This window comes from Pezoporus occidentalis, unplaced genomic scaffold (genome assembly GCF_034315485.1).
Source record: "Pezoporus occidentalis ecotype Australia unplaced genomic scaffold, CSIRO_AGI_Poc_V1 ctg162, whole genome shotgun sequence".
Classification (NCBI taxonomy): domain Eukaryota; kingdom Metazoa; phylum Chordata; class Aves; order Psittaciformes; family Psittacidae; genus Pezoporus; species Pezoporus occidentalis.
Genome location: NW_026913447.1, coordinates 832,653 through 959,332, shown reverse-complemented (window position 1 = coordinate 959,332; position 126,680 = coordinate 832,653). Strand labels below are relative to the sequence as shown.

General features: G+C 40.4%; 2 protein-coding genes and 1 long non-coding RNA gene across 4 annotated transcripts; 2 read left to right on the top strand and 1 right to left on the bottom strand.

Moving 5' to 3' along the window:
• Positions 1-4,998: 4,998 nt before the first annotated feature.
• TARS1 (threonyl-tRNA synthetase 1) lies at positions 4,999-21,375 on the bottom strand. Its single transcript, XM_062612886.1, has 19 exons — positions 21,259-21,375; positions 20,798-20,878; positions 19,726-19,916; positions 18,394-18,517; positions 17,147-17,268; positions 16,843-16,960; positions 15,418-15,482; positions 15,258-15,336; positions 14,560-14,706; positions 13,539-13,637; positions 12,640-12,806; positions 11,948-12,110; positions 11,722-11,859; positions 10,894-10,971; positions 8,949-9,049; positions 8,725-8,829; positions 7,977-8,049; positions 7,148-7,262; positions 4,999-5,478 (listed from the first exon to the last, which is right to left on the bottom strand). Exons 1-19 carry the CDS (start codon positions 21,277-21,279, stop codon positions 5,330-5,332), a joined length of 2,136 nt encoding a protein of 711 aa, XP_062468870.1. The 5' UTR covers positions 21,280-21,375; the 3' UTR covers positions 4,999-5,329.
• A 12,076-nt stretch (positions 21,376-33,451) lies between these two features.
• Positions 33,452-75,163, top strand: NPR3 (natriuretic peptide receptor 3). Of its 2 annotated transcripts, none has more exons than XM_062612888.1 (8): positions 33,452-34,474; positions 39,029-39,151; positions 43,736-43,902; positions 61,976-62,111; positions 66,403-66,497; positions 69,643-69,778; positions 71,191-71,275; positions 73,471-75,163. In XM_062612888.1, exons 1-8 carry the CDS (start codon positions 33,775-33,777, stop codon positions 73,580-73,582), a joined length of 1,554 nt encoding a protein of 517 aa, XP_062468872.1. In that variant the 5' UTR covers positions 33,452-33,774; the 3' UTR covers positions 73,583-75,163. The 2 variants fall into 2 exon arrangements, with proteins under 2 accessions (XP_062468872.1, XP_062468871.1); XM_062612887.1 differs by having other exon boundaries at positions 71,188-71,275.
• A 26,579-nt stretch (positions 75,164-101,742) lies between these two features.
• On the top strand, positions 101,743-106,448 carry LOC134160647 (uncharacterized). Its single transcript, XR_009963645.1, has 3 exons — positions 101,743-102,589; positions 103,059-103,175; positions 106,364-106,448. It is a non-coding gene; the product is annotated as an uncharacterized LOC134160647 (long non-coding RNA).
• Positions 106,449-126,680: the final 20,232 nt, after the last annotated feature.

Sequence of the window (126,680 nt, the reverse complement as noted above, 5' to 3'; positions counted from 1 at the left end):
GAATTTCCTTAAAATAATGTGCTATTTTTCCTCTTTAAGTCTAAACCTGCAAATTCAAAATGATACAATTTCATATATTACAATGAAACAGAGATTTGTTGCGTGATGGTAATTTCTAATCAGATCTTAAAAGCATTATTCTGTGGAAAATGTTTCATCCTGAAAAAAAATCCCCCCCCAAAAAACCCAAACCCAAACCTGTAATTGGAAAGTAAATCCTAAACATTCTGAAGTTATTATTTCCAGCCTGTGAAGAATCTCATAAGAATCTCTGGCAATAAAAGATACAAATAGCTCAGCCTCCTGCTGCTGAGGAGTGTAGTGGTGTCTGCCTTTCAGTGAGAGAAAGAAAAACCTTGGCAGTAAAGTGGAGGCACAGCCTGTCCAGGGGTGATCTGCTCAAAGACTTACGGTGTTTTAAAAATCCTAAAGAATCCCTTTGTCATATTAGTATGATCTGAAGGTATCTGGACTCCACCTGATCCCTCCACTGACACTATCTGTTTCGATGTGGGGGCCAGAGCTCAAAGGATGTTTATGTGATTTGATTTCCCATAGCTAAATGGAGTAAATACAAATTAATGTCATTGTGTGATTACTAATTCTAAGCTGGTGATGGTTTCTTGGGAAGGTACACTTAGTAATCATCCCCATTTTGACATTTCAATGTCTGCACCACAGAAGGTGCCTTTCAATATTCGTAGCTAAGAAGCCCATTGCTCAATTCATTCAAAGCTGTTCCAGTGTGCAGCCTGACATCCTTGCAGATACGTAGGGTTGGGGATTTCACATCCTTATGGCCCATTATCCCATTAAACAAAGATACAGGGAAATTTTCTTGTTATTGCTGATGTGCTGTAGACAGGTTAGAGTTCGTCCCTGAAGTGTGCAACTGAGAAATCACATATTAAACATGATTAGATTAATATCATTGTGCACTTAAGCTCTTTCAGAATATCAAGTTAACTTGTGTTCATGTTGCCATACCCACTCAATGTACGAGTGTTAGTTTTGAGTATCCCCAAAACAGTCATATTTCAGAAATGTAATGAATCAATGTCTGGTTTATAAAACTCTTTCATCTTGTGATGGGTAGCAAAAAGTGTTTTAAGTGTCACCCCGAAGCTGGCATGCAGTGAACATATTCTCCTCTGATTTAGTGAGATAAACCCATATGAGGGTGGGATGCTCCAAAATCCAAGAAGCTTAATTGTACTTCACGCCTGGATGTCAGCAAGGAGAGTATGTCTTTGTTCCAAGCTTTCCCACCTAACCTCTGCTTCCCTCTGCCAAAGCTCTTGACCCTATTTCGGCTTCTATCTCTGGGGATCCCAGAGAGGTAGTTGCAAAGACTTTGGGGAAGACAATGCTGTCTCATGATTGCAGCATGGTTTCAGATATTGTGCCCCTACTCAAGTGGTTCCTACTACCTTATCTTTCAATACAGGTAGATACACACAGTTGCTTTGTGGAAGCCCTATCACGTTTAACTGGCACAAACACTCTTTTTCTGGACACTTTGGGTGTTGTTTGTGGTTTTGGTTTTTTTTCATTTTTCACAGCTGCCCTCTGTGCATCTCAGAGAGCTTTCCTGTTTGCAGAAGAGTTTTGTGATACAATTGAAGGCTATCAGAAGGATTCAGATATCTTATGTATTGAAAGTAAATGTGTAACCCAGATGATTTACCTTCAATGTCTGAGAACACTATGAAATGTTCCTGGCTGCCCCAGTTTATCTGAGCACATGTTCCTTGTAGTGATTTATTGGAAGATGTTAATGCATGCCTTGCTTCAGAGGCTCTCTTAACGTGAAAAAACTTTGCTTTGATACAAGTCCAAATGCCGCTCATTCTGTACGAGTATACTCAACCACAGAGGCTAACAAGGCATCAACTGCAGCCAGACAACTGTGAAAGAATATTGCTGTTCAAGGCAGATGGGAAACACTGGTGTGCAGAAGGGCTGAATGGCTTTGGAAGTACTCTCCAAGCACCAAGCAGTATGTGCTCTCTTTTTTAATAAACTCTGGCAATACTTAACAGTCATAGCTTCAGTTTAGCATTATCACATTTGAAGGACAATTGCTTAGACCTTTGCCAGTGTTGACAGTGCCATTAAGATGGTGGAGAAGGTGAAAGCAGTCAAGAAATTACACACAGTATGAGCCAAAGGTCTGAAATGAGTTTTCAAAAAATCCCTTATTTTGGCCTTTTTCTAAAAAGGGAAGAGTCAGAACTGGCAAAGTCTTCTACCAAAGGACTGAATATCGAAACCGTGTCACATTGTCCCAGTGGTGTAATTGAGGAACTAGCACTGGCCACTCTGGGAATTTCATCCCAAGATGTGACAGGAAGAGTCTTAGCGGAACCACCCTTGGTTGTGGCAACATCCAGCGTGGCCAGAGGAAACTCTTCGAGGAGTTTGCAGAACTGACGATTTCCACAGAAAATTGAAGGCTGCTGCAGTGATTCCTGCCAGACCCCATTTGTATATACAAATCTATTGGGTTAGGCTTCTTCCTTGCCTGTCATTCAATGTGCCTCCTTCAGTGATTTCCTTTAAGATCTGCTTTAAGGTAAGAGCAAACCACAGTTGCTGTGAAGTGAAGCAGACTTGGAGCTGTACCTTACCAGCTACCCCACATGAAATGCCCATGAAGAGCTCCCGGGGGCCATACAGACTGAAAACCAAACTGCAAATGTTTTGTCTTTCTCTTGCCTAATGCTGGCAATCAGAACATAGTCGTCAGAACTGGAGAGGTGGCTTTCAGGGAAGAATGATCCCAAGGTTTCTCTTCTGCTTGACAAACAGCCCCACCATTAAGCTGTGACCTTGGAGTTGCACCCTCCTGCATTAGGAGATATGCGCAGTACTTAGGAAGCTAGCCCTACCAAAGGCTGAAGTCCTCTTTAGAGTACTTCTGCTTGAACCAAGAGAGGATACGCTGCTTGGGCCAGGCCAGTGCTGCTTCTGTGCACATCCACACCTCCTGGAAGCAGGAGAACTTAAAACGGCAAAGAGTTCAGATGGCAATTGAGCACAGCACTGCACTGATCACCATTAGGATGTAGACACCTCAGTCCACAACCCGCGGGCAGTACATGAGCTGTACGCTTAGGTGCTATTTCTAGTAAGGTATTAATATATGTGCATATAGATAATAATGTAGGTATTTAAAACATGCTCTAATTAAACGAGGTTTCTGTAGAGTAACTTGCCCAAGACTCACACCTACTGAGGCATACGCAGCACTGGCTAGCATTTTTTGCATCAGCAGTATCTCATTACATGACTATAGCAGCTTAATGTTAATGTGCTCAGGGATCCCTGTAAAACTAAAGGCTCTGTCTACAAATGCAGCAGCCTAGTGGAAAGGTGGTGAGGCACAATTCCTGACACAGAGCTATTAGCTCATTTTCCCTGGGGGACTGGTATCTACTCTAGTTTTGCTTCAACATATGATGAAGTCCTTCTTCCCCAGGGATAACTGACATCGGATTTTGCAGGAGCATCAGTCACTTCACAGCAAACTAAAACAGGCACAAAATACAGAAAGTAACAGCCCACTTAACCCTCACTGAAATACTTTTGAAAGCAGCAAGGCAGTGGAAGCTTCCCCTTTTCTTGTTCTACAGTCAGTGAATGTTTAGACAGGATGAACCAGAGGAGGAAATACAATCTGCTAAAAGTTGCTGGGGTTTGAGACCTGGCGAGACTGAATCCACAATAATTTAACGTTACTACCATCCCCTAAGGAAGGTCAGTGAGGAGAGTACAGATTAAATGCTTCTGCCCAGATAACACAGGAAATAGGGAGACCTGGAGGTTTTCAAGAGACAGGATGCTTCAAACCCGTTCCTCATTATTTGTATGCTCTTTGCTGAGGCTGTGGCAATAGCTTTCTTTTTAAAGGAACAGTTATCAACTACCTTTGGAAGCTGTTTACTTCAAATAAGATTAATAAATGTAACACCCACAACAACCCTAAAACCCTTCAGACCATGATTTTATTTTTTGTCAATAACAGACATTTGTCAGCCAGAGGTACAAAAACCCCACCAAAGCCAAAACACATTTATGAGATCCCCTAACTGCGAGATAGGAGGGGCTGCTAATTGAGAATGTTATGCCCTGCACAAAAGGCTTAGGAAGGAAGTGTTCCACAGAAGGGGACTGTACCTATTGAACTGAAACACAGCATTTATCCAGAAAAGAAAAGAAAAAATAGTAATTATCCCTTTTCGTTCAGTACATTCTTGTTTCTGCTGTGATGTCTACAGTTTTACTGAAAGGACACCTCAGGGACATGAACAGAAACACTCACTGTTCCCTGGTTTCATTAGCTGCTTCTTTGGCCCTACCTCTTCCAGACAATCTTATCCCCATGCTACAGCTGCAACGGCGTTACCCGCAGAGCCAGCATATTTCAGATACTGCCTTGGAAGAGGGTACAGTTGGCTTTGGTTAGCAGCTCGGTACTGTGTGGCAGGCAGCCCCATGTGAGGCATGTCACACAGTGAGAGCAAAGTCCTTCCCAGAGGCACCAATCGCTATGGAAGGAGAAGAAAGCAGAAGACCACTGTTTACTTCCCTGCTCCTATGACGAGGAACTGTTCAATCAACATTTAATTAGTGTAAGACCAGCAGACAGGACTGCAATGTCTTACTCTCCTTGCTAAAGGAGACACTCCAAAGGCTGATGCAGTGCATGGTTATTATGTGGTTTCTTAAGCCTAAGGCCTTTAAATTTTCATGAAAACTGGAACACAAGAGGTTCCACTTAAACTTGAGAAGAAACTTCTTCTCAGTGAGGGTGACGGAACACTGGAACAGGCTGCCCAGGGAGGTTGTGGAGTCTCCTTCCCTGGAGACATTCAAAACTCGCCTGGACACATTCCTGTGTAACATTATCTAGGTGTTCCTGCTCCGGCAGGGGGATTGACTAGATGATCTTTTGAGGTCCCTTCCAATCTCTAGCATACTGTGATACTGTGAAAAACATTTGCTATCTAAATGAATTTTATCTTAACAGGGTAGTTAGAATACTATGGGTATCCCTGATTAACATTCCCATTTGCCCTTGCAGCCACAAGAAGTCGTTTCATTTTGCTTCATCTGACACTGATCAGAGGCCAGGAAATTTTACTTCAAGGTTTGTGAAAATTTGATTTTTACAAAAAAAGATGTTTCTGAGTAAAGAAACATCTCTGCTAAAATGAGTAAAAGGTCCAATGAGAAACATATTTCAAATCTAGTTCAGCATAAAAACTGTGTGGCTAACTGAATTAGGAAAACTAGATTTTTTTTATGCCAGGTAGAGCAGGTGGTGTTAAAATTCCTCCTCAGCTTGTCTGGAGCGAGAACGTTTCAGATCCAGCAGTCTCCCCACAGTGTCTGCAATTGTACGCTCACCATGCACCTTGTTATCTCGGGTGCGGATGTTAACTGTTCCACTTGCCTTCTCCTTTTCACCAACAACTAGAAACAATACAGATGCAAAGGAATGAATTTAACATTTAGCAAGCTTTTTTTTTCCCCTATTCCTTTAAATTTTAGGTGTACTAAACAAAAATTCTAAAAAGCTTATCAACTAACACATCAATTCCTTCTCTGCCCTCCTCCCAGCTGCCCCAGCTTAGATCCGTAACAGCCAACAGCCTTAGTCTTGTAAAATTTAATAGGTTTTAGCATGTTATGAACAGCACCTTAGCAAAATATGGGTAAAGATAAAAGTAAACTTTTAGTTCAGCCTGACTTACTTGTTATTAGAGACAAAGTCAAAATGAGAAATAAACACAGAATCATACAATCAACCAGGCTGGAAAAGATCTTTAAGATCATGAAGTCCAACTACTACCCAGAACTGCCGAGTTCACCATTGAACTGTATCACCAAGGGCCTCATCTACACAGTTTCTGAACACTTTCAGGACAGGGATTCTACCACTTCCATGGGCAGCCTGTTCTAATACCTGATTATCCTCTCAGTGAAAAAAATTTTCCTAATATCCAATCTAAACCTCCCCTGGTGCAGCTTGAGGCCGTTTTCTCTTGTCCTGTCACTTGTTACTTGGGAGAAAAGTAACCCACTTCACTACAACCTCCCTTCAGGTAGTTGTATAGAGCCTTCTCTTCTCTAGACTTAACAACCCTAGTTCCCCCAGCTGTTCCTCATCAGACTTGTGCTCTGGACATGGATTACTCCATTAGTAAAGATTAGAAAGACAACATGACTGTAAATAACCAATAGCTATCTTTTTTTTCTTTACAGAGACAGCAAGACAGTTTACTGGAAAATCACAAAGCTTTTTTAGATACAGATACCAAGATAACATATGTATGTCTCATTACTAATACAAGGTTGTGTTTCTCTGGTACCCAATCTACATTCAGCTAGGACAACTCTTTGAAACAACCTCTGAACATAAATTGGGTGAGATTTTTTCTCTGATAGACTGATCATTTCTTTTAGGTCTTGAAGACAAAATGCGGTTGTGTAGTTATCATATGCTTCAAGTTTTAAAGAAGAGAACTTTAGTCATGATTCTGTCAAATATATTCCTTCTGCTGTAATGGAACCCAGAGAGTTTTAGGGTCAATGCTAAAGCCTGGATTTACATGACATGACTTATGTGCTGCTTCAACTCACATACTTCAGGGTCAGTTTCTAAGTCTCCCTGCACCATCCTTTTGTGAAAGTCTTCTCCTACACATGCATGTATAGCTCCAGAGTGGACCACAGCTGAATGCACTGAAAAGATGGTAATTCTTTTGCTACACTTCAAAGAAAGAGCATTATTTACTATTGGGGGGGGGGGGGGGAGTTGAAAATCACTTAATCTGACTGATAAAAGGCAAGAGATTTCATAGATGTCTCTACACTGCTGGCCAGAAGACAGCAAAGGTCTTTTCCTAAAGCAGCAGGAATGCCTTGGGCCACAGTGATCTCCTTTCAGCGACAGCTATCCAAGCCAGGAATGCCCATCATGTAGGTGGGAGAGGCTCTCCGGAATGAAGACTCTTAGGAACAAAGTGACCTAAAACTCTGACTACCACTCTCTGCATAGCTCACAGAAGATCAAATACTATAACCCATGCAAGGAAATCAGCCAAGATAATAAATGTATAAGATAACAAAAATACATTACCCAGAATGAAGTTATACTGTGCTAGCTGAGCATTTCTGATCTTCTTATTCAGTGTGCACCCAGGATCTACATCAACATCTGCCATTAATCCAGCATCATGGAAGTGCTGCCTGACCTAGGAGAAAAAGTATTTAAACTGTCACTATAGGATATTCATGACAATAAACAATTTATGACTTGTAGACTTAAGCCAGCTAAGCTTACCTGACCCCTGAAACAAAGGCACTGTCATTAGCTCAGATGTTGGAGATGAGCTCAGTTCAAGTAATGAAAACAGGTCAGCCATCATGCAAATACATATACACTAAATACCTAAGCAGTTACGTGAATATCTAATGTTTTGGGCTGAACAGCAACTGGAGTTTGATACTGTAAAAGGCAGCATGATGGTGGATTAGTTTTCTGATTAGAACAGATTTTTTAAAATTCATCTTGCAGACTATTTATATATTGTGTGCTTGAAAAAGACTGCAGGTCTGCTGGATCCTCATTTTTCTTGCTGCTCTGCAAGATGTGGGAAACTAGAATCTGAGGGGTAAGACAGCTTTTGAGCTAGAGAAGAAAAAAGTAAGTTTCCCAAAAATAAAAGTCTTACAAGGATCAGCACTTATTTAAGATGCCCAAAATCCATCTCAGATCCACTTTACGATAGATCTACAACTTCCGCAGCTGTCATTGTAAGGTAAGAATGACACTATGCAATATGCAAAGACTTGTAATATTTATCTGAGATTAATACTCTGAATAACCAACTATCTCAATTAAATACAATATACTGAGAAAAAAAAAAAAGGAAAAAAAAAGAAAAAGTCCCCAAACACATACTCACCTTTTGAGCATATTCATCACATGCTGGTCCCACTGGTACCACCATGACCTGCTGCGGGGACAGCCAGAGTGGCCTTCGATAAACCAACGAAACAAGTTTATAAAGCTTTCAGTATTTTTTCAAGACTGAAAAATCCTATTAACAGATAGGACTAAGATCTATTTAAGAGACTCACAAAGCCAGCTACTTAGATTGGGTTCAGAGGTGATGACAGCCTTATACTCGTTACAGTTTATTACCCACAGAAAATGAGTGTCAAAGAACTGCCGCATAGACAATTACTTTCTGACCTGAAGACTCAAGTTGTCTTTACAAGAGGCAACAAATGATAATTGAGTTGTTGAGCTTATTACTAACTAATCATGGGAAAACATTTACTTTTAAATCTTGTTATAGTCAGAGGGATCATCCCCATCCAGTACTACAGCACATAAGGTAAACAAGATCATCTACATAAATGACTCTTCCCAAGGCACCCCAGCTGAAAAAGCAAAGTTGAGATATACACCTTGGGCAGATAAGATGCATGCGGCACCTGCACAAGTGGTATCATGTAGAGGCTACCGTATCTAGACTCATTTAATATCTAAAGACAGTGGTTTAGAAGGATAGCCCTGAGGTGTACCTACAGCACATCTCTATAGCAAGCAAGTACAACACACCGTCTCGATTCTTGCATGCTTGAGGCTAATTTATCTTCTACATAAAACATCTGCTCAAACTGGAATAATCTACTTTTCAACATTACCATTTGCCTCCATAGTTTTCAGTTAGAATGGCAATCATTCTCTCCACAGATCCCAGGATAGCCCGATGAATGATAACTGGTCTTGTCTTGTCATTGCCATCATGGCTGTGAAAAACAATGGAGGTTTTTAAATGTAAGGTTTTTTTCTGGATGTAAACTTATGCCTGTAAGTGACAGGAAAGTTGAATTACATAGCTGTTAATACCATCAGCCTCTGTGCTTACCTGACAAAGGTGAGGTTAAATCTGACTGGCAGCTGGAAGTCAAGCTGGATTGTAGCACACTGGTGGTAGCGGCCAATGGCATCTTTAATCTGAATGTCAATCTTAAAACCAGAAAGACAGAAACCTTTTACTACAGTTTAAGATGCAAGCATGTTCCTCTGAAAGCAAACACACTGTTTTAAGATGGAATGTTTCACTCAGTGCAGAGGAACTGTATGTGGATTTAGACAATATAGTTTTACTTCAGCACACATGAGGATTTAAATGATTTGCAGGTTCTGATGCAAACCATGTTAGAGCTAAAACCAGGGTGAACACGTAGAGAGACATTAACTCCGACTATTCTTTGTGAGTTTCAGGCTGGGACTTTAATGGGCCTTTCTCACTGACAGAATTCAGCAACATACAAGTGCAAGTGCAAGATTAGAACTGAACATGTATCTCCAAACAGGTGACTTCTTTAAACTCAAACTGGCAAACTTACACTCCTGTTTCATGCAGTATTTGAATACTCCGTAGCTAATGTTACACATTCAGGGCATGAACGTGGGAGATCACTTACCAAGGGAGTTCATCTTAGTGACTGACACTTGTTCTGCACTATGACTATCTACAGTCTAGCCTATTCTTTCATGTCTTACACTTTAATCTGGAATAGTCATGATACAAGTTAGACAAACAGATGGACAGAAAACAGTAGGTTTATAATATCCCGATCTTATTCATTTAGAACACTGCTCTCTTATTCATCACTTTACCAGGATTGCTGTATGCTGGAGTTGTGTGCCTGATTTTGATTTATGTATCAAACAAACAGGTCAGCGTTCTACTAACTGAAATTCTAAATGTCTTCCAATTTTGCATTCAGAAAGCAGAGCTTACCATAGTTCAGCTAGTCACCAAAAATACTAAATTGCAACCTTCTTTGATTTCAAACCACTCAGTTACAGAGTAGAAAAAAGTCCAATCCAGGTAGTTTAAGTTTCTCTAGATGTAGAGCTTAACTGAAAAATGGAGCTTTAACTACTTTCCATTAAAATCAGTGCAAAATATTATGTTTGCTCTCTTTACTCTGGCTAGGGTGTATTAGGAGCAAGTATAAAGTTAATTAAGGTTAAGAAAGGTTCCTGATATTTGCTGCCTTTCAAATCAAGTGAGGGAATTACTGAATGTAAAATGCAAAACAAGATTATGAATGATTAGCTACTATAATACATTTCACCTACAACCCACAAAATGAAATTGATCCAATTATCATAAAAAGAGAGAAATCAGAATCAGTTGATTAGATGACTGAATGTAGGCATAGATGTAGCGTAGGTTTATTAGGGAAAGATTTACAGTAATTTTACAAGCCTGTGTGTCCCTACGCTCAAAGGTATAAGGGAATTTCTAGAAAGCCCTAGTTAACTGAGGAGATAAGCTTTAAAAACCCCAACAAACCCAAAAAAACAATACCAAAACCCACCAGCAACTCAATACAGCTACAAAACTATGCCAGTAAAAAGTAGTATTTTTCAAAATAACTGTTTAACCAGAAAGTTTTTGTTTTTCTCATGACTTGTGATTCACTTACTACCCAATGGATTATTTCTCATGCAGCAACTGCTCTACTAACACAGCTCCTACAGTGCCACCTTCTGTTTATGTCTCCCACTAAACTTAGCAGCTCTGTTTAAGCAGCATACAAACGGTTTATGCGTGTAAATTGGGTTTAAGTGAATGTTAAGGCTAAGTGAAAGCAAGGGTCAGAGAGGACTATTTCTCTCTCAAGTTTGTCAGAGTTTATGTATCTGGAAAAACCACAAAATATCAGTCAGGCAGCATCTTAAAATGGTATTAGGTAACTACAAGAAAAAAAAAATCCCTTCTTATAAATCCCAGCTCTTTGACTCATCCAAACAGAATGAAAAGTATAGGGGTTAAGGGTTAGTAACACACCAACCTTAGGTCCATAGAAAGCTCCATCACCAGGGTTTAACTCCCACTTCTCACCAAAGTCATTTAGGCTGTTTTCAAGTTGCTAGAGATAAAGAACACACACACTCAGTGTTTCTCAATCATTCGCTGTCTTTCCATGTTACAGCATCACGTCAACCTGCTACCACAGATATGTGACACTACCAAATTTTCAGTACTTCTCAGTTACTGCTGCAACTCATTTATTTTCTGAAAAATAAAAGTTTTGGAAGAACCCCAGCATGAAAAAAAAAAAAGAATAAATTTTTTAAAAAAAGGTCCAAATTTAACAAATAAACAAAAAATAATTAAACCATTCATTTAGGAAGAGGCCAAACAAGCAGTGTCAGCTAAGAGACAAGAAAGCTTTATGCTAGATTCAAAGTTTGTAGATAATATTGGCAGGGCATCAATCCCAATACACCCAGTATCTATTCCTGCTATATCTTCTTCCTAGCACTGCACCTGCAGGGGTTAACCCCATCTCTTTCACCATGAAAACAACTGTACTTTTGGAAAATGGCTCTATTATAGAGACTGCCAGAATTGGCTCTCCTCCTCCTTTATTTTTTTATTATAAGAATATACAAGGAAAGAGAGAAAGAGAGCGAGCGGTAATTTGATTTTGACATTGGAGATCGCTTTTGTATGGAGGGTAAGCTATTTACAGCAGCCAGACTGAACTGAAGACTGTTATTAAAGTAATGTTGCTGATGCCCAGCTGTCACTACAGTTCCTAGAAGCCAATATGTTCTTACAGGACTTTAAGCTGCAGCCTTTCTTTCATACAAAAAGTTGGTAAAACTACTGTTACCTTTTCAGCTTGATTCCACACTTCAATATCTCCCAGGTACTTTTCAGGACGAGTGGAAAGATTCAGTTTAAAGGAAAATCCAAAGACATCATACACAGTACGCAAGAACTCCAGACAACTTTTAATCTCCTCTTCAATCTTTAGAAAACAGGAACAGAAGTCTCAAATATGGAAAAATCAGTCATTCTGTTTTTAATACCTGACTTAATTTAACAGCAGCCCATACCTGCTCTATAGCACAGAATATGTGAGCATCATCCTGCTGGAACCGGCGTACTCGAGTGAGTCCTGTGAGAGCTCCAGACAGTTCATTGCGATGCAGAACACCAAAATCAGCCAACCGTAGTGGCAACTCACGCCATGATCTTGGGCGATGATCAAACATAAGGCTGAAGGAAAAGTTTATTAGTTGAAGCTCATCCAGAATCAATTTCTGCAAAGAACAGACAGTGAGAAGCAGCCAGTACCTAAGCAGATGCCCATAACGCCAATGATGTAATCTGAATACAGCCATCATTCACATCTCCTTTTGTCAGGGAAACAAACAAGATAATCCTTTTATAACCAGTATGCTTCCCTCACCAAACAGAGAAGATAAAACGGTTCCTAAAACTGAGCATTAAAACCTGAATGCCTAAATTGCCACAAAATTGACAATGACCTAGTATCTATTTTGGATACCCAGGTTTTGTAGTATCACTGTAAGCTTCAGCTCAAAACCACAGCCACTGTAATGATGGAAAAAATGGTATTTTTCAGTGTCTCAAAGAGAGCATGTAGTCACCAGGACTCATAATTACATCACTCCTGACAGCATGTCACATCTGGATACCGGAAGACCTCTTTGCAATTAAGCAAGCAAAAGAAACAGGATTTGTGTGCATCATCTTTGGTAAATTGGATTTGCCATGTACCTACCAGTGTCCTGGACAGTTCATAGGCTTCAGAGCAAAGATTTCTTTCTCTACTTCAAAGGAGAACATGTTGTCACTGTAATGCTGCCAGTGCCCCGAAGTCATCCAGAGTTTGCTGTTGAAAACATTTGGAGTAACAACCTCCTGGAATCCACGTTTTCGATACTCACTCTGAAACAAAAGACCCAGTACACAAAATAACTAAAAGGACAGAATTACTAAAGTAATGCTACTCAGCCATCAATCTGCAGCCATAAAAATATACAAATGCTGCCATAAAAAAAGTCCCTGACTTGAGGAAAGAAGAGGCTGAGGAGAGTAAAATTCAAGTTGGACATGCAGGATACATCCCTTCCACCAGCACCACCCTTCCCCCAAACAATTCCTCTGTAGCAGGCAAGAAGAACAAGTTTCTTCCCTGCAAGCAAAGCAGCAGTCTGTAATTACTCGGTGACACTTGACAGTACCTTGCAGTGCTTATGTACAGTAATAGGACACACTTTAAATTGTACAAGATCAGGATTTTGTTTTATCCCTACACATAATTTCATAATAAACAGCTCTATAGAGTGAAATTTAGTAAGCTTATTAAAACAAATCAATGTGCATCAGTGGGACAACTGCAGTGTAAGCTTATTGCTACTATTAGATGTTAAAGAATTCATACTATCATTATCATAGCTTTAACTGCAGGTGTAAAGCATTGATAAAAACGTAACTTTGTAGAGATTGTAACAACACCAATTCAAATAAACCAGGTTTCTTTAGTTCCATGGCTTACAGAATGAAAGATCCAACTAACTTGAAATGCAGGGCTGTTCTACTGTTACACGTAGCATGCTGTTACATATTTTTCTAAAACTAAGCAATTTCTTCTATAAGAAGCTTTCCAAAAGACCTTACCCGGATGAATTCAATTAATGTATTATAAATGTAGGCTCCTTTTGGCAAGAAAAAACAGCTACCAGGGCTGAGCTCATGAAAGAAAAACAGTTCTTGGTCCTGTAGAAAAACAGATTTGAAAAACTTAGTACTTGTACACCATCTTTTCATTTAACATTCACAAATGAATTATTACTGACTTGGCATCACTATTCAAAGTTTGGGTTTGTTTGGGGTATTTTTGTTTAAAAAAAAGCAATACCAATAGATGAGATGCACTTTCATTAGTATTTACATCCCCATCAATACTTACAGAGGAAGGAGACTGTTCAGTTTCCAGTTTCATTAATGATGCTCCTAAACTTTGCACTTATGTGTAATTCCTAACTGTGCCCTCAGAGCTTCCTTTGTACTTTGGCAAGAGATACTTAGCTCTGCTTCTGCAGCTCTTTATAATTATTTGCACATGAGCTCAAATGTGTCACCTGTAGTTGGCTGTTGTGACAAACTATGTACATGCTTGTGGCCTGCACATATAGTGAATTTTTCTGTGTATTTCCCTGGTGTACTAGCAGGAAACCTTGTAACAGTGTTCAGGACTATCTATTAGCTGACAGGCATTTCCATCAAAAAAACAAACCCAAAACCAAACCAACCAAAACCCCACAGAAATGTATAAATCCTGAAACCACACAGAAAAGAACTGTGAGTGAACAGGCTGCAGCAAACAGTGTAGGAATGAGCACTGCCTGCAAACTGAAGAGCTCATTTTGCAGACTGAAGTGTCCATGTTCTGTTGTGACTGGTATGTGGAATAAAGATGTCAACATGCTTAAAGCAGCAAAAGGTTTAAAGAGAAGTTATTTGCTTTAAGATTTTTTATGATCTTTGAGAGAAAATTACCCAAATTTGCAACTCAGCTAAAAGTACAGTTGTGTCACGTCTTGATTATGGCAGCACATATAAACTGTATTAAAGATCCTTCTTGTTAAGGGGCTTCAACCACACAGTGTTTGTGAAATACATTAGCAGAAAAACTCACCCGCCCAATTTTTCTGTGATCTCTGCTTTTAGCCTCCTCCTGGAATTTCTCCCACTCCTTCAGCATTTTTGCGTCTGGGAATGAAATGCCATAGATCCGCTGGAGGGATTCCATATCAGCCTTGCCTTCCCAATAGGTAGAAGAATTCTGCATGCAAAAAAATAAACAAAACCTTGAAGAAAAAACGGAGCCTCCACATTTTACTACTACCGCATGTGATTATTAATAAATCAGCATATTTAATGTAGACCAACTAAAGCATAAGGAGAGTCTTAATCTCACATTTACAGCACTGATCAAAAAAATCCAAAACAACCAGGTGGTTTCAAGCTCTCTGTTGTTTTTTTAAACCTATTCGCTCTCTTTTAGCCACCCTATTACAACTATTTATTCAGATTCAGCTATAACCATCAGCTGAGCAAAGACTATAAACACTAATTGATACAGTTCAGCTAAGCCTTAAGCCACACTCACATTTCTATCTGTACTGGAGTGTAGGCCCTGAACACCTACTTGGGCTTCACACCACCTGAGTATCATTCTAGAATGCAACCCCTTCCCAGTTTGTTGCAGTGAGGTTTTGGCCAGTCTACCCATTTCACAGTACATTCTTGGGTAACACACCATCCTGTGGCTCAAAGACAGCAATGCATTTTCAGTGAACACATTTGTCTAAGCATTTTTCAGCACTTACTTACCTTATGAATTTTTATGGTCTTTATCTTGCCAGTATGTCTAACATGAGGCCCTCTGCATAGATCTATCAAGGGACCACACCTGAGAGTAGGAAAACATTCATTTGGTATATTTCACCCCAGAAAGATACATCCAGTAATATTATCATGTGTGTGTAATTACCTGTATACTGTTGTAGTTGGAGTAGTGACCTTCTCATTCAGGATACGACACTTGAATTTATTATACTGAGAAGAAAAGCAGCATACGTATTTATTATCTCCTTGTTAAGCAGAAGGATGGCCAGCAGTTTAAATTACTTGCAAACCTGATGCTGTGCTGCACCAGAAGAGCATTATAAAAGACAGACAGAAGGACAGTCAAGTAGTGGAGCAAGCTGTCCAGACAGCAGGTTGTACAGTCTCCATCCACACATGTTCTGAAGACCCAACTGGACAAGCCTTTAGGAGGCTGGTCTGATTTTAGTGCTGACCCCATGCCCTCTGCTTAAGATTAGACTGGAGACCTACGAAGGTACATTTCAACCTAAATGCCCTCTACTCTCAAGAGACCCCACTTGAAGCACTGCATGCAGTTCTGGTGTCCTCAACACAGGAAGGGCATGGACCTCTTGGAGCAAGTCCAGAGGAGGGACACAAGCATGGTAAAGGGGGCTGGAGCACCTCCCGTATGAAGACAGGCTGAGAGAGCTGGGGCTGTTCAGCCTGGAGAAGAGAAGGCTGCGTGGAAACCTCAGAGCAGTCTTCCAGTATCTGAAGGGGGCCTACAAAAATGCTGGAGAGGAACTCTTCACCAGGGACTGTAGTGATAAGACAAGGGATAATGGGTTCAAACTTAAACAGGGGAAGTTCAGGTTGGATATAACGAAAAAATTCTTTACTGTGAGCGTGGTGAGGTACTGCAACGGGTTGCCCAAAGAAGTGGTAAATGCTCCATCCCTGGCAGTTTTCAAGGGAAGGCTGGACAGAGCCTTGGGCAACACGGACGAGGGTGAGGTGTCCCTGCCCACGGCAGGGAGTTGGAACTAAATGATCTTAAGATCCTTTCCAACCCAAACCATTATATAATTCTATGGTTCCCCTGATCTCCTAACAGTGGAAACTGAGTAACATCTATCTTGGGAATGCCAGGTAATTATTTACAGCTAGGTGCTAAAGACGAAGGATCAGATTTTCGTGTTCCCTGGACCTCTCAGAAGTCCTCATTCTAAAAAATGTTCTGTGAAGCCTTCTGAATGCATCAGCACATGCAATAGTATCACCACAGCTCTTTACTAACAGCCAATATAATACAGACATACAACATAACTGCACATAATATATTGCTAATCTACATCTGTGGGAAATAAAGAACATGGCTTCAGAGATTTTGCCAAGGTCACACAGGGGAAGTATGAGAATTCTGCAGAAAACCTTCTGCACATTCCTGTTTTTTTTTTTTGTTCTGTTAAATACCACGAATCAGCTTATAAAAACATACCACCTTAAAAAAAATTAACCTTCCTCTACCACTAAGAGAAATGCGGCTAAAGTTACAAATACTTAAGTAAGTGCATGATGCTAGAGACAACCTTCTGAAACAGCTTACCTTGAACATTTCAAGCAGTGTTTCCTTCGTAACTTCCAGTCTTTCAAAAGCTTGTTTTTCCTTCATTATCTTTTTGCATAAGGTTTCCAAAGCAGAGAAGTCATTACTTGATACACCCCTAAAATAAATACACACAACAGTGAATCGTTCTTGCTTTCATTTGCAATTTCTGATCCAGTTGCAATGAACCAGCTTGTGGATGGGACGCGCTAGAAGGAACTATGTTCTGGGAACAGGAAGGTAACAGAAAGACTGCTGTGATAGCCACTGCCCCGCTCCTATTAAAGAAACACACAAAACCTACCCTTCCTCAAGGTACATGTCATAATAAAATCCATTTTCTATTGGTGGGCCATAGCACAAACAGCCACCATAGATTCGCTCCATAGCTTCGCCCATTATATGAGCACTTGAGTGCCAGTATACCTAATGGAAGCAAAAAAAGGGGATCAGTCAGACACACACAGTGCATTACACAGAGTATTTCATTCAAAACCTTTTCCGAAACCCAAAATCTGCACCAAGTACCCTGCTTTCCAGGGTACTTGATGGAGATTCCACATTGGAGCAGTCTGCAGAGAGGAAGTGTCCAGGCCAGCCACACTCTCATCCTAAGCACCGATATACGCCAAAGGTAATACTTCCACTGGAAAACTGTTTACAGTAGCAAATAGTTCTTATTTTCAACTATCACTGAAATGATTCAGTCATTCTCAAGAAGTCAGGAAAACAATTCAGAAACCTTTTTTTCTTTTCCTATGAACTTCAATCAATCAGCTCTGCATAAAGACCAAAAGGTGCACTTTTAACATAAGGTTGTGGTCCTCATGTAAAGATTTTATGCACAGGAAATGCTGCACTGAAGTACAACATTTCAGTTAAAAATTATACTCCGTCTTGTAGTTCACCTGAAGTTTTGACAAATTAAAACTGTATCTATAGGACTTAACATCTGCTTTTATTTGCACGGTACAGAAAAAAATTAATCTCACAGGAGCCATCATTTTGCCAATATGAAAACCCTAAGTCTGAATGCAAGACCTCTGTTATGGTGTGACTGACAGCTTCTTGTACCAAATGACTTTTTTCTGAAAACAGTATTTACAAATTTACTGGATATTCACATTTATCTGAATAAGAAGCCAAAATAAAGTATGAACTTTTGCATGTACAAAGTAAAAAGAGCAGCCTACTCAGTGCTTTTATGACTGTATATACATTTGCACTCAGTATTGTGTTCGAAGTCAGTGCTGAAGAGATCAGTTCAAAATACCTACATAAACATGAAGGTTGCATATATAAAGTTTTAACAAGAACAGACTTACATAAACTACAGCAACTGCTAGCAAATGTGGCTATAAATACACATCGGAATGTGTATAATCTGCACTACTGCAATTCCTTTGTAAAGAACCAATAGAAAATGTAGATGTACACAGCAAACCTGTTCCCTCATCATTATCTTCTGAACATGGTGAAGATGTAAATAACTAGTCTAGGCTAAGCTTAATGCAAATCCAAGGGCAATCAAAATTGGCAGAAGATACTCACTGCTTGAGCCTCTTCATCTTCAAACTTAAGCAGCTCCAGGGTACAATCCTCCTCCAAAGGACGGTCTAGATCCCAAACCATCTTGTTCACTTTAGCAATAACAGTGTTGTCAGCTAAACTCTGACTACAGAATAAATACACAGTATATCATTTTGAAATTGGCAAGTAGAAGTTTCCCAAATTCACCATCCACACTAAGTAAGGTTTTCAGGAGTGCTCAGAGTAGATACAGTGTCATAAATAAAATTCAAATAAAAGAGTAGTTTAGCCTGTCTTTAACATTCATGAAAATCGTATTTGTATCACAGAGATGAGGGAAGAAAACTGCTGTATACTTGACATCAGACATTCATTAACACATCTGACTTAGAGACAGCCACATTAAAGTACTAACCTGACTTCAAAATCCTACAGCAATAAAAGAGCTTCTCTTTCAAAGATTATCAAATACCATTTCTGATGTTGTAACTTTATAGTTTTATTTCTAATAAGCAAAAACCCCTTTCCTTGATCCCAAAACACAAAAGCAAGAAAGGTGCCAATGACAAGGCACCTAACAATGAAAAGAAAAAAAAAAAAAACAACAAAAAAATGCATTTCATCTATAGGAACCACCCAGTTTTTGTAATGTTAACTGTCAGGGTGTCCAACTTCTATTGTTCAAATCTTGTCCACAGAAGCTTGAGTAATGTGGAGATGTGCAATGCGTGGGTAACCCCCATGCAAGAAAAAATGAAATTAAGGGAAAAATACTCCTACTGTTAACTCCCTCTAAAATCAACAGAAACATCACACAGCAGTCATCTTCCCTAGCTTGATTCAGCCTGATTTGCTGTGCTAGTAAGCTTAGTTAAAAATTAGTTCTTCACAGTGAGGGTGGTGAGGCATTGGAACAGGCTGCCCAAAGAAGCGGTAAATGCTTCATCCCTGGCAGTGTTCAAGGCCAAGCTGGACAACACTTGGGCAACATGGTCCAGTGCGAGGTGTCCCTGCCTATGGCATGGGGTTGAAAATGGATGATCTTAAGGTCCTTTCCAAACCATTCTATGATTCTACAATAGTACTTACGGGGGAAAATACGCAAGTAATTTGTGTCTAAAAATCCCAGTTACATTCTTAAATAATTGTAGAAACTGTATCTTCAGAAGGCAAAAAAAATACACTCCAAAACTAAAAGCCTACTGGTTACCTCCTGCATATTATATACAAGACACCTTGAGAGGCCTTGAGATAAATTACTGAAGTTATATATTACATATACCCTCTCAGCTACAACATGCAAACACCGAGCTGTCTGAAAATGACTGAGCATGTCACAGAATAGAATCATACCTAATTCCACAAGCAATTTGATAAGGAGTAGTCTTCCAAGATTCAGCATCAACTTGCTTGCCATCAGGTAACGTAACTTTAATGGGTTTACTGTCATTTGCAGCTCTTTCTGCAAGGAGCGCATCATGTTCAGCTTTAAGTTTATTGTACATCTCTAAACGCTCACTGATAAATGCAGGCCAGGGAGTCAGCTGTATATAATGAATAAAGACAAAGGGGAAAAAATCAATAGATTATTAGAGTAATGTAGTATCACATTATGTCAAGAATGAAAACAGAATGGATGTACTTTTCACAAGCACCTTATCTATACATGTGCTATATCTAACAATCATTATTATTACAGATTAATGATATAGTATTAATGATCTATTAATAAAACCTCAGCTTAACAAAAATTACCTCTTTGAAATATACCACTGTACACCTGTTAAATAAAGCACACATCTATTACTAGGCTACACAGTAGATTGAACACCTTTTTAATAAGCTACACAAGGACAAAAATCAATTTGAAAAGCCTGCAGAAGTTCAACATAAAAACAGATTTTTTTGTATTAGGTCAAAAAACTGAGGGAACCCCTCTACTTTGAGCCACCTGGACAGGAACTGACACCAGCCCGCATAACACAGAATTATGTCATGTCTATCAGCCTGGGTACAACCAAGGCTGTACAGCTGTGCAGCTGGCTCAGGATTAGCGCTGGTGAGCAGCTGTCCCTCTCTGTGCAGTCAGAGAGATCTGTATTTACCCACCATCAAGATGAAAAAGACACAGCACCTTACACTGGACTTCCTCATTCCAGATACCCACTACTTACCGCAGTTTACCACTCAGTGCAAACAGGGGCACAGTGAAAAGCAACTATGGAAATCTGAGCTGCTCTCCCATTGCACCAATACCACTTGGTGTAGGTAAGCAACAAAGTCACTTCCCGGCAAACTCTGAGGAGTTACTGTAACACCAGATAAAAATACCTGACAGGGATGAACTGCAGCAATGCCAGCAGTGTGTAACTGGGAGACCTCATCTTTGAAGCCCTCCACCCCCCGTGGCCGAAAGGCAGCTCACCTCCGTCCGCCCTCCATCGCCGGCCCCCTCATTCATCTTCTTCTTTCCGCTCTCTGCCTTCTTTTCTCCCCCAGCATTTACCTGAGGAGGGCGAGCACCATTTCCTCATTCTCCAGCAGCGGCTCATACTAGGGCGCTTTAGCCCCCCCCCCCCCCTCAGCCCCGCACACCAAGGAAAAGACCCGGCCTCTTCACCCCGCGGAACCGCAGCGCACCTCCCTGCTCTGTACCTCTAGATAAACCCCACTGCCTTTCTACCCTGGGACCCCCCCGGCTATGAGAGGGCACGGGAGGAAAGGCCTCGCTCCCTTCTACTGCCAGCACCCGTCCTCCGGACAGGGCTGCCCCCCCTCCAGGCCTGACGCAGGAAAAAGGGGCCGCCCCGCCTCAGGGTAACCCCCGGTGAGCGGAGTGAGGGGCAGCCGGTGCCCCAGCGCGGCCCGCCGCGGAGCTGGGCCCACCTGGCTGTCAGCGCCCGCCATGACTGCAAGCGGAACCTCACAGCGCAGCAGGGAAGGGGCGCATGGAGCGCCGCGCAGGCGCCTCTCCCCAGCCGCGGCTGATGCAATTGGGGGCGGCCGCAGGGTCGGACCCGGCCCTGCTCCAGCTGTGCCGAGCCCAGCCCAGCCCCTGCGGCCGGGGCGATAGGGCTGGAGGGCAGCGCCGTGCCGCCAGGGCTCGGTGGCCGAGGAGGCGGAGCGGCGGCAGCGCGGGGCTCCAGTGGGTGCCTGAGCAGCGCAAGATGGCGGAGCTCCTGGGGGCACCACTGAGGGCTGGAAGCGGGGCCCGTGTCCTCACAGTGCTGCTCTCCTCGCTCCTGAGGGGGGAACACAACCAGGCTTTCCCCAACAGCAGGGCTGTAGGGCCCCAAAAGGGTGGCAAGGGGCTGAGGGGCGGGGTGGCAGTGAGGGAGTCCGCGCTGGTGTTCCCCTGAGGCAGAGGTTCGGTCAAGGATGGATCAACTAGTAAGAGAAAACTAGAAGAAAAATCGGATTGACCAATGGCTGATTTCCCAGGAGGGAAAAAAAGTGGAAGACGTTCTGAGGGAATTCTGTCAGACCTGGACTGCAGGAGTGTGGCTGCTTTGCTTAGAGCTGTCCTATTGAGGGAACATTCAGCATCTTTAAGAAAAGGATATGATGTTCAGGCATGGCTTTTTGGTTTGTTACTCTCTTCCCCTTCACCCCCTGCTGATGTGTTGTTTTCATATAATAATAAATAATTTTCATATAGAAAAGTTACTCTCAGTACATTATTACGGTGCTGTGGACTCCCAAAGCAGTTGGTCCCAAGGCCTGTGGTGTGTTAATTTAGGAAAGGTGTTTATGACAAGATTCCATGTTCCGAAGAAATCACAGTATAGCTTCCTTACTTGGAAGGGTCTCTCTCAGAGTCTCTGGTTTGGGCCTCTGCTGTATGCACAGCAACCCACACCAGTTCTGCCTCCGTTAATAGATGCTTCATCTGCAAGCAGTGATCTGGGATTTTAGAGTTTCAGTGAGCTAAAAAGTGCTCAGGTGGACATCAGAGCGCCTCAGACTCCATGGAGTTAGTGCTGCAAGAAAAAAAGTTCAGGGAAAACTAGGCAGATTAGTATAGCTTTCAAATACTAGCTGTGTAGCTGCAAGGACCATTGAGAGAACATCACTGCATTAATTAATCACAAATTGAGAAGCTTAAAAATAATGCAAATAGTCATATATTTTTAAATTAATGCAAACATATGTTTAAATATTAACATCTTTTGTTAATATAATAATAAATGTATTCCTATATATTATACATTAATATATATTTTTAATACATATATATATTAAAATGAAAAGGTGTAGTAAATACAAACTTAAAGACAGTATCAGGCCTAAACCTTCATAATTTATTTGCTGTCTAAATGTAAAATATGAAGCATAAATATTGCAAAAATATTTCTTGAACAGCAGCATTTAATAATATATGTAAGTTACAGCATAGTAATACAGTGTTTAGTGTTATAAAGAATATTTTTAATATCTATATATATTTTAAAATAATTTTTATATTTGAGATGCCTTCTAAAATCTCTTTGAGTGGAAGAATTACGACTAAAAGCACAACGAAAAGCTTATAGTTAAATTATTTAAGCCAAAATGAATGGAAACCTAATGAAAAGATGATGTAAAGCTTTCGAAAGCAATTGTCCCTTACACCAGGCGATGGCAGCATCGAACCACGCTGTGCTGGCGAGAAACATTCTCGAGGGTACTCACAGCTTTAGGTAACAGGATTTATGGAATAAAAAAGGAAACTAATGGACTGTTTTAGTAGCTTCGCTCTGAAGGCGCGTTATTAAAGATGTGTGACTGAACTCAACCGGACGCTAAGCCAGTGTAAATTGGTTTCAGTGTGCTTTAATGATTATCGCCAAGTGAATGAATGGGTGTTTCTGCTTCCCTTGGAGTTTGTTGAATAAAATGTGGTTGGAAAGTTTGATGGGAATTGCAATGTCATTTGGCTTATATTTCACTTAGGAAAATTAAAAATACAAACGAAATGAAAATTAAAATCAAAATTTAGAAAGTTAATAAAAAGGAAAAAATATGTATAAAAGTAATCAGGATTATTAAAAGGAGAAGAGAGTCAAAAAGAGTGAAAAACAAAAGGTAAATGAACATACAAGGAACTGAGGAAGGGGAAAAAGAGGATCTTTTAAAAAGTTTTCTTCAGGGGAATATTTAAGAAAAACATTTCACAACCTGTAACTCATTTAGAGTAAGTGAAGTGCTACCAGCTCCCATTACAAAATCATGCAAATATGGAAACCTCTGCTTTGAGAATTGAAGTTTTTGCGCAGTTTTTTTCTGTTTTAATTTCACTTAGGCTGATACAGCAAAGCAACAGACTTCTTACAAGTCCAGTACAGCAAACTTAGAAAGGTACATTCAGAAATTTAACCACTCATGAAGTGAAATAAAAAAATAAAGTTGACATTAAATTAAAATACCTGTGAAAATAACTGAAGTCCTGATTCAAAGCAGAATGTGCCAGGAAAACTGGATCTGAGCCTTGGCCTTTGATACTGTTGCAACTGTTGTGGCCTGATTATTGGAAGAAAATAGTTCTCTTTTTAGGAGGGTAAGAAAAATAACTGATACTTCATGCAAAGAAGGAGACCAGTTTAATTTGTTTCTATTTACATGAAGGGTTCATGTATAGCCACTACAGTATGTAGTCCAGTAGTCTTTGCGGTGCCAACAGGTTTTCTATACCTACCAGGCATTATTCTGCTTCTTAGAGAAGAGATGCGTGGTTATGCTTGATAGGGAGAAAATCCTTACTAACATCAGAAATCCGACTGCCGTTTTGTAAACTGGAAGCACACCACAGAGTGACAGCCTTGTCTCACCTGTGTCCCAGGGTGCAGGTCCTTGTCAACTGCCTGTCTTCCTATCATCTCATACCTGCAGCTGTGGAGACAATACATTCACATTATTCAGGCTCAGGGTGTACTCTACTACCGGGCAGGGTTTTTCAGTAGAATACAGTAAGGTTATATTTGGTCAAATGTAGGAGACATAAACCCGCTGTTTTCTTTTCACTTAAAGTCAGGTTTGGATACTAGTCTCAGGAGAAGCTGTGCTGTTTGCAGTTGTGTGGATCTGTGACTGCCACTCTGCTCTCCGCTCTCAGTCTTGTGTCTGGGCTGTGAGACGGGGATTCAGAGCCACTGTTTTCCATTGCTTATTCTTTGGTTAAAACAGCAAGGCAGCAGATACTTAAAAAGAGAAATAAAATGCAAGCGATTTCATGAACTGAGGGAGAAGGGTGATAAACTGGAAAAAAAAATAAATAAAAAAATTAAAATCACATGTCCTTAATTGTCCTTAATCTCAACTTAAACTCTTACAATGAACTAAAGTTAAAAACCATGATACAACATTTTTGCCAAACTTCTGGCTCTTGGACACACCCTTGGGTTTTGTACCTAAATATAAACTAGCTTTTACTATAACTGAGCATCATCAAGCTATTCTACTACATAAAACGTTTTTGCCTATACAAGGAATTTTCCAGAATATAAAATGCTTTCTTGGTAACCTTTTTTCACTAACAAAAAAAAAAAAAAGAAAAAAAGAAGAATTATGATTCATTTTGGTGTATTTCAGAATTTAAAGTCTGAGAGTGTGGTTTATTTCAGATATTTTTGGAATAGTAAAATTCCAGTTTCTGAAGAGCTTTTTTTCTCTATGGATATCACTGATATTTTTTCCTCTGAGAATAGTCTTTTCTGTGAATGTAACACCAGATATATTTACATAATATCGATACAATGAAAAGTTGGATTTCATAATCTATGAAATTAAACGCCCCAAAGAATTACCCTAATCAGGCATCATTCCTGATACTCTTAGCAGAAAAAGCAGTGACTGCACATTATGGAGACCAAACTGTTCCTCCATCTTCTCTGTGAGCAGCATCCTCTGTGCCATGGTGTGATGTGGCACATGGAAGAATTTTTTTCATAATGTGATTAGAAGCAAGAAATGCATTTCTGAGTCATTCCTTTCGTACAGTCCATACCATCAATTTTCCGTATTCAGTTTGTTACTCCAAGCAATCTCCTTCATACTCTATAGATGTTTTTCCAAATGATTTTCAAATACCAAAGGAAAAAACATTCTCACATTAGCTTCCCCTGCAAGTTTTTTTGGGAAATGGCAGACAACACAGGGAAAGCAGACATTGTGTCCTAGGGGTTTGTTTCCTTTGACCATATTTTTCATTGCAGCTATGACTTAATTTCACACATTTCCAGTTAAATTCATTTTATTTGAAAAGTACGTTCTCGGTTTCTCATTTTAGCCATGACTCAAATGTTCTGGTGATCTTCTCATTAACATCCCTTTTTAATGATGTTTCATGGACACAATCCAGTCACATTGCTTCAAATAAAGGAACATGTGAAAGCTGATGAAAAGAGGGACATCTTAACTGTGAATTTTGTCAAACCTCTTGTGACAAGTTATGCAAAGGGTTTTTTTTTTCTTTGTGATCTTTTCACTTGGAAGTATTTGGAATCTTACTGAAAATAATACTAAACTGTTAAATCATGTCAATTCATGTCATTACAAAATCATCAATTTCTAACCTCAAGTACAGAGGACAGAAAACTCTCCTCAATTAGCAGTAGCTGCCAGAAGATGGGCTCCTGAGGGACTCCATTGTTAGACGCTGATCAGAGGAAAAACGCTTTCTGAGGGGAGATAGAAAGTTTCATTTACTTAGTTTACCTGGAAGAATGGAATGAGACATCTTGGCAATAATGTGGAACAGAAAAAACAACTGAACACTTATCTTTAAAACATCTGCTCCATATGGAAGGACCACAACACCTCTTTTCAGTCTTCTCTTTTCTAGACTAAGCAAACTTAACTTTTGAACCTGTCTCAGGGGGACACACTTCCAGACTCTGGCTGTTTCCTTGTGAACTATCCAGTTCGTCTGTGTTCCTCTCAAAACAATAGTGCTGAAAGCAAACACAGTCCTCCTGCAGAGCACAGAGGAATTTTGCTCGGACTTGACGGTATCTCAGCAAATGTAACAGTATTGTATTGCTCACTTGCCTTCAGTTTGTGGCTTTTTAGGATGAGCAGTGCTATGCTATACCATACTGTGTGCTGTTTTGCTGTACACTTTCCTGATGGGCAAAGCACTGGACATTATTAAAATGATTGTTTGACTTCAAACCGCCTCTCCAGTTTGCTATGCTCATCAAAATTTTAAAGTATTTGTCAACACTTTTTCATTTTGACATGTTCACAGATTTTTTTGTACTCTTTCCTCCTTCATACACCTAATGGCTTTTTGGACAAGAATGAAACATGGGATAGAATCAGCTTGAAATAGCCTTCTAGTTTAACACAGTTTCATCTAATCATACAAGTGTTCAGTAACTAATGAAGCTGATACTAATACAAACTTTTTTGTTTTAATAAAGTGATTATTGTCACAGCTTATTGCAACTTCTCATTGCTCTCCTCTCTCTTTGATACCTCCCCATTAATTTGTCACGATTCTGACTCTGACTTCATGTAATTCTTCCATCCTTGGAAAGCATTGCATTATTCATCATATGTGCTATATACTTACATAGCCTGTGCTTCTAGGCTGTGTACATCAAGCTTTTCTTTCACAAACATCAAAGGGTCCATCACCCCTTTAAACAACAGTATTGTTCAATGTTGGCATCAAGGGTAAACCACAAAAGAATGAAAGGTAATTTAAAAAAATATATTTTCTACATATATGTTTATCTTCTAGATCACCTCAGTCCTGTATGCCATCTTGAGTGCAGCTGCCTTAGGGTAAGAAATTTGTTACTGCAGCTCACCTGGAACTGTTTTCTCCGCTACACCAGAAATTAGCACTCCCTCCAGTCTCGTGGCATTTCTTCACGTGGAGCTGCCCCCTCGCCTGGTTCTCCCAGATGTCCTTTACACCCAAATCATACTGACAGAATGGGGGTAAGTAGCAGCTACACATCCTGTTGTCCCGGCATATCGGGAAGAACAGTAAATTCTTGCAGCAGGACCCAGCCATCCAGTCAGCTTGGGGCTGGAGACCCATCCTGGCAGTCCCTCATTCACACTCGCTACTGCCAGAATGGGTGTGACCTCAAGCCATCTTTTTTCCCTTGTTTTGGATTAACGGCAGTCCAATAGGTTTTGGCAAGAACTGTTGTACACAAAAACCAGAACAGTCCCACTTCAGCTACAGATCACACTGGGTTTTTGCTCTGCTCTGTCCTACATTGGACCAACCTCCTGACTGCCCTTGAGGGAAAATAGTTGGCCAAACTCATCTTCCTAAAAAGATCTGTCTGGTATTACAATAGAATGGTATAACAGTTGAAGAAAAAAAGAATTAAACCCTGGTATTTTCTGTCCTTTCTTTCTTATGTGAAAACTGTCAGGAAAATTTAAGAGGAGAAAAGAAGTGTAAACCCACTTACTTCTTCAGAAAGATGTATGATTCCTGCTAACATTTCCACAGTTGCATATGTTTGCTTTTTCTGTCTGCTTTGGCAGCAGGAGACATGGAAGGGTTTTTTTTATTTTTTTTTTTTTTACAAATGCAAGGAATGTGTCTGTCCTTTTGACCTCAGTCTACAAGTGCACATACAGGAGAATGAGTTAAATGTTTTCAAACCGTACGTACTTTTATTTGTGTGTGTGTATCTCATGACTTACTCAAAGCACTTACTCATCGTGTCAGCAAAAGCAAAATAGACAACTAAAGGAAAGAACAAGTAGGCTTTTAGGAAATACGGGGCAAATTGCATAGAAAGAAGACGTCACTTCCTAGAGGTCTCTACTGTCAGTGTGCACATAGAAACCACACAACCAAAAGGCCTTTCTGTCTTTGCAGAGAGGATGAGGACACCTCAATTTCCTCTTCCTCTGCTTCTGGCAGCTTGAAGAAGTGAGCTGTTCTGCACTGCCTGGTTCCTGCCTTCTAGCAGGAACTAGAGCCTGTGAACCTCTGGCAATTTTGTTTGTTGACCTCTTATCCATCCTGGTCAAATTAAATTACATTAACTGATGCATGAAATGGCGAGTTCCTTGTTAAGATCAAGATCTCTTTTGACTTGTTTTGGTGTATAATGCTTTATTGACTACTGCTATCCCACTCTACCCTGTGCTGTTTTCGTTATTCTACTGTGTCTTCCTCCATCCACACATGTGCTCCTGAAGCCTTTTGTTCTTCTTCCTCGGTAATCTCATTGTTCCCATTCTAGGGGTGTGATGACAAACGACAAATGTGTATTCCACTGAGTCCATGCATTTATTTCTTATCACATCTATACTTTAATAAACTGGAAATGACAGAACTCCTGAAGCACATATTTTTACTTAATTAAATATTTTTTAAATCGACTCACAGGAATAAGATCTGTCAATAGTATTAGAAAAATTTCTTCCCATGCTTTCCCCATGATCTTAATCAGCATGCAAGAGAAAAGACATAACGATGCTGTCCATTCAGATTTCCTGCTCTGCCACACCAAATCAACTGCAAACCGTATCAATGAATTCAGAATATTCATAATCAGCTCCCAGGCTGATATTACTATGTAAACTTATACTGCCTGAAGTGATGAATACCCAGCCAACGCATAGGTGTTTGGTTTCTTTATGTTGTGAGACTTCTGTTCCATTGATACATGAACACATCAGAATAGTTCCTGCTTTGAGATTACACGGAACAGCAACACAGCTCTTTGGATGACAGTGGATCTGGGGTGTCTGATCCTAACTCTGGTTTTGAGGGACACCATGGTAACACGTCTACCATTTCTTTTACAAGCAATATGGACACCTAGTGTAGAGTTACTAAAGCTCAAGCAGAAATGGTCTTTGCTCTCGAAGCCTTTAAAGTCATGTGGCGAGAACTGCCATGATGTTGGTAAGGAACAGCAGATGTTTGTATTTTAGCACTTCCTACTTATCTTCTTGATGGAGATAAATGCCCATAAGGAACAAGGTGGCCATTGTCCTATGCACTTCAGTGGTGACCATCGAAGGCTGAACTGAGCTCAGGAAAGAGTCCAAGACATTTACCGTGGTAAAACCCCAGGTACAAATTTTGTAGGTGTTGTGCTATGACATGGAAATGAAAACAACAGTGAAAATCATAGCATCACTTTGATCCAAATCAAGATACTTTATCCTTCTAATTTAGTACAGTTAGCATAAAGAGTATGTTCTATATCCAGATATTAATCTATAAATATGGAAAATGGTTGCCTAAAGGAAGTTAGTATTTTCCAGTGTAGCCCAGGCAGAAGAAAATGGTGCATTTTGGAGACGGGCAATCTGATAGGATACTTGACCAGGTTACACTAGTAATTGCTCTCTCAATATTATTGTCAACTCTGAAAGTACGTGTAAAGAGTACAGAGGAAGAGTGGGGAACCCTTGTTTAAATTGAAAATAAATACAAACCCTTCTTTCTTATTAGAAATAAAAGTTACTTTGAAGGTTTTATTGTCAATTTATGATAAGGATGTCTTTCCACAGGCTTCAATGGAACCATGCACGTGTTGTAAAAAGCTAACGATGTCAACTTATGAAAAGTATGTCCTTCCACAGGCTTCAGTGGAACCATGCAGGTGCTTTAAAAAGCTAACGAGTAATGTAAATAACATTTGCTGTGTATGAAGCTGCATTTTGCCCATGTCATATGGGGTGTCAGGCATTCAAGTATTATTCATACTTGAACAGCCATGACAGGAAACTTAATCTTTATTATTCGTGGAAGAGGAAGAAGTGGGGGGAGATTCACTCTTTTTTAGCCTAGCATGATTGAACAGCACATCTCTTGTGGGACTGCATTTCAGCTCACCTTCCAGTATCGGTGTTAAAGGATGGGTAGCAGTAGCACTGAGTGATTGTTGAGGACCATCAAGCCAGGATTTTAGCAGCAGTAGTGAAGGTAAGCAGTGTAGTGGAGGGATGATCTTGAGATCACCTTAGACCTCTGGGACATCAGTTTGCCCTCCCAAGTCCTGTCCTCCCCATTTGTAAAAGAAAAATGACATCCACCTGCCCGCCTTCACCTTACTTTGTGCTCTGAAGTGGAAGGTGTTTATAACAAGAGTAGCAAGTTCTGCAAAGTTTTGTATACTGTATGTGCATGTATGCTCACATTTTATGTGTGCACTTTTGTTACTCTGTAGTTATCATATACGTATCTACAGAGAAGTTGGTGTCAATTAAAAGAAAACCAAGTAAATATGTCCCCTTTCCCTCTACTTTTTTTAGCATCAGACTAGTTCATGTTGAGTTTTCATGCTACAATATTTTCACTTAAAAACTGTTTTCATTTTTACATAAAGCAAGTATACAAAGGTAAGAACACAAAGCACAAAAAGAGAACCCATATACTGTTGCAGTAAGAAATCCCTTAGTTGTGTTCCTAAACAGGGCAGATTCCTTGAAATAAAAAGACAATAGTTTTCTCAAAAAACAAGGAAAGAATTTAGAAGTCTGAGAGCAGGATGTATCTGCTGCACAGATGACGTTAAAATACTTCATCTTTTCAGCCTCTAGGGGGGACTGTGTTTTCAGCGAACCTGAGTTTTCTCCATCTGCAGCAAGCAGTTCAGACTGTTGCTAACGCTAGCTGGAGCGAGTGAAGTGATTCTTGATTTGTGTATGAGTTATTTCTAGGGGAAAGATAGCCTGTGTCTGAAATTACTTTAGTCCTAAAGGGCCAGCCTGAAATCTCTGCTCTTGCTGCAGTCTGCAGGCATTCTGCCTGCTACTGATTCACAAGTGCAGGATTGGTTCCTATTAAAAAGCATTTATGTAGCTGAAAAAAAGTAAAACAAAATGCCCATGGAGAAATGTTAAAGTTATCTTTATGGAAAACACTGTAACAGCGAGGTGGATTAAGTGACATTTTGAATTGGGACTAACGAGTAAATTCTCATGCACAACTTTCTGGCTCAGAGAAATAAATCAATCACAGGCTGGGATTCTTCTTTATAAAACCAGTTAGGGTGAAGGGAAACAACTGAAACGTTCATGACACTTTGGGCCCTCAGAGACAGTTTGACTCCCATAAGGCTGAATGCAATTGTTCAGGTGAAAAAGGACCACATGCTGCAGGCCAAACCTTTTTCTGAAAGCATCAAGATTGGTCTTTGATGCTCCTACTGCTATACAGTACTGGCAAGATGCCTTTTGTTTCTCTTTTGCCTCATGTTGGCCCTGCTTCTCCCACTCTGATTCATTCCCAGCAGCACTTCACCTCACAAGGAGCAGTCAGTGTGAAGGGATGGCAGCCCTGAGATTTATGGGCTTACTATCTCTTCCATTGTGTTTACACAGCTTACGCTCAGAAAAAGTCAGCTAGCAGAGTATGGAACTCACATGTAAAATGGAAAAGATATTCTGGCCAGGGAAGGGGGAATCAAGAGAAATCCATCCAGATTTCAGTGTTGTAAACACATCTGTAGGGTCATCATAAAGCAGTGACTACAAAGGTCAGCATTTCAAAATGTGTCTTAAGAAAATGTTTTTGCAAGCTTCGTGGTGAAGATGGGTGGTGTGTTGTATATTGTAACATTCCGCTTAATCCCCACTATGTTATACGGACTCATTTACAACAAAAAAATGCCTGACATAACTTACAGCACAGGAACATACAAGACCAGCTTCACCAGGGAGGATGTTTATGTAATCTTCAAGAACACTCTGAAGTTCAATTCAGTAATCAAATAAAGCTATGTGAGAGGTACATTTCTCAGGGTCGCTACCCACCCTTGAATTTCTGAGCTTCTTTATTTTACTGAGCCCCTGTTAGACAAATGCTTCTGAAAGAAAAAAACTATTTTTTGATGGTTATTTCTGTAGGTCTGTGTTACCTGCGGCTTTCATTCCACTTCTTGGCTGTAATTGCACAAGCACTTCCAGATTCCTTTTTAACCAAGGCATCCTAAAGGTGAGCAGATGGTTGCCCCAGGAGTGCCGGTTTCCCATTCATGGGCTGCACAGTGACGGCAGCAACAAAAGTAAGTTTACACACTGCCCTTACCACGACCTCCTGGCTGAACTAAACAAACCCCTTCTGTAGAGCCAGGAGCTGTTCACTCACCTTTCAAATGCAAACCTGGCACTCTGCGAGTAACCATAAAACATCAAACCATGCAGCCCTCTCTGGGTTTGAGGATGCAGGCTGTGGGCATGGAAAACTCCACAGAGACATCTTTTGTAATTCTGCTGTCAAAAAGCATCAGGTATTCCAAAACCTCTTTGCTGAGACATTTTGCACATCTTGCATGGACTTTATCCCAGAACAGTGTCCATTTTAAACGGACATTAACAAAATCTTAGGTATAGCAGCTTTATGGCCAGCAAGATCTGCTCAGGGATATGTTTAACATGATCTTACTAGGCAGCGTTGTTAAGATAATTTTAAAAAGTTATCATTCTTCTTCTTTTTCCCCAAGAAAATAGTCTCAGAACATGCCTCCTTCATTGGGGAAACCTCTGCTGCTTGGGGCATGCAATTGTATCTCAGATGCAGTGGGTGGGAAGCAGCAGAAACTGCACCTGGGCTTTCTCGTTATGGGGGTCTCAGAAGATCCCAGGACACGGGCTGAGGTCAGGGCCCCACTGCCGTCTTCCACTTAGGGTTCCAGAGACCGGGAGCACGGGCACCTTTTCAGGTGAGGAGATGGGAGCCGAGCAGCCCTGCGTGTGCCCTACCGCAGCGCTCCTGAGGGCGCTGCCTGCATCCCCCACTGCTGATGCTTCAAGCCCCTTTCCCCAAATCCCCCAGCCTTGCGCGCACCGAGCCCTCGGGGATGCGGAGGGGAACCAAACGCTTTTCCTACGCAAAGGAAAGAGCGGCTTAAGCAGGCTGAAGCAACCCCAAAACATTAAGCACATGAGAGTGCGATGGGTCCCCTTCCTCGCAGTCGCAGGGGCTCGCTTGGAGCGGCGGGCAGTGGCCGAGCAGGCGGTCCACGCACACCCAGACTCTGGCGATAAGCGCTCCCCCCGCCCGGCGGTGCCGGCCGGCAGCAGAGGTGCGGGGGGGCGTGGAGGGGGGGGCGGGAGCACGGCTGCGGCTCCTCCCTACGCACAAACCCGGCCGCGCCGCGCGGGGCGTGCGGAGAACCGCCGCCGAACCGCGCTACTTAAGCGGGCGGGCGCAGCGCGGCAGCCCCGCGGGGGAATCCGGCGGGGGGGCGGGCGGGGGAAGACGCTAGTACTAGCAGCAGCAGCAGCAGTAATAATAATCATAGTCTATAAGAGAACAAGACAAGCAGAGCCGAGATGCTCCATCCGTAACCCGCAGGCGGGGACAGGTTGTGAACTCGCCAAACACCTGAGCAATAAAACACGACCGAACAATTTCGAGGCGGGAGGGGAAGGGAGGGGGGGAAGAAAACTTTGCCGCAGCTCGGGCGTCTCGGGGGGGCGGGCGCGATGCCGCCCTGGCTGCTCGGTAGCCTCTGCTGCGTGCTGGCGGCGCGGACGGCGCTGGGAGGCGGCTCCGCGGGAGCGGAGGAGGAGGAGAAGCTGATCCGGGTGCTGGTGCTGCTGCCGCAGGACGACACCTACCTCTTCTCGCTGGGGCGGGTGCGTCCCGCCATCGAGTACGCGGTGCGGAGCCTGCGGGAGAGCGGCGCCGGGCTCCCGCCCGGGTACACATTCCAGCTCACCTACGAGGACTCGGCGTGCGGCAACCGCGCCCTGTTCAGCCTGGTGGACATGGTGGCCCTGCAGCACCGCCGCCCCGACCTGCTGCTGGGGCCCGTCTGCGAGTACGCGGCGGCGCCGGTAGCGCGGCTGGCGGCGCACTGGGACGTGCCCATGCTGTCGGCGGGGGCGCTGGCCGCGGGCTTCGGAGCCAAGGGCGGCGAGTACTCGCACCTCACCCGCGTCGCCCCGGCCTATGCCAAGATGGGCGAGATGCTGCTGGCCCTATTCCGCCACCACCAGTGGAGCCGGGCCACGCTGCTCTACAGCGACAGCAACCCCGAGCGCAGCTGCTACTTCGCCATGGAGGGCGTCCATGTGGTCTTCCAAGAGGAGGCCTTCCACATGGCCGTGCACAGCTTCGACGAGAGCAGCCGGCACCTCGACATCGACGACGTCGTTCGCGCCCTGCAGACCGGCGAGAGGGGTGAGTGGTGGTGGATGCCTGGCTCGGTTCCGCGTGGTGGATGGGGTCAGGGATGGGTGGTGGGAGCACTGCAGAGGGAAGATCCTGTGGGACGGGGGGAGGCACGTGGGCCGGCATCCCTGGGCCAGGCATCCCGCAAAGGACAGGGACCAGCTGCCCTGAGTGAAAACCGTGCCCACAGAAGTCTATCACAGCTTTGCACCCCACCGCGAAGAGTGAAACTCACCCTCAGGAACCGCACTGGGAGGGTTCTGTGGCATGGTTAAGAAATGAGCTTTCTGCCAGAGGTCTGGGTTAGCCAAAATCGCCTGCATCTGAGGAGCACCAAATCAGTTGCTTATTCTCTGAAATTAGCACAGTCACTCTCTGTAGGTTCAAAGTCTAAGCAAAAATGTTTTCTTCTCACCCTGCTGTGTCTTGCAGCGGGGATCCTTTTCCCTGCTCCTGCCATAGGAAGCCCTGTTGAGTACCTCATAAATAACAAATGCATTTAGGGGAAGGGGTCATTTCGGGGGATGTGTGGATGCAAAACCTGTGTGTGCAATTATATTGCCGCCAACTGTTAGCAAAACGCTGTAGAGATAAATGGCTTCTAAAACATCTTGGAAAGTTACCCGTGGGCTGGATGAACTGGTTTTGCATCATGAAGTAGTAAACCGCTCAGAGTGCTTTGGGATGTGCAGATTGTAGTTAGATGGGTTTTAAAGTGAGGTCGTGCCGAGCAATGTGCGGATACATGGGTAATTGAAAAGGCATTTTCTTTTAGAGGCTTTTAGCAGCCAAGGGCTTCCCCACTAAGTTATTAAAATAAAAGAAAAGGTGTGGACCAGGAGCAGGCAGCAGGATAGCATTGAAGAAATTCCTTAGCTGTTTTCTGAAAGAGGTGTAGGTGTGTGCAAAGTGTTTTGTACAATTTCTGGTTGTAGAATGTTAAAATAACATCCAAATTGGACTGATAAAGATGATGCTGTGTGTGGCTGTCACAACTGGTGTTGGGTGCTGTAGGCTGCGGATGGAGTAACCTTGCACTGCAGGTGTTGTTAACACTGCTGTGAAATCCTTAATGTGCTCAGGAGTGGGTGGGAAATACCTGAGGACTAATAGCTTATGGCTTTTTAATTCTTTATTCACTGAAGCAGGTGGTTAAAGTAGAACTTTCCTAGTAAGTGCCATGTGGGAAATATACTGAATGGGGACAAAGGAACTTGTGTAGGTGCTAGAGGAGACTGCTGTGTGGGGAAAGATGCTTTTCTTTTTTAACCAGCATAACTTGTGTGTGTGTGTGATCAGCTTTCCTGATGCTAAGAAAATAGCAGCATGCTTACAGCAGAAAAAGACAATATTCACCTTTAGGCATAGGGAGCTGTGGCTATGTAATGGGAACATGACTGATGGCTAAAGAGAACCCTGCTCTTAAGTCTGCACAGTCAGGAAAGAGAGGCTTGCTTTCAGCCTGGGCTTAAATGCTTGCTGAGCTGAGACCTTTGGTCTTGCATCAGTTTGTAACTTCCAAATGACTAAACAAAAGCAGTGCTGTGTCTTCTTTCCCCTCCTTGTGCCCTGTGGGCCCTTCAGGTTCCACTTGTGCCTTTTTTACTTGAAAGACTGACCGCAGGACTCTGCTGGCATGTTCCTCCGCCTGAGGAGGTCCTGCTGCTGATGGCATCTGTCAGGTTGTCACAATATTTTAGAAGTCATATGTCATCTGAAGGGTGCACCGTGTGCTTTAGCTGACCAGGTGAAGTTTTCATGTCTCCTATGAACTCGTTGGAGGTCCCCCAGTAGGGTATTAGGGCTTGTGGGCAACAAGACACTATCCAAAGCTCTTTCTAGGAATGTTTTTGGTTGATTGATTGGTTTCCCATCCGTTTTTAAGGGCTACGGTGACACTGTCCTTGGCTCTGACCCTGCATCTTCTCTGTTTACAGAGATTGCTGCTGATGCTGGTCCTATCTGAATGTTTGGGTTTCCTTGAGATGCCTGAGTGGTGGTGGGCATTCAAGCAAATACAGGAGACCTGTGGAAAACTCTGCCAGGGCTGAGAAAGAAGCTGCCCCACCAGCTGGCCCTTGGGGATGTGTGGCAGAGGCTGGCCCCATGGGCTAGGTTGCTGCTGGCTGGGGGTTTGCACCAAGCTCTCAATGGTCCTGGAGGCAGGCTCAAGTCTTGGAGCCACAACAAAATTGTGATGTAAAATATGATAATAAAAGTTAACCACTTTAATGAATTTCATTAGTAGTTCAAGCTGCTCTGCAGGCTTGTTTAGCCACGCTGCAGACTTGATGCTGTAGGCTCGGGTTTACCATAATGCTGTCCACAAACGCTGGACTGTGCTTAAATGCATTCTGGCATAGGCATATAGTGAGGGGGTGTGTGTAGCACAGGGAACTGGAATTAAACTGTCAGGTATTTGCAGGATGAGTCAATAATCGTAATCAATAAATTCAGAATATTAGTATTAGAATTACTGTGGTCTACATTTATTATACCGGAGGGAAAACATTATGTATGTGTTTGCACGCACACATTTGTATATACACAATAGTAAAGTACAGATGCAGATTAAGTAGACATAATTTACATTTCTGGAAGATTGCGAGAGACATGCCCATAGCTTATTTGCTTCAGAATCTTAAAATATGTAATCTTAGCTCTCCTGCTGTGTTAAAAACCACATCCAAGTGGTTAATATTACTTCCCTTACCTTCCTTTAGAGTCTTACAAAACATGATTTAATACATTTTAAAGTAGGTTTACCCACACACACACTCTTTCTTTATTCCTTTTTCTCAAGGTCTGTTACTAGTGTTGTGGGAATCTCCTTGATTCCATCTCCAGATTACAGCTTTATGAAAAATGTGAATTATAAAGGCAAAGTCAAGGGAGAATTGGGAGTACAAGGAAATGTTTCAAAAGGAAATCTCTCACCTAAACAGAAATTAGGAACAGTGAGACAAATTTGTTCCTGATGTGCATCTGGAAAAGATTTGATGCAAATTTTAGTGTAAGAATTTCTTTTTTCTTCTTCTTTTCCTTCATGCTAATATACTTCACAATGGTCATGAAATACATCTTGCTCTGTTGCTCTGGAAATTATTATATTGTGCTGCTATAATAGGTAAGATAGAGCTATGCATGGTATAACTCTCCTGAAGTGTGGGGATGTACTGAACATGACTAACCCCAGCGGCTCATCTGGAGCTGTATGCCTGTGGTGGCATCCAACCAGCAAAGCGACAGGAGAAGATTCATTGTGTGTGAAAAAGATTTGGCCTGTTTGGCCTTTTCATTTCTTACAACAGCAAACACTTCTATGCAGAAAAGCTGAATGTAGTTTTGATTCAGTTTTATTGTTGGGTTCAAAATATTTGCGTACATTGTTGTATCTTTTGAGCCCTGCCATGTGTGACGGTGCTCTTGGAAATGTGTGTGCAGTTGGTTTTGAATTATCATCCCAACAGGATCTCTTATGACTTTGCTGTAGGATATAGCCCCAAAGCGCACACTGGTACAATACTTTGCGGCTCCCTCTGATGTCGGTAGCTTCACAGCCACAGACTTGTGAACCTATAAAGAAGTTTATAGTGTAACATGCTCAGTGGGGGAGCTGTGTCACAGCTGCTGAAGACCTCACCTGAGTTTGTGCTTTCCCCTTGCAGAGGGAAGGGATAGCAAGGGAAGTAGTTGCCTCCTGCCCTCAGGTTAGGGAAGAGGCTTCTCAACCACAGTTGTCACAAAGTGGATTGTGGTGCCTGCATGGAACACACTTGTGGACTTGTAGGTCCTATTGTAGCAGCAAAGCGCCTTTATAAACAAGTCTCTGTGGCATTTAATCTTGTAACCACCTTTAATCTTCACACTTAGAAAGCGGCATTTGCTTTTCCCATTTCTGAACATTAAGTGTCATTTCAAAGGTCGTTGACTAGGCTTATTCTATAGTCCCTGGAGAGAAAGCCACATTCTGAAGAGATTGTCCTTAGCTGCAGAGATGCTTCTCTCTGTTAATGGTAGAGAGGCAACAAATTCTACACCAGATACTGAAATTTTAGGTAGCTGAATTGTAGGCAAGATGACTCTACACCAAACTGTTAAATGGAATGGAAATTAAAATGATAATGCCATTGTATCATCTTAGTTCTTTATCTTGAGATTGTCTTACGTAGTGTACTTTGCTAAGTACTTTTCAGTATATGACACTTAGAAGTAACAACTGAGGCTTATGGTTGCAATCGACTCCACAAATACATGCAGTTGAAGAACTTTGAGGCCAGAACTTATCACATGTTGGAGGGATAAAAAGAACTTGGGTCACACAGAGGCTCTATTTAATTATTTTCAGAGGAGACAAGGAAGGAGGAAGCGTCCATGTTTGGTACCTGTCTTCCATCAGCAGCCTGGGAAATGAGCTTTGTTTGCTATCTGTGTTGGCATGTTTGTTGCAATACTGAGAGGACAGCTGGGGTCACTGTCTCCAGCAGCGCTCATGCCTTAACAGCCTGTTCCCTGAAGTTCTTGAACTGCCTCTTATCTGTGTTCCTCATTTTCTTCCACCAGTTGTAATCATGTGTGCCAGAGGTGACACAATCAGGGACATCATGCTGGCTGCTCATCGGCAAGGAATGACCAATGGGGACTACGCTTTCTTCAATATTGAACTCTTCAACAGCTCATCATATGGTAATATTCTTCCTGACCAAGTATGTTACAAAATCTTCTGTAAGCCTGGTAATATTTTTAGATCTGTTAGGCTCAAAATATGCGGCACCGAGTCCCAAAATATTCCACTGTCTCTCCCTGCGGTTGCAGTTATCTTCCCCTGGGGCTCTGATATTTCAAGAAGTGAAAAAGAGCTGATGACTCTAGGTGCCACTGGTGGATCACAAGGTCCCAAATACACTATAGGTGTTACTTGCTTAGATTTAGGGGGAGCAGCACCAGAAGAAGGCAATGGTTGTAGCAGCCAGGTGTGGGCACCCCGTGCTGTGGCGTGTGTGCTCAGCTCTGGGTAGCTTGCACAATCCCCAGCTTGTCACTGTCACATCTCAGGGCAGGGTATTCCTCGCTGCCCGTGGCCTGCGGTTCGTGAAGGTGGCTGAAAGGAGGCACCAGCAATGGCCAGAGCCATGGGCAGCCACAAGGCCTGGGTCTCCAGAAGTCATCTCTGTGCTGGGGGATCCACATATCTAATTTGTTTTAGCTTTTGATCAGAAACTGCATCTGCAAAAATGTTCAGTAGTGCTGTGTTGAAAGGAAAGCGCTGGATGGGACATGGACTGTCCAGATTTACTAGAGTAGAGTGGGTAAAGGTGGCTGATTCCACCCCTGAGTAAAAAGAATCAGATTTGTCAATTTAAAATATGACTTTAAATGTAAATTAAATACATTTGCATTTTGAAATGTCCCTACACTGAATTACATTTGATATCATGGGATTGTGTGGCAGGGACTAAACTTGCTCTCAGCTGCTTACAGCTGTCTCAGTTAAAGTAATACTGGAGCAGTGGTTTTTGCTGAGTTTTAAACAGCATCAGGTGGCTGAAGCTAAGGAGAGTTCCTGCCTGGGAACTAGGTTTTGCTGAAGTGTCAACATGGCTTTTGAAAGGAGCACCCTCTTTTGCAGGTGCAGAGAAGATAATTTCCACCCTATGGGCTGCCTTATCCACTACAATGACAAATTCATTTCAAATTGAAAATCAAGTGGGAGTTGAGAAAGGACGAAAACTTGTTTTTTTTTCTTTCTTCTAAGCCCCAAAAAGCAAACCAATAGGAACAGCTGAATTCACAAGAGGATGATGTATTTTGTTTAAGAAATCAGATAATTGTGAGCTAAATTCTTTTGCATAAACTTTTTGTTACTCATCTACCACGTTTAAGATCATTTTACAGTAAACAGTAATGTTTGTTGAAGAGCTCGGTATGTAGCTGTTTAAATTCAGAGATACAGATATGTACGGAAGTACAGGTCCTGCTCCATGTATTGTCTAGCTTAGCTAAAGCAGTTCCAAGTTTTGACAGGTAGTAAGGACATCAGTTAAATAAGTAAAACATGAAGTTGCAGAATGAGATTAGAACCAATGGTTAGAATCAAGGTTTTCTTTTTGTTGAGTTGAATTTGGAGTGATGTTATCCTTTGTGGCACAGGGAAAACCATTTGGCATTGCAACCTTAATCAGCACCAGAGCAAAAAGCTGAAGGTCTACCCTTGTCAGCAGTCACAAAACACTGAAGTTTTGGCCCTTCTGTAGACACTGGGAGCTTTGCAGGCTTCACTTTACTAGAAATCACTGATCAAATAACCCCTCTATCTGATGGCAGTGGCTCGTTACCGCTGTGCTACTGCTGTGTTTCATCTCAGAGAGTAGAAATGTATCAGAAGTGATTCATCTGGCCACAGGTACAAGTCTGTGTGTGAGGTGGGCCCCCTTTGGAGTCACAGGAGAGAAGCAGGTGCCCCTGGACAATGATTCACCTCATCTTTAGCTATCCATAGTGTCTCAGATGAATCATCCCCTGCAACTGATGGTTTCCTTGCCTTGGCTGAAATGAGCTCAGGGTGACTACCTGGGAAGTACTGAAGATGGCTGGGACACTTTAGAGTTGTCCGTCCAGCTTTTTGCAACCCAGAAAGCCAACCGTATCCTGGGCTGCATCAAAAGGAGCATGACCAGCAGGTCCAAAGAGGTGATCCTGCCCCTCTGCTCTGCTCTTGTGAGACCTCACCTGGAGTATTGTGTGCAGCTCTGGTGTCCTCAAAATGGAAAGGACGTGGAACTGTTGGAACAAGTCCAGAGAAGGGCCACGAGGATGATCAGGGGACTGGAGCACCTCCTGTATGAAGAGAGGTTGAGAAAGTTGAGGCTGTTCAGCCTGGAGAAGAGAAGGCTGCGTGGAGACCTCATAGCAGCCTTCCAGTATCTGAAGGGGGCCTATAGGGATGCTGGGGAGGGACTCTTCATTGGGGACTGTAGTGATAGCAGAAGGGGTAATGGGTTAAAACTTAAACAGGGGAAGTTTAGATTGGATATAAGGAAGAAGTCCTTTACTGTGAGGGTGGTGAGGCACTGGAATGGTTTGCCCAAGGAAGCTGTGAATGCTCCATGCCTGGTGGTGTTCAAGGCCAGGTTGGACAGAGCCTTGGGTGACCTGGTTTAGTGTGAGGTGTCCCTGCCCATGGCAGGGGGCTTGGAACTAGATGATCTTATGGTCCTTTCCAACCCTAACTATTCCATTATTCTAATTTTGGTCACATAAGAACAGTGTTTGCAGGAGGTGGGGATGCTGGTTTTTGGAATGGTTTTGCTTTCAGGGATGGTATTTGCTAGGAGGTAGTGACAGTTGTATGAAGCAGTATGCAGTCCCCAGGCTCAGCACACTGTCCCAGGAGGGACCCTGGTGTCACAGCTGATGTGGGGTGGGTGTCTGCAGTGATGCAGCCCCCCGTAGGCGGCACTTTGTCCCAGCAGGGCAGTGCTGTGCCATCCTGGTGTGGGACCTCCATGCAATATCTGTTTGCCCCACTTTTGTGTGGGAGCCTCAGCACCATCCTCCTCTGCATCACAGGTAGTCCAGTCTTGTTGCTTTTCCAAGGGATTAATAAAAACTCTCTGTCTTGTGATGTAGTGTAGTTAGAACATGGCATTTCCTGACATTACTAATAATTCCTTTAAACCTGTTTTTCTGTGGATGTGTTTTCCATAGAGAGTGAAACGACTGTGCCCCAGAAGTTAACTTTTGTGCAGATGGTCATCACATGTGGAAAGCAAGCATAAAGGAGAAATGTAGAGAAATTCCCTTAAAATTCCTTGTTACCAGTGCCTGGCAGTAGTAGATTGTATACCTTATAAAAGATACAAAACCCAAGACTGGGCTTGATTGGAAGATTGGCATTGTGCCGTGAAGTTCAGATGACTGTGTTGCAGTTTGCTGCTGCCCTCTGTTCTGAATATTTTTAATTTTTCAGAAGAGCAGACACACTAGATGCCAAAGCTGCAATAATTGCACATAAGCACTGTGGCAAGACGACCTCCCACAAAATAGTCCATGGAGGAATTTAAATACGTAAATTATTCTCGGAACGCTGTTATGCAAGTGTATGTATCACTGCTCCCAGTGCCAGGATTTTTATAAACAAGTATGCATAGTGTCCAGGACAGAAACTTACTCACATTCTACCAACACTATCATTAGATGAGGGGACTACAGACCCCCCTGTCTATAATCCTTCTCATTTTAACCTCCATTTGTAAATCAAAGCTATAGCAAAGCCCCCTGTGCTGTAGTCTCTGCATGTTTCTTGAATACTGCACCTCTGAAATGCAGGTAACCCCAGCTGGGGCAGAGGATTTCATCTTTAAAGCTGTGGCAGGACTTGTACCCTCTTGTGGGGAAGCTAGCAAGGTGTCCTAGCTTACCACTGCCAGATGTGCATTTCTTCATTTTCAAAAGCAGTAACAAGGGCAGGGTGCAAACACTGAAGGGGGTAGTACTACCTCTGAGACCAAAACTGGACAGTAGGATGTTAGCTGCTCTCCAGTGTTTTCATCAGGTCTGATAAATAAAGTCCTGGCATAAGTAATTTTGACCAGTTGAACTTCGTATTGGGAAAGAGTAGCTCAGCTAATGCTGAGCTATGGTAAATAAGGCTTTCCTGTGGTAGAAAAGTGAGGCAAAAGAGCTCGGGTGGTCCTGTGCCTCCCACCCTGTGCTGGGAATGATAAGAGCTGCCCCAGGGCCAGAAGCAGCAGGAGGAAAGACTTGTCCTCCAGAGAAGTGCAGGTCCTTTGTTCCTTCTCTTTGAGGAAGCTGAGCAATTCTCCAATTACGTTTATTGTCAAAAAAGGAAAAAAGTGATGATCATACTACTGACTTTACTGATGCTTTTCTGACTGCCCAAGAGTGTCACTGATGGAGTGATGTGTAACAAATTTTGTGGCTGAATCCTTCCTCACTTAAATATCTCTGTGTTTGAGATCTGGCACGTTTTTCACTCAGAGATGTTTTCTTACACTTAGGCTTCATCCCACCCTTTAAAAATAAGCAAGCGCAGCATGGGAGTAAGGTTGTCCATATGTTTGCAGGTTTACTTCCGAACAGCCATTCTTCCCTGCCTGGTTTCCTGCATGTCTTGGAGCAGGTTCAGTTCTCTCTTGTATTCTGCCATTTCCCCAAGGTGCAGTAGAGGGGTCTTCTGGGAGGAAAAGTGAAGGCAACCCTGTAATAGTACCTCATATGGAGTTGGAAATACTCTTGTTTTCCTTTTAGGAAATGGCTCTTGGAGAAGAGGAGACAAACATGACCTTGAAGCCAAGAAAGCATACTCATACCTCCAAACCGTCACTCTGCTAAGGACCGTGAAGCCTGAGTTTGAGAAATTTTCCCTGGAGGTGAAAAGTTCTGTTCAGAAGCAAGGTCTGCATGAGGATGACTATGTAAGTACATGATGACAGTCTTCAGGTCTTAGCATCTTCAAAACCACACATCTAATTAAAGCAAAAGTAGCTGTGAGACCTTATCAGGACAGAATGACCTGGGTTAGTTATAAAATCCTGCTGCTGCGTGTATAATATCTTCTATGTATTTATTTCTTCTTTTTCTCCTGGTGGATAATGGAAATAGTGAAAGTAGACTTGGTCTAGGTGCACCAGGTCTATACATTGCCATCCATGACCACTTGCACTGTGTTCATCCTCTTATCAGCAGCAACACTGGGGAAAGGCAGATTGCCAGGTCTCTCTACATCTCTTGTCAATCACTTGTCTTTTTTAACAGGCAAAAAAATCTGTATTATTCTTGTTTGGTTTCTTTCAATAATTTTTTTTTTTTTTTTGATAGAACTAGGTCTCAGAAAATTACTCTCTGTATTGCATCTGATGAAGCTTTTCTTGATCTGAATGAGAAAGGAAGTCTTATTTCTTAACAAAGCACATTTAGGTTGTCTCTGAAAATTGCTTTTGAGTTCCTGCTAAGCTAGTTTGTTAGGCATCTTCACAGAAAAGTCTTCTGTGAAAGTGAGAATGTATAGCACATACCTAAAAGGACTTCTGCATGCTGATACAAGCACTTTACAGAGAGTCAGCTTTCCTAATTATGGGGAGTGAACTTTCCAGATTCATTTATAAAGAAAAGAGGCTTGAAGAGAGTTTGGTCAGTCTTTAACTGTAGGAAATGAGAGCTAGGAATTTATGCCAGAAACTCAAGAAAGCAACCCAACTTCCTCATTTGCCAGCTCTCACTTAGGAACCTATCTCATCTCTGCTTTAAGCAATATGTCCCTCACAGGTGGAGGCACCATCTTTACTTCAAAGCATAAGCAATGAATTTAAATTTGGTGTTAATGACCTTTCCTGCAGTTCATTCTATAACCTCAGGTGTCTTCAGAAAACTGATGCTTCTTAGAACTTGAATATATTTTATTGAAATATTTTACTAAAATCATAGAATGGTTTGGGTTGGAAGGGACCTCAAAGCTCATCCAGTTCCAACCCCCTTCCATGGGCAGGGACATCTTCTGCTAGGTTGCTTCAAGCCCTGTCCAACCTGGTCTTGAACACTGCCAGGGATGGGGCAGCCACAACTCCTCTGGGCAGCACGTTCCCGTGCCTCGCCACCCTGATCTAATCTAAACGTTAAGTTTGAATCACATTACTGACATGTTACTCCTGTGAATCTTTGAAAGTCTAGGCTGCAGAAGTGGCCTTTTTTTGTCATTCTTTGCCTTGAGTTACTGGATAAATCCCAACTGCTGATTTCAAGATGCTGCTTTCTGGAGAACCTGCTAAATGAGTTTTTAACAAGGTATAAGACTGTAATTTGTGCTGTTCCTCCATTTTTCCCTCCATGTGCCCTTTTGCAGGTGTCAATTAACAGATACATACCTTGAAAATCTGCCATGTGCTTTACGTTGTGGTTTGTGAGAAATTTGAGTATCAGAAATCCAGTCACCCACAGTTTTGTGGCTTTTCTAGTCTGGGCAGTTTGACATTTCCCTAGATGAGAGAAGTGGTCTGAGGGTGGTTTTGGGACAGGCAGGGATATGCTTTGCTGTTCTTTAGGATGGGGACCCACTGCAAACCTTATGCAAGTTCAGTGTTGGTAAACACTGGATAGATGCAAGAGCTGTTGCGGTCAAGCAGAATGCATGAGAAAGCAAATCCTCCCATGTCAGCAGGGAGGAGATTTTGCAGACTAATGTTTGTCAGGGAGACTCCTTGCACAGCAGCATCAGCACTGCCAGAAGGCCTCTTTTCTCTTTCCTCACTTCACAGTTGCTTGTGCAATCAGCCATCCATGCTGGCAGTGCTCCTGGCTGTCCCAGGGCAACTGTGCAGGTGCTGTGCTCCCTACTAATCCTTGAGCACCTTCTGCCTGGCTCTGGGGCTGCCTTTCCCTGTATCCCACTCCCACATGTGATCCAGAGCTTTTCATCTTGCTCCAACCACTCCCTCACAAAACCATCACCCTTTGCTGGGGCCAGGCAGTGGCATGGGGCCCTCTTGCTGCTGCTGCTTCTCCTACTCCTCTTCCCACTTTTCGTTTCCCACCTGGCTTTCTGCACCCTTCCCAGTCTCTCCATGTTGCAGAAGAAGGAGGATCTGTGCACACCTACCACAGCTTCTTGCTATCAGTCCTCATGGGAAGCTAATAGTGGAGGCCATAGGGATCTGGGTTTCCCTGTGGAGCAGCTACAGATCATGGGAAGGAGGTCTGGTTTCAAATGCAGGGTGTCCTGGTATTACATGGATGCTTAATTCACATAGATTTCAGCAGAGCCTCCCCTACCTGCTTTTTCTCATCCTCCTAACCCTGTGGGAAAATAAAATCTCTTTAAGAGGAGTACCCTAGGGTTGAGTACATGAAAAGCCGTTAGCTGCGTTACTTCATTAACAGTGTGTGAATTTTAACTATCTGCCTTACTTTTCGTCATTTATGATGAATTTTACAGTTCCCCTCTTTGGCCAGTGGGAAAGAGATACTGCATATTCCCTTAACTGATTGCCCTGCTGCTGTGCTCAGAGGAGAAGCATTTAACCTTCAGGCTTAAAAAAAAAATAATTAAAAAATAATGGGGAAAAATAAAAAGCCAAACTGAGGGCCAGTTCCTTCCTCTCTGAAAGGTATGTGAGCAGTGGGCATGTCACTAACAGCACATCTTTTGGCAGCATGGGAGGAAAGCAGCAATTTTGGCCCGTGCATGTGCTAAGTAAGTCTGTGTCCCCCAAGGGAAGCTTAGGAGGAGAGGTCCTTCAGCTGAGGGGGTGGGAAGCCACAGAGGTGGATTTTTCCATGCTGGATTCTGCTCCTGAAAACAAAAAAAATATGCAGAAAGAATAGTCAGTGGTACAGTCCATCTCGAGTCCTGTCCATGGGTGTTGAAATATAATCCTCATCTTTTTCTGCAAGCTGTGTACCAAGAGGATAAACTCAGGGAGGTTTGGATTTGAAGTATTCAGTGTTTCTGCTTCTCTGTGTGGATTTGTCCAATGTCATGGGAAAATGGGGCCCCAGGTCTGTGGTCTAAATTATCTTTCTTTGACCCTAACTCAAACAAAAGTCGTTAGTGCTGCCATTTTGTCCTGGCCTCTTACCAGCACTAATCCTGAAGACATTATTATCTACCAAAAAAGAATACCATAAAAATGGAAAATAAGCAGATGACAGAAGGAAAGATAAGGGAGACAAAAAGGGCAAAGTCCTAAAGCAGCAGCTGTCCAGTTGCCAAATGGAGAACACATACGGCCCTTGGAGGAGTAACGGGTCAGAGTGTTGGCCATCTTCATGTCCAGCTGTGAGATTACACAGAAAAGAAAAAAAATCTGTTATGGGTACATCTTTACAAGGTCAGGAAATGCTGTTGTTTCTGCATGTGTGTTATGCTGTGGAAGTGGGGAAGGTGGAAAAACTTGTCCCTTGTGAGTGAGCTGGAAAGTGTAGAATTTCTCTTACTCCTCTCTCTCTTGTAAAGGTATCTCTCTTGTAAAGCAAAAAGTTCCCTCAAGCTTCAAAAATAAGAGTGGCAGAGAGGTTCTGAGAAACCAGCTTATAAGTGTTTGGATAGGTAGTAGTTGCATAGGGTGAGGCTAAAAATGATGATGTTCCCTGTCTGCAATGTCCCATTGCAACATCCCTTTGCAACAGCTGCCTGAGTCCATTAGCAAATATTACTACTTTGCTTGGTCACCACTTTCAGAGTCTGGAAGCGGTTACTGTCCTGTTAATGCAACTGGAAAAACTGTGGGCTGAAGCCTCAGATCTGCTCAGCCCTTGTTTCAGCACTCAGTAGTATCATGATTTTTGTTCAAGAGACAACTCTAGTTCTGTAGAAGGTCTGACCATTTTATTTAGTGCCTACCTGGAGACAAACTTCTCTGATGAAGCAGACTTTTCTGGTGTAGGAGCAGGCCGAGAGCTGGGGAAGACTCCCAGGAGACCTTCAGTACCTAAAGGGGGCTACAGGAAAGCTGGAGAGGGGCTTTTTACAAGGCCATGTAGTGACAGGACAAGGAGAAATGGGTTTAAACTGACAGAGGGGAGACTGAGGTGAGCTCTTAGGCAGAAGTTCTTCCCTGTGAGGGTGCTGAGGCACTGGCACAGGGTGCCCAGAGAAGTTGTGGCTGCCCCATCCCTGACAGTGTTCAAGGCCAGGTTGGATGGGGATTTGAGCAACCTGGTCTAGGGGACGGTATCCCTGCCCAAGGCAGGAAATTGGAGCTTGATGAGCTTTAAGGCACCTTCCAACACAAACCATTCTGTGATTCTATGATAAAATAGCCAAAAAAAGAGGATTTATTTTCAAATTTGGGATTCAGGCATAAGGACAGTAGAATCATTTTAATGCTATTACACAAATTATAGGAGTTTTCTCACTTCTGTAATGTTAATACTTTACCAAGACATTAATAGCAACGTGTCCTGGTCTCTGTAAACTATTTGAGATCCTTCGTTTAATTGCAAAATATAGGCCTAGCTCTGCTTGCAGACTTGCAGCCTAAGTGAGGCAGACAGCAATGAGAATTGAATGCATTTACTTGAAGGAAGAATTTGAAACTGTCCCTGAACTGGTGTGTGAATAAGTCCCAACAGATACTCTAGTTAAAAATGTTTATGAATAAATAGTGTTTCAGTTAAAGTAGATGCATAAGCCATTTTTATTAAATAATGCCGAACTCTTAATGAATTGGTGGTAAGCTACAGTTGGGAAGCTCTTAATGCACCTTCTGTTCCTGACTCAGGCTTAGGATTCAATAAATGCTTTTTTTATGTCCAACCTAGTATTCTGAGCTGGGATGATTTTACAGCATGGTGTATTTGCTCTTCTGAGGTTACAGACCACCCATGGCTTGGTTGTTTTTTTTCTCATTTAAAGGCTGAAAATGTAACTAATTAAACAAAAGTTCTGCTGTGTTAATTACATGACAGCATTGTTCACGAGATGTATGTGTGGATTTTTACCCTACCCACAGCCCTCTTCACACTGAAAATGAGCAGCAAGAGAAGAGAACTTGAGCCCAATTTGCCTGCAAAGTTATCTCAGTGAAAGAATGAGCTACACAGATTAACTACATCAGTGAAATGCTGCTACCTATTAGAAAGGGCAAGTCTGTTTTATTGAGCATTTTTAGCCCTTTGAAATGAGATATGGTGCCCATAAGAACAACTGTTCAAACTCCAACAGTTAACTACAAAAGCTATGTGGGAGGTAGCTATGCTTATAAAGTTTATCATCTCATCCATAACATCCGTGCCAGACTCTTCCTTGTGTGTATGCCTTACGTCAGCCTTTTAATTAGGATTGTACACCAACTAAGATAAGGGTTGGGAGAAGTGAGCAATTCAGTCATGTCACTGTGAGAGATGCTGAAAATGTAATGTATTCAGCAGTGTAAGGTCCCACTTGTCTTTCTTCAGGCACAGGCAGGCAAGACTAATGACAGGCAGGCTTTTGTGTCTCTTCTGACTGCACCAGGATGGGAGTTTTGGGGAGATTCAAAAACAAAAAAGAAAACCTTCTACAAAAAAAGCCCTGCCTGGGAATAATTTGTTCAACTGAATAGGTCTATTCAGCCGCTGGAGTGCTTTGCTAATTGTGTTCAGAAGAATAAAAGCAAACCACAAGCTCCTTTCAGCAGCCGGAAAAAACGGGTTCACATGCCAGCTTATTAACAAGATGAATTCTATTAGTAAAACATATTTAGGATTTTTGTGACCTTCACCCCTTGGAATTAATGAGAGTTCCTCAGTTTCTGTGAGAGCACTGTTGAACTCTGGACTGCTAAATTTGGTGAATACAGCAGACACTTCTTTTTTTGCCGAAGTTAATGCTTTCTCCGTGATATGAAAGACAAGTGTCTTCCACACTGGGGTCTTAGGCAAAACTGGAGTGTAACAGTATGCTATTTGCCATTAACAGATGTCATAAAAGACAGTAGAAGAAATAAATTATCCTTCTCTCTTCCAGAGGTTTTCTGTTTAGTTATTCTAGCCTGTCTAAGCATAATTTTGAAGCTGCCTTAAACCATGGCAGCTTCAAAATTAGATACCATTAGATAGCATAAAACTGTAGGTGTGTCTGAAAATAGTAACATCTGAACTCTTTGGGAATGTAAAAGTTTAGAATTGATGTTCACATATATGTTGTATATTTTCTATAGCCCCATGTTTTCACTTGGGTTTCACAGATATTCACATTCCACTTTACTAAACAGACACTGAGACATTTATGGGCAAAGCACTCTCCCTTTGAAGTACTTACTAGAAATACACCTTATTTTCCACTAAAAAAGTGTGAAAAATACGCCTTTCAGCAAAGTTTATAACCTGGTTTTGGTCTTAATGCCTCTCCATGCCATTTGCATTGCTAATGATCCAAAAGGTAATTTATGCCATTAAGGTATTCTTTTTATGTAAATTCAGAGAATTTTTTGATACTGGTGTCACATGGCCCTCGGGTTTGGCTCAGAGGTGTTTGAGTGAAGGCAAGAGGACACTATATATCTTATTTTGCTCAAAATGACACTTGACAAATGAAAGGTGTTTATGAAATGAAAGCTGGCTTACTTGTAACTAATACCTTCTCCTACAAGCCTTGTTCCATGAGTGGCTTATGAAAATAACACTCGGTTGAACATTTCCTTTTTAGCTGAAAAAAACCTCTCAGCTCAACAAGGCATGAAGTGGGAGGTTTGGCTGAGCCAAACCTGTCCCATGTCAGGATGCTGTCGCATCCAGCAGCACCATCCTGGGCAGGCAGCTGGAATCTGTTTTCTCATGGGAGTGGTGTTCTGGCTGGATGGTCTGGTTGGAAGCTGCAGCCTCAGTACTGTGGGTGCTGCGGAGGGTTCACCTGTGCTGGTAGCCTTATGCTGCGATAACACAGACTGGGTTAAGAGTTCAGTGTTTGAAATCTGGCTGAGCCAAACAGTTTAATTGGAGGGTGACAGGGGTTGGCGGAAGGAGACATGTTTTGTTTTCTTTAGGGGCATAAAGGGAGGACAGTTCTTCAAGGCCAGAAATGCTTATTCCTTGTTTGAGAGCTCCAGGGCAGAAGAGATGTTGCCTCCATAGATGGAGTCCTGCACTGAGGTGGTTGAGGAAAGCTTTCCTGTGCCCATTTGAGCTATTCAGATGGTGAAGGTGATCCTGAATTATAGCAGGGCAAGGTCTATCTTAATGACATTAGGGTGACAAGTCTTAGTAAAAGAACAGTATAGGTGGCAATCAGTAAGCCCTCAAGTGATCAGATGGCTGGAGCACCGCTCATATGAAGGCAGGATGAGAAAGTTGGGCTTGTACAGCATGGAGAAGAATGGGCTCTGGGGAGACGTGTAGCAGCCTTCCAGTGACTATAGGGGCCTACAAGAAATCTGGAGAGGGGCTTTCTACAAAGGCATGTAGGATGTGATAAGGGAGGATGGCTTTAAACTGAAAGAGAGTAGATTTAGATTATATATTAGGAAGAAATTCTTCACTATGAGGGTGGTGAGAATGGAAGAGTTTGCCCCAGGAAGCTGGGTCTGTCCCATCCCTGGCAGTCTTCAAGGCCAGCTTGGATGGGGTTTTGAGCAACCTGTTCTAGTGGAAGGTGTCCCTGCCCGTGACAGGGGCTTAGAACTAGATGATCTTTAAGGTCCATTCAAACCCCAAACATTCTGTGATTCTATGAAGTCTGTTACCTCTTTCTTCATTAGCACATTAATTTCTTATGGCTGAGTGCTGGGAGATGAATGTAGCTCTTGAGAAAGACTCGCTCTCCAGAAGGACAAATCTTCTAACAGGAGGGCACACTGGCATAGTAGGTGAGTCAAGTCACCCAGGTGTATGAGTGCAGAGCAAAGACAGGCAGTAGGGCTTGGGTGTGCTCCACCTGGAGTGTACCATGCTTCCAGCCCTGATCTTTATTTCAGTGGATATTTAGCAATTCCTCTAATGCAGAGGGGTTAATGTGGTCAGTCTACGAGGATGGGCTGTGTGGATAAAGGTGGCAGCGTTCTTGTGCACACTGGGAGCCATAGGAGCCCACAGGAGGATACTCACAACTTTCCTTCTCTTTAGTAGATATTTTCATTAGGAGGAGCAGCCTGAGACAAAATCAAAAGGTCTAATCTGTTCTGAGAAGAACCAGTATATCATGGCAGATTGAAAAGACAAAGACTGTCTATGTCCCAGAGCAAATGAGTAAGAGGGGCATGAGAACTGTGAGCTGGACAATGAGAGGAGGGTAGGTGAGGAGCTCTGGGTGCCCTTTGGGAGCAGCTGGGAACAAGGCAACATTCAGTAGGCAAGAGGGCATTTACATTTGATGGGACACGTGTTTGTACAATGCACCCAGTTAGCCTACCAGGCTGCAGATTACTAAACACTTAGAAAGCAAAATCCGGCAGAATCTCGGGGATCAGACAGTTAGCAAGGAAGCAAGAAGCTGTAAGAGTGAGGTTTTAGCCTTTTGGAGGGGTTTTAATTTCTCATATTTTGAGCTGTTAATTACCGTGCTGGTGCTAGAGAGTGGGCAGACACATTCTGGATGTGGGGCTGGAACGTTTACTGCCTGCTGACAGGTACACATAAATATCTTCAGATACAGCTGCTGCATCTCTCCTTTCCATGCTAGTGGGATCCTTCCAGGTATACCAGGGAAGGAATGATTAATCAGCCAGTTTAACACCTTAATCCAGTATCCAGAAAGCAAAGAACGAAACCAAGTAATTATTTTTTAAATTATTTGCAATGGAAGCATGATTAATAGCCTGAGGGTTTGCACTAGTTCCATGCCATTAAGGCTTACAAGTTTGTATTCCCGTTTACCCTGGTATTTAATAAAAACATAATTTGTCATGGCAACCTCAGCCTCAGCTGGGCGAATTATTTACTCCCAGCCCAGAGGTACCCCAAGTTATGGCAGGTCATCCTCCTCCCGTAGCACCTGAGTTTCAGCTCCCCAGGGTGCCCTGCAGACAGTTTAGGGAAGGGTGGAGTCCAGATTCACTGAAACTGGGGATTTTATCCTGAATTTCTCTCATGCTAGCACAGCAGTTGTAGCCCCAGGGCTTTTAGATGAAAGGGACAGGGGATTTGAAAGGAGTGGCTCACTGTGGGGTTTTGTAAAGACTTGACTGTACCTCCATGCAGCTGGGAGTTGGTTAGCTGCCTGCACGAGAGTAAGGGGGTCACATCCATCCCTCATTCTTCACCTGCTTAGCTGGCAAGGGTGAGGCTGGCTGCTGGTGCTTATGAATGGGTTTGTGTGCCTAATTTTTGCCTGGTACTGAATAAGAAGTTTGGGTGACTAATCCCAGCTCTGAGCACGCTTTTGAGCTAAGCACCACTTTTGGCTGTGCCTAAGTCATTCGTTTTTATCCAGCTGTTAAGACTGTATGTAAAGCAAAAGCTCTGCTGGGTTGCCTTTGCAAACCTGCTGCAAAGCAGAAATCAGATGGTCCTTTTATCAGATGGATCCTTTTTACCCCACCAAAGATTTCATCAGCCCGCCCCCAGCTACACTCACCAGCTAGTGTAGCACAAGTAAATTCAGTTTGAACAGATGAGTTTTCTCTACAGTACTAAAGCAATTTTTTTTTTCTCTTGAGTTTTGCGTGAGAACAGGTGTGATCTTGACAGCTTTAATAGAGAAATTTTTTTCTGTGATTTTTGTGGTTTGGTGATAATGTTAAAAATCCAGAATCCAAAACAATTGCACATCGTACAAGGATAAACATTTAACAAAATATGTCCTTCCTGTTTGTCCTAGCTCTGCATTTATTTAAACCAGTTGACTTATTTTAGCAGGTGGAATGGATTTTTTCGGAGGAGTGACTCTTGTCATCCTGAAAACTGAAATATGTTCCTGCTTGAAAAACAAACTTGCAAACTTGCTGGGTGACATTTGAAACTTAATATCTAACAAAAGCACTGGGTTTGGGCTTTTTTTGTTACTATATATATATATGCAATTAAGCTGTTGAAACAGTTACATGACCCTAACTTAAAATGTAAGCATTCAGTACAACTGTATAACAGGTTAGTACAAGAGTACCAATGGGGTCTTTAGTAATATGCTTTCATTTCTGTGTGTTCAGGTGAAAAGAGGAACTTCTTTAGTATCTCTTGTGTTTCACCATACTAGAAGTATGGTTTCTGAACATGGTTTTGTAACTCATCACATGAATGGCCACATAGTTTGTTAGAAGGTGGGAAATCCTAAAAAGGCAGTTCATTTTTAATGGCAGCTATACCTTTAATAGTTAAGATCCATTCAGTATACAAGCAATAATAATATAGTGCTGTGTGCTAGTGATCCTTTGCATTAGTCACTTTTCTCAAATTAGAGATGTATAATGAGCATGGGGATTTTGCTTTGACTGCAGGAGCATATTAATACATTCTCTGATTCTTTTTCCTTGATAGGTGGCCTGAAGCCCTTTAGAGATAAGTTACAGGCAAATAGTACGTGTGTAAAATATACATGAAGGAAAAATTCCCGTAAATTGTTATTATTCTGTAGTAGTTCACTTCTGATTCAAAACAGTGCTGCTCCCTAGCTACATTGATTGCATTCTTTGAGAACAGTGTTAAAAGCTAATACAGGAACCAAAACCACAGAGGGGTAAAATGGCTGGTACCAACTTGCAGAAGGGAATCAGTGAGCATGTTGAACAGAGCCAGGAATAAATTCCACATATGTTTGCAGGGGGAAAGTCTGGTCCCAGAGGTGCTCCCCTTTCCTAGAGCAGGGCAATTTTCAGCTCATCCCCCTCCTACTTTGGCCACACTCTGAAGTCTGGGGAGCATGCTAGGACCTGGTAATGTCAGGTCATGGGTTTGGTCCAAAGCTTGGCAAACCAGCGACAGTAAAAGCCCCTTGATGTGAGCTGACTGTGGGTAAGGCTCTAAATCTGCTGAAGTGGCGATTCCCATGTTCTGTGTGTAATGGAAGGAGCAAGTTTTGGCTGTATCTTGGAAGTTTTCTGCCTGCGTGCTGGCAGCGGGCACAAGGAGTTTGAAGCTGATTTCTAGATAATCACAGGAGAGTGTTGCAAGCAATAAACAGACACAAAATGAGCAGCTCTTGAAGGCAGTGAGACGGAACAGTGCCTCCCTGCCCTTGCATCTCAGTTGTCGCTGTGCCCTGTCAAGTTTTAGCTGTCATTTCACAGCCTATCTCCCTTGACTTGAATAGGTTTCTGCTTCAATTCATCTTTAAGACAAAAGAGCAACTTGTATCTGCCCCAGCAGAACGACAGTGAGTAAATCTAACAGTTTTTCAAAAATAGGATATTAAGAAAAACAAGGAAGAGAGCATGAGGGAGGATGAGGTGCAAGAGCAAAGGCTGGCTTTGCGGTTAGCTTTCTCTCCTGGACAATAACCTTCATTGACAAAATGCCTTAACTCCCTGAAATTGGCAGCCTTTTTAAAGTAAATCCCAGATATCAGTTGTTTTCTTTTTATTAATTTGTTTCAGCAGACCATTTTGTGGTTGGCTTCTGGTCCACACCTGGCTTTAAAGTGGATAGGAGTTTGTCACTAGAGGAATTTCAGTCCCTTTGAAGTAAGGATGCTCTTGTCTAGGTGGAGCAAGGGTTTGGCATGCCCAGGGTACACATCATGTACCAGCTGGTCAGATGGATGGCTGAACAGTCCAGGCAGGCAAAAGCATAGTCTTAACCTGAAGAAAAAGGGCTTAGCTGTGGCAGAGTGTCGTTGTGTCCAAAGGGATAGCAGGAATCTTTCTGTACATCTTGTCTCTCATATGAGGATGGAGGTGGGCAACTGATGGGCTGTGACTGCTGCTTGCTCTCCAGACGTAATTAATTGCCCTATTTTTTTCTGCCTACACCTTCTCTCTTAACTTGCACTTCAGTTGCAAAGTCCTCATGCTGGGGCCACATTGCCTGGTGTACAGAGTACTTAGGTGGAGGCTCATGTCTGCGCTCAACATTACGGTTGTACCGATGAATACTAGTGAGGAAATACACACAAGCAGGCAGCCTTGTTGGAAAAAGCCTCCTTAAAGTTGAAAGGAAGTGATGTCTTGTTTGACTGCAGTGCTGAATTTGTAAGCTTTAATTTTAAAGTAGACTATAAATCTTGGTTTGCAGAATTCAAATAAGAAAGTCATGTGCTCCCCTATAAGAAAAGTCTCCTATAGGTTTCCACATATACACCACCTCCCTGTAAAAGATTAAATTGATGCAATAGTATTTGAATTAATCTCTCTTAAATATGTACAATGTTTGCTTGTTATATGATATCTCTTTACAGTGGGGGACGCTCATCCTTTTTTTCTAGGGAGACCAGAAAAACCAGCTCCAAATAGTGAATGAGATTTGGGATAGTTATCTGTTGTTTAGAAAACCAAGTCCTCAGCTCTGGCCTCATGTTCTTGAGCAGGTGCCAGCTTATGTATTTGTGTATTTATAGAGAGTTGATATCGGTGAATACAGTGAGAGGCTGTTCTTGGCTTCAGCTGCATTACCCAGGATTTGGCATAGTGCCATATGTTCTTTTTCAGTTGTGAATTAAATATTGAGGAAATGGCTTTCTCTGGAGAACGCATGTGTTTCTATTATTTTTCTCCTTCCCTTCCTGTTTCTTTGAACCACTGAGGTCCAGCTCCATCAGGGAAGCAGTCTGGTCAGGGAAGTGAACAGGCTGTATTTTTAGTATTAGGCATCTAAACATACAGCTTTGATTAACTGTTTTACAGCTTTATCTGTCTTTCCAGTTGCTGGGCTGGTTTCACAGTGATGTGATCTCTGTGGAAACAGGTTGGATTATATATCCATGTCGGTGGGCACCCCAAGATACACTGTTAATGACATCTGGCTGTGGGTGAATCCTGTGGCTTTGCTTTTGTTATACTTGGGAGTCCTGGAAATCTCAATCCCAATGCCAAGGTGTGGCTGTTATCCATAAGTGAGGTTTAGGAGCAATATGAATTTCTGTTGCATAGTGGCATAAGAAAATCACGTGAGGATCCGAGGAGCTGGACAGTGAATTAATGAGAGCTGTAACAATCCTGTTATGTCCTGATGGTGACACACAGGGTGATATGTGGTAGTGTTATGGCAACAGGTCTAAAAAATAATTGCAAAAGCTGAATCTGGACACGCATTACTGGTTTGAAATGCACTTCACTTATTCACAGGTAACACCCAGATGTAAGGATATTCTCCTCTTGGCTTCACTTTCTCAATCTTGCTTCCACCTGGAGTTTCTCTCCGAGTTTATGCAAACTAAAAGTAACAAAAAACAAAAATACGTTACCTTGAGCATCATATCAAGTATGTGAATTGGTAAGATTTTTGAAAGAAGTGCATACAGTGTCCCAGGATCCTAACTGATTTTGGTTGGGACTATAGTTTGACAACTTGAAAATCACTGCAGATGTAATGGGAAGTATATGCAGAGACTGAGTTGGGGAGTGTTTGCTGTGTGCTTTTGCAGTACAAAAAAAAAGTGATGATAGTCTTCCCCACCTAGCACAGAAGTGGTATGAATTGCTGGAATTGCTGTGATTTAGAGCTGGGCAGTTCCAGACAGAAGAGAATAAGCTTACTTAACAGTCAGTGGGCTGGATATGGAAAATTATGGGTCCTGAATAGCTGTAGCTTGGCTGTCTTCCATGTTGGTAGTATTCTGTATTGCTGCGTATGCTGTTAACACCTCTGTATATATGAATAGTGTGGTCATACTATAGCTGCCTGGGGAACTGTAACTTTGAACTGTGTAAAGTTTATTCATGTGATTGCCATGAAGAGGGTTTTTTTCTGATGAAAAATGGCTAATTAGAGTAGAAAAGTAGGAAAATAAAAGGCACAAATATGTGCTCATCTCTTCCTACTATGCAATTAGCTTACCTGCATTTAGTTACGTGGTATCTTGAATTGGATGTGAAAGTAATATGGAAGATACCTCAGCAGGGAGGGTTTCCACATACTTTTATTTGCAGTCTCCAAGGATGTTCAGCAAACATGGCAGCTCTACCTGTATTGCTGATGATGGACATTGAGGGGTGGCTCTGCTGTGCAGCTCAGGTCAGGGACAGAAACATCTTAGTAGAAGTGACATGCGACTTGTGATCACAGCATTTGGAGCTAAGCTGACACTAGTAATTAAAAAAAAAAGAATAAATCAAAATGGAAACTACTATAATAAAAAATTCTGCTTTTTATTAGAGCTTAACTAAAAGAACTGTTAGTTATGTACAAGATTAGTAGATCTTTAATAGCTTTTATAATCTGTTTAGTTTTGTCCTGAGGGCTCTCTGATGTTGAATCACACATCATTAATTACTATGGAGACCTTCAAGCAAACTATGAAGACACCTTCACATTTACTCTCATCCCTGTTTGAAGCATTCATGGAACATTTTACTCCTAGCCATTTTTAACCCTTTTCTTGCAGCTGATTCAGAGAAAACTCCAGGAACTCACCAACAAAGTTTTAAGTTGACAAGGTATTCTTTATTGCAGCTCCGGGAGACACGGGGGATAGCTCCTCCAAACTTGTCTCTCCCAGGCATCAACCAGGCTGTGATTATATTGTCCTTAAACATACATATTCATTAGATTACATACATTACATAATACTTCTTAGACAATGCCTCCTGTATGCATACAAAAATGTGGTAGTGGGCTTTCCATCACTTTGTTTTAGGATCACTGTCATATCAGTAACCACTGATATATAACCATCAGTGGTTCTGGCAAAGCTTATTTTAGTAATTTTGTTTTCTCTATAGTTGCTAACAAAGCCTAATGTTCTTGAGGTTACTTATTTACAACCCTATTCTTCAATCAACCCCATTCTTCAGTCCACCCTGTTCTTCAATCAACCCCACTCTTCACAGCAAAGGAAGGATGGTTTGTTTTTTTTTTTGTAAGTATTATTTATTCTTACCATGAGATACTCTAAAATTCAAAGATACACAAGGCAGAAAGTATGAACATTGTCGGTTTGGGTCTTAGCCTGTTTAGCATTTCTTATAGGACTGAATGGAGAACAGAAGCTATGTTAAAATAATTAAAAAAAAAAAAAAAAGAAAAAAAAAAGAAAGGAAATCCTTCATATCAATGAGGTATACGAGGTATTAACAGAGCTAATGTTCTCCAGAAAGGAAGTCCTGTGATTGTATGGCTTGGGAAACTTCTGCTAAGTCAGGAGCGGTATCAGTTGGAGCAAATTTTGCACTCTTTTTACCCAGAGGATCTGTTGTAGACAGTCACAGGCTGCAGAGTGAATGTAAGCAAGCTCTGGACAGGTGGAAAATGGTACAAAGACAGAGCAATCCCTTCAGAATTATCTGCAGCTGTTATTTTGCACTGTAATATTCCTCCCATCTTCAATGTTTTCTCCTTTTATAGGTTAGAGCAGTCCTACACAGCATGCAACCAGTTCTCTGTGTAGGATCGTGGCAACTTCTAAATGATCAGGCAAGGTGAGATGCAGGAAAACAGTATGCCCTTCATGGCATCCTGTGTCCTATTTCAAGAACTGGTGCTTGAGCATGTTCCTGGAATAATGTTAAAAGCAGCCAGTGTGCTCTACATACAGTTTGGCTGGAGAGTGTAGGTGCAGTCTCACCTGCAGACAGTGAATATTACTCCTTTAGGAGATTTGAAATGGCACAAAATTTCTGAAGTTTCAACTTCCTTGACAATGTAAGATAAAGTGCTGGGGTTTGTGTGTGAGGAACTGGGAAGTGGCACAGCTGATCTGATGATTTTCTAATGTGATTTTTGATATGTAACATTAGGGCTTTTAGCCAGGAGTCAAGGCAAGGGGCTCTGGCTATAACCTCGTACTCACCAAGTGAGTTTTGATGGGACTTATCTGTCAAATCTGCAATGTCTACAGGAGGGTTTTCAGGCTGGTGGCATCTATAGATTTTAGATGGAGCAAATTAGCTGACAAAATAGGTTTTGAAGGCTGCTGTGTTACACTAAGAGGTCTTTGCCGCAGACAAAGGAAGTGACAAATAGCTTTCCTTGAAATAGGTGCCAGGAACAAGCTGTAAATCAGCCAGCAGGGAGGTAGACCAACTAGAGAGACTAATTTCACTCCTGTGAGAATGAGTGTCACAGAAGAAAGCACATGTTTGATCATCCACAGGCCACTTGGACTCAAGTGCTGGCACATAAAACAGTTGTCGAGCTTTGTGGTTTCTTGGTTTGGTTTTTTTTTTTTCAGTTCTGAAAAGTTAAACCCCCCACTGGCAAAGCCTGCCCCAGTGTGCACTCTGTCCATCAGCTCTTGTTATTCCACTGAAAGTCTGATTTTCACCTCCTCTTTCATGCCTTCTCCTTAGGTTAAAACAACTGCAGCTGCCTCTTAGTGTTTTGCTGTCAAACTGAGCTGAGCTGTTCTGTGTCTCCTATAGCACTGCGGGCTCTTCCCCTAAACTGGTAGTGTGTTTTCTCAATAAAACAAAGGTTGGAGTTATCTAAAAGTCAGATTTTAAATATCAGAGCAATGTAAACTTTTGTATTATCAGTGAATAATTCTGAAATTCTCCTGAACATTGGCAGCTGGTTTTACAGTGAAGGAATGTCTTGTGTGTAATTACATTACCAGGGGCTTGGTTAGTTCAGCTCAGCCAATCAACTATGTAATACTTTTTATCTATGGAGCAGTTATTTACTTAACTGGCTACATGTTTTTATCTTTTAACGTTGTTAATGTCCAGCCAAGACTGTCAGAGTATCACTTTATTTACCAACATTTTAAATTGTTTAAAAAATTGTTTAAAAACAGAGGTGGAAGATAAGGTAAATGTTTCTGCTAACCAGAAGATTTGTAGAAGTGGGTCGTTCACTGGAAACAGCAGTAAAGAGACCCCATAATGTATAATTGTTGATTATGTCTTTGCTAGGATGTCAGGAGCTTTTCCACTGTTATGCAACTCTGAGTGAATGGAAACACCTTTCTTGCAGCTGAAAAGATAATTCATTCTGAATTACTGTGCATCAAGCCAGGGTGCATTGCACTACTGAGATGTGAGTTGCTGCTTACAGAGGAGGAGTAGCTGTGCTACTCAAGCCATCTGTGTCTGCTCGTGCTGATGGGTCTCCATATGAACTGAGTTCCTAAAATAAATCTTGTTTCATCACTGAAGCACACCAGGCTTCTGTGAACAAACCTGAAGTGTTTCTGCAGCACTCTCCTTTTAACTGTTGATGTTATTCACAGTGATATAGACCAAAAGCTGTAGGTTGCCTGCACAGACTCATGGGAAGCAGACCTGGTTGGCAGCAGTCTTCTTTTATATTAGGGTTATAAAGCAACATCTCATTCATTTCATGTCACTTATTGAAAAAACTGTAAAGGACAGGAAACTATTCCCCTGGCAGTTCCAGAGAATGCATTACTTTAGAGGGTAAGTAGTTTCCCCCATTGCTCATTTGCTTGTGGAGAGATGCTCAGCTGAATAATGGCCAGACATGGAAGTGGTAATCATTAAACAAGCAAATCCATCAGTTGCACTCTCCAAAAGAAATCATGGCAGAACATACTTCCCAATCCTGAGAGGTGCTAAGTCTTCTGTGCAGCAGGAGGAAGATATACTTGGTGCTGTGGGTTGAGAGTGTTCAGCACCTTACAGAATCTCACATGGTCAGCGGCAGAATTTGTGCGTCTGGACTTGGGAACTGTGATCTGCAGATTTCTCCCCTATCTGCAGAGCTATTCAGACACAACATTAAAGTGTGATGTGAATGTTCAGAATAGCAGATAGTGGTTAACTGTTTTTTAAAATGAGTCAAAACTTGCCATTTTCCTCCTGGATTTTGGGGGTTTGGGGGGTTTTTGGTGTTTTGTTTTGGGTTTGTTTTCTTTTTTTTTTTTTTGAGACACATTCCTTTGTGTTCTAGCAGTTGAGAAAATAATCCGAATCTGTCATAATGGTTAATTTAAATATTCTCTCTAGTTATTAAATTCCATAGGCAAGAAAATTTTTTTGTGTGTCAATTGCCATTGCTTTTTTTTTCTTCTTTTTTTTTTTTTTTTTTTAGGTGAACATGTTTGTGGAAGGATTCCATGATGCTATTCTTCTTTATGCTCTAGCTTTACAGGAAGTCCTGAAGTTTGGTTTCAGTAAGAAAGATGGTGAAAAAATTGTTCAGCAAACACGAAACAGAACATATGAAGGTAAGAGTTAATGCAGAATTCCAGCTTTCAGAGTCAAAAAAAAATCAGGTATTTATTGTGTGCAGAGTAAGGACCCATGCCTACTCCATTCTCAAATGAGAGGGAAATAACCATATGAAACCACATACATCTTGAAGGCCGGCTCACATACCTCCCCTGTCTGACTTTCTTCTGCACCACCCCTTCAGGTCTTACTCAGTTCAAAAAACTCCTAACAATTTAATGACCTTCATTGATGTTGTAAAGAAATACCAGTAATTTTCTCAGGCTCCTTCTTTGTTTTTGAAAAGATTACAGCTGCTCACTTTACTCATATGCATCTATTAGCTCTGAGATTGCCTCATTTTTTTCCATTTGACTTTTTTATCTTAAAAGCCTAGGAATAGATAGAAGGAAGCAGGTTTTTTTGTTTCCTGACGGGACTTCTTTGGGCCCCTGAAGGCTGTCCCCCCAGCCTTCTTTCAGGAGCTGAGCCTATTATCTCAGAGACAGCAGCTGAACAGCACTCTGCCTTTCTGTACCTAATCCTGTAGGTTGCGGTTCCACAGTGCAGCTGGCACTTGCATGTCACCCTGCTGATGCAAGGTGATGGAAGTGCTTTTGCGAGGTAGGGACCATCATAAAGAAACTGAGTATTACTGGTTTAATCAGTCATATCTTAGAATATTCCAGTGTTCTGGTGTAGGATTGGCAAGATTTCATATGGAAATGCCTAAGAGGAGACATTTCCCCTGGATAAAGAATGAATGATATATTTGAATGTGCAAGGAAAACCTCAGGGATTAGGTTCTCTGCTCTAAGGGCACACTGGACCTAGTGGAGGAAGGCATGAAGTATAGCAGCTCCTCTCTTCTGTTCTCAATTTTTGTCCTAAACACAAGGTGGAAGGGTCCCCAAGGCAGCTGAAGGCAACACAAGGGATTGCTTTAAATTGTTCTGGTTGCAGCCATCCCATAAGGAGCCCTGCCACCAGATGCAGACTGTCCTTGATGTCCTAGTACCTCCCTTTGCATCCATGGTTTCCCAAAACACACTGTTTTAACAGAGGGAGTCTGGTGTCTAATGATTTGCCTCACTGTTTGCTTATCTTGTGTATGGACAGATGCCCCAGCACAGCCTGTACTTTCTGTTCTCTAGGAAGCCACCAGCAGGTGTGTCCACGCAACACTTTTAACAGTACCATGTGCTCCATGCAGGCTACATGGTTGATTCTCGCACCTTTCTTGTAAATCTAACCAGGGAGGAAAAAATGTTCTTTCCCCACTTGTGAAAACCAGTTTGTTGTTGCTGGCTGACCTGTCACACCTACTCTGAAAATGTAGCTGTCATGTTGAGCCTTGAGGGTGCAGTTTAAAAGGTCAAAATGCCATCTCTTCTCTGTGATAGTACTTTGCTGGACATAATCTACAAGGATAAAACTGATTTTGAAAGAGACTTTTAACTCAATGTCTTGCAAGCCAGTCCTTTTAGGAAAATGCTGTCACTTTATTCTGCCTGTAAGCCCCTCTCTGAAGTTGATGCAGCATCTTGGAGTATGGTCCATGCGTACATCCACCAGGTTCTACTGCAGGACTGAAGCTTTATAATTCACTTAAACTTTTGCAGGCCTCGATGATGAGAATTCCAGTTTCATTAATTACATTAACTGGTGATAATTAGATATTTGGTTGCCAGGGCACCTCATTTTGCAGCCAGCTCTGAATAGGTCACCTATCACAACTCTAATAGAATGTGGATGCTGTTTCCTGCAGTGCTTGCAGTCTGCCAGCCACAACTGCATGGACAGCATCATGTGTTTAGGAAAGGATAAGGCTGAGGTGACCAAAGGATTTCTTACTGTTAGGGCTGCTAGGGACACCCTGGTATGACTCCAGGGCAAGTTTTGTGGAGAATATTTTCTATTTATTGGCATTTCCTCTGAAAAAGTAGCAAAATTTTCTGTATGTACCTAACAGAACAAAAAAAGAATCCGGATAAAATCCTTTCACCTTCATCCAAACACAGTTCTTCATTCAGGTTGTTTCAAAATTTCTTAAGTATGTTTCTCATGGAAGAACATTGCAGGAAATGTTGACATTTCAAACTCTTTGGTTTGTTTCGGATGGAAAAGTTAAAAATTAGTCTATCCCATTAAAAAAAAATGCATAGGAATTCTGAGTTTCAGCCAGTTTAATACCTACTTCCAAAAACTGAGTTTTAGCTTTCTAAACCAGGAAGGATCCAGAATCCAAATTTCAAGGATGTTGCAGTTTGTTATAGTGGCCTCTTCCAGTGCTTTCACAGCCAAGCAGTTTTTATACCATTCTGTTTTCCTGCAGTAATCAAATTGGGAATTGTTTGGTAACTGTATTGTAATGAAACAGATGCTCAACAATAATCTTTTGGTGGCCGTTGTGTGTTTTGAAGATCACATTTAAGTTTAGACATTCCTAATATCACTAAATGGGAACAGAGGCAGATAAATAGAGGTGTGTTAATCTGTTGCGTGTTTACTATCATCAGGTATGTTGAGGGGAATTTATAATTTGACTGCATTTCTGACCACTCTCTCTTCTGATGTACAGTCACTGAGAATTTGATTTTCTACTGCTTTGTGCCTGTTCTGGTCATGAAGTTGGTGTCATGTGGATGTATAATTGTCGTGGTTTATACCCAGCCAGACAGCTCGTTCACTCACTCCCCCCCTTCTTGCCCTCCCCCTACTCCTGGAGGGATGGAGAGGAGAATCGAAAAGAATGCAACTCCCATGGGTTGAGATAAGAACAGTTTAGTAACTAAGGTATAACACAGATCACTGCTGGTACCACCAATAATAATAATGATAAAGGAAATAACAAGGGAAGAGAATACAACACCTCACCACCTGCTGACTCATAACTTGCCCCCCCAGCCTCACCAGCACCGACCCATGCCTCTTGCAACCCCGCAGTCTACCAGCCCTTCCGGGTAGCTCTCAATTACATCCTGGGCATGACGTGCTGTGGTATGGAATACCTCTTTGGTCAGTTTGGGTCAGGTGTTCTGTCTCTGCTTCCTCCCGGCTTCCCCTCCTCCCTGGCAGAGCATGAGGCTCACAAAGTCCTTGGCCAGACCAAAACATCAGTGTTATCAGCTCTGTTCCCAGGCCGAAAGTCAAAACACAGCACTGCACCAGCTACCAAGAAGAAGAAAAATGACTGCTACTGCTGAACCCAGGACAATAATGATGCGTGTTTGATTTGCACTGGTGTAAATGTGTATGTCTGGTGCCAGGCAGTGGAGGATCGCATTTTGGAATATCTAAGGAGATAAAGCTATCAGCAAAGGCTTACAGGGTCTTCATCACAGTTAATTGCTAGTGTGTAATGGATTTTAAGAACCTGTTTGACTTGCAGCATAAGAGATTGGAGCCATGCTTTTTATACACAACGGCCTACATTGAAAGACGAGGTTCAGACTGAATACAAGAGTTTATTCACCATGCCCATCGGAACAAGTTGCTCTAGGGAGGTTGTGAAGTTGCCATCCTTGGGTGTTTTGAAGACTAGATAAACCCCTGAACATCTTCCTATTCTGACCTTCTGGCTGACCTTTCTCTTAGCAGGAGGTTGGACTCAAGACCTCATTAAGACCTTTCAAACTTGAGTTACCGTATCTCTATGATTCCCAGTTTCCCTAAAGTTTCCTAGAACTTGTAAAGGAAGACAGTGAACTGGGGGGGGGTGGGGGTGGGGGTGTGTCTAAAAATATAAAATAAACAGCACCATATTATGAAGTTAATCCTATGTAACTGAATGCAGGACTTAAACATAGTGCACATGGTGCTTCCTCTCCATGCCGCCTCCAGTATCCCACCAGGTGGAGACAACACTGGATTTGCTTTATGAGTGCACAAACCCCTTTAGTCTGCGGGGTGTAGGGCTGTGCCCCTGTGTTCTCTGCAGCACATGAGCTGGACTTTCCTTACTGAGGCATCATTAGGTACTTAAGGGTTAGGCTTTCTGTAAATAATTCACATTAACTCTTTGTTTTTTTATTCTTGCATGCTGGCTTTTGGATTAGATTTTTCTCACGTATTCCCTAAACAGCCTCACACATTTGATATTTAAAAAGGAGAAATGTTAAGAATTCAGGAATGCAGACATTGGGATGAAATTACAATTTCTTTTGGAATGCCAGCAAAAATGCTGGGAGACTGATAAGATTTCCTGTCATATCAGTCTGTAAAAACCTGTCCACTTGTTTTCTTGTTTTCCTTGGAAAGACTCAGTATTTTAATTAATTTTCTAATTTCTCACATGCCATTCTGTAGGCATTGCAGGGCAGGTGTCCATTGATGCCAATGGAGACAGATACGGGGATTTCTCTGTGATTGGAATGACAGACCCAGAGGCAGGCATACAGGAGGTAAGGAAACAAACACTGTTGCAGTTGGCCACTGGTTAATTAGCCAATATAATACCACATGATATCATCTGTTTACTTGGTGAACATTTGCTTATTTAATATGCAATTTAAAATGGTATTGATTAATTTTATCAACCACGAGACCAAATCCTTTCTGTAAAATAATTGTCTTGAATTAGTTATTCTAAGCTTTTTTAAAATTTTCTTAACTTCTTTTCTTTAACAAGACATCTTTCTTCATATGATGCTAGAGTCTTTAAAATTTAAAAGGTGAAATCCTAGAAGCTAGCTAAGCACTGGTAAATTCTGAATATGGGAAATTGCTGTTTAAAATGAGCAGGGCTTTTTATTCATTGGTAAGAAGAGAGGTTAACTTTATAGCAATAGGGCTGCACAAATCACCCTGATGTATGAGCACAGTGAGTTACAGGTATTTGAGTCTTACCCTGTGGTCAACTATAGGCAGGAGTGCAGACCTTGTCTATCAGGCAGCAAGACCTGAGTGTCTTGTTTTCAATGCTTAAGAGACATTTTAATCAGACAGCTCCACATACACCACGTGGGTTATTCCACTAGGTGCAGCAGCAGTGGAAGCAGTCAGAGAGTAAAAAACAGCCTATGAGAAATAGCACCAGCTGCACATAGAGAATAGCACGACTGGCTTGAGTTTGTTAGTACATGCATTGCCCTAACTCCAGCTGCAGCGTAAAGCTTCTGTTAGTTGCAGCGTCAGCATCTACGTAAGCTTTGCTGGCCTCCCCTGTTTCATCAGTCTCAACCATACAGTAGCAGCAAGTCTGAGCTGGACATTTCTATATGTGGAATCCAGTGCAGTTATAATGTTTCTGTCTGTGCTGCGGCAGAGAAAAAACTCAAGAAGCCTTTTTTAAACGCGTCAGGATGTCTGGTTTCTTTTTATGTATTTTAGTGTGTAGAAGTAACTGAAAAATTACAGCAGCAAACGGCAGACACTCCAGAGAATAGGAGTAGTCATCATTAACTGAAGCTAGGAGTACAGTTTGATTAGGATATCTTTGGTTTGAACTACTTGTATTTCCTCTGTTCACCCCATTAGCTCTTTCTTTCACCTATCAATGTAATCCCCCTCTCCTACCCTTCCTTCCATTGCTCTTTCACTCACAATTTAAACTATCTTTTATTTCTTGATGTTACATTTCTTCTTTTACCATATTGCTCATTTTAATTTCTCTCTGTTTTGTATATAAATCTACAATATACAATAATATAAATTAACATATTTTAGATGTGGTTACTTACTACTTGTGTCTGCTACATTCGTTTCTACCCTTATGCCTCACACTAAAAACTTTGTTTCTTCCATGTCTTGTTTTATTAATTTTGCCAAATTTTTGTGTGCTTGTATGAGATGTTTCTTAGCTGAACTGAGTCAGATGAATGGGTATTTGGGCAGAGCTGATTTTCCAAGTTCATTCACAGAGTTTAAAACTAGAAGAAAACACTAGATGACCTAGTTTGAACTCTGCGGGCAGGTTTCTTGCTGTTGTATGAAGCCCTGTAATTTACATGTGATGAAAGCTCATACTGTAACAGGCATTGTTTTTCATTTGTAGACACTGAAAGAACAGGGACTGCCTCGCTTCCTCCCTCGATGTTTGTTCCACTGTTTAACTACACTTCTTGCTTTTTAAAGATACATATCCTACTTCTGATCTGAATCTGTTTGGTGGCTGCTTATAGCTATTTGGTCTCCTTAAGCCTTTCATGCTTTCCTATTTAGCAAGCTGTGCTGGTAGAGAACTCTCCCACTCCTGTTCGATAAATTAAGCAGTCTCTTACTGAACAGTTTGCTGCCTGCAAATTGTCTCAGAGTTTTCTTCCCTTTACTTTTTCCAGTTCACTGAATTTGCCTTTATTTTTGAATAAATGTTTTAAAAAGGTCTTCTAAGGATTTATCTTCCATAGCAAAACTAAGTAATTTCTTTATTTAGTATGAAATCTGTCTTTCTGTACATAACCCAGGCAAACGTTATCTCAGAACTCCTTTCAAAGTCAAGTTTAGGTGAAAGATTTGAACAGGCTATCAGTAGCTCGAATTATAAACCTAGTGTATTAATAGATGTTTTTTATCCATGGTAGAAACACTATGAATAGAAATACATCCTTCTACCATTGTTTCTGACTACTTCAGTGTCATGATAATTGACTTACTACTGTACCTAGGGGTTTTTTTAACTATTTTCTAGTGACTGACCTAGCACAATTGAGTCCTGCAGCTTTGCAGTAGACCCAACATGTATTATTTTGGGTAAAGCCTGGATTTGCTGTTGAGGACAGGACTGAAATTCTAAAGTATCTTGATGAATTGGTCTGAAATAATAGTCTATTCTACCAGAATAATAAGCATGAAAGTCCCTTTCTATGTAGATGTCAACAGCTGCATAAATAAAAGGTGGAGAATGACAGGCTCCATCATAGTTCTTCAGAAGATTCAAAGATTTTAGCTGAACATGATCAAGTACCTGCAGATCCTTGCAAAACAGGTAAGTCCAGGCTGGAGTGTGTAGTCAGGAGCCTCAGTACATTTGAAATGATATTTTCACTTAGCTGGGTGACAGTCCTGATCACTCAACCCACTATGGAGCAATCGAAGAAAGCACAGGGAGAGCAGGAAGAGTATTCAGAGTGTTAAAAAACGCTGTGTGAACTGGGTTTATATAGAAGAGGAGCCTAAGGGCACACCAGATAGGATACTGTGAGTATGTAAAGCAGTGTTTCAGAAAGCAAGTCTCTGTCCATTGGCAGTTCAGTAAGTAAGTAGTGATAATTACAACAAGGGTGATTTAGGTTACCTTAGGAAAAAACACTGACAATAAGGATAGCTAAATTCCAGAATAATTGCTTACAGGAATTGTCAAGTCTCCATCTCTGAATGCTTTTAAGAACAGGTTAGATAAACATCTGTCAGGAATGCTTTTGTTCAACTGATCCTGCCCTGGGGCAGGGCATGCACTGCATAACCTCCTACAGACCCCTTTAGCCTGGTTCTTTGTGATTCAACATCCTGCACAGCCATCCAAGTGAGTGATGCTGTTCTCCTCTTTAGTTTTACTTTCCTAAATTGATTGGAAAATCTTTTCATTCTTTTTTTTTTTTTTTTTCATAGGTGATCGGGGACTACTACGGAAAGCAGGGGCGTTTTGAAATTCGGCCAAATGTGAAATATCCTTGGAATCATGGCAGGCTGCGACTAGATGAAAGTCGGGTTTCAGAGCACACGAACAACACACCATGTAAATCATGTAAGTTTAGTGACTTAATGCTTCTGCCCAGGCTGTCAGAGAGAGAAATCCATGTGGTGATGCAACGTAATGGGACATATTAAATTTGTTAGCACCGTTGTCCTATTGAGACATCATGACTAAGTCTCTGCTGACTGTTGGGGAAGTTAAGGTCTGGCAGCTGTGGGTAATATGTGGTCTGAATTACTTCCCTGAATTTAAACGTGACAGTAATCATGATGCACAGTCCAGGGCCCTGGAGACTTTAGGACTTTTCCAGGGACTAAAATCTCTTTTAGCCAGAAATCTAAAATCTGTTTTAGCCAGAAAGAAAGACATAACTGAAACCTCAAATAAAGAATAACCATATTGATAATTAGCAGCTGGGAAGGCAGTGTTGACAGGAGTAGTGTTCTTCCAGTGCAGAATGATTTTCACTGCTATTGAGAGGGCACTGTGAGTGGCCAGTAGACTGAGAAGAAGTGAAGTCTGTGAATCCAGAAGGCTGTGACTACTGTCCACAGAGAAGGTGCCCTTGCTTTGCAGTATGCTGACTTGGCAGATCATATTGTGGTGAGCAGGATGTTCCAGGGAGATAAGGGTAGGAAGATACTGGTGCCTCAGTGGCAAAGAGTGGTCTCAGCTATCCACAGGAAACAAACTGCTAGTGCTGCAGTGACAAGGTATCTGCAGGCTGATGATTTTTCAGTTCCTGAAAAACCTATGTGTATGTACATACTGTAGAGGCTGTTTCCAGCCCATGTCCTTTATGCTTAGCATGGTGTAGCTGTGCACCTTTTTCCACACATCCTGATGTACAGACAAAATTGCCTTGCACTTTACAGAGTAACAGTCCCTACTTGGGCTCCCCATCAGCCAGTGTGCTTCTTGCTCTGCCTCTGCTGAGATCTGAAGCAAGGAAAAGCTCATACAGGTTTGACTTGAAATAACATAGGTTCAGAGGAAACAAATGAATTGAGGAACCACTGGATAATCATACATTTATTTTAAAAAATCTGGGTGATAGAGGGTTATGATGCTAAGTGAAATGAGTTTGTTTCTGTTATAATCACTCAGGGTATATTAAGTGCTGATTTCCATTGTGTGCGTCACTGTAATCCCAGTCTGGGTTTATGATTCAGACCAAGTTGTCCAGACCGGTTTGCTAACAGCATTCCTGTGCATCACATCTCTAGAACTGTGTCTTCATCTGACACTGATCTTCAGGACTTAACCCCAGAAAAGCAAGGACAAAAAATAAACATGCAGAAACTGGAACTAAGAAAGAGGTTCCCATGCAGTCCTGAGGTCTGAAAGGCTTTTGTATTATCTGATGTTGGTCACTCATTTCCTAGTTGTATATTTTCCAATATGTGAATGCAGATAGTTCTCAATATGAACCCTGATTGTTTATTTTTCCCCCTTTCAAGCAGGTGGTCTAGGAGAATCAGCAGTCACAGGAATAGTTGTGGGTGCCTTGCTCGGAGCAGGATTGCTAATGGCTTTTTACTTTTTCAGGTTAGTCCACTTCTTTGAAAGTTCTGTGAATTCTTTATTTCAAAGCCTCTTAGCTCCTGGCAGCACATCCTTGATGTGAGACAGGGAGGCATCATAATAATCTGTGGTAAAATTCCCACCAAAGCAGCACACTTGGATTGTCCTTTTGTGTATTTCCAGGTCATTTTTTTAACTCAAGGCCTCATCCCGTAACCATTTACATCTCTGAGTAACTTTGCTTGTGGAAGTAATTCCAATGAGTTCTAGTCATTCACAGTTGCTTTAGTAAAGCACCCTGGCCTCAAAAGCTGCCTTTGGTATTTCTTGCCAGCACAATTGTGCAGGGTGTGGTTGTGCAAAAGATTTATGTCACTTGCCTGGTACCATGCTTAATTTTTCAGTATTGAGCAGAATTGTCCTGGAAGCTAGAAAGAGATTCCTGTTTCAGTATAACAGAGAATTTGGATTTCAAAGCTGTGCATTTAACTTAATAAGCTGAGGTCAGTGCAGGGTGATCAGTTAAGTAAAATAATTCTTTCACAGTTCTTCAACAAATCTCAAGACTTAAGAGCTGATCCTACACTGACAGAATAAATTAGTTATACATGTTGAATATATTATATATAGTATAATTTATCCTTTTATGCTATGGAAAAGGAGAATAAAATTAACCTCTGCATATAAGAATTAACTAATTCAATCCAATAAAAATATTTGTTTATAAAAGAATGTTAACAAAACAAAAAAAGCAAAAAATGCTTCAATTCAACAACACATTTCCAGGGTTTCAGAGGTCCCAGAACCATGGTTATTCATCAGGTGCTTACAACTAAAATTCTGCAGTGTGATTTTATTCTTACATGTGTTTGGTGCTTATATAATATGTTGTTTGAAAGAAGATAAGTTAGCCAAGACTGATTAAAGACTCTCTTTAAAGAAAATACAAGTCTGTCTTTATATTGTATGTCATCAGAGGTACTTGCATCTTTTATAAATTCTTACTCTGAGGTGACAGTTTTGAGCTGTGTTTTTTATCATTGCTGATATTGAGGATGGAATTGGTATGTGAAGACATGAAATGAGGCTAAAGATATATCTTGGGCTGAAGGAAGCCTTGGGTACTCTGTCAGATACATCTTCATGTATGAGACACCTAAAGACACATGGGAGAAATTTATCCTGGACATCTGATTGCACTTACTCAAAGCAAGTATAGGGACAATCCTCTAATTTCACCATTAGAGTAAACAGATGAAATCTACCATATGAAGCTGTATAGGTCAGATTTTCAGAAAATGTAGGTCTAGCAATTGTGTGCCTGTCAGTAACTTGTACCTGCAGCTTCGATACCTTTCAAACTGTATGTATCTTCTGATTACTTCTCATTTGGATCTGTAATTACCACAACCAAGCATGCAATCTTGGCATACAAACTTTCTGTCACACATCTTCACAAGCAGAGCTGTATGCATTTGGGGCTGTACTAATGCCTTTTGGAAAAATTGGTCCTGAAAATGAGTAGAAGCATAAATGCATGAAATATAGATAGGAATCTTCTTAATGATTTTGGGGATACTAAAGGGGAAACCGAAAGGCAGTCAGAGGGCTTGTTTGACATATAAAGTAACATAACAGAATTCTTCAAAAGGCCCTAGAAGAAGACACACAGGAAAACCTGTTTCTGATGCATGAGCAATTGTATTTATTTCTTATCTACCCTCTACATCCCTTTACTTAATTCATCACACTCCCTCCTCCTCTGACATTACATAGCAGCTTTCTCAGAGGGAGAAGGGAGGATTAGTTAGTTAATATACAGTTTCAGTGAGAAATGCAACTGAATAGTCAGATCTCTTGTTTGAACTCTGCATAAAGTGCTTCCCCACCCCTGTTACTGGAAAGAAATTTGGCTTTGATCAATACAAAGCAGTGATGTGACACAGTTCACATGACACTAGATCAGAAATGTTCAAAGAAGAAAATGTCTGTGTCTTGGTGCTTTGAGACTGCTGTGTAGAAATTAGCAGCATTCTTGAGCCTGGGTAAAATGTTTCAAGGCAAACTACTTTAATCTTTGACCAGGGTTTCACATTCTGCCATATTTCATTTTTCAACCGGCACCCAGCTGTCCCCTACAGGCATTCTTTATAAGGGAAGTCCTGTTACCCTATAGCTGGAGAAGGATTTCCCACTCTTGTTCCTTTCCTTTCATGCAGAAAGAAATACAGAATAACTATTGAGAGACGAACTCGACAGGAGGACTGTAACATGGGGAAACATCGGCAGTTACGTGAAGACTCCATTAGATCTCATTTTTCTGCCGCATAAAGAAGAAGAAAAAGAATCCCATTCTTCCTAGGAGAAAAAAGGAATTAGAGAAAAAGACACAACCAAAGACATCAGTGTAAAAAGAAGAGGCTCTTGAACTCACTCTTTTAAGCAGTAATTTTGTCCTAATTTCTTTCAGAAGCTCAGGAATGATTTACTAATTACATTGTGCCACATGGCCTTTCATCTCATGAAAAAAGAAAATGATGCAGTTTGCTGTTACAGGACATACCTAGTATGTAAAGATGGTATTTCTTAAAGCATAGATTAAGGGGAGTGGATCTGGGTTTAGTTGATGGGGAATGCCTCATTCTATTCCCTCTTTTTTCTTTTCTTAGCTCCTACCACCTCTTTCCTTAATTGTATCTCACACATAGGTATCAAATATGGTTTCACAGGCAGAGGTGTTGGTTGTTGTCAAAAGGAAGAAAGGGATTCAGTTGGGGATGATTCTGCATCACTGAATCATTGCCATCGATTATAGGGGATACACAATTGGGCAAATAGAGTTTAGTTCTGGGAGGGAACTGGCACTTGGGTGTAATTAATTCCATTGGGGCATAATTAACTTTACTGAGAAAGTCAGCAGGTGGAAAACACCCACAAAAAATTCCTTGTTTGTGTAGTATCACAATAAAAAGCACTGATTCTCCTTCTTAGATGATGGGAGTTAGAAAAAACTCCAGTGAAGGATGTGAAGCTTCACTAATATGACATAGTGAGAGAGAAGGCAATCAGGCCTCCAGAAAGGACTGCTTAATTCCTCAGTCTTATATGTGTTTTATCAAGCTTCTTACTCTCCACTGCCATGACTTTTAAAGAGACACGTATAGTCCATGTAGGGGGCTGCTTCTGTTTCCAGTGAAGTCAATGGCAAAAATCCCATTAACTTCAGGGAGCACAGGGCTGCGTCCAAAACTGTAAATATAAAAGTGTTTGTATAGCTGACACAGTTCAAAAGGGGATCTTTTTTTTTTTTGTGTAAAAATGACATTCCATGCTATCATTTTATTTTTAGGATATTTTTATCTTGTATTTTTCTATTAAAGTATCTATTTTTGCTTTGGTAGGATTAAAAATTAAGGAAGAGGATGTTTTGAAGACTTATTTTTTATGATAGAAGTAACATGCAGGGAAAGTCAACAGCTGTAAATATGTTTTAGAACTAGTATTTAGGGAAGGAGAAGTGACTTTATCAATAGTAACAGACTTTTTGCCCTACTTTCTTTCCCAGACATGTGCAACATTCAAATAGTTATTTAAAAAATATACATGCAGTAATTGAATTGTCCATGTGATGATGGACCTGATCCTGAAAATAATGAACTTTTCACATGTTAAATAGTTCTACATTAGTCAGTGAGACTAAATATTTGTGTATGTACAATTAAACACCCAAGGAACTACCTTCAGGAATTGGGGTGGTAAAACACTGCTCTAGGGCTGACTTCAGTCCTGCTGCTGTCGGTATCCCTTGGACTTTTGCCATTGACTTTACCAGGAATAAAACTGAATCTGTGATGAATTAGCTACTAACATGTTATTTTATACTAGACAAAGGAGAGCTCTGTGCTTTCTAGTCAACAAATGGAAATGAACAGTGCATATTATAAATGTGATGACCAAGATCCATAAAAATACTGTCCATGGGAAAACCCAGCTATGACTGTGGTTCTAGTGCATGAAATCTTTTGATTTATCCTATTTTGATTTCATAAGTAGAACTTCCTGGTCTCAGCAGTCAGTCAGAGTTGAAAGTTAATCTCAAAACTGGCCCTAAAGCCTGTGTTCTACAGAAGTTCTAGGCCCTGAAAAGCCAGAGTGCCAATTCATAGATACCATTTCAGGGTAGCTGGAAGAAAGAGCAAAAGCTGGCTCTGCCTTGTTTCTGTCTTTTATTTGTTGGTGGGGAAATAACCAATGGAGTGTTTCCTTGGACTCTTTTCCTTATGTTACACTTGCCTCCCAGAATTCATCACCTGCCCTTGTAAAATACTGTCCCATGTCCCAGACAGCCAGAGGGAAAGGTTTTCTGACTGTCAGGGCAGCTTCAGTATAGCTGGTGGATGTAGACCAGGTAGCTTTGCTATCTTTAGGACTCATTGAAATAGGTGTTGTTTACACAGTAGGTTTCCATCATCCTGTTTCCCAGTCTGAGCATGTGTGACCAAAGTAACGCTGCAGTCAATGGACAGTTTTTTGAAGTAGCCTCTTTTTCTCATGGGCACCAGCAAACACTGTAGGCTAGAGCAGCATTTTCATAGTGCTGTGGAGTGCTGACTTCCACATTCTTATCTTCAGCATGTAGACTTCCACTGCAAGTTGACAAAGATGAAGCAAAACTTGCCATAGTACTGGTGATTTAGTATGTTGAGACCCAAAATTTCAGAGTTAGATGTCTGGATGCTTTGTCCTAGGCCACTGGTAGGTCTGGAGAACCAAAGACTTCCTGACCAGTTTTGGGAATTCTTTTCAAGCAGCTGAGTTTATCTAGTTCAGGAGCACGCATAAGATTTGGGGGTTTTAAAATCATTTCCCAGGGAGTTCTGATCTACTTCTTGTTTTGCAAATATGGCTTTCAATATTTTTACTTTCTTTCATCCACTTGAGTACTTTGCCACAGAAAAAGTGAAGGAAAATTTTCAAATATGTAAAGAGGATATGATTTGAAGCATAAACTTTTTTTGAAATTGTTTTTTATGACTTGTCTTGCAGTGTGAATTGGTACTGAAACAATCACTAGTTAGAGAGCAGGACAGTGGCATAGGTCTGCATGTTTCTTGTCAGGTCAGACCAGAAGACACAAGCCAGGAGATGTGTCTGGGACAATAAATTGTCAGTACAGCTCTTCTATTGTGTCATCTTACTGTAACTAAGCATATTTTTAAAAAAAAGTTTAATGAAAGTCCACTTTTTAATTAAATAGTGTAGGGTTATTAATCAGGAAGTTTTCTTATGAGATATCTGTTGGTGGGATGCTGATGGAGGCCTAGCCACACTTTACATCCCAACACCTCCCAACAAAGGTGAACCTTTCTTGCACATTAGAACATTTTATACTAATGGGCTTTAATCTTTCTACATTGGTGCACACCTACCTGTTAATTTTCCCCATGGAAGTGTGGAGATTGTTAAAGACATTCCACATAAGTAGATAACTGTATAGCATAAATAAACTTGCACTTCTTAGCTGCCTTTCTCAGTGCTCTTAATAATACTTCCCAAGTCTTTTATTGACCATAAATCAAAAACTGTGTGGAGTTTAGAATATTCAGCAGAGAGATTCTTTACCAGCTAATGCACGCTTCCTTTCTGGTTCATCTGCATTAGCTCAATGTCAGAATGTTTAGGCTTCAAACTCTGTAAGGGAATGTCTAATTAAAATAATTTATTCTCAAAAGAGTTTTCAAAAACCTACATTTTTAGCTTTTATTGTTATTATTATTAAAAACATAAATCTGTATTACAGAGCAGCACCAGGAGGGCTTTGACACAGCTCAGCAAGTTAGGACACACTTTAAATCACTCAACTTCAGCTGATAAGAGCTTTGCTCACTTGGAACGAAAGGGTATGATTGTAGCCATGGCTGAATGAAAGGGAATCTTGCCATGTGCTTGAATTGGAGAAAGGTTGGCCCCTTAGGTAATACGTTTATTGCTAAATCTTACTGTTGTGCCTGTTAAATTGAACTAGTGGCTTCATACTTTTTTTTTGGTTTTGTTCAAATTTTGATAAATTCTGCTAATTTAGCATTTTTTTTTAAATTACCAAATGCTGGTCAGCTTAATATCTGGTTAATCTCACAGTTCATGAGTCTTCTGAGCCTTCCACATTCTTATCTTCAACACTTAGATTTCAACTGCAAGTTGGCAAAGATGAAGCAAAACTTGACATAGTACTGGTGATTTAGTATGCTGAGACCCACAACTTTAGAGTCAGATGCCTGGATGTTATGTACTGGGCCACTGGTAGTTCTGGAAGTTTTGTCTGTGGACAGTGTGTGTGTCCTGAGTTGTCTATGACTATCACCATCACCAGTTAATTTCCAGTTCTTTCTGGGATGTGCTTCATTGAAGAGCACTCTCAGCTAAGTTCATTCAGTCATTGCTAAGACTTTTGATTGAGAGTACTGTGCGCCTTGCAAGATTGTGGCTAGAATTCTGTTTATTCAAGAGCTATATTTGCTCACTTCTGAAAGTGAATTTTATTTATCTGTTTTCAATTTGGTTTTATCAAATGCTTTACGGCATTATTGAAAGTATTTTGTTGTTTTTTAATGTAGAATTATTAAAGTTTATCTAATGCTTTGAAAACATTTGTGCTGGACAAAAGAGTGTGCTCCTTGACAGCGTGTTTTACTGAATGAATCTCTGCTTTTCAGCTAGGAGATGAGATCATACTTCCATTAAGCTGATGAAAAAAAACCCTTTCATTGATTCAGTGGAAGTAGACTTGGGTCCTCAGTGAAGTGTCTCCAGGCTTTAAACTCAGCATCTTGAAGCGGTTCAGAGTGAATTTCTCAGCTTTGCAGTGGAACAGGCTGCATCAGCCTTAGCTGACCTTGGCTCTGGCCTGATTTTCACCTCATGAATGCCATAATGCCCCTGGAAAGCCAAGAATAGACATCAAAGACAGGAAGCTAATAGTTCTGGTCATAAATTTCTGTGACAATTCAGTCCACCTTTTCTGGAGCTCAAGACAGTTCCACATCCTTCACTACCTTCCTTTGTGTTTCAGAGTAGCCGTGTAGCTGGTCTGTTTCTTTAAATAAAGCAGATGAGGTTATTTTTCCTCTTTCTCTCCCAGGCTAGTGTGAACATTTGAATTCTCCACTGTTTTCAGGCTCTTTTCTCTAGCTTCAGAAGTACTTTGAAAAGAGACAGCTATTTTCCAGCATTTAGTCAGAGATGCTCCCTCTTCACTGAGAGGTGGCTTTTGTATAATTCCAGCCACTGGCATTGCTGCAGTGCTGCTCAGCTGCCTTCACATCTGGTGCTGGGCAATGGCCACACTGGCTGTTACTGGAGGTGTAGACCCAGAATTGTCTGATGTGGCCCATCTTTTAACTAAGCAAAACTGAAAAATCAGATCAAACGAAAACTTTTTGAAGTTTAATCTGAATTTTTCAGTTAGTATCCTTTCCTTTTAAAAACAGCCAAGGCTTCTATAAATAACTGTGGTTATAAAAGCAATCCCATTAAAATCCCATTAAAATGATAACTGGGTGCCACTGAGATCAGCAAAAATGAACTAGTCCAACATCGTGAGATGATGCCAGGTGATGTCAGCCAGCCTTTCTTTTTTCCTAAGCCCTAATTGTTTTTACTATAAAACGACACCAAATCTAGTGACCACTTTCCACAAAACAGGGCATATGGGAATAGAAATTTGAGTTTCTAATGGTCCATTACCTTTTCTGTCAATCAGCAACATGTCCTAGTATCTTGGCTCACAAGTGTGAGCCATGAAGGGACAATTTCAGTAAAGTGTGTGTTTTGTAGGAGGCAGTTTTAGCCCTTTTTAGAAACAAAGTACAAAAGTTATTTTTTGGAGTATGTTTTCAAGGACGTGCTGGAAAAATTTTCACCTTCAAATGTGTTGTGTATCTCTCCTCTTTACCCACCCTTTCTTTCTGCTGTTGAAAGCACAAAAAGATTGTGCGTATATGAAGTCTTTCAAGTGGAAGAATGGAAGTGTTTGCACTGTGTGTATCCCTGCTTAGAGACAGAAACGAAATCAAACGGCTTGAGGCCTGTATTTTTTGTATTCTTGAATACCTTTTAACATCTGAGCTCTGAGACTGATGGAAAATGATTGTTGAAATTAAAACAAATAGCTGTTTGTGAGAGACCTCAGATTTGGCTGTCTACAGGGATCATCAAAGTGTGTGGCAGACTTTTGATAGTGTCTTTTCTGAAGAATGAGAAGAGGCCTAAGCACTGTGGTTTGCCCCACTGAACCCTTAAGTCTGGCATAAATGCAGCTCTTCCTTTATCTCACCTGTAGAGAGAGAAAGGACACAGGTTAATGATAGCGTTTTTGTGAGGTTCCTGCTGGTTTTGATCAGGAAGACAATGCTGCCACAGCTTTGAGGCTTTCTTGGGCTACTGTTTAATTATGTCCAGAATATCATTACATAGACTGTTTTATTATGCTATTACTTCATCCAGAATGTACCTTTCAGAATGACTCCTACCTGACATGCACCAAATTTGCAGCATACAAAGCCAGCTTTCAAAAGGAGAGGCTTAGAGCTTATTCAGAATCTCTCACTAACCACTAAGTTCTTATGCTGCATCTAAGGCAAAGTATTCTAAGTAACCTGACACTGTTAAAGTTTGTATGTTAAGCTATAGTACTTTAGAAATCTTATGTGGATTCATTAGGTATTATATCTTTGAAAGGTTAAAATTCACTCTGTGTGAACTGTTGCTTGGTGTTTGTCATGTGAATGTTTCTAGAGGACACTTGAGCAAGCAAACAGAATGTACCAAAAAAAGGGATTAAAAAAAAAAATCTTGTTTTAATGTCTGCATTTTTTTTTATTTTTTTTTTTTGTAATCTCAACTGATATGCACAGGGAACACACAAGTCTCCTCCCCAGACGATGAAGAGAGGTCTTGCTAATGTTACACTACACTATCAGCAGACATAATGAGCACAGCTATGTTGGCTTGTGCCTGGTGATGATCTGGACTTCTCTTTCTCTGTGAACTGCATAGGTAGTGTGATGAAGAACAAACCATCTCTGAAAAGTCAGTATCACAGTTACTAATCAGAGGTCATTTGTTTTGGTGCCATGTGAGATGATAGATGTTCCTCCCATATTTAGCATCTGCCTGATGTAACTTTGTGGCAGAAGTTGTGATGCCTTATGCAGTATAGGATGCAAAGGATGAAAACATCTCTTGAGAATATACAGAAAACATCTGTGCAGTTGAATTAGGGAGAGAGAAGAGGGAAAATGCTCAGGGATTGATGATACTACAATGATGATACTGTTGACTCTAAAGAGGATTGGGATCAAGCTTTTTCTGTCCTTATTGTTCAATATCTGCTTTATCGGAGACTTGGAAACTTATTCACCTTTCAAATCTCACATAGCCCTCTCGTCTAAAATTTAAGCAGGATTTAAGTTGTGTGTAGGAGCTGCTCAGGGTGTACCATGCCCTAAGGTTGTGTTTTCACTTAGTGACAATATTGATTTTGTGTGCTGGTCTAAAAGTGCTGAGAAGATTTGGGTAGAGTAATGGGGTGAAAGTAATGGGTAGAATTTGCTGTGTTTCTTGTGCAAAGGGTGTGATTATCGCAAAACTAAAAGGACTCAGGATAGACGCTGTGGACGTTAACTTTGTCCCCCTTTTTTGGTGATATTGTTCATTCTTAATGTAAAAATACTGGACAACAGAGAAACATAATATGAGTCTAGTAGAAAACAAACAGAAAGCTGCACAGTATATTGTACTGATGTAAGTAGAACTATCTGCATATAATGTGATTTTATTTATTGTTGTGTAGAGGAGAGTGTGTATTCATGACTGTGGATATAAACTTTGTTTATTTGTGTAATGTATTTTATTTCTTTTATGACTTGGTCACTTAAAATATCTACATTCATTGGTGTCTTTCAATTTTTATTCTGTGCATTTTCTTTCACACATTTTAAAAATGCAAGAATATCACATAACCTAAATTGTAACAAAATTTTTCCATTAAAGACATAGGAATATATTTCTGTGATGTCTTTTATCACCTGTATATTACATTCTTGGTCTGTTTCATATAAACGGTACTCTCAGATGGTATGGGAGGGTTATCTTGGGTCTAAGACTCAGATATTAATGGTGATTAGCAACTGATAAAATCAGGAAACAATCTAACCTTTCTTTGGGAAGAAAATTCTCCTTGGTATTTTAAGGTCTGGGAGAGGTTTTAATCAGTGTAAATAAACCTTGGGTATTTGTCTGTTTCTCCTCAGTTCTCCAGAAATGCAATTAAATAGGAACCAAATTATTTATATACACTGGAACCTTAACTAGTAAGCATTAATTTTTATAGCTTGCATAGAGGCAAAACTTACATATTCTACTGAGCTACAAGCTCATTTCTTTGCAGCAATCTTACCCAATTGGGGGAATTTAATTTTGTTTCTTTCCTGTTAATTAAATACAGTTTTCAAATTATCCTGTTTTGTCTAGCCTTCTGCTTTCTGTATGCGTGTGTCTGTTGGAGAAATGTTGCCAGATTTAAGATTTGTGCTTGAGAGTATGCCAGACCTTTATAATCTAAAATAACTTTGAAATGAGTGTGAGGAAGAAGTATCTGATCACACTAGCATCAAAACTGCAAGTATCAAAAATCCAAGTACCAAAAATTCATTTGAGAGTTGATAGAGAGATGGAAAGAACCTCTGGGTTAACTACAAACCTAAAATCTTTCTGCAGCCCAGGAAACAAAAAAGCAAAGAATGAAAATACAGGCTTAGAGAGGCCCATTCAGTTAGGGGAGGGTTGAACTACTTTTCTAGCTGCAGTGCCTTTCACTAGTAAGTCTCTAAATATGTCACCAAATTTAATTAACTTAATATTGCCAATAAGGAAATAAATATTACCAGTTTGGACAGCTGATTAAAGGTGCAAAGGGCTTAACTTCCTAAAACTGGAGAAGATATTCCCAGTATACATTACAATTGAGATAATTTTACATCTGCCTCCTCAGAGATACACTTCTAATTGTATGAATGTTGTACAGGTAGAAATTACTATTTCTCCTGCTTTTGCTTGATTGTTGTGCTCTTACGTCTTCATCCCATTGCAAACAGGAATTCTCTGGAAGAATCTAGCAATTTTCCAGTAATTTTGTATTAAGTGCTGTAGAAAAAAAATTGTACAAGTAGTCTGTTGTGTTCCTGATAACTGCAGTAACCATTAAAGGTGTTTTGTGATCTTTTCAAAAGTGCACAGTTTACATGACTTGTATCCAGTCCCTTCTAGCAATTTAAGATTCTAGTAAGAGTAACCTAAAGGTTAGTTTACTAACGTTTGCTAATATTCTAAGATTCCTAGAACTGAGATCAGTAATGAAACATGCTTTACCCCTTCTATATTGTAGGCATACATTGTCAGGGAAGACAGCAGGAGCAGCTTTTGACATTTTGCCTTCACTGGCAGCAGTGGATAAAATCTCATCAGCTTCTATAAGATAAGGTTTACTCAGGCATGGGTATATAGCATGAGATACTACTGACTGAATTTATGTTCAGTATGTGACTCTCAGGCTATTAGTGCATATCTGACAAGTCATTACCTTCACAGTGGTAGGACTTTCTTCCATTCTATTTTGTTTTTCCTGTTTTGATAGCTTATCCTTCAAAATCGGTGTTTGGGATGTGTGTGATGAGTTGTGTGCATATATACATATACTGGTATTTATGAAAGAGTCCATCCAAATGTGTTGAATATCTTTTGTAAGGGAGTTATCAGCCATTTGGACAGGTAAAAATTTCCTTTGGTGAAATTAAGGGAATTGATCTTCAATGGTAAAAATTTTGGATATCATTCTAGATATCCTGTAACCTAGCTGAACGCATTTTTGTGGCTTTCTTAGGAAACTATTTCTTAAGGAACATTCATTACATTTCTGAAAAATTATGGCAGCATTTGAGCCAAATCTTGGTCTTGAACCTCAGCCAATGTTTTCTTGAATTGAAAGAGCACTGCCAATAACAAGTAATTGTACAACTGACAGAACCTCTTCTGTTGCCTCCTAGGAATAAGCATAATTTACAGTCTGTAATGCCAGAAAGGGTCTCCCTGTGTATATATGCTACTCTAAATAAATCTTCCTGAGTCATGTTGGTTTGATGATCCTCAGTCCTCTGCCTCAGGAAAAAAAAAAGAAAAAGAAATTTTCCTTTCTATAAGTAATTATGTTGTTTAGATACTTGTTCTGGCAGTGCAGTGGTTTATTATCAGTGTGTATTGACACTGCCATTCAATTTAGAAAATCAACTTCTGCTTTCAAATTGTAGATATATATATACATATATCTCTGAAACTGGCTGATGGCAAAACCTGTAACCATGGATTTATGTTTGTCCAGGACAAGGGACATAGGAAGCTCTTGTCTATGAAAGCCCTGTTCTTCTCCCACCTATATTTCTATAGTACCAAAGCAGACAATATCCCCATCGTATTCTATTCCTAGTATTTACTATATGAACAGCCACTGAAGACCAGCAACTACTGTACTGCCTAGGAGTCAGCAATCTTCACAATTCGTTAATTCTCCTTGTCCCCCTTCTGGGGTCTAGCAACCTAACAACATATTTAAACCATACAAAACATACAGGACAAGCAGTGCTTGTGCCTCTTCCTCCTACCTCTTGCCTAGTGTTAGAGTAGTAGCAGTAGCATGACTAGGGGAAAACCAGTGTGCTGGATGGGGATCAGGGATAGAACTGCAGTATTTCTGTCTCCTAAAAGAATAATCTAAACATGACTACTATTTGTGAACTAGTGTCTTGCTGAACTCATTTACAGTTATACAAAAATGAAATGCCTCTAGTAAAGGCATGTAAAAATATTTTTTTCATAATCTAAATGCCTAGACTACCAGACTACAGCAGGCATTTCTCACTTATTTCTCTTGCTGCAGCAGAATAATTTATTATTGTAAGTTAGCCTTCAAAGGGAAAGAGTGAGAAGACAGACTATACACTATAGTGCATGGGCTATTCTGACAGCAATGTGGATTTGGGATTTTAATCCCTTTTCAAACCAAACAAAGACACAATTTGGGGCTTGTTATAGCCCTGGTAACTAGTATTTCTTAAAAGGACAATAGTAGGAACAGTACCTCTGAGTGTGGCTTATGTGTTCAGGCCAAAGTAGATACCTGACTGAAGGACTGGACTCGTCTCTGACATCTGAAGGAGAAAGCTGCTCCCATGATGAAGAATTTCAGATAGTAAGAAAGTCCTGACAGCACTGTCTGTCCTTAAATGTGCACACATGTATAATATGCTTCTGCTGAATAGGATTGCCAGTAACAATTATATTGAACTGTTGTCTTAAAGTGTGGACTATGCTGAGACTCCTGTGCAGTACTTGTCTCCATGTGCAGGATGGAGGGACAGTCTAGAGAAAAGAATTCACAGCCCCTGACTGAATCCTGTCATGCAAGATTACTTCAGAACAAGGGAGAGGATTCCACTTACTTCCATGATTACTTCATTAATGGGATTATCAATTGGAATAATATCTTAAGAAAGACCTTTCTTTTTTAAGAAAAAATACTTGAGAAGTGCCTTCCATGCTCAGGCATCAAAGGAAGAGGTCCAGTAAAAAGGGATTGATAAGCCCCCTCAGTTAGGTCAGGGAGAACCAAAAGCATATCAACAGCCTGATGAGTAAAGGAAATTAAACTGGAGGAATAGGTTACTGGGTAATGACTAGAAAAGGCAAATTATAGACTGAGGAGGTAGGGGCTTTAGTCTTCATTCTCAGAAGAGATTTACCAGAGCAGAGGACTGGCTAGTATCCCACCTTCTACCCTCCTGGGATAGAGAGAAATGAGGCTTTCTACCAAGTCCTGGGCAGTTTTAGGGAAGAAATAACGAAGCCTGTCAGGAAGTCACCGAAAGGTTTAAAGAATGTGAATGAGTCTCTGCCTTTTTGCATGCCTTCTTAAACAAAAATAAACCTGAGAGCCACCTGGGACTCACCCAGCACCAGTTATAAATAGGAATAACGAAGTAAAGACATCAAACAAAGGAAAATGTAGGCTATGTATCAGGAAAAATTGCATAACAGTGTGGTCTATTAGCCCTCAGGCACCCCTCCCAAAGGGGGTGGAGGTGGAATTTCTGTTGCTCAAAGCATTAAAACCCCAAACCCTTGGGAGTGTGCAGCAGGAACAATCCTGGACTGACTGGAGGGAGGATGAGGTGATTTAACTGGTGGTCATTTCCACCTCCAAATCCCTTTATGTACACGCCAGGATGCCTTTAGTGACAAGCTGCAGTTCAACGCCAGAGCTGAAAGCATCCTGGACACAGCTCGAGAGAGTGATTCAGAAGAAGTAGACAGGAAAGGAGGTATAGAAAGAGGGGTGGGGGTGTTAATTTAACTGAGGCAAGCCAAAGTGCATAAAAATTTTTCCAGTTTGGGATGGGAACCGAGGCTGAAATGAAGGAGGAGTGGTTAAGTGATCCCATCATTCCTTGAATATTTATAGATACATGTCACATCTCAGTGGCAAGTATGTTAACATTAACATTGCTTTCCTTAGTAAAGGCTTGACAAATTAATACAGTATTAACGGCTTCTGCCTCCAACACAGATACCACTGCCCTGTAAGCCCTCACCTGCATCTGACCAGGGGGAAATTCTTCCCTTGCCTGAGCTGTGGCTGAAACAAAAGTTTCCATCAGCACAAGCACCAAACACTTAATTTCCTCCACCCTACAGTTTCTCCTTCTGTGCCAAGGAAATAAAAATGAAGGAGAAACAACCTTTCTTAATCATGAACGTCTGCAGAAGAGATCATGTTTTATTTCACCTCTTTACATTGTCAGTCCTTTCTATAGTCCCTCCTTTCACCACTGGTTTTCACTTTGTCCTACATCATCCTCTCTGGTCTCTCTACTCCATACCTAACATCCTTCCTTTCCTCTGTGTTTCAGTTTTACTAAGCACTTGCTTTTTCTTTCTTTAAAGCTATTTTTTAAATTGTTGTTGTCTTCTCTTAAAGGGTCCGTCTGGATTGTCCTCTGAGAAAAAGCCTCAGGCGAGCTTGGCAACATATCTGTAGCTCAGGGGCCTTTTCTTTGGGTCCCGCAAGCTGTGCTCAAGAGTGCTGCATTCTGCCCCTTGGTCACTGACCTGCTCTTACGGTCATTTTACCCCCTATTGCTGCAGGGACTGGTGCTAAGGGAGGAAATACCTTTCTCTAATGCTATGGCGCTCTGATTTTATTACTGGCTTAGAGCAGAAATGTAAATAACCACAAAAAAATGCATTCCTTCAGAGGACATTGCTTAGATCACCTATCCATTAGCTGATACCATGCAGTGAGTGATTAGTTTTTTCATAAACGATATCCTTAGGATATTTTGAAGATTTTTTGGTTTTTTTTTTGTTAGTAGAAATAACTGGCTTTTCTCTTAAATAAGAGAAGAGTGCTTAACCTCAGTGCACCTCAGTTCTTAACCTCCTGGACTGGAATAATGATCAAAATCCAATTGCAATATTGCAGCCTTCAATCCCATACAGACCACCTGTTGAAATTTATGGTCTGTCAAACAAACATTATTAGGAGGCTGTGTTCTGCTAGAACATAATGTACCTAACTCGGCAGACTAATGTTAACAGGATAGTATCATTGCAGAGGGAAGAGGCAAAGACACACCCATACGTATCCCATGATGCCAGCACAATCCTTCCTACTTCTACAGGCCTGTAAAATTTGAAGCTGACTGTGTTAACAGTTAGCCTACAGTCATGTGTTTAGGCAGCAGAAAGCTACATTGCAGGAGAAGATCTTTGAATGCTGACAGTAACTACATCTTACACAAGGCTTCTCAAGGGCAAGAAAGTCCTATGGGAACATTAACCAACACACAACATGTGGCATTGACAGTGAGCAGTGCTGCCTCTCAAAGAATGTCTTCTTATTCTGGCTGAATGCCAGCTCAGTTTTCCTTGTGGAGTAAGTTCTTTGCCTGAAACTACATAAGTTGATATGTCCTCTTCAACCCCCAAATCCTTAGTTACTTAGTTAAAAACCTGATTATTATGAGGTCTTTTAGATAACTGTTTTCTTCTCACTAGTAGTTTTGCAAATGCACGTATAGGGAAAACACAGAAAACAGCAAGAAAACTGTATAGGAAAAAAACCCAACAAAACCAAAACCCAAACCCAGACAAATTATTTTTAACAAAGTTAAATATTAGTATAGAAACGTATGTGCTTCTTTCATTAGAAAGTAAAAAATGATCCAAATTCTTTTCCTATTTGCTGTTAAGATTTGACACAAATATCTCCTGGAATTCCAGAAGCATTGCCAGCCCCGTGGATGTAACAAGCTTGAAGTCGTTGCTTGACTAACACCTGTATTCAAGATGGCATCTGAAACAGGGCTTTCAATCCAGGGCATCACCTTTAAGGTCTGCAGTTCTGGTAATTTTAAATACCCACATATTTACATTACATTTACAGTTCTCCAGTCCTCTGTGTTTCTTTTGTTGCTTAGGCTCCCTTGTGGTTGCAGAGCTAACTGGATTAATTTACAGTTCCCAAGAAGGTTAGTTTTGCTAACTATCCATCTTGTTCTGCTAATGGAGGAAATTGTTCTCTATTGTGGTTACAGTTTAAAAATCAAGGAGGTAATGTTATACTAACTAAATACTGCATTAACTACAACTAAATAAATCTACTGAAATTTTATCAATGCATTCTTATACACAACACATTGTCTTCTGTTAGATTATGCTATATGTATACTGGAAACACTAAAAGCATGTATTAACTCCATAGCGAAAACAGAGCTAGGTAGTGTGTGTATGTGTTATTTTCAAAGAGGAAACACTAAAAGCATGCATTAACTCCATACTGAAAACAGAGCTAGGTAGTGTATGTATGTGTTATTTTCAAAGAGTCAGGGCTAAATGCTTTGTGTGCTGCAAAAAAAATCATGCCTCATTTGTAGGTACACACATTTCTCTCCAGTGTTTGGAGAGAAAATGAGTAGTAGAGAAGCAACAATAGTTAATGGAAATGAGGCTTTTCTCCATGTCCATGCTTCTTTGCACAACCTTGTTTAGAGTTTTTAGTCTTCAGGAAAGGAAAAGACTGCTCTTGGAATAAAGGACAAGTTTTATAAATTGTTCAAGACATGATATACCAAAATGAATTTTGGTATATCATTGAATGCTAGAATTATTTCCACTATCTAACCACTGAATTTAGCCCTTAAGACATAAGTGCAAGATTTCTCAAAAACATCTCACATATGTCTACATCACTTGTATGTAACACTATCAAAGCAAAATGCATTCAAGGGTGAAAGGCTTTTCAATGCCTATTCCAAGTTATGAAACTTCTTGTTAAATTTTCTACCTGTTGCTATTTTTACTCCTGATTTGATGATCACGTGTGAAAAGCTTTATACATGAGGTTGACTGGAAATCGTTCATTCGCACTGCAAAAAAGAAAAAATTGTTGAGGCCTGCTCCTAGTCCTCTTTCCTTCAAAACTTTTGAAAGTCTATTACATCTTCTTGAACTAAAAAAAATTCTTTTCTGTCAGTCAAGGAAAATAATACTTCTCCCTTTTCTTTTGAACAGCTGTTTTCAAGCGTGTAACGCAAAGAAATTACTTAAAGGTAAGGTAAATATATTAAGTAATGTTGCCTTCACCATTTTTTACTGAAAAAACCTCAAAGGTTTTAGCAAGAGTTCTGTAACAAAATAAAACATAAAGGAAGGGTTTCTGTAATTAAGGGCCTTTTCATGATTTCCCCTGTGCTCGCCTGCTTTGCTAGTTTGTCCATCAGTGGCATGTTTTGAATGAGACAGCTGGCTAATTTCAACTACATTTAACAGAGGGGTGGATGGCTCTGAAAGATAACTTGGAGTTCGGAGATTTCATGCAAAAGGATGACTAAATACAAGGAGGCTGTAACAGTGAGAGAGAGGGAGAGAGAAAGAGCTGAAGGTTTCTATTGATGTAAGGAATCAAAATTGGGTTCTGCATGTATCATCTCCATTGGCTTGATGCTAGCCATGCTCTGAGAGGGTGATGAAGCATGCTGTCCCAGGCCTATTGCACAACAACAGTTTTGAATGGTAGTATAAGTTGGAGTCATTATATTTCATTTGGCATTGAAATAAACAGAGGAAAAGGACAAGGAAAGGGAAGGATAAATATTTTTGCAAAACACATTTAAAACACTAATGAACATTAAATCATTTCTACAAGAGTTTGCAAATCAAAGGAAACAAGGAAGAAACCCTCCTAACTTTGTTAAATTGAGAATGACTACAATTATTTTTGTTTTTCTACCATTATCTGGAATTTTCCTTTTTCCTAACATTGTCATTAATACCTTACATTTAAGCCTATGCTAAGTATGATTTAACACAGGAGACAGAAAACCAGAGAGGTCTGGTTTTCAATATCAGAGGTGTCTTTGTTGTGGAAAGTTGTCAGCTCCCAAACGTTGTCTACACCACATAGATCTGTGTACTTTGGCAGGTTTATAGCTCAGAATCTAACTCCCCAGAGACTTGCTGCAACTTGTAAACCCATAAGAAATTTTTCAGGCCAGTTCTATATCCTAATTCATTCACTTACAAGAACAGTTCCATTATAAGATTTTTAAAAGGCATTTTCAGATACTTGCTTTTCTTTGTCACTTTTGCATTAAGAGTGATTTAAAACATTGAAAAAGATGTCAGGTTTCCTCCCTGGACCAGATAGTTATCTCTCTGGATTTCAAGGTAGAATTCCTAAAGCTTTGGGTTTGTTATCTGTGATGCTGAAAATAGGCAAGACTGAAAATATTTCAGCATTTGCTCCTGGCTTTTTACCTGGATTTATTTCTACATGTACTGCTTGCCCTCTAGGTAAAACATCTGTATCAGCTGTGGAGCTGGACAAAATTCTTCCAGATGTAAAGGGTAAAAAACACAAATCAAATAATCACCAGATGAAACACTTACTTTTGTGTTATTCAGTAGAAATAAAAACCTGAAACATTCTGGAGATTTTGATCTTTTGCTGGGAAAACAACCTGTTTTCATTTCATTTTGGTCTATCACTCTCTCTACAGATGAGAGTTTCAGTTCATTTAATTATTAATAAAGCAAAAACATGAATTGGGCTGTATATTATAATTTAATCCATTTCTTCCGTTAAACATCTAAAATTGCAAGATCATAGAATAGTTAGGGTTGGAAAGGACCTTAAGATCATCTAGTTCCAACCCCCCTGCCATGGGCAGGGACACCTCACACTAAATGTTCCAATTTTTTCAGGGGAAAAAGAATCAGTTTCTTTTTTGACTAGAGATTATTCAGGAACTTCCAATACTATGAAAATGTAGCTCAGTAAATTGCTTTACACTGCATCCCAGCTTCTTTGGCTGCCTGGAGTAGTCGGCTTGGATCTTTCATCTTTTTTTTTCAAATCAGTAGCTTCCAGTCTTGCCCTCACATTATTTCATGTTTGCTTCCTCATCTCTCCTGTATAACCTTTTCTTTGTACTACTGAAGCCACAGATACAAATTGTTTTTTTGAAAGACACACCAAAACTTGATTCACTCCTGAATGCCAAGAGAATACTGCAAATTATTTCAGACACCATTCCAGCAGGCCCATTCAGCACAGACATGGGCTTGCATTCACAGGGTAAAATGTACCAAAAAGGTACATACGGGACCAAAAGAGGATGGACAAAGCTTTACTGTACTCTAGTAATCTTTGCTTAAGAAAAGGCCTGCGGTGGGCTATTGCAACTAGAAATGCTTTGAAGCCCTGCAAGATCCTCTAGGATGCCCCTGCTCCTGCCCAAGCTGAGAGAAAATGGAGGTAATTTACTGATGGAGCTGATGCCTTCACTTCTGCACAATGCGCCAGCACACCTGCAGTGCTGTTGCACTGGGACTGTGAGGGATCAGGAGTGACTATCAGATTAGCCTCTGGAGGGCTGACTGCCAAATGATTAAAACAGTATTGTATAAAAGCACATTTCTGATAAAGTATTTACACATCAGTTTATAGTGTTTTCATGTAGCCCATACTTCCTCCTATTCTATTCTGGTTCATTTACCTTGTCTGCAACTATAGTATGCAAGGGAGGGTGTGATTACATCTGTTTTATCAATACATACCATTCTGTGGAAATGGGACCAGCAATTAAAATTAAATTACACTTTTCCCCTTTGAAATCATTGATGAAAAAATAATCTAAAAATATTATCTTAACCTTTAGCTAATATCACGGTGAACCTTTGGTTTAAGGACTCTTTATTTAACTGTTTAAAAGAGGAAGTGATAACAAATGTTTCAAGTAACATTGTTCCCAAAGACATAGGAACTCTGTCTCCAAGCAAATACTTAACCACTTCTTGTTTACAAGAAGTATTTTCTGCTGTTCTTTTCTGGTCTGGAAATGTCCAAAACTCACACTCCCCTCCCCCCCCCCAAAAAAAAAAAAAGGCAGCACCTTTTTTAACTCACAGATAAAATTCCCCACTTGTATTGTAGCTTGTCTGATGCAGAGATGGAAGAGAAGACATGAAAACTACCCAACACAACAAATTTTCCCATAGATCTACCCTGTGGAGCACAGAAGCACAAGTGAAGCTAATAATATCTAGCCACATTAAATTGCAGCTTTCTCTAATTGAGAAATACTTGATGTAACTGATGTTTCTAAGCAAGACTTTAAAAAATTAACTGACATAAATAAATTAATGCTGAAAAATATTTTTTACATTGTTATCTGATTTAACTTCTTCAGTTAAGGAAAAAGTGACATGTGTTATTAACTGATTTTTGTACTGCGCTAAATGCTATTTTTAGCCACATTCTCTCCATAAAATTGATGGAATTAGCCGTGAGTAAAAGTTGCATGTGAGTGGAATCATCACTTTTATTTTGATTTACTTATCAAGGCACATCTAGGAACCTGCATATTCAAGAGATTTTGATTACCATCTTTAGACACAGAAATAGTACTGCTGTAATCAGAGAAGCAAATGCCCCATGGGCTTTCCTGGCCTGTGGAGTACATGCTAACAGGACTCAGCACTTCTGGAAGGCGTAGAGCTTAAGAAACCACTAAGTATTACCAGTTGAAACAATTTTTAGGATTTATGTTGCTGACGTGGAGACCATAACCTGGCCGGCAATTCAGCTGCTTCTTCAGTTTTCTGCAGCTGTCCTGGACAGTTGCTGGATCTGGTCTCTGGTGGGAGTTCTCTGTTGAATGCTTTCTGACAAGTGGACAGAAAGACCCTTGTTTAGTTGTTTTGCTTCTTGCAATGGAAAGAAAATTCAATCTACCAGCTAGTTTGAGGAGCTTTTGAGATTGGTAAAGGGGGGGAGAAATAAGGAAAACTTTTAAAGAAGGTGATATTTAGCATTTTTAAAGGTGAGGAAAGCATGCCAGCCAAACTGTCTGACCACTGGTATTCAGCGTCAAAGGCGAAACTAAGGAGCATTAATTTGTCTGGGGTTTCAGTTCTTCTCTTGTATAAGGCAGTAAGAGTAATTACCGTGAAGTCAATAAGGTCACTCGATTGACCTGAAACAAGGCTTCATTTTTAAGCCTGGATGTGGACGTCAGGTTAATATGAAAGAAGTTCTATAGCTATAGATGGATAAAGAAACCAGGGAAGCTGATTCTTCCTGGTGAGGGACATTATGACTTCTATCATCATTAGTGAGAAATGTATGCATTACTCAGGAGGATAATAATAATAATGAGAAAGAAATCAGATTTTCCAAGGGATCTTTTCAGTTCATAGCATTTACCCTGTGTTCTGCAGTGATCAGGTAGTTTAAAGAAAGCTGAGAAAAATCTGATCAGGTAAAGTCTTCCCAGAGGAGGAATTTTTCACCAATCTATTATTTGTTAGTGATTATTTTATGTCCTGAAGCAAAGGATTCATACATAAGCCTTAAACACAATGCCTATATTAATGTCAGATTCCTATTTGAATTCACACATTTATGTGTCTGTGGAAAACACAGCATTTTCTGTGATGGTTTTCCAGAATATTTCTGTCAGATATTACTCTGCCTTGGGTGCTTTTGAAAAGCAAATAAGAACAATGACATATCTATCTATGAAAATGGGCCATGGCACAATTAAAAACTGGGCTCTCTGATTTTTTTACTTATGTTAAAACACCACAGTGGATCGAGATGAAGGTTGCATGGTACATTGCATACCTAACAAGAGCAATAAAAGCAAAATTGGAGCTAGTACATACCTTTTACAACTTTCTGGAAAGAGGTACTTCAACACTGTAACAACCACAGTGTGAACCTGGCAATGGCCACAACTGTAACTCTGTCCCAGGGCAGACCACCATCAGCTTCCTAATGCTCCAGCTCATTTCTGACTCTGCAGAACTCTGAAGAGTTGTATTTGGAGATTGGAAGAACTACTGCAGACTGAATTTGCATTGCTGGAATATCTATATGATCTGCAAAATCTCCTGCAATTTCTTTTTCTTCATACTGCTTAATCTCAGCATGGAGAGAACCTCTCCTGCAATTTCTTAAAGACAGCCAGAGCCAAATACGAAGTCATAGAGTCTGACTGGTAAAGGATGCTTTCCTCACTCAGATAAAAATACTTGTGTTTAAGCCAGATTTAGAGCTTCCACAAGAGTACATGAACATGAAGCAATGCATCTTGATTCTTGCCAGCACCTTGTATCATAAGAAATCCGTGAAGCTATTCCAGGAGGAATTTTAGAGGTGATTATTTCTCATATAGTCTTACAGTTTTAAAATACTTCTCATTTCCAAGTGAGTAGAACAAAAATGATGGCCAGTACAGCAAGCCATGCAACAGAAAGTTGACCCTGATGGTGCTACCCTTTATCAAGCTGAGGTGCTAACCATTTCTCATAGAAATTACTTCCAGTCTGCTGGACATACTTCCACAGCACTAACAGAGGGCTGGTATATTGCTGTAATTGAAAAAGCTTAAGTTGTCTAGGAGGCTTTCTTTGTACAAAATGCAATGCAGAACATTTTACTATCAGAAAGCAGAAACTACAGAAGTTAATCCAAACACGTCTATGTTCCTTTCAGCTTTAAAAAACTCAAAACTTTAATGAACAAGACTAATAAATGCTGATTGCAGTATGCAGCATTTACCTTAAAGCATCTCATTAATTTCCCCCAGTAGTTCCTCTCTTTCCCACTTTCTCTAATGTCTCCTTATGTATTAATTAAGGCCTGCTGTAATGTGTTGAAATCCGAACAGGTATTGCCCTGAAACCTTTCTCTTGATGGTCATAGCACTTATCAGTTGATTTCAGGAAATAAAAAGGAATGTAATTTCTAACCCTTTATGCAATGTTCTTGAAATCAACCAACTGTTTCAAAAGCTATTAGCAGAGTGTCAGGTGGATTGTCAGGCAGACATTATTGATGGTTAAGAAATGAGACTAAAATACTAAGGCTGGACAAATAGTGCACATTTAGGAATTTAGGACAAATAGTGAGAGTTAAGGAATTATACATTCCTAATAATAGAAATGTGACATTTACATTGCCCACACAACAAAGATATATACATCTGTTGAGGAAGGAAATGTATTTCCACACATAAATGCCTGCATCTAAGTACATATGTGTTACTCTCAAATTTAGTGGAAGGCATGCAAATCATCCAGGCACCACATAAGTATACAAACTTAAATGTATTGCTGTTTATTAAATCTGTTGTGTATTCATTCATGAGTATTTGAAATGCATGCTACAGGAATTAGGCAGGTCTCTCTGTTTGTAGAGGACTGATGTAAATTGACTTGAGAGCCAAACTTTATTAAAAAAGCACCTAGTTCCTTCTCCTCATTCAGAGATTTACTGAGTACTGATCAAAAGGTATTACCCTATTGTTGCAACCAGAAGCTCCTTATCTATCTCAGTTAATGTGGATCTGACAACACTTTTACATATTTGCTAGCATCCTTTTCATTTCACTAAAAAAAAAAAAACCAAACCCCAGAAAAAAAGATTGCAGGGTTTTATCCTAAGTTAAAATGGGACTTATGCAAAGTGTCCTCAGGAAACTGGTCAAACTACCCCTTTTGGACATTCTTGAAGTTGCTGAGAATAGTAAAATGATCGTTCTGTTCCTCCTTCTGATTCTGGTGCCTAATAACCCTTTTGTTGAGTTTAGATCCTGTGATTAGTACAGAGCCACAGACTCCCCAGTGTCTTAGTATAACCCTTCAGAGAGTTCCCATTCGTGGGCAGTCTGACTTATAGTCCATGTCTTCAGGACATATGACCGTGGAAGATGACATATACAGGCCTTGAAAAAGATCCATATCTCTTAATCTTCATTTTTGGTAGCATAAGTGATATCCAAATCCAGACAAAAAGTAAGCCATCTGTATGTATTTGTCTGCTCCATTTTCCTCATACTTAAGCATTCTTTGGGGTTAAGTTACACTTCTGAGGCATTCCCTCCTTCCTATTATACTTTGACTTTTACTTCAAAGCAGAGTTGAAACAAGCTCTCCTCTGAACTACTCTAAACTGTCCACTAGAAAAAAAAGAAACAGTTTTTTGACTTATTTTAGTTTGACAAGCTGACTAACTTTGATAAATATCTTGGGCAGGTCAGACATGAAGAACTAGTTTGGCCTGAGTAACAGTTCTCTGTAATTCCATTTGAATGCACAATTATCAAAAAGTTTGACATATTATCATTATCTTCTATCATTACCCCTGTAACCAGTTCAAGATTTTTTTCTTGACATTGCTACTGAGGCTTAACTTAGTAGGAAGGCAAAGACAATACCGAAAGAAATCAAACTCCACCTCCAAAATAGATGTTGCAAGCTGACAAAGTCATGTGCATATGGAAAGCTCATTTGACATGGACATTTTCAGTGACCTTTTTTTGCTGCGCTGTTGCAGAAGTGATATTCTGCAATAACTGTGTCCACATGGCCAGCTGTTTCCTACTTAATTTCTACAACAATGTCATAATGACAGCAGGGGCCTATTTCAAAGTAAGGACATAGCATTCTGGGCAGGAATCCTATGGTGCTTTTTCCAAATGGTGAGCTAGCTGTCTGCATTCTGGATTCTCTCTTGTGGTGTGTTGTGATTATATAGAAAAGCCAACTGGAATCAGCCAGAATTGCAGTGCTTGTGGTCAAACCACACATTTCCACTGGTTCATGTCCTTTTGCTGTACCAAAGCGTTTTCAAGTTGCTGTCAGCTGCCATGAAGGCAACTCTTCTGTCTGCCGTGATGCTTGGAGTGTCTTGTACAGAGGCTGAGATCTCCACATGGAAAGTATTTGGCTATAGAAAGGACACACCATTTTGAGAGATCATTTAGCTGCTTAAATGCAGTGATGGCATCAGGAAGAACTCAAGAATACTAATCAGGAATTAACTGTTTCTGAAATAATTTAATCTTCTGAGCACAGGAAAAAGGCAGAACATGCTGGGAAAGCTCTGCGCTGCAGATATGTCATGCTCAGTGGAGACAATAAAATATAAGTACTATGATGACCTCTGTTCTTAGGATCTCTGCCATGCCAGTCTTAGGGCTACAGCAGCAGCATGGCAGTGTGAGCTGTAAAACACAGAAGGAGTGGGAGATTCCTGGTGGCTTTATCTCCTTGTTTTATGTGATATGAATGTATTAATGGCATCCATAGGCCCATATTTTGTCTGCTGCATGAGGATGAAGCATTCTAAATAAATGTGGTTAAAGACGTGGTTCTTTCTAGTTTTTGATGGCCTGATTGCTCAGTATGACAGTTTCTCCGACATCAGAGTCACAAACTCATGTATGCACAGCAAAAACTGGGACATTGCACAAAACCAAAAAGGGGATGCTCATAGTGTTTAAACCTTTGCTATTATTTTGCATAAAAACAAATTACCTGCCATCCCCCTTTGCTCCTGAAGCCTTTAAGCAGGAGACCTGCACAGTAATGTATTAGATTTTCCTGAAAATTGACACAAGTTGACAGTGGACTATGCATTTAAGGGACAGAGAAGGAAAAGAGAGGGCTTAAACTGATGAGTTTGAGCACTATCTCCCTTGTGACTTGCTTGTTCTAGTTTCAATTAATTCTACTTGATGAGAATAAAGGAAAGCATTGCTCATGGAAGCAAAGAACAAGAAGTGTTAACCAGATGGAAACTGGTAAGGGCAACAAATTAAGAAAGAATTTGTGTTCCTACCTGGAACACGAAAATAAAGAGACTCCATCCATCATATCTCTTAAGTACAGGAATAATGCTTTTATGGAAAAGATAATTATGTGCCACAAAATGGCATATGTTAAATATCTTGCTTTGACAGGAGAGCCCTCTGTGTACACTGTGTATACTGACATGTACAAAAGCAAATGCTTCTGTGAGCCATTCATTATGCTCTCAGCTTCATGTATTTTACCTTACAAGAATCAAATTGGTTGTTAACACAAATGTTATTAAACAAACAAAATCCACTTACCATCACCTGATGTGTAAACTTCATAACCATCAGTATCTCCTGATAAGTTGAGCAGTGTGCGCAATACCTCAGGTTCAAGCAGAAGGTCATGTTCCATCACCAACAACTCCTTCTGCCCTGAAAGATGCTGGAAATACATAGAAGAAGGTGCTGAATAGAAAATTTCTCCTCTGAGCATGCATTATTCTCCATGATTCATGTATAATTGCAGTGCCTGAGACTAATGCATCTCTGAGAAACCAATAGTAACATTTGTCTCTTTATCAGCTGCAGGGTCTGCCTCTGCTGCCTCTGCCTTTTGGGTACTCTACAGGGGCAGGTAAACACTGTCTCATATCAGAACAAAGCTGCCCAATGTGAAAGTATTAGATAGATGCTTAACTTTCTTTCTTTCCTCCTGAAAAGATGTTATCTGTTTTCACTTTCTTCCATGAATTAGACAGATTTCTGTCTTACCTTCTTTTTTCTTACCCCTAGGCCAGTAGGTAACAGATAATAACAAACCTCACCTTGAATGTCTTGGCACTTTTTTTATATTGGTTGTAAAAAACGTAAAGGGGAAAAAAAAAAAGCCCTATCTCTATTACATTTTTCTTACTCGGACTCCCTCAGTTTGAAGATGACAAACTGCTTTCTCAGTGCCAAATTATTAATCTTGCTCCAGTGAACTACATACTGCTACTGGTTTTGTAAGGTCGTGGTGTGGACCAGTGGACAACAGCATCTGGCTTTTCAATGTGCAGCGGGACGTTTAGCACTCAAAGAAGCAGCCACAGGGCTTGAGTCTACAGTAAGGGAGAATGGACTGGACAGGAGCAGGTCAGTAATTGCACCTGCATGTCTGCAGGCAGCCGTTACAATGTTGGATATTAAATTTTGGGGTTAACATTATTAGAAGAGATTGTCCACAAGCCAATGCAGATTGAGGAGATAAGCAAAGATGCTGAACTTCAACATCTTGCTGGATGGGAAATGCCTTTTCCATGTCTCACTGCTCTACAGTTCTGGCATGCTGCCTGTCTTTTGCAATGAAACAGAACATCCCCCTGGTTGTTTAGAAGGCTCAAGATCCACTCATCCTCCACAGATTTCTACATAGATGTCCTCAACATTTGAGAGAGTCACTGTGTCAACAACATATCCTGCCTTTCAACAAGAGCTCCTCATCAGTAAAAGAGTATATCTCATTGGTCTATTTATCATTGTCCTCCACAATCCTAGATGCTGAAATAACAGCTCAGGTATGGAGAAGTAGATTAGTTGTAATGTACTGGCTTAACCAAGCAGGAAGGTAACAGAGAAAGGGAGAGCATTGGAAGACTGCTGTGAAGTACGAAACATACATGAAAACACTAGTCAGCAAAACACAAGAAACTGGAATCTTTTTCAGTGCAGACAGGAAAAATCCCACCAAGGGGCAAGTAAATTCACAAAAAAAAAAAATAAAAAAAAATGCTGGAGTACTGCAGTAAGAGTGCTTGTAGTAAAGAGTCTGATCCAGGCATGTTCACAGAAACTGAAATAGAGTTTCTACTGTCAAAGATCCATGAACTATGCAAGAATTTCTTAGCAGTAAGTATGAAGCTATTTGCCTAATTTCTGTGTGTAAGCACCATACGAACTGGAGTTCAGGTTCATAGGCTTTTGAAAAGGAATGCAATTAAGCTCACAAATCAGGTGTGAAAAATTTGACTCTAGGTATTTGCATATAGCACTGTGTGAATAATTGATTTTCCAGTTGGCTAGGCCAGCAGTTCTGTTCAATTTCACTTGAGTGCACAGAAAAGATACAGGCTCTTCATTAGCACGGAAAGAAGAAATATTGCTTAGCCTTTATACCTCAAGACTCCTATGACAAACACAGAGCAGATCTATACCTTGATACAATTAGAGTAGGAGATCAAGTTTAGTTAATCGTGTTCAGATTCTGTTTCTATTTTCAAATTTACAAATACACTTTCAGTTTTGGAAAAATGTTATGTTGTTGATGTTTGATGTAAATTATCTGGGGGGAGATGCGAGAAGCAGCAAATGACTGTAGTGCTTGCTTTAGTATGTCCAAATAAAGGCCAATTTTTAGCAATTGAAATTGTTCTAGAAGCTGTTCATTCATGCTTAGGTTAGTAAGTCAATGACATTGTGCTCAAGGGTAAGAACAATTGCAGAGATAAACTGAGTTATGCCAACACTTACAGAAATTCCACATTACTGGTGTCTCTTGCAATAAAAAGCCAAAACACCCTGTCATGGACATTTGTTATCATACAATGAAAGTGTGACAATATCCCCAAATCCACTTTTATTATAAGAAAATTCCTCTGGCTGGCAAATGTAAGTGTCTAGACATGCACCAGGAAAGGAAGTAGAAAAGTGCTCATTGTCCATCATTAGCTGTGAAGAAAACACTTTTATACATAATGTGGCATGTGTTCTCAGATATGATCTGAATATCAAGGTCAGTATGCTCACTTGTCAGAAAAGGATCATGCTCAGCTTTAGAATAAGTAAATTGTGATGGTTTGGAACAGATTTTCATATAAACATTTCTTTTGGTTTTAGTTTGTATCTATACAAAACAGATTATTGAATGAAAAGGTTTTAAAATGAGACATGTAGGTGGTTGACATGGGTGGAAGTCTGCAGCATGGAATTTGCTTAAAAGGAGCTGACTTTTGGGATATGCACTGTGGGAATCCAGGACTCAGCGCAAGGCAGGAGGGATTAAAGTGTTTGCCAGTCTCTGCACTGTGCCTATGATTTCAGCTGAACTGCAGTTTCAACTGTACAGTACAGTACATTTCATACAGTACAACTGTATGCTCATGAAAATCACATACACATCAAACTTCTGTACTATCCAGAAATGTTCCCTGAGATTAAGCCAAATCCACACCCACATGACATTTAATTTTAACAAATTATTCATAGATGGATTCATAGATGTTAAAGTCAGAAAGAAATCCTGCAAGCCTCAACCCTGACATCCTGGATAACACGGGATAGTCAGGCTGTGATGATCTGACTTAGATTCACATGAACATTAAAACAAAAGGAGCATGGAGTTCAGTGAGATGATGTATTTTTAGCATATATGTGATTGCTTTTTTGTCATATTGTCAAATTGTCATGGAAAATACTGTCACTGATGAAAAGCTCTTGATTTTCAAGGACTGTTTACTGAAGTTGGTCCAGGGACAGCTGTAGCACAGTCAGCATTTAATCACAGCAGTGGATTGCTGGGGTGAAAAAATGTCCATGACCTCACGATTTACCTTTCCCGTGCTCTAGGAGCTGTTAAGCATCCCTGCTTAAGCATTCTGGAGGTGACTGCCAGAGCTCATGCAGCAGCAGCTGTGGCTCAGGGAACCACTGCCACCTCTCAGCAATGACAGCCACTCCACAGCTTCCCCAGTTCATGGTAAGAGTCTCAAACCTGTAGCCTTCTGCCTCCTTCTCTCTCACCATTCCTCTTCCACAATGCAAGCATCTTGATCCAAGTCAGGAACATGATCCTTGCCTACAATGCAGAGAAAGCAATAAGAGCCTCTGCTTCTAAGAAGCCTTCAGACAGCTCTGAGAAAGGAATATTACACTTAGATCCTTGAAATTCATAAAACTTGTCTTTAGATTGCTGACAGGAGCCCCTAGACTTTGTATTAATCATTATTTATCAATAATCCCAAAACAAATCTATAGGAACAAAAATTCCTTTTTAATCCCCACGAAGTAATGTCAGGCAGATTTCCAGTATACTTGGTGTTTTGCTTCCTATTGCCCTTAGGTGAAGCACGAAAGGACAAGAATCACTCATGTCACCAACCAAAGGACTCAGAGGAGCTCTTTAGCTCATTTTTACTGCATGCAGAGATTTATAACACTCTATGTATCAGCCATTAGAATTTATAGTGTGCTTAAGGCAAATTGAGACATTTATTTAAATACATCAAGAGCCTACCACGTATGTCTGTGAGATATTTCCCTCACGGACAGGTAGCTATCTGTTGAAAAACACGTAAAGCCCTGGATCTGTGAGGATTTTTGGTTGGTTTCACTCCCTGTTGGGGTTTTCTCTGAAGTGGTCTCTTGGTCTTGGTACATGATGTTTCTGGTGTATAGCTCTTTTAAGTGAATGTACATTCTGACGCATATATTATAAAAGTCAACTTTTCACCGGAGGCATGTGTTTCTAGGCACAATCTGGGGTTTGGAAATAGTTAGGGCTACATGCTGGAAGTGAGGCCAGCTTTCTGTGGCATGCTGCCACATCTTTTTTGATTAGGAAGTTAACAGCTGGATAACTTCTGAAAACAGGAAGGTATGACAGCAAAACTTTATTTCAATTAAATAGCTCCCATATAAACACAGGAATTCCACTGTCATCCCCACTTCTTATCCTCAGCAGGTTTTGCAAGGACAGACTGGCTGGGTGACAGGTCCAGTGGCTCTGTGCTAGCCACAGGTCGCTGTGAGCAGGTCTCTTACCTAGTTCAGCTGGCAGCTGAAAGAAATAATCTGAAAAGTCACATCACATTCAGTTTTAGCAGAATTTACTATTCCTCTGTGGAACTAGTGATTCGAAAAAAAGTTTTCATGGAGACCTAAGGAAAAGCTTCCAACACAGGAATTGTCTTGTACACAAAATGGCTGCCAGCTCCCCTCACTGCCAGTGGTTTGGAATCAACAAAATGGCCACCCTCTCCCCTCACAGTGTGCAAGAACAGGCAGAAGAGAGGATTAGAAAAATAAAGGAAAAGGAAGCAAGGAAAGAGTAAGTGTTGCAAGTAGATACAGGTGAGGGTGGGCTGGCAGCCCTTTTTCCTGTGAGCAGCATGGAGGAAGGCCGTTCTGGTGCTGTGTGAGCGTTCAAGGTTAGATGAACCTTAGAAGTCAGTAGACGCTTTTGAGATGTCATCCACCAGAAGCTCAAGCATCAGCAGGAAAATGAAAAGCCCTAAAACCAGATTAATTTAGCAAACCAACCGTGATTTTAAAGCTGTCTTTGGAGGTTTAGCTGATACTCCTGGGCTGCTGAAGTACACAGTTGTGAGCAGTGCCATTTTGAGCACTGGTGGCTGCTGATTAGCAAAGTGTGATATTTCCTGAATTATTTTTGGTATAATTTAATCATTATTAAAAAAAACCACAAAAATATTTTTGCAGTTAAAATAAGTATGTTCTTTTCTGGTTAATAGTGAAAATAATCAGCTTTCTCAGATATTTTGCCTTTCTTCTTACAGGACAGAAACAAGTATTCTGCTGAAGGAATTCATCTGACTGAGGACGCTAAATGAGCTGCTGCAAGGAAGCTGAGTAAAGACAGAGATGGAAAGTGGTTTGAATGCCTCTGAATGAAGGTAAGCAAAGCTGCAAATGATGGTAATATTCCTGACAAGGGGTGTTTGAAAGGCTGGAGACTTTAAGGGGAGTTGAGTTCAACTCCTGATCTGCAGTCAGTGAGGAGAAAATGGATCATCTGGAGTACCTTAGGCTTAGGCTCGGGGGGTGGCAATGTGGCATGAAGAGGGGAAAAGTTTATAAGGTACAGAAGGTGAAAGGCACATCTAGTTCTTAATTGTTGGATAGCAAGGCAGCATTACAGCAGGGTAGCACTGTGCCTGCAAAACAGAGGGCATGCGAGGCAGTGGAGAGCTAACAGACACCCTTTGTGGACACCACAGCATTGAAGCTTCCTCAGCCTCTCTAGAGATGAAGTCTTGTATTCAGTAGCATCATGAATACAACTACCAGTTAAACATGAATTGACCTATCTATTAACTGCCTAGTGTACATGTAAAAATCACCTATTTCTATACATTGACAGAAGGCAAGCTGGAGAAAAGATGCAGCATTTTTTTTTATGAAATACATGTGTGATGTGTGATGGTAAAAGCTGTGATGGTAATGGTATGATCTGTAATTATACTTTTTTTATAGCCCAGTTTCCCCTAAAGTTCTGAATGAGGTTTAATGTAAAGTATGCAAAAACATTTTTCAAATAAACAAAATGAAGCTTAGAAATGCAAATTCCCTGAAGGCTGGTTAAATTAATTTCAACTTAAATGATCTGTTCCCAAATCCCCATGAAATTCAATCTTCACATACAAAAAACCATGTTAATTTTGAATTGACAGGGTTATTCACACCAAGCAATGTTATTTCACTTAATTCCCACATTTAAGTCTCCTTTTAACCATATGCTTTCAATGTTTATGTTGTTACAATGTATTGCAGTTTCAACTATCAGTGATTAGAAATTGCAAATGTTCAGGTGAGAATCAGGTAGAAGAAAATCAAAATGATAGAATTACTGTTTAAGTTCTACTGTCTCTTGCAAAAACATTTTGAGTATGAGTGGAAATTTGGTATCTTAATCTTTTTAATTTTAATGCTTGCCATTAACTCTTTCCTGTGAAGTGCGTAAATTACTGGGTGTTAGACTCACTTTGTCATTGTTCCTGCAAACACAGCTGGACTTTGAGTACAGACAAGCCTGAAAATTTTCTGTATCCCCACCATTGTGGGCCATTTTTCCCCACCACATTTCTGGTGAACTCGGGAAAGAACCTTTCATTGATAAATAAAAAAATCCATCCTCAAAGTTGCCCTTAATAGTCCTGCGTTGTTTAAACATACTGTGCAAACTGTGACTCCTTGGAACAATTACACAGATCAGTTGCCTATATTTCTTTATAAACAATACTGAGATTAATTAGTTGGAATGGCTTCCTTTGCTTCGCCTCTGATGTCATGAAAATGCTATTACTAGCTCTTCCTTGGACAGAACAAACAAGCATATCTGATATGCAAGCTAATATAATGTCCTTTATTTACATGATTGTAAATCCTGTTAGCTCTAAAACAATCTTGAATTTAGGAGAGGGCCAAAAAGGAGAATAACAAAAGAGAGAAGTGACCTCAGTAATTCCACACTGACGTATCTTCAGCCTCAGAACTGGCATGGGAAGGTTGTGTTATCAGTTGGCATGGGAAACCTGAGTGATGATTCTGCCATTCTGCCCACAGCAGGACATAAACAACTATTAATTGTTTCAGTAGTTCCTAGCTTTTACCTATACCTCAGTTAAGTTTTCTGTGTGATATGTATAAGGTTTCAGACATGTGGAATAGAACTGATACTTTAAATAGAATTAAAATGGTATTTTAGGCCTTCAAGAGCTTTGTGTTCAATACTGAATTGTTTTAGGCTTCTATTATAACATCTATGCACATGTTTTATGTAGATCCACATCATATTGCACAACTTGTTAATTTAAGTATCTAAATGAGAAATTTAACCTCTTTAGCCTTACTTCTTGTTGGTCCCTCAGGTGATTGACCTATGTGCATGCACTCTGTAGTACATGTGTGGGAAGCTATGTTGGGTCTTCTACATGCATGTTATACCATGGATCTGTTCTTGTTCAGTAGGTGTAGGTAATTTGTGAGGGAAAGGATAGTGACATTCAGGCTGTGTCTGCCTGCCTGACTTGCAAGGGCTCGAAATCACTGTTTTTGAAAATGAAATCCCATTCTTTAGTGAATATGTGATTTATGGGATCAGCCTTACCGTGGCATATGCAGGATTAATTTTGCTGAAGTCAGTGGCATTCATCCCGTGATTTGGCAATCTTCCTTTCTAAAACAGGCACAAATAAGTAATAATAGAAAAAATAAATGGTTGCTTCATCTTAAAAAAAAAATCAGCCTGATTTATGTTTTTTCTTATTTCTTTCCCTTAATTTTTATGTGACAGAAATTGATAAAGTAATCATAGGTCTTATATTGCCAAGAAATCAGAAATTGTTTGGGAACTCATCTGAAGCTGTTACAAAAATCTGAAGCAATGTTTATGCATTTAAGAGCTTGTAATATTTAATTACATGTGATAAATATTTTTCTATTTTAAAAAACCCTGGGAATTTCCTAGTACAAAACTGAGCCTGACCTAGGTCATGTTGGACTTTTTCGGCAACAAGAAGCTTCAGATTCTCTTCATCAGGGATTATAGTGATCAGACAGGAGGTAACGGGTTTAAACTTAGACATGGAAAGTTTAGGTCAGCTATAAGGAAGAAGTTCTTTATTGTGAGAGTGGTGAGGCACTGGAACAGGCTGCCCAAAGAAGTGATAAATGCTCTATCCCTGGCAGTGTTCAAGGCCAGGTTGGACAGAGTCTTGGGCAACATGGTCTAGTGTGAGGCATCCCTGCCCATGGCAGGATATTGGAACTAAATGATCTTAAGGGCCTTTCCAACTCAAACCATTCTATGATTCTATGATTCTATCTAGCAGAGAGAAAAAAAAATAAAATTAGATTCATTCTGTATGCTTTTGCTGTGAATTTAATTTTTTTCTTCTGGGCTCCATGCCTCTCAAGTATACCCTAAAAAAAAAATACCATTTTTGATACATAATTTTTTGATTCAGTTTCTACTTAATTCTGTTAAGTTGCTATTTCTGTTTGTTTTATTTCTGTTTTCTGTTGGTGTCTTTTACTGTTGTAGTATTCATACTCAACAAAAAAGCATAATTTTTCTTTACAGATATGCCAAAGGGAGCCTGTCCATAGCAGGCATTATCTTTATATATGCTTATATATATATGGCCGCTTCCCATATATATATAATTATATATAAATGGTCACTTATTCTGGGATGTGAAGGAAAGAATAAAGTATGCAGGCAGAATGCAGTGAGGGGATTACTAGAACATCTTGAAACTTAAAGGAATGCTGCTATTCAAAACAGTGCTCTGTATCATGTCCAAAGCTGGTATTTTTGGCAGGATTAAGTTCTCTAAAATTTTCAGGAAGCATTTAAATATGAAATGAAAAGTTTTGCCTGGTATTTTGTGTATGTAAAACTTGCTCTTCTTTCATACTATGCTTATTTTTTATCCATATATTTGGTTTAATATTGTATATTCTTTTATCAGAAGTTGAACTGCATTCTATAACCATCTGAGTTATGTGGACTTTTCCTGTCCCTGTAGCAGCCCTGTATATGACACGATGTAGCAGCCAAGCACACAGGACTCCCCAGTTCCACTGGTCTGCTGTGTGACCCAGGACAAAATTTTTATTCTTCAGTCTTACTGCTCAAAAGATGCAAGACTGCAGATCTATCAGTTTCCACGGCAAAACCCCCAGCAATTTCTCAGTTTCTTGATGATGCATCAATGACAATTCTGTCTGCTCTCTTAAAACATTACCAGAGGAGAAGAGAACTTAATAGAATCAGTACTGTTCATTCAAGACTCTTAGCGGTTAAAGCGGAGGCCTGCCTATAGGCAAGATCCTTAATCTCTCTGTGGAGTAGAGATAATGTAGTTTTCCTTCTCCCATCTTCTTGCTGTTGTTGGTTATTTATACAAGATTTTTTCTCTCTGTTTTACTACTTGCATGCATAATTTCATAGTTCCCACAGTAAATGTAACTTTGATTTTCTAAACACTGCTTGAGATCTTGATGTTGGGTGTTTTTTCCTGCAGAATCCACTGTAAAATCTGTCTTCCACTGGTTATCAGCTTTTTTAGGGTCATCAGCTTTTCTATCCAGACTGAGTCACTCTAGCATTGATAGCTTCTGGGGAAAATAGGTGCTCTGCTACTAGATCTGTTTAAATGTGTGAATAAGTGACTATTTACACCCTGCATATGATCCATTTGCTTTCCAAATATCAAACCCATGTCTCTTTCATTATTTTAAGCTGCTGGTAGTGCAAGTATTGTCTAACTGCAAAGCTTAGACACAGGTCTTAACAGCTAAATGGTGCCACAGAGATATAAAACATTATTTCATGGCTATTTATATTTTTGTTGTTATGGTTAAGTATAGTGGTGGCCCAGGAGAGATTTATGTATGACAACAGTTCCTGGAAAGTCAGTTTGTATTCTGGTTGAGCATAAGAATCTTTTTCTTTATTTTGTCTTCCATCAAAGCTAGCAAAAACATCAAGCAGGACAGGAGAAGTCCTAGGGCATGGTGAATTATTACTTTTTCAGTGACACTCATTGTCGCCGAGAGATTAAGATTTTTAGTTGTGAAATAGGAGGCTGTTGAATTGGGTTGAATAAAATAATGCCAAACAATTTACATATCATTCTATAGTTTTGAACTGTACATTTCTAAGCTGTTTTTTGAACATACTTCTCTACTTCATAAACTATTTAAATGATACTTGGACTGAACTATGTCACATTCCTGTAAAGATGCCGGTAGCTGAATTATTCAATACTATTTAAGGAATATTATTTGACTCTTTTCTGTTTCTTCATCCATCTTCAGATCTTCTTTCTTCTGAAATGCCTGACTTGCCCCTAACTTTTTTCATTGCATGATCTAAGCCACATATACTATTATTTCGGAAAACTCAATGTATAGAAGGATAATGTCAGCCTTTCAACACCTGACCTTTACAGATGCAAATCTTTTGAAGACAAGGGAAGGTGAAGAGGATTAATGCATCTCAAATTTGGGTCTTGAGGAGATTGAGGCCAGACTGCACAGTGACAAATCACAGAAATGTGCTTATGGATGGTTCAGGCTGCTTTCATCTGCTCTTCTCTGATAATTGCTTTGCAAATGGCTGACATATACTATGAAAGCAGTGAGAGAGCCTTGTAATTGCCATAACATTTACAATCCAATCAGTTTGAGCTGAACAGTGAAAAAGGATAACTAGTGTTAACCTGTAACTTGCAGGCTTCCAGAACAATTTTGTAAGCTTACATCAAGGAGACCTGTATTTATATGCAGGTTACTAGTGCTGATACCACCTACTGAAAGTAACATGCATTGCATTTTTGGAAACCATCCTTGATGTGTTCTTGAGGTATTCATAATCCCTACCTTCTTACTTTATTTATAGCCATTCTGCCTCATTTGTTGCTTTTGGAATATACCTATGTATATATGCATTTTCTGTGCCAAAGTAAATTTTGGTTCTTATTTATTATCATATTATTTAGTTACACCTATGAAACCTGAGCTTTTTCACCAAGTTCTTCAAAGAACAACTGCTACCTCTTAGTGCTTCTGGAAGTACCATCAAGCTGGGGAGTTCAGACCTTTCGACATTCACTTGTAAGAATGCACTGGCCAACAGTCTTGACCTTTCTTCCTAGGGAAAGGTTGTAGGTGTAGTGTCAGTCCTTTGTCAAGTTAACACCAATAATTGTGCATCCCTGCAAGCAATTTTTAATTCTTTAGTGGGAGGCTTTTGTGAAGGAGAGGACTAGATCACAGGAAACTTGTTCTCTTTTTCCCTCCTACCACTTCTTTTACTCTATGTTCACCTTTGCCTAATCTCCCTGTTTCCATTAGGTAAAATCTAAAACTAACTGAAGGAAGAGAAGTGATAAATATATTTCCAGAAACTGTTAATGTGAAGGAGGATTGATTTGGGACTGGGCAGCACCAAAATAAAGAAAGGAGACTGTCAACAGATGAACCTAATGGAAGAATCTCTTTTAACTCCCACATTGTAAAAAAACATTTCTCCTGACTTCTAGAAATGCTGAATCAGATGCCAGATGAAGCCACAATGACCCCTGAACAAAGATGGCTCAGTTAATTTGTTGCTCTTGCATGAAATGTCATCCTGGTGCTAATTAGCTAAAAATAAATAGCGTAAGTTTTCTAGACTCACTCTCAAAGATCACTTCAGGCTTTAGGAGACTCCCTGATACTGAAATCCCAAGTACTTTCATTGCTTCTGAAAAGGGGCAAGAAATGATTTCTAAAATATCAGTCTTCCTCACAGAATTTGTGGCTGGAATTGGAACAGGAAGACAATTGCAGTTCTTCCAGCATTTCCACTGTTGCTGTTTTAGCAGCTTGTCTAGCTCAAAGAAACACAGAAGCAGAAACTGATTTTTTTATACCTACCCATATAAAATTATATCTCTTGTTCCCTGGATGCCTGTTTGTTTTTTAAAGCATTTTCTGCACATATCTATGGAGTGCAAGCTTAGCATGTGAGAGTCCATTTATTAGAAAAATAGGAAATCTCTGCAAATTATTTTTTAAAAAGTAAGGACAGTACATGTTTGCTTGAAGACTTGATGTTTCTTTGTGAATTACCTTTTATCCTTTGGAGTTGAAGATCTTCTAACATGTTTGATAAGTGGCGTGCTGCCAGGTCTCTCACATAGACCACCCACCCTTCAGTGACGTCAAGGAAGTCCCCAAGTTTGCATTATTCAATGGTAACGAAGCCTTTGCTATCTGACTACACAGATGGCGAGCAAAAGGATGGGAACCTTTGGATTGGACTGCATCCCTTGACTGATTTATTTTCTCAACTGAACTTCTTTGTAGCAAATAAACCTTCTGTTTGGCATACTTGCAATGAGAAATTAATGTTCCAATCGATGATGGGTCCTTTAGCTTCCAGCTGATTTCAAAGTGCGTCACACTTCTAGAAGAAAAACTCACTGAAAACTGCATAGACTGGTAAAAAGCCTTTCACAAGTCCTGCTGTGCAATCACCAGGAATATGCTTTACACAGCTGAGCTCAGTGCAGTGCTCATTGCATGGGACTGCATACATTATCTCTTACCTTTTTATTCTGCTTCTCTTTTCTTGTGTCCCTGTAGTGCTCCAATCTTTGTCCATGCAAACAGATTCACAAGAGCATCTGTGAAATGTAATGGCAGGATAAAATACTACTACTAGCATTCTGATTTCCTTCTTTGTACTCTGCATCCTCTGCCATCTGCTCTTGGGCTCTTCCTGATGTTTTTATGTTGTAAAACCCTTTGAGACAGGATGTTTTCTTTTTTATTTGTTAAGAGCCTCATGTAGAGTAATGATAAACAGGAATCTGAGGTTATGATGAATACCGAGTTGCTGTACTTTCCTGATATTGTGGAATGTGTCGGTTACTCAGGTGTGCGGGGCTACTCCAGGCAAGGATGAGAAAGGCTCCTGGTAGCTATATGTCAGCTAATATTTAAGAGTGGGATTGATACTAACACTACTAAGTTTTTATGATTTTGTGTCCATATGTCCTGTATATACAAGACAAGACCTGTATATTTAGATTAAAGGACTCTGAAACTTCCTAGATATTAGGAAGAAGTTCTTGGTGAGACACTGGCACAGGTTGCCTAGAGAAGATGTGGCTTCCCTATCCCTGACAGGGGAATATCAGGACAGATAGCTCATGAAATGGTTTGTTAGAAGGAATAGAGAAAAGTGCAAGAACTCCACTGGTAGATGTGCTCTGACATCTCTCAGACTTCACCCTTTTTTATGAAAATTGAATTATAAAATCTTAATTTACAGAATTCACCCTTAAGAGTGTAACACCTTTTGAAGTTATTTGCCTCAGATGACACAGATATTTTGTGACACTAGGAAGTAGAATGTAAGAACCATGATTTACTTTTATGTTCAAAATTTCTTTCATAGCTTTTGTGTAATAAACATTTGTAGGTACAAGTAATAGTAAAGGGAAGTCAAATTCAGATGTATCTTGGACAGATCTAAGTTTCAATATGCATAGTTGGATGAGGAAACATGATTTGCATATATAGATTTTGTTTATAAATAGGTGTGTAAAAATTTTGAGCATCCTGTTGAAAATGTGTACTTTCAATTTAAATGCCACTGACTGAAGGAACACTGAAAAAACACCAAAAGCTACACATACATTAATAGACAGTGAAACTTAATTCTGGCAATCCTAAAATAAATATCTTTACTAATTTTGATTTCCAAAAGGAACTGTATACAGAAAAGAAGCAGGGAAGGGGACGGTATAAGTTCAATGGTGTAACAAAACCATGTAGGGCTGGATTCATTCTCCTTAACAGAATCTAGAGCAAATGAGCTGGTAACTTAGGCACCGTACAAATGAGCTGGTGCTTAGGCACGCTGAAACTGGAGGAATGAACCCAAACCCAAATGAATGTCATAGCAAACCTGGAGAAGAAATTTGCCTTTTATTTTCCAAGATGCAAAAGCAAATAGAAAGCATTAAAGAAGATTACTGCCATCTTCTAAACATCTTCCAGCTTCTCTAAGCCATAATCCATTTTTCAGTTCTGCAATAACCAATATGTAGTTTTACATTACAGTCTGGGGTGACACAAGTGAACGTGATGTCACATTCTGCCTTTCTGCATTGATTTCTGGTCAGATATCTGCTAATCAGGAAAAGGTCTGAAAAAAAAACCCAAGGGGGATAAAAATTCTGAAAAATGCCATAAGCATAATTCTTCACCCATCATAAAATGCATTTCAAATTATGGTGAAACTCGGTTCTTTCCATTAATTTTAAATACTTTTTTCCTGAACAAAATAAGCCCATCTTTCAAGGAATATCTATTTTGGAATTATTCTACTTTATGAACAAAAAATGTGGCAAGAGCTCCAACACTGACATTTCTGAAGTGATTTATTCCCACAAGATTGTGTTAAAAATCAAATATGACATATATCATATGTTTCTTCCAAAGAATTAGAAATTCCTTCCAGACTGAGAACTGAGGCAATTATTGTGCCTCCCTAAGAAAGTGGAATTAAATATTTTTGAATGCCAGCAGAACAGCACTGTCCATAACTTGAAACAATTGATCAACTTGTGCATTGTGTTGCTGTCTGACAACTGTGTCTGTTATTAAAACTCAGCAAGATGCATTTCAAATCTTGCCTTGCTTCTGTCCTCTGACTGTTGTGGCTGCAGTTGCAGTGCATGTACTTTTTTGATAAGCAATAAGAGGCTTTTTTTTTTAATCTGTATTTATCTGCCAACCAGGTAAACAGAGAATGGAGCAACTGGCAACCAGCATGGAGCAGATGAGCTGGAAGTAGTTTAGTAATTTTTCTTGATATAGCCACAGGAACTATTTTGGTCTAACAACAGCACTGATCCAGATTGCATAATTTCTAATGTGCTCTCCTAAATCTGTGAAAGTGCATTTGCTGATAAGAAGCTGAAGTGTGGGAGCTGGGAGATCTAGCTAGAAAGAATTCCTCAGGCCCTTTATGTTTCTTTCTTTTAGCCTTTAATGTTTCTCTTCTGAGGACCATAAAGAGCAGTGACCCATGGTGTGCAAGGAATTAACATCTCCAGTTTTTGTACCAGTTGCTTCTTGTGAGCAGAACCTGTTTCCCAGCCAAAGGAATTCCATGACCAATGAATAAGCATCAAGGCTGCTCTTTGGCTTCTGCATAAGGGTAAAAGATTCTCAAGAAACTGGAATTCAAATTTCCATTTTAAAAGCCATACCAGTGATTGCCATAGCAAAGAAAAGAAATGCATAAAGTAGCAGGATGTCCCTTTTACAGCTACCATTTTCACATAGAACTGCCCTCAGCTACTACGAAATGGGGAGAAAATTACATTCCTTTGTGGTTTGGAATTCAAGCAGCCAAAGATATCCTCTTGCTCCAAAACATGCTACTGGTTCATTTCTCCTTGAGTCATCTCTTGCATCTGTGCTGGCTAAGGATAAATTGCTACTGTTCTGATTTGGTTGAAATTACATTTAGACTGCCAGAGGCTGTAGCACACCAAATGGATCAGTTTTGTATTGCACTTGCTCCCAGGCAACTCTAGAGGGTTAAGCAGGTTCACAGTAAGGTGATTAAAAACCAAATTCATTCTTTGTCTTTTTTACAGGGTTATGTGCAATCTGTCACACATGTTTCTCTCTTTTTTTTTTTCACACAGTTACTCTATGTATTACACTTCTGCATTACATTCATTTAAGTTTAGCCACAAACACCAGCTGAGAAGGAAAATTCTCTAAGGAGTTTTTTACTCAATCTCTCCTGATATGATACTCAGGTTGAACGTTTGTTTAGTTTTGCCCTACTTGTCTCTCGGCATAGATAAATTGCTATCCACATACTCATGAAACCTAGTCAAGAGAAAAGCTTGTAAATTCTAGGTTGCATTTAATAATTCTTAAAATATATGCTTCTTTCTTTTCCAGCCATTGGCTTGTTGCTATAACAGGGAAAGTTTATCAGCTTTATTTTCAAAAGACAAGAATTTGGGCTGTACTACTCAGACAGATATTTTCTTAACATTAAATAGGAGTTGAGGAGAAGTCAGAAGAGTCAGAACATCAGATGACAAAAATTGATAAATTTGGTAAAAGTGATTTATAACAGCCAAGAATCTGGCACAGTATCAGAGCAGACAGTATAGCACAATTTGACACAAGGGATCATTAGGTAATATACTAAGCAAAGAAAATTCAGTTATTCATTTCCGAGGAGCTGGCATGTGGAGTTCCTTCTAAATCAGATGAACCTATCGCTGGTATGAAAAACTAAGGCTCAAGCTTGAGGGCAAGGCTGACAACCTTGTTTGTTGAAATGTATCCTTAATTTTAAAAATGTCCTCCCTTAATATGATGAATTTGATTCTTCACTGGAAAGCCTTCTACCAGACAGATTGCTTGGGATTCCATGGGAGTTCATCTGAAGCACATCCAAGACAGAGTTTGGAGTATGTATACACATACAGTGTATTTAGCTGTGCTAACTAAATTTAGCAGGCGGTTTCCATCCTGAAAGTAGCTATGCCAAAACCTTCTTGAGCCTTTTTCTGTGTGAAGGCAGGAGTTTCGGATGGCTTAGGGAAACATGGTGCTTGGAGAAATGAAACGTGGCAAAAGCATATTTGAAAGAGTTTTAAGGCAAAATGTGCTTTTAACAGGAATCCGAGGTGGTAGGAGTTTGCATTTATAATCTAAAAGAAAAGGGCAGGCAGAAAGAGTTGCTCTAAGATCTAAATCCAAACCTTCTCATTTTCCAGGAAGTTCACAGTATTGCTACAAATTAATTACTTGGAAATGTGGGAATATATTGCCCTTTAACCTTCATAAATTAATCTTGAGAAAACAAACTTAAATTGTTTCTAGCTGTGTATTTTGTATTTTTCTGTAAGTGTGTCCCAGAGAAAAATGTTCTGGTGTCCTCAACACAAAAAGGACATGGAACTGTTGGAAAAAGTCCAGAGAAGGGCCACGAGGATGATCAGGGGACTGGAGCACCTCCCGTATGAAGACAGGCTGAGAAAGTTGAGGCTGTTCAGCCTGGAGAAGAGAAGGCTGCGTGGAGACTTCCTGGCAGCCTTCCAGTATCTGAAGTTTAGATTGGATATAAGGAGGAAGTTCTTTACTGTAAGTGTGGTGAGGCACTGTAAGAGGTTGCCCAAGGAAGTTGTGAATGCTCCATGCCTGGTGGTGTTCAAGGCCAGGTTGGACAGAGCCTTGGAGGGCATGGTTTAGTGTGAGGTGTCCCTGCCCGTGGCGGGTGAGTTGGAACTAGATCATAGAATCATAGAATTATAGAATAATTAGGGTTGGAAAGGACCTTAAGATCATCTAGTTCCAACCCGTCTGCCATGGGCAGGGACACATTAAGCTAAATCATATCACCCAAGGCTTCATCCAACCTGGTCTTGAACACTGCCAGGGATGGAGCATTCTCAGCCTCCCTGGGCAACCTATTCCAGTGCCGCACCACCCTAACAGGAAAGAATTTCCTTCTTATATACAATCTAAACTTCCCCTGTTTAAGTTTCAACCCATTACCCCTTGTCCTATCACTACAGTCCCTAATGAAGAGTCCCTCTCCAGCATCCCTATAGGCCACGCAGCTTCTCTTCTCCAGGCTGAACAGCCTCAACTTTCTCAGCCTATCTTCATACGGGAGGTGCTCCAGTCCCCTGATCATCCTCGTGGCCCTTCTCTGGACTTGTTCCAACAGTTCCATGTCCTTTTTATGTTGAGGACGCCAGAACTGGACACAATACTCCAGGTGAGGTCTCACCAGAGCAGAGTAGAGGGGCAGGATCACCTCCTTCGACCTGCTGGTCGCACTCCTTTTGATGCAGCCCAGGATACGGTTGGCTTTCTGGGCTGCGAGCACACACTGCCGGCCCATGTTCATTTCCTCATCAACCGACACCCCAAGTCCTTCTCCTCAGGGCTGCTCTGAATCTCTTCTCTGCCCAACCTGTAGCTGTGCCTTGATGATCTTAAGGTCCTTTCCAACCCTAATTATTCTATGATTCTATAAAAATAATCTCTTATATACCATAGTTTTGCACCTAACAGTGCTCCAGATGCACAGAGAACACCCTGAAAGTGGCCAGTTTATTTAGATATTTTAAATATTTGGCTTAAAATGTCCTTGAATAAAGCAAAACTACTATGAAAATATTGAGTGGCATTTAACAGATAACAAGTGAAGGGCTGCAAATAACCTGCTTTCAAAACTGCCCTTACAGATCTCCTCTCTTGATAAAACACACATAGAATCATAGAATCATAGAAAAGTTAGGGTTGGAAAGGACCTTAAGATCATCCAGTTCCAATCCCCCTGCCATGGGCAGGGACACCTTACGCTAAATCATATCATCCAATCTCTCCTGCTCCTTCATATTCTCTGTTTTAAATTTCTGTTTCTTGAATTCATAGAATCATAGAATGGTTTGGTTTGGAAAGAACCTTAAGATCATCTAGTTAATGACTCTTCCCAATAATTATTGCCTATCTGATCTGAAATTCTTTTAACTATGAAGTGGGTTTTCGAAAGCGATGGAAATGTTATCCAGAAATACACAATGACAACTGATAGACGTACACAGATTTAAAATGAAATTTTATAGTAAAAAATACAGATTTTAACACTGCCAATAAATATCAAGACACATCTTAGAAGTTTTAATAAACATTAGCAAAATATTATCTAGTTCGTATCTTGCATTCTGTGAGAATTACTGTACTATCAAGTGGAATTTTTTGGATTCCCAGATGTCTGTAGTTGTAAAATGACCAAGACAAATGTCTTACAAGAATTATACGCAGTATAGTAAAAACGTTAAGGAAGATGATAGACAGGACTTGCCAATCAACCCATAGACAAACTTCGGCATGTTAGAGACTTACAGTACACAGGGGGACAAGTTTTACTCTTTCTCTGATCCTGGATGTAGTCACAGATGAGAGCGACTTCAGGGAATTAGTACTTTTGGCACTCTTAACAGCAGATCCTGCACACAACAGTCCAAATACCATTACTGTAACTCCTTTAAGATCAGGAAGTGAATAATACCGGGAAGTTATCTGACCTAAAAAAAAGGTTTTTCCCTTCAGTTCAGACATATGTTTGTCTGGCAGAGAACTATAATTGCCAAGTAGAAATGTGTCAAGAAGGAAGAAATAAACGCTTTTTTTAATGGAAACTGGTAACTGCGGGTATCATACATAAGCAGACCAGGCTAAACACTTTTCCACTAGTGTAAATCTGCAGCATTTTCAATATATAAAATGGACTTGCTTCAGAGTCAGTGCTTTTTATTTGATATAGGATAAGTAGGAAAGTTGAATTTTATACCACAGAGCAGGTTTAAATTCTGGTTCAAATAGGAAAGTTGATTAGTTTATTAAATAAACATTACTTATTTCTTTGAATATATAATAGAATCTAACACCGAAGTGAATTGAATATTTTCTTACTTAGATATTTTGTGATTAGCAGAGAATTAGCAGAGAAAAGTGAGGAGCTCATGACTTCTCTGATACAGCCTCTTGTCTCTTTCATGAAATCACAGAATGTCTCACCTTCATTTCCCTTATCCGTTTGTTTAATCTTTAGTGTGCTGACAGTTCAAAAGGCCAGTGTATCCTTAAGACATTCTTAAGGGGCTATCCTATATTGGTCAGACATTCAAGAATTCAACATCTGAATGCTCCTGTTTAACTATAAACATGACTAATACAAAACCAGACTTGGATTTTTCAGCTGAGTTATTATTCTTATCTTGTATTGTGGTGGAAATCGATTCATATGTATGTAGGGTTCTTGAAATTTCTTCAATTTTAGATATCCCTTTGTGTCACTAATAAAGTGCTAGACAAAGAAATGAGATATAAAAAGAGGATAATTGACTAGTATTCAGCTTTTATAAGACTGTGTTTCTTATCGGGTGGTTCTTCAGAATAGGAGAAATGTTCACCTGCACAGTTTATGGAAATCTTCCATGACACTGTCTCAAACAACTTATTTCAGAGTCCAATGCTATTTGAGTTAAGAACTTCTTACTACAGCCTAACCTAAACTTTCCCTTCCTTAGTTTCAGACCATTGTTCCACTGCAGTTGTAAATATTTCCCTTCCTTCACTTAAGATAAACTTCTAAGGAAAACATCAAGCAAACAAAAAAAAAAACCCAAAAAAATAACCCCGACCCCCCCCCCAACAACAAAAAGCCCCCAACAACAAAAAGCAAACAGCCCCCCCAAAAAACCGAAACACACCCCCTCCAATAAAAAACAAAAACCACACAAAAAAAAGAGGAAATTAATCTTCTCGTCTTCTTTATAAGCAGTGAAATGCCACCATACAGTTCAACTGTGGGAGCTTTTAATACTTGTGCAAGAGAAAAGTCCATCTGGAAATTTATAACTGGAAAATAATCTTACATGCCACTATAAAGGCTCCTAGCCTGAGCAACTGAAAAACTCCCATGAGCAAAACTGTATTATAATCAGAGGTTTTCAAATGAAAGTTTGCACTGCAGGTAATGATGGCAGTGAAGGCGTGATTTTCCTACAAATGTGGCCTCAACTCTGACATTTGCATCTGGGCACCAAATTAATACAAATGCAGTGCACTTCAACTTCTGTAAAATATTGCATTTTTTTAACTTCTGGCATTTTGATTACAGAAGGAGAAAAATTAAAATGTCAATATTTCACATTAAATAAAAAAATTGTGAACAGATTAGTTCTTAAAATACAGATTCAAGCTGTGTACATTTCTGGTCTCCTTAATATAAAAAGGACATGGAACTGTTGGAACATGTCCAGAGGAGTGCCACGAGGATGATCAGGGGACTGGAGCACCTCCTGTATGAAGATAGGTTGAGAAAGTTGAGGCTGTTCAGCCTGGAGAAGAGAAGGCTGCGTGGAGACCTCATAGCAGCCTTCCAGTATCTGAAGGGGGCCTATAGGGATGCTGGAGAGGGACTCTTCATTAGGGACTGTAGTGATAGGACAAGGGGTAACGGGTTAAAACTTAAACAGGGGACGTTTAGATTGGATATAAGGAAGAAGCTCTTTACTGTAAGGGTGGTGCGGCACTGGAATGGGTTGCCCAGGGAAGTTGTGAATGCTCCATGCCTGGTGGTGTTCAAGACCAGGTTGGACAGAGCCTTGGGTGACATGGTTTAGTGTGAGGTGTCCCTGCCCAGGAGGATTGGAACTAAATGATCTTAAGGACCTTTCAAACCCTAACTACTCTATGATTCTATGATTCAAATGAAGAATCATCAATGATCTGGTGTTTTCTTTAGTGACACCCTGAAAGTCCTTTTTCTTGTTCTGAGATATTTAATCATATTTTATAAATTGTCCAGAGTTAAAAATCAAATCTCTGCTAATTTTGCAGATGGCACAAAGGCTGTGTAAGTAATGTAATTAGTGAAGAGGGCTGTAATTGTATAATTTCATGAGAAAGTCACAAACAAATTCCTGGAATCACAGGATCAATATTTCTAGATGGGCCGTCCTATTCTTAGTATTACTTTTGTGGAATGTTGATAGCTTTCCTGGGAAAGTAAATTGACGTTCATGGCAGACAGCTAACTTAGATATGACCTACTATTAAGATGTCATTTCCAAAAGAGCAGTTATAATTCCGGATAAAAAAAAAAGGGGACTAGTGATGGTAGATAGGAAAGACATACACTAGCCCTGTATTTGGCACTGTGAGTAGAAATATTCTGTTCAGCTCCCTTGCCCAGGATTGGACAGTTGTTTTTGTTATCTGTGTGTTGATAAATTAGAGAAAGCTCAGAGCAAGGTTACAAAAGCAATTGGAACATGAAAAACAATACAGTGACAGATTCATGGAGCTCAATCTGGTTGGTTTTATAAAAAAAAAGTTATGTGATGATGGCAACTGCCAGACTGTATCTTAACAAGAAATCAGAATTAAAAGAAGAGAGGATATTAAAGCTAGTCAAATAGGCTCAAAAGCTAGTCAAATAGGCTAAAAATGAGCCTTTTCAAAAAAAAAAAGAGAAAATCAAAACCCAAAAAACCCAAGCAGAAATTTGGTGAAAACTGGTTCTAGAAAGAGTTTAATAAGAATAATAGTGGATTCTCAATTCCTGGAATTTTCCAAGTCAATTAATTTTCACTGACATGGAAATTAATTCCTGAGGCCCTGTGCTGCTTAATCTAAACTGGTCCTTTGAACGGGGGACTGCATAACATGACCTTTTGAGGTCTCTTCTTTTTCATTTACAACCTAAATCATTCTATAATTTTATGGCTTGTTCCTTCTGGGAGATGTGGTTAGATAACCTCTTTTGGCATTAAGGTAAGTTTCAGCTTGTTTCAGTACAGTGTAGAGATAGCAACAGCACTGTAGCTGCAGGGAACTCAGTTTAGCAGAGCTAATTTATCCACAGTAAACCTTGTCCTCCAGTAACCTAAGGAAGATCTGATTTGCAGTATTCCAGAACCAAGGTGTGAAAGCATGACAGCAGAATCCAGATGCTTCACTTGTTTGAGGCTAACATTTAGTTTTGATAATTATTTGGTAATAATAAACCACAACTGATTCAAAGTCAAGTTAGCACTGGCATAGAATTAGGTACAAGAAATATCTTTCCACCTTTATTTCCCATTAGAAAGGGAGAAATAAAACAAGGCATGGTGCCAACATACTATTTCCAAGGAGAGGTTACAGAGCTTGTGTGTAAGATGTAAAGGGATATAACAAATAATAGGAGACAAGAGGAACTGCCTTAAAACCCACATATATGTACTGTACCAAGTTGTTCTGTGAGGTACTTCTGATCCTTATAACACTGTTTTGCATTGTTAATGGTTTGCTTTGTTAGTGTTTGCTCAGTTGTCAGCATTCTTTTTATTTCTGTAGCCATTATGGCTGCAGAGGAGGAAGTAGAGAGACATAAGAATGAATGTAATATTTTTGTATGTTTTCTGTGGGAATTTGTACAGGACTATTCTGAATCAAGTAGGCATTAGACTATGTGGAAGACAAGCATAGGTTCAGTGGTGGAGTGGAAGAAATCAGAGAAACATGAGCTAAAGAAGAGCTGCAGTTTCTACAGTTACTACTTGGTCTTGCCTTTTGCACTTTCCTGTCCTGTTGTATGGTTTATATTTTTTCTGTTTACCGAATGCTGGCATTAGAACTTATGTTGGTTGTTATATTGCACCTTGATTCTGTATTGATGTTAGTTTTGCATCTCAAATATTCATATTCAGCAATCTTTATCTAACTGCCTGATGAATGATGGCTAATGTCAGTGCTTTTCCTTTTAAATTTTCTCTTCTTATACCTGTACAAATTATCATCAGTTAATAAATCCAAACCAAACAGATCAGCCAAAGGACTTGATCTTCCAATTAGGTAGATTAGTTGATGTAGCATTTGTATTAAGAGATGAATTTTCAGATGGAAATTGACCAGTTACCATGTTCTGCTTGGTCGAAGTCTGCTCTTTCTGGATGTGAAAAACAGTTTGTTAAAAGAAGTAAAAGGCAGGTGAGGAAAACTAAACATTTGTTTTTGGAATACAGCAGACGAATTTTGAATCACTGTGCACAGGTCTCAGAAATCCTTTTTAAAATTTACATAATTTCACTAGAAAAAAAAATCAGCTATTTGATAGCGCACAGTACCTGCCTTACATGAACCTGAATGCTGGCTGAGGAGAGTGATGGGACCAGCAGCAAGAGGAGCAAGGAAGAAGGTCTCCAAAGCGCAGCACTAAGGTAAAACTGCTTTTTTCTTTGCCTGATATTTTCTCTTTGCTGCAGTGACAACTGCTGAAAACCACTGACCTGAAATGAGGCTTCTGAAAGAAACCTAGGAAACTATTTTATATAACGTGTCTTCTATTGTTGAGACAGGTTCCACATGTTCAGGTTGGAGGTGAGGTTCCTGTACTTAGTTTGAACAAAATAGGAAAAATAAATTCCTACTGAGAAGGGCAGTAGTGAAAGTTTCAAAGGAAAGCCAAGACTGTGATACCTTATGTGCTTCTGTGGGAAAGAATGGTGCTAGTTGGAGAAAACAGATGGAAGAGGTAAGAGCACGGTGATTTTCATAAGGTTTCTGTGAACCCAAGGATAGCAATTAACCTGTCCTTGTCAGCTGTCCTGGCTGACTGCAATGTAAGAGCTCCAGTACCTCTTCCTGCAGCTCATATGGGGAAAATTAGCCGAAAAACAGAGCAAGCTTTAAGTTGGCCTCCATTTGCTCACTCAAGCAAAGTTACTGGGTTCCAGAGAAAAGACAAGAGTTTCACCCTTTACTGGGGAGGGGATATCTTAATAACAGGAGAGGAAGAGCTACATAAGCGTGAAGTGAAAAGACACAATTCAGGGAAGACTAACCAGTGATCTGTGCCTTGGTTTCCCTTTTTTTTTCTAGGAGGAGATGTCACTGTTGCCTTTCTTCCCAAGAAAGCTAGTAGATAAATAAACATAGTAGTGCATTATTGTTAGTCTCTAAAAAAAGAAATTTGGTAAGAATGAAGGATTATGCCAAGGGATGACTGAATTTCCAAAATCAGAATTAGTGGAAATCTCATAGTGCACGTATTATTCAAGAGTTTATTATGGGAGAATCTGTGATTATTGACTAGTACTGGGTCCTTTGAGGAGAGCACTGACATTCGTCTTTTAGAAAGGACAACATACAGAGTACATTGTGTACTCATTTTTAAGTGCAGTCACCCTGTATTCCAAATGAGTTAAAAAAAACACATGAGAATGCACATGCTTCTTTGGAACACAAACTACAACCTGCAATCTCAATACAAGTTGTGGCAAGCAATTCTTTTTTTCTCTCTACTGGCACAAACAGTTTCACCTTAACCTCCTTGTATCTCTTTTATGGTTCTCACATTTACACAGCTGGAACTCAGGCTGTTCCAGTAATGTCCGCCACAGGCCCTCCTTCCATTCCCCTCTTGTTTTCACTCGTTGGGGTAGCTTCACAGAAATGCAAGCAGGCTTGCAAAAACACTCATTATGTCTCTTTCCTTAGCTAGACAGTCCGTTTATTTTAGATAATGCTACTGCTTCAGTTGAAGGAAACGGAGAGTGTCAAAGTGTTCCCTAGTGCTTATGTCTTCATAAACACGAGATTTACTGAGTAGATATAAAGCAAATGGAAGGTGAAATAATCCATCACATAAATAAGAGTTAAAATTAATATGAATATGGGCATTTGTCTATCTCCCAAAAACCTGAATAATGATGTCTGTGCCCAAAAGTTTTACTGTTGTTGTTTGTTTTTTTTTTCCCAGCTACCTTAGCTAGTCTAAGAGGAGATACTACTTTAAGTTGCAAATTTTGTCTGTTTTTCTCTTTGTCCAAGAAACGTGTTTTCTTCATATATATGTACAAATATAGTATTTGGATGAATATTCATTAAGAATTCATGAAAATTTTTCCCCCACATATCAAAGGGCACCCTCTCCCCATTATATTTTTAAATGGAAAAAAAAAAAAAATATATTTGGCATCCCATACACAAGAGTCCGTGCCTCATCCTGCCCTTATTACATGGCTGACAAGAGTAGGTGATAGGCACAGGATGATTGTTTTGATAATTAGGTTTAATAGACTACGTTATTTTTCATTTTGGAAGGCAGCAACTTACAATAAATTGATCTCTCTCTAGAGAGAGAGCAAGCCCACTGTGTAATCAAGAACCCCAAGAATGTCTGCACAGGCAGTTACACTCGGGTTATCTACTAGCTGTTTTTCTTGCAGGCAGAGATTTAGTCTTCATAGTGCTCTAAAGGTGAAAATCTGAATCGTTGTGCAACTGTGATTTGAATGGATTTGGTCTGGAAATGGCATTCTACACAATATCCTAGGAGACAGCTGGCAATCACTTCTTTCTAAGGACAGTGTACTTGCTGTGAACACGTGCAACCCCCGTACTAACAGTAGCAGTATGAATGGACAATATGTGGACCATGAAGCTGATTACATCTAATCCCATATATAAGCTTGTGTTTCCTCCTGCTTATGGACAAATTAAGCAGTAAACAATAGCAGAGCTGCACAAAGACTTTGGAAGACTGACAGGAAGGTATTTTTGTAATCAGAATTTACAGGTGCAGAAGAACCTTTCGTGTTCAGTCAGCTCATGGGTTTTGGCCAGTCTTGGGTTGCACTGGAGAGAAAGAATGAGATGTCACAGCTGTCCCCCACCCAAACAACCTTATGAAGGTACAGACTAAATAAGTTTCTAAACAACCTTTACAGATCATTTATTAATACTCTATACAGTTTCTACTGCACATACCTCTGACAGAGGAGAAGGACTGTGGAGAAGGACTTGGGGGTGCTGGTCGATGAGAAAATGAGCATGAGCCAGCTTCAGTGTGTGCTCACAGCCCAGAAAGCCAACCGTATCCTGGGCTGCATCAAAAGGAGCATGACCAGCAGGTCGAAGGAGGTGATCCTGCCCCTCGGCTCTGCTCTTGTGAGACCGCACTTGGAGTATTGTGTCCGGTTCTGGTGTCCTCAAAATAGAAAGGACGTGGAACTGTTGGAACAAGTCCAGAGGAGGGCCACAAGGATGATCAGGGGACTGGAGCACCTCCCATATGAAGAGAGGTTGAGAAAGTTAGGGCTGTTCAGCCTGGAGAAGAGAAGGCTGCGTGGAGACCTCATAGTAGCCTTCCAGTATCTGAAGGCGTCCTATAGGGATGCTGGGGAAGGATTCATTAGGGACTGTAGTGATAGGACAAGGGGTAATGGGTTAAAACTTAAACAGAGGAAGTTTAGATTGGATATAAGGAGGAAATTCTTTCCTGTTAGGTTGGTGAGGCACTGGAATAGGTTGCCCAGGGAGGCTGTGAATGCTCCATCCCTGGCAGTGTTCAAGACCAGGTTGGACAGAGCCTTGGGTGATATGGTTTAGTGTGAGGTGTCCCTGCCTATGATCTTAAGGTCCTTTCTAACCCTAACTATTCTATGATTCTATGGCAGGGAAAGAAACTGTCGAAACAATAGTAGTTCCCAAATGCAATTTTGTGTTTAGCCATGGGAGTTATTGTATATTGCTCAGTGGATCTGAATCAGTGAGTTTCTGCAGTCAGGGAAACCTTGCGAGGATTAGAGACATGTTGCAGCAGCAGCATGGCCAAAAAAAACAAGTACAAAATTTACTAATTTTTCTAGTTTAACTTGCGTGACAGTGTTATCAAAAATGACAGAGTGTGCAGGTGACAGATTTTCTCACTGGAAGGGCAATGGGCACAGCACAGAATGATTTGTGGTCTGAGTTTGATCTTTTAAAGAGATGTGAAAGTTTCTCATGGGAGAGGGAGCACAGACAAAAGTAAAGTCTGTACTTACTCTGTGGGATCACTGTGTATCTAGAGAACAAACAGACAGGTAAAAAGATGCACACTCTTTAGATGCAACTAGCCATAGACCACAAAAACCAGACAATCTGTGTTTCAGAAAAAAAGTTCTTCTATGAAGCAGAGCACAGGGGTGTTGTATTGAACGTCGGGGAATCTTATAGGATGTTTATGTTCCATTTGTATAGCATCACACCAGCAACAAAAAGTATTTTCTTCTGATTGAGAAGACTAAATGAGAAGAAAATGTGCCATGCATGTGGGTGTTGAGGAGACAGTTGCTGTAGGAGCTGTGGCCGCATGTGGCTCATCCCTTTCAACCAGCAGCAATGAGAAGAAAAGTTATGGTATGGAGGCTCAAATTCAGATCAGGTGTAAAGGTGTGCAGCTTCTTAAACTCAAGAGGGTTGTGTTATGCTGTACCGGAGTGTGCCAGAGGATACAAGGGAGAAGACTACAGAAATACAGAGTGTTTGCCAACTGGTCAGTGGCACTGCCTTTCATCTTCTCATTCCAAACATTTCAGAAAAATTATTATGTAATTATTATTTCAGAAAAGTTATTAAAATTTATTTAATTTCACTAATTCCCACAAAATCCAGACTGTTCTGTATTTATTACCTGGCATACAGAGACAGATAATTAGCACTTACTGCTTCCCTTGTTATGACCATAACATACCCTGAACATCATTTGAAGTCCCTTCGAAGTACTAGCACAACTTCAGAGATGCTAAGTAAAAATTCACCACACCTGACTGTAGGAGTCTTCAGTGAAATTTCTGTAATATGAGCTAGCTGCCTAGGTTCCCTTTTTCTCCAGAGAGAAACAAGCACTGCAGAGAACAGGCTTTCTAACTTAATCCTCTACAGATGGCTTCTGCAGTAGAAATACCCTTTTTTATCACCTCTAAAGCGATCTTGGACAGCTGGCATAGGCGTATTTTGGTGCACAGTAGAAGACTATGTTTGGACACACATTCTATCTCTGATATCAGAAACTGGTGTCTTTTTCATGGATATCTTTGCCACACTTTCTTCTGAATGGCTTCTTAGCTCCCCCATGTCACCTTTCCCACTGGAGCATCCCCAGTGCCTTGCTCTGGGTGTGGATTTAGTACAAATGTTCTGAATAGGTAATACTGTTGCTAAATCTGCATTGCATTTCTGCCAGCTTTTGTAATCTTCTCTATTGCTTGTCATTAAATGGAGTTTTTAAAATGCTTGACCTGAACAGCCTAGACTCTAGTCCTAACTTCACAATGCTAAAAGTGTGTCAGCTTCCTGAGGTGAAATTCTTTATCATCACACACTTTTGAGTCCACAGCAGAACTGAACAAAATCTTAAAAATTAGAATATGCTATCTACACATAATAGTCCATTAGGAAGTGTGGGTTGAATTGATAATGTCTGAACAAGACCAAACCCAGTATCTCTCATGTTTTAAAATTGTTCTGAATTC

Coding starts and splice junctions, on each gene's coding strand:
- TARS1 (XM_062612886.1), bottom strand. CDS start 21,279: ATGGCGGGCGCTGACAGCCAG. Junction 15,337..15,417: donor CCAACTACAACAGTATACAG/GTAATTACACAC, acceptor TCCTACTCTCAG/GTGTGGTCCCTTGATAGATC. Junction 9,050..10,893: donor GAGCTTTCTATGGACCTAAG/GTTGGTGTGTTA, acceptor TCTGGTTTTAAG/ATTGACATTCAGATTAAAGA.
- NPR3 (XM_062612887.1), top strand. CDS start 33,775: ATGCCGCCCTGGCTGCTCGGTAGCCTCTGCTGCGTGCTGGCGGCGCGG. Junction 34,475..39,028: donor CCTGCAGACCGGCGAGAGGG/GTGAGTGGTGGT, acceptor TTCTTCCACCAG/TTGTAATCATGTGTGCCAGA. Junction 69,779..71,187: donor CAACACACCATGTAAATCAT/GTAAGTTTAGTG, acceptor CCCCCTTTCAAG/CAGGTGGTCTAGGAGAATCA.